We start from the raw sequence: 121,896 nt of genomic DNA, 5'->3' as shown, positions 1-121,896 counted from the left end.
ACTTACTGTGGAACCCAACCAATTCCATAGCTTCAAAGATTATAGATTATGTAGATTTGGTTTGGAAGATTGGCTTATCAGTAATGTTAGCATTAATGAAAATAATACCCTTCTGCCTTATAATGGGCTTTCTTCCATGTTGAGTCTGCTGTTCTTCTTCCTCATACCAAGTGCTCTTTATTCTTTAAGACTAGTCCAAAGAGCTCACTCAATATACTTAAGTTCTCTGCTCTGTCAGAATGATCTCTCATCCTGGCAAATATGCAGCTGATATTTCATTTAAATTTACACAGCAGAAACCATTATGATTTGAACACCCTTCACTCAATTCTCATCACACAAACCCACGTTTGTACCCCAGTGCCAAAACACAACCTTCTCACAACACTGTTTGAAATTAAGGGATAGTTAGCTTCAGGACATGCCATCAAACTGTAATCTGTCTTAAAGCTACAACTCAAATAAAGCTCAGTTTGGCAGACCAGAGAGATTATGATTCATGCTTTAATTTTATCTGTCAGGTGCTGTCGCGGTGCTATTCTGGCTTGTGTCCCAGGCAGACTCCTAAGAAGACAGAACAAACAGCTCTTAGAATACACACAATTTTTAGACTTTGAAGCTTCACAACTTCTCTTGTATTTGACCTCCAGAAGTTAACAAATGAAGACAAAATCAATCCATTTTTTCCTGACACTTTCTCATGGAACTGCTTCTTTCCTGTGTCTGCCATACAGTTAGTTATCTTCTAGTTACACAGAGACAGTCTTACCTGGAGTTACCTACAGTATGAATTACTCACATAAAGGTGTGATGGTTAACCCAAGCACAGTATCTACTCATTCTACTGCACACACATGGCTGAAGAGTTTCAGATATATGTCTCTCTTCTTAACCATGCAATAGCTTTTTTACAACAAATAAATTCAATTATAGGATTTTTTTTTCTTTCAAACAATTCCACTACATCTAAAATGCCTGAACTTGTTTAAAATCTTCTTACATGTGCAGCTAACAAATATTCTGTTGTTAATAGATGAGCTAGTATCTCACATTATTAATTACTTTTTCTACTTAAGTACTTTCTCAAGGATAAGGGAAGTGCCTTTACTATATATTCTACTGATATGATAAAAAGGACATTCAACTGCTCATTCTTAGCAGTATTTATCAAGGCTTATATGAAAATGGTAGTTGCTATATAGATTTGGTGAGAACAAATTTGGGCATTAGAGTTGTCTGGAATACTACAGAATTTGCAATTAATTAAAAATAGAAGATTCTACATAGTCTTTTCATAAATCCAATCTTCAGGAAAGAGCAGTTCTTCTCTGAAATATATAATTTAATAGATTATGTATGAAGACTTTCTTCTGGAACAGATACATTAAGGCAATGAACGCCCTTATTTATTTGCAAGTGGTAATGAACAAACTGAGACAGAGATCTGGTTGGTATGTTTGAAAATATAAATCAGAAACTGTCACTCAAAGCTGACTTAAACTTGTGCTAACACTGCCTTGATCTCAGGGTTTCTTTGAAGATTTCTTTGTAGGGCTGTAAGAGAGCATTCTGAGGGTTAGTCAAGAGTGTGCAACAGCTACAGAAGATGATAACTCTGACGCAGAATTAATCATCAGATATGAGGGTTTGTAAGGGACCCATCAGGATGATTGAGTCCAACTCCTGACCCAGCACAGGACACCCCAAGAATCACAGTAGGTGTCTGAGAATGTTGCCCAAACACTTCTTGCACTCTGTAGGGCTGGTGCTGTGACCACGTCCCTGGGGAGCCTGTTCCAGTGCACGACCACCAAGGGTGAGAAACCTTTTCCTGATGTCCAACCTAAACCTCCCCTGATTCAGCTTCCAGCCATTCCCTTGGGTTCTGTCACTGGTCATGAGAATGAAGAGATCAGTGCCTGCCCCTCCTCTTCCTCTCATGAGGAAGCTGCAATTGCAGTGAGGCCTCCCCTCAGTCTCCTCTTCTCCAGGCTGAATCACTCAGCCACTCCACAAAAGGCTTCCCCTCAAGCCCCTTTGCCATCTTTGTTGCCCTCCTTTGGACACTCTCAGATAGCTTTATATTTTTCTCACATTGTGACGTCCAAAACTGCCCCCAGAACTCAAGGTGAGGCCTCCCCAGTGCAGAGCAGAATGGGATAATCCCCTCCTTTGTTCTGACTGGTGGTGCTGCATCTCAGAACATTGTTGGCCCTCCTGGCTGCCAGGGTCCACTGTTGACTCATATTCAACTTGTAACAAAATTTGTCATTTTTCAAATTCATTTTGTGTAATTATGTGACTTTGTTTTTTTTTTTTTTTAATCATAGCCAGAGGGCAGCAGTGTAGTTTGGGTGCACAGCTTTTGCATAAATGATGTGCCTTTGCATCATTAGCCATGCAACCTCAGAGTTATTTGCTGGCCTGACAGCCCTCATCAAACCCTGTGGAGTAGGGGTTTGTGAAGAAGTCATCTCATCTCAGTGTTCAACTTCCAGTGATGGTGATCTGTCATGATCATCTTGATAATTGCAGTATTTTTTTCCATGGCATTTTTAAATGTTTGAGTCATCTTAAAAATAGCAGCACTGCAAGGTTCAATAGTCTTTTATTTTGATGTGTTTTTCTTGAATTCTGAACAATAGGAGAATCTTCTATTTGAGCAGTTAGCTAACAGGAGGAATCAACACTGATCCGTGTCAACTGACAGGTTCCTCTGGGAGATTTCTGCTTCTTCCAGCCCTGGATCACCTGTCAGTGCAGTAGGCTCACTGTAAACAGTGCTCTAAACCTACAGGAAAAGCCTGAGGGCACCTCCACATTAATTAAAGAACTTAATTTTTCTTTCTTTCTCTCACTAATATACTCATTTTGAAATTAATATTTCAAAGTTATTTTGAAAAGGAAGCTCTGTAAAACACTTTTATGCAATATTGAGTCTACACAGTTTAGCCCTGCACATGGCAACAGTACAAGTCCAAGCAAAAGGATGAGAAGAGAGGCAAAAGGATAGGAAGAGGGACAAAAGAGTGGTAAGATGCAGTGCATGGTTAATTGGGGATATTGGCATTGCAATTACCTTAGCACAGTGGCAAGGAAATTGTATTCTCCTGAGGGAAGAGGCTTCCCCACCTGGCCTTGATTTTAAAGGCCACACAGACATCTGCTATTGGCTGGATCTGATCCCTGTTTTGTTTGTTTGTTTGTTTGTTTGTTTTTAATTCTGTATTTTATATAACAATTTAATTAAAAGTTGTAGGAAAAAACCAACAAAAAATGGAAATGTAACAATGGAGCTGGAGGCAGAAGATACTGATATAGATTATGTCACAAAGGGGATAAACTTTGGCAAACTGAGACCAAGCAAATAATTCCAAGCCAAAAAAGAAAAGTGAGATCTCTTACCAGCACTCCTGCATACTGCTCCTGATGACATTTGTCATTATCTCCTTACCTAGAATAATATGGAAATTGGGAAAAAAGGGACTCATGATGTTTCTCATGGAGATCTCTTACCTCAGAATATTTCATAATGAAAATGTAGTGAGCTGATATGGAATACCTTTCAAGAACAATTTGCAATTCTTTTGAATGTTTAAGTACCCATGTCTCTTTGTTTGTATGTGTGTATACATAATTATTAGCAGTGAAATATGCTTTTTATTACACACAGAAAAGGTATTCTTCTCAAGGACTAATCATCTTTGTGTGGTTTTTTTCTGACAGAAGGTTGGTTTATTCATTCATTACTTCAATTGCTTCTGAAAAAATCAGTACATCTGCAATATCTTTTCTTCCTACTGATCCCACAATGCAGACACATTCACCCTTTCCCCCTTATTAGTCAAAGATAATGCCTGTAAGTCAAATTCTGATCTCAGGGTAAATCTGAAGGAATTCATAAAAGAGATTTACAGTGAGAAAGATTGAACAGTACATTTGATCCAAAGGAAGTTTATGGCACTTGTGAATCCAGCCATTGCAGTAAGTGTTTGTCTATTATCTTGAAACAATGTTGGAGCACTGAACTAAGCATGGAACTGGCTTAGAGGCTTTAGTACCAGTATTTCATTTTTTTCTCTGACAGCCTTTAAAAAATGCTATGTAGGACCAAGAAGCTATGTGACTTTCAGCCATATTCCCTAATCAGATTCAGAATGCTTTAAATATTGCTGTAAACTGTGAAATCTCCTTTGGGCTGCTGTTCTTCCTTTGGCACTAATTCTGTGGGAAGCCTGCCACCTGTGTGACACAAAAATAGGAAAGTCAACCTCCTGTCAAATTTTTACACTTTAAAACGACTTCTAAAAGGGAGAGCATCAGTGAAACTGAAAATAAAGCAAGAGAAGAGTGAGGAACAACAGAAAAGGAACCTGAAGGATGGAGCAGGCAGAATTAATAATACAGAAGACCAGGTAGAAAGACAAATCTCAGACATAAAGACAAAGAGGAAAAGAAAACAGGAAAGAGAATGAAGGAATACATAAAGAGGAGGAGAAAAAACACAACCAGGAAGATGACAAATAGCAGAAAAGGAATAAGGGAGCAGATTAAGAGGGATCAAGGCACGTGATGAAATCAAGGAGCAGATAGCAATGAACAGATAGCATTAAGAGTGGGATTTTTTTCTCTCCTGTAGCCCCAAGGGAGCTTGGCTTGCTAATTGAGCTATCTGTCTGTTCACCCCTGTAACCAGCTAGATCTTATGCTGATGTCAGCAAGAAGTGGCAGCAGAGATTTTTTCTGTTTAAAGGAGCCTCAGCAATACATACCTCCTCAGAAAACTGGTTTTGCCCAAATAAGTCCCCCCTTGGCAAGGGTGTATTCAACACTATCTCAGTTCACCTTGATGAGAGCAGATAGGGAAAGATTGAGCCCCAAATTTAAATAGTTGATAAGGGCAGCTTCACTCAAGTTTCTTTAACCCTGGAGATCCAAATTCACAGATGCTAGTGAGCCTTGTCTCCCTCTGCTTCCTTTATAGATGGTTCAGAGCAAAACCTGACTTTGCCACTTTGAACGATTATCCCTGGAGGAGCCATTCTTTCACCATTTGCTGGGTTGAAAACTTCCACTGGTTCCTCAAGTCCAGACAAAGGGTGTGAACACCTTTCCAGTGTCTGAAGCAATCACCTAGCATATCTTCAATTTAGCATTCACGGGCAGTTTTTAGCAAACCCCTTCTGTATGAGGTATGATAGAATTAAGCATCAGCATTATTTATTAACAATCTGACCCATCCAAAATAAAGTTTCTTCAGTCTAAAATACTGCCATGTGTGCCACCAAATCCCAGCAAAAGGACCAAAAATATTTAGTGAATGATGAGAATGTTATTTCATTCCCACCAGTGATCCTTCACATCTTGAATTACCTCAGGGAGGGAGGGGCTAAATGGAAAAAGTAGGGAAACTTCTACTATAAGAGTTTTCTGTGATAAAGCAGAGGATTTAAAGAAACTATAAAGCTGAACAACTTTAAAACTAACTACAAAATCTGAAAGGACAAAGGCTAGGCCCAAACTAGGATGGTGAATGACAAGTAGGCAGTTAATGAAATAATTACTTGATATTACCAAGTACCTGAAAGTAAGTGGTTTGATAATTTCATTCCAGCTCACAGAGGACAAATATAAAAAAGAAACCATTGTGATCAGATTTTTATTGATCTTACACACGCAGCTACTGCTGCTGTGCTGTAACCTGCAAAAATTCTGTGTACAATCCTCTGTTTTATTAATTTGAAGCCAAATTTGCATGAGCATACAGTCAAATTACGACCCTAGAAAGACTCCTGGACTTAATTACCACCATGTCACTCAAGGTTCATGACAGCATATCCCTGCTGATGTCAGGGCCACTCTGTGTGAAACCTGAAGGATATGCTAATGAATCAACTCTCATAAGTGCTACAGTTCCCTAAAAAATATACAATATGTTTACCTCAGACTTGTACATGCAAGGAAGTGAAAACTCTTTTAAAACAGCTTTTAGGCTCTCTGATGTTATGAAGTATTCTAGGTGTGGTCCCTCTCTGTTCTGGCCTTTTCTGAAGCAGAATTTCACTCTCCTGCCTCCACACAATAGTTAGAGGAGCATGAGTACTCAGTGGGCTGCTCCCAAGGCTGAGCAAACATAGGCTGGAGGGGCAGTGCTCACTGTCACCAATCTTATGGTATTTATTATAGAGTCTGCAAGCAGCTTTCACTTTTCACTATCTCTGATTTTGAATTTTTCCCCACCCCAGTATTACATAGAAACCCAGCCACGATTCAGGTCTTATTATACCTAATATGTCAAAAAAAAAACCTTGCCAGTGAAATTGCCATTAATTGATTTAATTGTATTAATTTTATTATACCAGTGCAACCCAAAAAACCCAGATACACCGTGCTGGAATAACATGCATTTATTCTAGTACAATTTTATACTTATGTAGTATTCCTTTACATAATAGGGATAAAAATGTGGTTTATCTACAACATATTGATAATCATCTTTATGGAGAGTTTTTTAAGCTCAAGCAGTGACAAAGTGATTACTTAATTGCTCAAGATGCTGATAATGCAGTAACTGGCATAGGTTTGGTGTGCACAGTGATGGTTCAAGTATTGACTAAATGGCAAGTCTTTGTATGGATTTACACAGCACCAGCTTGTTCTTAATAACCTTGTATGTGAACACCTTTTTTTGGGAATAACTGTAATTTTCTCTGCAGTAAGAATTTTCACACAATAGATGCTTAAAAATTGCTACCATGCTCTTTCACATCCTCTTTGTAATGAATAAACTTTTACCTGAGAAGTCATGAATGCCAGAACATTTATACCATACATTGAAATGTGTAACTTCCACAAAGCTATCAGCATATATAATTTTCAATATCATAATCATACTATGAGCATTTCCTTTCTACAATGCTATAAAAAATGCCAATTTTAAGATAATAAGAGACCAAACACTAGCTAGAGAGTGATGCCTGATGTAAAAAGATACAATTATATTGCCCATCCCTTCTGTCTCAAATATGAGTTTACTTTAGCTCAGGTGAATTAAAACAGGGGGCAAATAATTGCTCTGGAACAACTGTACTAGACAAAGTCAAAATTTAAGAGTATGCAGAATGATGGTTCATTAATCCCTTTCCTTTCCCAGAAACATTTTTTAAAAGACTGCTAATATTGATGCCATCAATTTGTCATTCAAACTTTCTAGATCATGTGCTATACAAATATTTAGCAAAGATAGATGAGTTTTCTGGGTTCACATGAATACCGCAAAATATCTGAGTAAGGAATTCTCGACTTTTTCAATTTATCAAAGTGCCCCTGGATCTCTTCAGTACTTTATTACACACACCTCTTACATGTGCTTTCCAGCGTTGCTGCTAAATAATGCCTTCCATCACTGTTTCAGTTGCAGAGATGACATGGCATGGCTTGATGCTTTCAGTGGTCTCCTCTGGTGTTCTTATTTGAGGGCAGAACAAGGATGCAAGGAAAATAGTCTTTCTTTCCTTTTCAGGATTACTGAAGAGTAAGATTTGCACTTGCACAGACTCATGGCCACTCTGAGTTGCACCAGGACCCATGCACCTGAACTTTTGAATGTACCACCCAAATCCCATTTCAGCTCCCAAAATGAGGGTTAGTTAGAGCTCAGGGGAAAGAGGCCCAATGCTGCTGGGAAAACATGATAATTTTTAGGCATGGTCATTTGGGTGATGACCTTGAAGCAGAAGGTCTGGAATGTAACAGCCAGAAAGATTACTCTTCTGTTAGGGATAACACTTATGGCTGGCAGTTGCATTTCCTCCTCCTGATTAGAAATGGTCCTCTCCAAGAATGGTTCCTGAGGGATTACAACATATCTCAGTGCTTTGTAACCATCAGTGGAACTTCTGTTTCCCACAATCGGTAAGGAGAAAGTAGGCTGTAACAGAGGAAAGGTCAAGAGAAAGCAGTAGTTTCAAAAGAATTACTTTACAAAAGTGGAGAAATAATGTTTGTTTATACAGTAGAAAGAGTGTGCACACTCTTTCTCATCTTCATATGACTGCAAAATCCAGAAAAGGGCACAAGGAGACAGGTTTCTCCACTGCTTCCCATCAAGAGATTTCTACACAATGTCAGGTTCAAGCACAGGGGGGACACCTCATATAATTTCGTAATTTTAAACAGCCACTTCTGGACTACTGGTGCAAAGGACTCTTTATAGTCAATGGAAAGACTAGACCTGTCTTAGCATCAGATCAATCACCTTCAGCATGAGCTTGTTTCTCCTGCTGAGAGCTGGGTCTGGGCTCCTGGTCCATGTAGAGGTGTAACTAAATGCAAATGAGCCCAGGCCAGCTGTCTGTGTGTGGCATGCCTCACCCTCAGATGTGCAATCCATACATTTTATTTATAATTTACAGAAGACTGCATGAGAAGCATAAAGAGATAAGGAAGAAAGAAATTGCAATAGAGAAAGACAGGGAAAGGTGAGGAAAATACAGAAAGAGAACCATAAGGTGATGAAAATGGCAATAGTGGAAGCTGAATGTGAATGCAGAAGGAATTCAGGATAAAAGGCCAGACACAAGTAAATCCTACACAGGTTTCCAATTGCTCACACACAGCATTCCTAGAGAGACCGAAAAAACTGTGAGTCTTGTAAAAGTGTTAGTTCTTTCGTATAAATGCTGCATCCCAATTAAGGGGTCTTTAATTGCTTCCCTAATGTGTCAAGTACTTTACCTACATTTTCCCCCTCTATCCCAGTATTTCTAGCTGAAATTTGTCTTGACAACTTTGCCTTCAGAAAGTTTCTCTGTTGTCCACTTGCTTAATTTTTAAACTCATCTATGTTTTCACACACTTCAGTAAAACTCCCCTTGGGCATATTTTGTTCTCGAAATCCCATAATTTCTTGGCAATACATCAATAATAGCTTTGGCCACTGAGATGCTGACCAGTATAATTTCATTGTCTGCCTGCATTCTGCTCTCTACCTGTGTCTAACTGCTGTCTTTGTTATGTTCTTAGGGCATGTGCTCTTTGTTCTGTTTGCACAGCATCCTGCAAAATGGCATCCTCGTCTGTGAGTGGGCTCTGGTGCACTCTGATAATAGAAGTGATAAACACCCGTGTCCTGTCTGAGGTTGCGGTGATGCATGAGAAGCACGCTGTACTTGCAAGCTTTTAAGTGCAAAAGTAGCACCGTGCACACAGGGACAAGGTAACACCTGGTTTTGTATTGGTAACCATCGCGTTCTCCCTTGGCCTCAGGCCAACGGGATGCTTTAGAGCAAGACTTCTAAGCAGAAGTTCGTATTTAGTTTATTCCCGTTTGCTTCTTACTGTAAATCACGGCCTGGAGCAATTTCTGTAGGAAGAAGCACAAGACAATGTAGAGGCTAACGCGAGCAACCTTGGGCGATAACAAGGGCGGCTTTAAGGGAAGAGCCTGCAGGCCGGCCGCAGCCGCTCACGCTGCCGCCCTGCCCGTGCTGCCCAGCGCCGCCTCCCCGCCGGGGCCGCCCCCCGGCGCCGGTACCGCCCCCGCTCCGCCCGCCGCCCCCAGCAGCCCCCGCGTTGCCCCGGCCCCGCCGCCGCTCGCAGCGCCCGAGCCGCCGGCGGAGCGAAGGTGCCGCCGTGCGCGGCCCGCCGGGCGCCGCGGCCTGCGGGCGCCGCTGGTTGGCGGCGGGGGGACACGTGAGCGGGGAGGCGGCGGCAGCAGCGGCGGCAGCAGCGGGAGTTTCCCCGACAGCTGGAGGTTGCGGCGGCGGCTCCTCCTCCCCGGGTCCCCCGCTAGAGCCCAGAGACCCCCCGCGCTCCTCCTTATTGACAAACGCACAAAGGGCCGCGCCGGGGCCGGGCCGGGACGCGTCTGGAGCCGGCATGGGAGACAAGAAGAGCCCGACCAGGTAGGGGCAGCGGCGGCGCTTTCTCGTTCCCCCGGGCCCTCCGGGGGCGCGGGGCCGGCGGTGGCGGCGGGGGCGCCCCGGGGGCGGCGGGCGCGTCGCGGCCGGTGCTGCCCCTGGCGCGCGTGTGTCTCCGCAGGCCGAAGCGGCAGCCGAAACCCTCCTCGGACGAGGGGTACTGGGACTGCAGCGTCTGCACCTTCCGCAACAGCGCCGAGGCCTTCAAGTGCTTGATGTGCGACGTGAGGAAGGGCACCTCCACACGGTGGGTCGCCGGCGGAGGGGGAGCGGGGGCGGCGGGGGAGCGGCTGCGCGGCCGTGACAGGAATTGGGGCCGGGGAGCCGCGGTGCATCCCCGGGGCGTGAGGGAGGGCGGCGTGACAGGAATCGGGTCTCGTTTATCAGGGGTGGGGGCGGGAGCACGCAGCCTCCCCCGGCCGGGGCTCCTCGGTGAACCTGACCCAGCGCTGCGCCGGCGTGTGTAGAAACAGAAATGATAAATACCAGGAAGGGCATAATTGCCTGCACAGCGTAACCCTGGAGAGCTTGTGCCCTCTCACGAAAAAGAACTGTGCCCTAGGGTGTGCCTGCTAAGACACTCACCCTTTAAATTCTTTTAAAATTTATTTAAAATTCTTTTTATATGAGTTTAACTTTGCCTCATACATAACCCCTTTGTTTGATTATTATTGGCAGTATTAGTATTATTTTAATTCGCTTTTCATCACAGAGCATCACCATGGAGGTTTCTGAGGGCAATAGGGGGTGGATTATAACCCTTCAGTGTTTAGGGAGAAATTGTTAGCTGAATTGTGCTCTATGGAATTGTCTCCCTGTGTAACCATGACTTGCCAGGAGGACCTTTTCTCCATACACCAGTCACAAAGCTTGTGGTGAATTAACTGGTTCCTGTGCCTGCTGCTGGCCTGAACATGTGTGCTTGGGGAATGGAGGCTTTTTACAAACGAACCTGAGTGCACTTGTAGGCATGCATGCTAATGGCAGAGAAGGTTGCTCAGGAATCCTTTCTTACCCTTACCATACCTATGGGTTAATCCTGTCAGCAAGAGAAGTTTAAATGGCAATCAAGTTGCAATCCTATCAAAAGCCACAATTACATTGTAGATATTGGTCAAAGCAGTGCTGAGTATGACTTGCAATAAATGTTACATGTTTGAAATTGTAAGTGCAGGGTTGGGTCCAATTGCTTGACAAAAATGATTATTCTTTATTTCAGGAGCTAGTTTCCCTGACTTCTGAAAAACGGAATAAATATTGGAAGGACTTCTCATAACTTCAGTTGTGAACATTAGTTGAATGCTGTAGTTTGTTTTTTAACAAAGGAAATCAGTAAGGTAAATGTGACAAGAGGGAATTGCATCTGTCACATATATTGTGGTTTCCAGTTATAACAATGGCATTATATATATATCACAGAGAGATGTCTACAGATCAGTATTGTTCAGCAAAATAAAACTGATGAATTAATGCAATGACTTTAAAAACATAATGAAAGAAGCCTCTTTAACATCCTGTCAGTTTGATAAGAAAAGTCCATTTAAAATTATGTTTTATTGCTTTGGAAACTCAGCTGGATAAAAGCATCGAAACTTAACAAACAAACAAAAAATGAAGCTCGTGAGAAACAAATACTTTCATTGTCTTCTAGTTTCCCTTCTCGAAGATTTCCTCTTTTAAATAATTTTGCAACAAAGTATCTTTTTTCTTTCTTTGGTTTCCACTTTCTCCCTGACAGTGACCTGGTATGCAAGCTGTAGTTGATAGGTTGATTTTTTTTTCTCTACTTAAACTCTGTAACAACGTGTCCCTGAGTAGGTTCATGGGACTCTTTTTCCCCCTAAGGTTTAGATGAGTTGCATCTTCATATGACTGCAAAATCCAGGTTTTACACATGACATGAGGTAGATAAAAGTTGAAGTTTAAGCCAGGCAGCTTTTGTCTGCAGTTCTGATATATGATTTGAGCCAGTAAGTAGACCTTTGTGTCCATGAAGGGAATCATTAGGGTGCCAAAGAAACACAAAAGGCCAGCTGGGTGTTTGTTTGTGTTTTTTTTTTTTCCTCCTAAGGACCTGGAGTCCAAGTGACCAAATTATTACCTTGGTGAAGTATTTGTTGCCTATAGGACAAAATGGTTTTCATCAACATGGGGCAGGATAACAATGCTACTGTGTTTTGATGGCACTGAGAATACATTATTTATTTATTTTAGTCTTCCATTTTGAAGCTTGATGTTAGATTAAGGTGGTGCATCAGCATGGTTGTTGCTGTGCAATGGTTCTTCCTTAAAAGTTTTAACTTTTTTACGGATTAGAGCTTTGTCTATAAGACATTGTAAAATGCTACTTTTTTTTTTAATTTAGAGCAATCTCTTTTGTTGTGTTGAAATGTGTAATACTTGATTCTGCATGTTAAGCTTCATTTAGTGTGACCAGAATTGCAGGTGGAAAAACAGGCAATTGCATTGAAGCTAAGTGGGTTTGAAGGCCACTGGAAATTAGGTGCAAAGTTGATTAAAAGTTTTTTTTTTTTAATACTTATTACGTACATTTACCTTTACAGAAATATTTTCAGGTATGGCTAGGGTTTGTAGGTGTTTTCACTGTTGAATAATTTCTTCTCTCTGAAAGAATTATCTTTAGTGCCAGAGGCTAGAAGTGGATTATGTTCTTTAGTAATTGATAGAATTGTTAGGACTAGTGCAAATGTTTACAATTTCCTTATTATATTTTATTTCTAGACTGAATTTTCAAAGCAGATTAGATCATGAAATTAAATTTACTTTTTGTCTATGGCAGTATTGCATTGAATGGTTAAACTGGGCTGTCCTTGGAGAGGGATGTCCCAAGGGAATTCCTGGATGCTGCAGGAAGTAGTGTGACTGTTCCCACCTGGTACTAAAGCAGTGTCCCAGCATGGTGCTGGTTAGATGTGTCCCAAGTCAGATGGAAACTTAAGATCCTGTCTGCCAGATGGATATCCCTCTGCCTTCTACTCTACAGCTCTTGCCAGGCATTAGTTTGGTCATGCCACTGAGGATCTAAACTCTCCACGTACACATGGCTTTAGCATTTACTTTCTAACCTAAATTGTTCTGGTTTGTTGCTTGGGCACTGAGAAATTACTGTGTTCCTCTTGATGGGAGAGGAACTGAGGATAGTAATTTTCTACATGTGACCTTTAAGACATTTTGAAATCTTTCTAGATGAAAGCTGTTATATAAATGTGAGGAACATAGGACTGTAATAAGTACTCCTTTCTTGAACAAATCTCCTGCTGAAGTTCATTAGAAGCACAAGTAAGGAGTACTGAATAGAACCCTAATGTACTGTATTATAGAGAGAGCTAGTAGTGACTGCTATATTTAGATTGCCTAATAGTTTCCATTATAAAGAAACTGCATGACCTTTTTGAGAAGATTTGTTGTTTGCAAAAGCCATTGTAGTTTGGCAAGAGGAAAAGTCTTTAGGCTAAATAAGTGGTTTGATTTCCTTGCCCCATGAAATTAAGTTTTGCTGAGACTAAATCACTTGAAAATCTTCATTCCCTCTCTGTCACTCATGCTGTACAGAAAAGTCTGTGCTAGAGCACTAAAAAAGCCCAGACTGGAACTGTGTAAAAGCAACAGAGACAATGATGGTATGCTGAGAACACAGAATTTTATGGCTCCTGGGGAGGTTATAATGGGGTTGCTGAATTTGGGTTGGCTCTCACAGTTACTGCTTTGTCAAAAGACAGTTGCCTTCACTGGCAAGCTACCATTTCTTCTTCTGTTCTCATGGCACTGTCTGAATCAGGAGTGTACCAATACTGGTTGACCTTCAAGAATTGGGCTGGATCCTTGGACAGACCTTATTGCAGCAAGTATTTGCTCCCAGTTTGTCTGTCTTTCAGTAGATGTTTGGATTTTGCTTTCCTTGCCAGCTAACACCATTAGTCACTGTAATTTAGATGTGTTGTAAAGCTGAAGATTAAGAGTTTGTGTTGCTGGGAAGAAGTACACAAGAGGATTGCCATTCCCTCTGAAGGAGTGCATGTTTCCTACTCTCTGCTGCCTTCTAGGAGGCTGCACTACTGCCCTATTATCACCTCTCTGCTTCAACTTCCTCAGAAGTGTTATTAAAGCTCTTGTTATTCAGTTAGCAATAGCATCCAGATTGAAAATTACCTGTCACTTTGCTTTCCTTCATGTGTTTTTTATGCATGTGGTCTGATCTCTAGTTGCAGGATCCTATTCTTTTTTCCATGCTGTTACAAACCACTTCTCCTTTCAGTGTGAATGATGAGTATCCAGGGCAGTGTAGTGAGAGCTACAGGAGGAACTGCAAATACTGGCTTTTTAAACTTTGAAGTGCTTGTAATGATATTCTACTGTGTAAACACAGCAGAAAAAGGATGCGGGGACATGCGATCAATTTTTCCTTTTCTGACTAGATAACATTCTCTGATTCTTAAATTACAGAAAGGGGCCACAAGTGTGGCTTTAAGGATAAAGGATGTTTTTACTAATAGTGAAAGCTCTCTTGGCTAGTAGTAGGGGAAGATTTGTTTATACAAACATATTTTATGATTGTTATGGTTTTATTTTCTAGAACCACTTTCATTACTTGCTTTGAATTAAAACAAACCAACTTAATCTTGTCAATGAATCTGAGTCTTAGCGCCTGCTGTTCAAGCTCTTTTTCTTTTGTTTGACTGGGGAAAAGGAAGTGTAAGGAGATGAGACAGGTACAAATGACTTCTGTGAATTTTTGTGGGGTTTTCCTTCTTTTTTTTCTTAATTTGGGTTTAGGGTGGTTTTATAAGAGGTTCCTATTTGTTACACATGTTGAGTGAGCTCTTATATGTAATATCATCCATAAAATAGTCCCTGAAATTTGTAGCCAGAGTGAGAAAGTCTTGTTTAGTAAGGATGAATTTTTGTGGATTTGGGATCTATACCTCTTAATGTCCTTTACTGTTGAAGTAGAGATAATATATAACCAGCCAAATGGGGGCATGGCTTCTGCGTCCCATGATCTATTGATCTTCATCACTGAATCATTCCTTTTCTCACAGCCTAAGGTATGGAAAGCCACATTTAAATCCCACCAGAAACCTAAGAGTGTGAGATAAAAGGAACTGGGATAGAATCTTTCTATATTTCCTTGGTATTTGGTTGATGTTCCTTGTCTGTGCCTGAGAGTTTGGCCCTCTAATGTTTTTTATTATCATGTCTGATGATCTCCTAAATATGAGATACAGGTCTCTACTTGGAACTGCTGTGAGTTTGTTTTGTGCTTTGAGACTCATAAATAAAATGTTTAATTTTTTAACTTGGATATCAAGGTCATTTTTCTTCAGAAAACATGTGCAATGTGTTTAGTCATGTACCATCTGGATGTTTATAAGCACAAATCAGTTACATTTAATCAAATCTGGTATTTGTATTTCTGTTGAAGTGCAGTACGGCTGAGGACATAGAGTTGCTACTTCTCTGGTATATCTGGTTTAACGTGTCTGTTTCACAACAGCTTGTTAAGGACTCTCCTGCCTTCCAGAAGCAGCCTCTGTGTGTGCACACGTGCCTGCGTGTCAGGGGGAAGGTTGGGAAGGAGGAAAAGAGGAAGCGCTGCCAGTCATGCTGATTTCACAAATACATGACTGAATCAAGCTCAACAGACTCAAGAGCTGTTCGTTGCTTGTGGTAGTTTAGAGAAGGAAATATTTGTAGGATTGAAGTGAGTGGAAAATTCATACAGAGCTTGGTAAAATATGGGTTGTATATTGCAAGTTTTATGGTTTAGTGTTAATATTAAATTATAAAGAGAAACAAGAATATATAGTTCTCTTTTGCTCTGTCGATAGCCGTTGAGTAATCCAGTCATTCTGGACTTCCAGTTTTCTTTTTAAAGAGAGCTTTTAAAACTAACCTTTGAAATTGTTTAGGAATTTATTTTCCCTGGAAAATATAGTGAAACTTAAGAATTCTGCGCACATCATTTTCAATGTTGTTATAAAACAATGAAATAATTTTTATTGATTGGGTGGCTCTGTTAGATTCTCCTTGTAGGTGGAGCTTGTATGGGCAATAGAAAATGCAATGGGCAGCCAACCAAAAGAAAATCAAGTCTGTGTTTTAGAAAGGAGTAGGGAGAGTGTTGTTGACTTTTTTTTGAGATTAAATCTCATGTTAAATCTTTGTAGTTCTGAACCTTACAGATATTTTGATTTGTTGCTCTAAGAAGCTCATAAAAATTGTAATCTACTTGATTCACTACAGTCTGGTATCCTTTTGTATCTTGTTGCTTAAGTAGGGCTTTTTTCATGTAGTTGTGGGGCCTGCTGTGCTTTGTGCAGTCTTTTTTGGAATTCATAATTTTTAGTTTGAGTCACCTTCTTGCAGGATTATCTTGTCAGATAGTTCTCACCACCTCTCAGCTTGATTCTTGTTCTATTCCTTATTCTTTTTCCAAATTATAATTAAAAATATTAAATAGTATCACTGTAGAACCTCACTATAAATGCTACCCCATAGATACATGTAAATATATCTACAGCTGGTTGTTGGGAACTATTAAGCAAGCAGACTCAGATTTTGAACTACATTCTGCACAACTTTGTCCTCATCATAATTTAGCTTAAGTGGGAGAATATATTTTTACTATGTTTCAAGTCAAGACTGGCAATGTGTGTTTCTTTTCTCCTACTCACCAGGGCTACTAGTCCATTAAAGAAAGAAACTATACTGCCAAGCCATTTGGCTTCATTCTTTAATGCTCCCAATTCTTAAATAATTTCTTTCTAGTTTCTTTCTGAAATTGAATTAGATTGAAATTTTTATTTGCCCATCGTAGGATTTTTTCCCCCTTTTTTTTCTTCTGCGGTACTTGATGACTTCTTTCACCTTTCCTGTATTCTCCAAACATCTTTTTCTGAGGGTGAATTTCATTAGAGGCTGTTGACTGCCATGACTGCCATAAATAACATTCAGTGGTCTGTTTCTTTTATTCTAGCTTGAACTCATACTCCGTTGTTTAATTTGGTTATATGGAATTAAACTTCTGTGTGGGTACTGAAGCAAAGAAGTCTCTATGCCATCTGGTATTTGCTTTCTTTCCATGATTAAGTACTTTCCTTTGGGACATAAGTAGTGTGTGTTTTGATATATGTTGCTTTGCTTGCTGGTTTTTGTTTTGGCTTTTTGGGGTTTTTTTTGTTGGAAATGTCATCTTTGTTTTTAGTGCCATCAGTTTTATTTTGTGTGTCTTTTATAGGGAAAATGGTCTGTCCTGGATTAAAAGCTACTAGGATTTGAATAAACACCTAAAATAAGATTAGCTATGTTAAAAGAGAAGATTAGCTGGCAAAACGAAAGCTCTTGTATCACTTGTAAAGTGATGAGAATTTGCATTTTCTGCCCCTAACTTTTTATCCAATTTTTCCTTGATTGCTGTGACAGCCCACTCTGCCTGTTCCTGTTTAAAACTTGATAGAAATATCTGTACTTTTCATCTTGAAAGTCAGGTTAGAATGAACAGTATGCTTTGCAGAACATCCTCAGAGTATCAAATGATGTCTTTTCTTGGCTCATACCGTCAGCTACAAGATACTTTTGAAGTAGGCGAGTTAGAACAAAATACTTAGTGTTCAATTTTTATACTTTCACGCAGTGGCTCATCCTGGTTTAAGTAGGACAGAGATCCTGAGGATTGTCTGTTCTGTGAAGTGCATTCCACTGGTATGCAGTATGCTGATGTAGAGCAGGCTTGAACTTGGAGAGTTCAGCTGCAGAATGTTGTTGGGAGGCTTTTGGCTGGCAAACTTTCCATCAAAAGTCAGATTGAAGGCTAGAAGATATGACCTTGATGTCTATAACAAGTTTTTTCTTGTTTTCTTAGGAATTGAGGAGTGGGGAGGAAACAAGCAATTGAAAATTTTCCTATTCTGACTTACTGAAGATTTGGAACCTATCTTTAAACTTTTCCAAAATGCTTGACTATACTTTCACTGTACCATACAGCTCATATGACAGTGCCTAGTAGAAAAAAATTGTGTGAATGAGTAGGGATTTGAAAATTCACTATGGAAATAGAGTTTCCAACTCTAAAAGCTGAAAAAAGTAGGTTTGGCACATGCTGTGAAAGACAAGTTATTTGTTATAGCTATCATTGAAATCTGTGGTTAGGGTCATGCACTAGAAATTCTGTAATTGAATAAGAGGGATAAAAGAGAATGTGACAACTCATTCTGTGGCGTCTTTTTAGATTAATATTAATCCTATTCATGAAGAACATTATGGAGACTTAATTGTTTTAGGGAAAGCGTGTAGCCTTTTCCTCTACTTAAGGTAGAGCAAATTTACATCTTCTAAATCTGCTTCAAAAAAATCTTTGTGGAGCTGGCTCTGAGTGGAAGAAGTTTCTAGATTGCTGCCAGCTTCTGGGAAGATGACCCTTGCAGTGCAGAACAAATACTATAGGTCAGAAGCAAGCTCCTCCCAGTTTGATGACAAAACTAACTGTACCGAGGATTGGCCCTGTTCAGTGCAGCAATGACTATGCTGCTGCATCAGTGTGAACCTCATATTTTGCATGTCTTTTTTGCATAGGTGAGAGGTTTCACAGTTTCTGAAGAAAAGGGACAGAGGAGCAGCATGAAGGATCCAATCCTTTGTGGGATCAGCATTTGGTAGCAGTGACTTCCCCTTGTATCCCAAGGATCTAGGGGTTTAGGAGACTGTAACCACTCCTTTTTCTGTAGGCTCCCAAATACTGCCTCCTCAGAGGATATTGTTAGAGGACATTGAGCTTCCTGACCCCTGCTCATATGTAACTCATTGTCATCTAGGAAATGTAAATTAGTTGATACCAATGTTTCTCTAGCAGGGTATTTTCAGTGTTGCTGCCACACTGAGCATTGGTGCACCACAGCTTGTGGCATATGGGGAAGAATGCTAACAACAATGTGCAAGAGGTTGGAGCCTTTTAACTGGTTGTTGGAGAAGTAACATTTGATGGCTGCTTTGAAAACTATCCATGAAGATGAACTTTGTCTTTCTAAAGGCCCTGACACAGAAAGTTCTTAGAGCAGGCTGTTGTGCACTGTACCAGTTGCTTCAGGAGACTTGCTGGCCTCATCTGTTAAATGTCATCTGGAAAATAGGGCATTGCCTTTAAGGGAATGATTAAATAGGGACACTGCCTCAAGGGGTAGTTTTCTGCACATTTTTACAGTGACTGATAAAACCATATGGGTCATGTGAGTCTATTCTAATTGAATCAGCTTCTATTGAAAGATGGAATTGCTAGAAATGCACTGAATGGATGAATTCCAGGTAAATGATTCATACTGTAAAACAGCTAGGAATATGAAAGCACAAATCAGAGCTGTCTAAAAGTTAGAATTCAAATATACATAGGATGTGTAGAAATTGCATTGCTACTCTGCTATATGCAGATGGATCTGTATCATGTTTTTTCCTACAGACCACTGGCTCCATTGTTTGCACTGTCATAATTATTCACTTGCATTATTTGCAGAGGCAGTGAAATGGCCTGTTAACACTCTAGCATATGACAGAAGTAATGGTAATGAGAAAAAATAATTTTGGATAGCAAAGTGTTGAAGATGCATTTAATCATGAACTGCTTCAATGCAGCAATAAAGACTAGTTTCTCACAAGATGGCTTTGTGTGGTGATTAGTGAGGTCATATTCATGTGACACAGCAGGCTAAATGTAGTTTAATCTGATAGTTTTTATTCTATGAATAGCTTAATAGAGTACTAATGACTAAAGGAGAGTGAGCTGATCTGTGTCAGAACCCAAAGACTGCTGTTCCTGGTAGTGATTTAATTTAATTGCTAGCAACTTGTACTTGCATTACAAGAACTTGGCAGTAGGAAATATTTTTTACTTTTCACAGGACTTCAACTGTTAGAAATCAGGAGTGGCATCACAGCATGAGCTGCTTGCTTCTGTGTAGAACACAGGTTGCAAGATCCAACTGGCCGCAGCATTTGCAATACTACACGTTGTTTGTCCCTGATGATTTCCTGTTTGCTTTAAATAATATCAATGAGCTGCTTAATAGTCACTGATGTGAGCCTTTTTTATTAGGAGGCAAGTTGTGGCTTACTGGAACTTGATCTCAAAAGCCAGCAATAGTAATGGAACAAAGGTTTGTGCTGGATTTGTAGTGAAGTTGAAAAAGCAACTTCCTTTGTTATGGAATAGTTTTGCAGAACCTGAAAGCTCTTGTACAAGGTGCTGCAGAAAGAGATTGTAGACTAGATATGATAGTCAATAACAAGTTACATGTAATTGTAAAAAGCAAATTTTTGCTTTTGTGTAAATTTTTTTTGCTTGTGTCAAATCTAGAAGAAAAATTTAAGTTAGTCCTGATAGAAGAAAATAGAGTCTGAAATGCTGTAGCTGCTAGTCTGCAGATATATGGAAGGATATATTAAAAGCTGTTGTACATTCTGTGTGTACAAATGCTTAACAATTCTCTAATTACTTGGGAATTAGTGTTTTACATTTGACAAAAATAGTCCCTCTACTATTGAAGTTTAAAAAAACATTGCATGCTTTTAAGTGTTTACTGTCAAACTAACACTGGAAAATTTCATTGTCCTGAAGAACAAAGAAGGATCAGTAAAAGAGGTAGGGAGTTGTTTGCTTGGTTTCTGTGCCAGACTGCATATACTTACACCTTAATGGTACAGATATAAGCATAAACTGGAATGAATGGCGTAAAATGTAACAGTTAAACTTTTACCTTCTTACTTGGAAGTTTAATAAGACTCTGCCACTCTCTAAATGTCAAATTGGTTGTTGATTGCCAGCATTTTTACTTTAGGACAACCACTGAAGTGCCTGAATACATGTATGCAGGTCTTGGTTGTAGTTATTTTTTTTTCTGTATTATAAAGAATTCAGGTAACAATTTCTTGACTCCTAGGAAATTCTTTTGCATTTTAAGCCTTGCTAAGATTGATGCAAAATTTAATTTGGTCCTGTTTGTTTTACTTAATGCTGACAATACCATTTTAATGTCTGTACAAATGTAGGCCTCAGCCTTCCAACCTTTTTTGTGAATTCCTAGTATTGAAAAGAAGAGCAGTCTCTCTGAAGTTAAGCTCTTCAGAGGCAGAGGTTAGCTCAAAGCAGGGAAGAGTCAGATAGCTGTGTATATGCTTAATTTTTAGGTGAATGTTTAGGTGAAGTTGCTTATGTTTTTGTCCTTGAAACCATTTACATTGGGAGGGAAAAGAGACTCTGGAAGAGACATAGATACAAAAATCACTAGTGTTAGTGTACCTGTTTTGCAGAAAGACTTTTTCACTCTGATAAAGTGTGAAGATATGCCTGAGGAATTGGAAATGTTGATTGCTTGCTTGACACAGTAACTTGTTATCAATATATGGGAGTGGGAGAAGGGAGGTTAACCCTGAAAAAACCATGGCTAATGGGTGGGAGGCAAGTTTATTGAATTCTTAATAAGGTTTACTTCAGGGTAACATGTGACTTGGTGCAGAAACTGAATTTGAAGTATCTTTCTTCCGTTCTGGAGCCATCTAGACATTCTGCCATCTGAATCTACAGCATTGATCCATCATGGCAAGTCACATTCCAAAGCTGCTGGTTGCAAATTGTTCTGTGATATGCTGAGTGAAAAACTGTCTAAGCTCTATTACAAAGTTAGAGTTAGATCTTTGTGTAATTAATGTCTTTTTGAAAATGCACAGGAAGCTTCATACTCTAAAATTGCTGCAATATTCAACTATAGATGTGCCCTGTAAAAGTTACTGAAATAAATACTGTAAGAATTGCTCAAAACATTCATTGCTATGTGAAGGTATTCTAATATGTTACTGCAGTATTCATACCTTAGAAAATCTTCTACCTAAAACCACTTCTTCACATCCTTCAATTTGTTTAAAAAGCTGCTTACTGTACAATCATGCCTCTTTCTGTTTGTCTCCCTTTATATGTCTGCTTGCTTTCAAGATTAGGAACAACCTTTTACTTTTTAATTAATTGCTCTAGTTACTGTGTTAAGAGATATTTGAGAATGTGGCCCTTAGAGGAATGAGGACGTGCTGGAGGAGTTTTTAGCAGAGACTAGCTAGAATATGATGAGGAAGTAGAAAGTATGTGAAGATAAGCTTTTCTTGACATTCCAGTAATGACTGGAAAAATGGAGATTAGAGTATTACTGTGGATATCAGATTTCTATTAGCCTCTTGAGACATTAATATTTAGGATAGATGTGAGTGGAAAATGATCTTCAAATAAATTATAAGATATTTAAAGTCTGTACATTTGTATTGCAAGATGACCCAGTGTAGTAATGAAAGAACAGAGTAGAATTTGAATGATCAACTTTGTTCTCAACAAGATTTTAATGCCCTTAACTGTATTCTGTTTAGACTTTAAGAAGACATGTAGAAACAAACATCAGAAAATCAGGATTTTTATCAGGGTTTGGAATGTTTACAAGGCATTTCTGAAATCATTGCTAGATGAGGGAGTAGCAAAAGCTGGTGGCAGAAGAATACAAGTATAAGAATCATGCTGGAATTCCATTTAAAAAAATATTAGCTGAGTCAGCTCAGTTAGAAACAAAGGAGCAGATAGAAAGGAGATAGACAAATCTGCAGGGCATCTCTTCTATTTACAGAAGGCTGCTTTTAAGCAATTGTCCTTCATAAGTAGTAAATGAAGAGGAAGGTGGGATTCAAGAGCACTTTAGTGGTTAAGAGCTGACTGACTTTCTCTGGAGCCCAGTGAGTAGTTCTAGGTATTTTCCTACAAGCTGGTTGACCTTGTTCTTTTATGCTTTGCACAAAGGTACTGAATTGGGAATGCCTGATTGATTTTAGAGTTTCTACTACATCAGAACTATGACAAGTGTTCTAGGTTTAGTCCAAAATGCATCAGCATACCCTGTCTACAATGCAGTTTTTGGAATGATCTCCAAGACTTTCCCAAGGAGGCACCATAGAAAAAGTCATATGTGGAAATCTAAAGTCAAAAGCATTTCTTTTTTGTACTGATTCTATTAGTTAGCATTCAGCTTCATGAGTTTGACCAAAGATGGCATATATAAATAGATTATTTACTACTTGTGAGACCTCTTGACTGTAGCAATTTTGCTAATTCCTGTAAAATCCAGGAGAGTAAAATTCAGGGTGCTAATTGACTAGACTCCAGGTTTCCAAAGAATGAGTCCTGTCATGCCATGCTGGTGGGAGAGAAGGACACTGATGTTCAGAAACATGCTGAATTCACTGCCTAAGCCCTGTACAGTGAGGGCCTAAAAGCAGCAAGAAGTTGAGGAGAAGATGTGGGAACTTGCATTTGCTTGGAAACATTTATTTTGTCCTCCTGAATCTCCTGAAAGGGAAGAAAACTTTAAATATAAAGATTTTTCATTTTTGAGGAAATGAGTCTATGACCAAGGGTAAGATGAAATCAGTCAGGTTTCTGTTCCAGATATTTCTAACTTCTCTTTCTTGAGGAATAAATCTGCTGTCTTGAACAAAAAGTCCATGTCTCCTTGCAGGGAAGATAAATGTAGATAAATGGTACTGCTTAAGGATTAGGAATGTCTTTGAATAAAACCTCTTTAAGTCTCTGAAGCCAGATTTGATTTGGTGGTAGGGGTTTTTTTCTAAGTGGAGAAAAGGATGACATTCATTTGCAAAGTTGGAATTTTGAAATGTGTGTGATACCACATAGAGGTTCTACATTTATAAATGTGGAAACCTATGAAGAAATATCACAGGCTTTGTTTTTCTTGGGAGCTTTTTTTTTTCTGGGAGGGAAAACACGGTAGGGGATAAGATACTGCTGATCAGTCTTAAACTGTTCTGATGAATAGGCAATTCCAGGTATATAGTAGTTACCCCTTCTATTTGATACTATCATCATGATCATAGAGGTCTTTTCCAACCTAAACAATTCTTTGATTCCATGATGTTACCTCTCTCATTGAATCCTGCTGTGATCCTAAAGGTAATTGATTAGTATTTGGAAGAGAAATTTGAGTCCATGAATCCAGAATAGATCCATACCATCTTGGGCAGCTAGGACATAACATCCTTCTGTAGGAACAGTGTTTCACAAACGATTTCTTCCTGATTTTTAAGATGGGACAAGTTTAATAGGAAACCAGGAAGTAAGAGGAATTAAAATTGTATCAGATTTTTGATAGCTAAGTAAAACTGGACTAGGTTATTCTCTAGTTATTGGAGGAAAAGTTTGGCAAGTAAGTTGACCAGAGCTCAGTAGCAGACTTAAATATCAGGCCTCATGTGCTGTTTTACGTTTTTAGATAAATTGCGTGTGTCTCTAGCTTTAGAAAACAGATAATTTGCCACTTGAGACAGGATAAGCCTCTGATAAGAGCTAAATGCCTGAATTGAAGCTAGGGGGTGGTTGGACTTGAGGAAAGGGAAGGAAAGGATCACATTAAAATGGAAACTCTTCCATTTTAAGCAGAATTGAAGGATCCAGGTTTTCTGTTAAAGAACATCTTTCAGCTTTATTGAATGCTGAGGTTACAGCATTTTCTTAATCTAGACCCATTGTGTTTCAATTGGGAAATTGTAATTTTAATATTTCTGCAGTAGTAAAATATACAAAACAGGAGATAGAGCTTCAGGAAGGAGTGTGCCTTTGAGTAAGTTGCCCGCTCTTCAGGATGTCTGAAGCATCTAAACTGCACATTGTAGATGACAATACACTTGCCTCAACAGGTTGGAAAAAGCACTGGGATTTAATTATAGCATCTAGATTTCTGTATAGAAAAGTATGGGTTATGTGCACCACTTCAAGTCCAGGGTGGCTCCCCCTAAAGCAAGGCGAATGTGTTGGCTGCTCTGGACTGTTGGTGTCTCTGTGCTCTCTGCAGCCTCACTTGCTTGGCAGGACTCTGTGCTACTTGGCAGTCATATTTGGCTGGCTCTGGCCGTTCAGGATTTGTGGCACCAAATGGACAAATCAACTCCTGACTTTACATGCAGGGTTACCTCATGCTAACACAGAACTCTCTTGAGATGTAGGTAGATTTGGGGATGGTTTGTGGAAAAATTATCACAGTTGGCACCATCATGCTCCTTGTTTCCAGACTGTGGCAGATGAGCCCTAATGCTGATTGACAGATAAGTAGTTCAGGTCTGTCAGAATTGGAGCTTAGACTCTGAGTAGTGCAGAAGATGTTAGGTGCTTTGTGGACTTGTAATCGCTGCAGAAGCAGAATTGTGCAAATGTAGTTGTGCTCTATATAAATTAAATTCAGCTGAACACCAAGATACTTCAGCATTAAGCCAGTTTGGTTGTGTACATGTTTGATGCACAACTCGGGCAACTGAGAGTTTATTGTTGTACTTCTGGTGTCTGTGTTGGTCATCAGTATTGTATAGATATTTTTTGTTTACTTTGGTTCTCAAAATGGATCTGCTTTGCTGTGATGAGACCAAGTTATTCACTGTATCAAATTAGTCAAAATACTGTTAACACAGGCTATCGGTGAATAGTCGGTGAGGGAAGTGAAGGAAGCATTTACTGCTGTGAGATGTCCAAATTTTTTTATGTGCATGAAGGTATTGTGTTGAGCTCTGAGTAATGGAAATTACTGAGGGCAACAGTTCCAGATATCATGTGGTCTTCTTGAGAATTTTGCATCTCTACACATGTAAATTTCTGTGCTACAAAGATTTTTTTTTTTAAGAATGTCAGCAATGAAAACCAGTTCATCCTTTGCAGTATTAAATATTTTAGAGTGTCAGTACTGAATGAGTTTCTGCATGAAAGTGCTAAAGCAAAGACAAGTTTCTTCATCCTCTATAAATATGCTTTCTAAACCAGCAACTAGATCAAACCTGGTAAGATAAAATGTAGTTACATCCTGCAACAAGAAGACTAGAGTTAAAATTATGACATCCTTGGTTTTGAGCATTTATGGGAATTTTTCCCATAAATGCTCAAACTGATTTCTAACTGATAGCTGTAGAAAAAATTGACAACAAAGATATGGCTCTCTAATGGAAAGAGTCTCCTGTCACAGCAAAGCCACATATAACTTCTTGATTAATTTTTAGTGCATCTTCCAAAGTATAATTTCTCTGTGGTTTTTTTTGTCTTTACCGACTTCTGCTCCTTGTTGCAAAGATTTTTTTTCAGTCCCACTCATTTTATGGTATTAGGAAAAAAGTTATAAGACTAGAACTTAGAACTAAGCCTAATTTCCTATCTGTACTCTAACAGAAATTATCTAGTTTGCCCTCAGGAACTGAAATGGTTATAAATTCAGATCTTATTTGCTAAGATTGTTTTTTCCCCTCTACCCTTAACAAGTTACTGTAATCATGGTGTTGCCCACACTCCTGGGAAACAATTCCTTGTGTGTCGAGTTCACTGGTGTCTTAGTTCCTAAGTAACATGTCTGATCATTCTCTCAGGCCACTGTGTAGTAATGATGGGATTGTCACTTGACTGTCATGACAAACTGTATCCCTATCTCCTGGAGCAATCTTCAATTCAAGACAGATCATCAGTTTTCTGTATATATCACAGCTGTCTTCTGCCTGAAATTATAAGCTTGTGCATCAATTACACCTTGGTGGTTTTGCTCTGTTATGAAATACTGTGAAAAAAGTTTGAAAAAATTTTGAGGCAAGTTTTCTTAAAAATGTCTTATGTGCTCTGTTAAGCTGCACATTTGTAGTCTACTGAGCCCATTTGAGTTGTTCACTGTGGGCTCACTACAGTGTGGGCTTTGCAAGGTTCTAGTGCTATAAGTTGGGGAGTTTTCACTAAAGGGATTTGTTCCTGTTCTTCCTCCCTCCATGAGTCAATGTAGGCTCAGTTCATGAGTGAGTAAGGGGTAGTCTAGTTTTTATCCCAAAGTTCTGTTGTGTTGACAATTTATTAATAGTCATTCTTTAATTTATTTTAATTCATTAAGAACTTACTGTGAAGACGCATGAAATCTCAGCTGATTAATATTAACTCCCTTTCCTACACTTTGAGTTCTTGTAATTTGGCTTTCAGTCTGTAACTTGAACTATTGCAATCATTACTGAAAATATAACTTGTTAATGGGAGCTGCCTTGATTTCCTGCGCTTGTTATTTTTCTCATCTCTTCACCCAAGCAAGAAGTGCCAGTAGTGTGATCCTGTGAGCTGGGATAACTAAGTATGTGTGTGAGCTGATGGCTTCTGTTGCTTTGATAACGGTTTTGTATTTTCAGAGTATCACAGTGCATATAATTTGTGCTTTTTCTATTTTTAAAAGACCTAACATCACAATCCAACTAACAAAACCCAAGAGCTTGGCAGGGTAAGCATTCTTTTGGAGAAGAAATTTACATCTTCTAAGTGTTAATAACAGAAACTTTTTATATATCGTTACTTGAAATTTCTTAATTCCGAAACTGCAGAACAAGTAAATACACTTGCAATGTAATGAGTAAAATGTTTCATTTCCAACTAGGATCATTGAATTCCAATACAAAACAGAATAAAAAATTAATCCACTTCAAAATAATGTTTTGGAAAATGTAAAACTAATAAACTGTTGAAATTCTTTTGCCTGCTGTTGCTCTTTTCACACTGGTTTTTAGTTTGGATCAAAACTCAGAAATGAAACCTGCACTGTGTGTACTGATGGAATGTGGTCTTATGTTTCTGTTGCCAGCTTCCAAAGTATATGTGTTCTGATAGCTATAGCCTACATATTAATTAGCAGTGTATTTTTTTCCAGTGACCAACATGATAAAAATTATACACAACAGGATTTATTATTGCCTCCAGTAAATTTGTTTGAGCTGAAAACACTTGACTTTTATTCTATAAGCCAACAATGGCTTTAGCTCTGATACCTCAAAGGTCAGCTTTTTCCCTTTTGTGATAAGAATTGTCTGCTTCTGTATTGGAGTAGACTCAAACCAGTCCATTCCAACATTTGAAGGGACTGGGAGTGGGTGGTAATGTCATTTCTGGAAGAATTGTCTTTTGGAGCTCACTCTGAGCTCTCTGTCTGGGTATGACAGCTGCAAGAAGAGGGCTCATTGCAAATATTGTCTCTAAATGCTGTAAAATAAGAAAAAAGAATCTCACTTGTTGATAATGCAAGTAAGTGAAACAAAAGGCTATACTGGCTTTAAATTTTATATGCTGTCTTAATGAAGTATTAGCAGCAAGATATGTTTAAACAATATTTCTTCTTACAGTGATGGCTAATGTTAATTGCTGAAGTGTAGACAGTTTGAGACTTGAAAAGTCTAAGCATTATGCATGTCTGTATATATGTGCACACAGGAAACCTCGACCTGTCTCTCAGCTGGTTGCACAACAGGTTCCTCAGCAATTTGTGCCCCCTACACAATCAAAGAAAGAGAAAAAAGACAAAGTAGAAAAGGAAAAAAGTGAAAAGGAAACAACAAGCAAAAAGAACAGTCATAAGAAAACCAGGTAAAAAATTTAGAAACTTTTGCAGTATGTAAATGTCATTTACAAACAAAAATAAGAAAGTGTTCTTTGATTTTACTGGTTTCTAAGTGCTGTGGCAAACAGCTAGGTTATATATTGGTGTGAAGTTTTTTGGTTTAGCCTGTCTATAAAATACGAAGAAGACCTGCAGTATGTACTTGTGGCCAGAAGATGGAGATCAGCTGAACAGAGAAAGAAAGAAAGACTTTTTAAGGGTTATTTAGTGTATTGTTTTAAGCGTTTATAGAAGTGTTTTGCATACCATACAAAACTGTTGATAGGCAAATTGATGATATTAATATCTGGAAAAAAGAGAGGATGGGAGTGATTAGTTTTCATGCAAAATAGCAGTGGGAGGAGAGAGAACCAGTACCAGACTACAGATGAGTAGGAAAAAATAACTTAGTTATTGATAGCCTTGTAGAACCCTTCAGCTTCGAAGGGCTGAACTAAGGCATAAATTAATGTGACAGGATAAGGTATGTCAGTTACCTAGTGATAGAACTCTCTATGCCACATCTGGGATGCTGAAGGACTCTTACAAGTGAAAACATGAAATATTTCAGTACAGACAAGCAATTGTAAAAGCCTTGATCTTGCTGTAAGGCAGGAGGGTACAAACTGCTAAACAAAAGCAGCAGGTTTAACCCCTAATTCATCATAATCTAAGCATAAAGTTATTGTGGCAAGAATGCTGTGTCAAAAAAGCTGAAAAGTGTATAAGACATGTAGTCTAAGCAAATGTGGGAGGAACTATTGATTTCTTTTTGGCAGCACTCCAAAATAGCCCAGCCAAGAAATATCCTTTGGGACTAGTTATGCAGGGAAGTAACAGATGCTTCTGTTGTGCCTGAAATAGGATCATTAGGATCAGAACAAGGGAGAGACTGAGAGTCAGTAGAGAGCAGTCATTAGGAAAGTCATGGTTAGGATTAAGGACACTGAGGTGTTATTTCATTTTTCTTTTTTAAATACTCAAATCTACAAGCTTACCTCATGCAGCTGAAGTACTTCAGTTATGAAGCATTTGATGTTAGCATAGTGAGCTTTAGTTAAGCCAATTATAAATTGAAATACTGAGTAAATTGCAATAATGCAGTAAAAATGCAAAAAGTGCGACAGGGGAAGATGAAGGAAATTTGGAAGAGACCTAAAATAAAATCTGGGGCCGAAATACCAGTATGATCTTGCATTAAGAATTGATTTTTTTTTAATGCTTCAAACAGTTAATTTTTTCCAAGAATTGTTTCACTAGGTACAAGAGTAAGTTAAGAATGCCTGATTAGTTTAGGCAGATTTCTTCAGTATTTTTTAAAAAAAGGATAACCTTTTCTTTTTGCCTCAAAATGTATATATTATTGCTGGAAACAACTACAAAAATCTTCATGCACACTCAGTATAATTAATAATCTCCAGGTACACAGCACTTGCACAAGTTGATAATTCTGAACTTTTCTCTCTATTCCCATGATGCACATCAGCAGATTTTCAATTTTTTCTGAGTTACTTCAGTCATGCTGCTTCAGCCTCAGGGGAGCATGATGTCAAAGCCTATCTCAGTTGTAGTGGAGAAAAGACACGAGTTGTTTCAGCTGAAGTGAATGGGAGCAAATTCTACTTCAAACAAAGTTGATGATAGCGTAGAGGTTAGAGCTGTGCTGTTATCACACCTGCAAACATGTGGTGTCATTATTTTATTGCAGCTTGAGCCAATGGTAGCTGTGGAGTCAGTTAAATGCACAGATTGTGCTGTTCATAGCTGCTTGTGTGAATTCAGCTGTCTGGTATCAGTTTTTCATGGTGATCATGGGAAAGGACTAAATTAAAAGTATTTTGTGCATGTCACCAGCAAAAATATGTCAAAACAGAAGTCAAATTATTCTTTAGTTCTTTTTGTTGTGAAAAATTAAACAATTGAAAGATTGAATGAAGATACTTAGTCTGTCAACACTATGCATCATTCATCTCTGCATAATTTAAAACAGAGACTATACCAGGAATAACAGTTATACTGTGAACACAAAGTCCAGTTCAAATAGTATACTGGTGGTCCTAGTGAGGTTTTGAAATGAGGTAACACCTGCTGCAAGTTAACACTGTCTGTGCTGTTGAATTCAAAAGACAGACACCAACATCTTCATTACTGAACATAATTTTCTACTTAGAATTGTTGCTTCAGGCTGCTGCAGGGTGGATGTTTCCCTGGATCAAATTTATATCTTTGCATAGTCACAATAAAGAAAGAATTGGGTTTTAAAAGTAAAAACCTTCACATGTTGCTGCATAGTGACTTTATTAAAAATGTCAACTTCTAAATAGTTTTACGAGATGGTAATGTGTTATATTCAACTATTTCAATGTAAAACATACTAAGAAGCACCCCACTGTTAATACTTCTGGTACTTTGTTTTCCTACATATTATGTGTTGCAAAAAGATATATACACATTTGTTCTCCTGAGCTCCTAAAAAGTAAGAGGGAGACAAGATAATAAGATGGTGTGTGTGCTTTTAATGTGATTATTTCCTTTATTTAGGCCAAGGTTGAAAAATGTGGATCGAAGTAGCGCTCAGCATTTGGAAGTTACCGTTGGAGATCTGACAGTCATTATTACAGACTTTAAGGAGAAAACTAAGTCACCACCTGCTTCCAGTGCTGCTTCTGCAGATCAACACAGTCAGAGTGGTTCTAGCTCTGACAACACAGAGAGGGGAATGTCCAGGTCATCTTCACCCAGAGGAGAAGCGTCGTCACTGAACGGGGAATCTCATTAAAGTTTATTTCCTCCAGTTTCATTAGTCTCTTCAAAACATGCAAATACGTAAGTTCTGTCACCACATTTTCATGACAGATTAGTCATCCATAATTGATATGTTGACTAGAACATAATGCAGTTTAAAAAAAAGAAAGAAAAAAAGTGCAGTGATAGTAACAGCATGAAGCTGAGTCAGGGGAGGTTTAGGTTAGATACCACGAAAGGTTTCTCACCCAGAGGGTGTTTGGGCACTGGAGCAGGCTCCCCAGGGAAGTGGTCACAGCACCAGCCTGACAGAGCTCAAGAAGAGTTTGGACAACACTCTCAGGCACAGCGTGTGACTCTTGGGGCTGTTCTGTGCAGGGCCAGAATTTGGACTCGATGATCCTTTTTGGTCCCTTCCAACTCGGCTTATTTTGTGATTCTATAGTAATTTAAATGCTATCAACAAATGCTTATGAAGCATCTTCAGACCAACTTTTTAATCTACATGTGTAAGGGTGCCATGAAAATGTGGTTTGAATGTTCATTATGCAGTGTTATCGGTATGTCCATTTTCACTTTTAGTTTAGTGAATTCTAACACAACTCTTGGAATCTCTACTATTGGCATGTACTGAATTTAAATTTTTATAACATAGTTCAAGCTGCCTAAATATGTATTATTTGAGAATTGTGAAACATAGTTATATGTATGCAAGTCAAAGATCAACTTAATCAATTATTGCTGCAACAGAATTTTCATAATAATTATCTTCTTAAAAACACCTGCTGGTACTTGGTGTGGTTAAATAGGAAAAATGTTATTAAAGAAAACATTTGTATGGATTTTTGCCAATGTTTGACACATTTTACTAGATTACTGTTACTGAATTATGTTGATGATTTTACCAATATTTTTTGACACTTAAAACACTTATTGTAATGTTTACAAGCAAAATAGAAAACACATTCTAAGCATTGATTAGTTAACCTTGCAATTCAGGTAAAGTACTGCATTGTCGCTGTACACTGGTATCTTGTGTTGTGTAACAAATACTGAACCTCAGATGGTGATGCATTTGGCAAAAACTATTTGGAAATATGAAAGTTTGGAAAAGCTTTAAAAAGAACAGATCTGCAGTTCTCATTTCTGCTTAGTGCTGTTTCCTTGCCCCAGATTTTTCTAGTGTCACATAGTCACTTATCATTTCAGTACAGGAATATCAGATGTTGCACAAGAATAAGGAAATAATAATAATTCTATTATTTTTTTTGTTCCTGAATCAATTTCTTCAGTATTGAATTGGCCTGTTAGAATATATTATGTCATAAATCATTGGAAAAAGACTCAGTATCCTACTTTATGGCATAAGCTGTCAACATTCACGCACTTAGCAATATACTGATAAAGAGCAAAACTATTTACAATACCACCTGGTATTATGTAAAATTACCAATAAAATATTTTTGTGAATACAAATTTTGCATTTTTGTTTACAACCAATAAGTGTTTTGATACATACATACATACAATTCATGTATAGATTTTAAATTATATAATCTGGTTCAGTACGAAAGTTCATTTAGCTCCTTTTAGAGAGGTAGGGCACTTACACTCCCGTGAGCCTTTCCTTTTGCATTCAAAGTAAAAATTTTTAAGCCTATGTGAAAGTTGGATGGACCTTCTTGGTAGTGAATCCAGCCCCAAATTATTACCTACATATGATATGTCTTCTTAACGGCTTAAAATAATGGATTTTTGTAGCCCCTGACAATTGTGATGTTTGGTGGTTTCTTGTAGTAATGTATTTTTCTGTTTTTAATGCAGTACTTCTACAGGCACAATGGTACTGTTCTATTTTGTAAGATGCTAGTTGTGAAATACAGTTAGTTGCATAAAATGAGAGTCTGATGTGATATCTGAGAACATACATACCTCATTCCTTGGTGTTGCTGTTTAAACTTTTTAGACATCAAATGTTAATTATAGGCTGTTTCAGATGGTTAACTACTGACCTGTTTATTATGTATTCTGCTTTATCTTACTAAAAATAGGATGTCTGTTCATTGCTGTTACCTGGCCAAATTTAGTATCTGTAAAACATGCTTTTTAAAGTTCTTAAATGTTTTTGGGGCCGGGCTAGTGTTCAGAATAGCATACACTAGTTTTTAAAAGAAAAAATACATGCTTTGCAACTTTATTTTTTTATATTTTATTTTTAGGTGGGACTGTTTGCAGAATATACTGATGTAATGGATTACAAAAGAGCTGAAACTGTTTAGCAGTTTAAGGATAGTAAATCTCATTGCAAGAAGTTTTATGAAATGTGTTTCTAATTTGAAATGTAATGAATTCTAACACATTTCAGAATTCCTTGCAAAGAAATAGTAATCTATTACCAGTATTTCACTAAATGGGAAATGTATTTTTATTTAAGTTTATGTGAATAAACCACCCAGCATTGCCAACAAAAGGACTCTATCTTCAGAATTAAGTAGCTGTTTGGTTTGAAGGGAAGGATGGAGTGGATTTTACTATGATTCAAATGTCTCTAGAGAATAATCTCAACAATGTGTTACAAGTATGGTTATCAAAAATAATGCAGAAAGTCTCTGTTCATTATGGAACAAGACATTGAAGAGCAATTTCTACAACAGGTGCTACAGAAGTCAGCTAGGTTCTTTAAAGCTGTGGTGGTTTTAACTGAACAATTAGGTTGCCAGAGTTTTATTGCAATGATGCTCGTTTTAGCATTAAGCAAAGCTGAGTTTTTGCCTGTTGGTGATTAAAAGAATATGACAATACTGACAGCAGAGTAGACAAACTCTAAGCAAAATACTGCATTTGAGTCTGTTCATAATATAATTTAAATGAACTTCACTTTCATAATTTCTAAATAATTTTGACTTGTAGTAATCCTAAATCCTTTTTTCTAACTGTAAATATATTTAAAAGCATCTTTACTCCATTTATAGAAAGTGAAAATTTAATGTTGTAATGTGTTCTGATTAGGTATTTTTCTCTGTGATTGCTCTCTGCATAAGAACTGTTATTTGTTAAATCTGTATATGCATCAGTCTTCAACAGCCATACATCCTGGGATGTTCATGAAATGATGGCCCCACAAGGACAAGTGTGATAGTGTTCCATGTAAATGAGTTCCTTCATGTGCTGATTGATTGTCTGGTTTCAGAAAGGAAAAGGGAAGAGAAATGGGGGAAAATAAGTATAAATAGTTCATTGATAAAGTGTACAGTAATTCAGTCTCTTATCTTCCTAATTTTGCTATTAATTATTGGTGGTATAAGAAAAAGAACAAATATACAGTTGACTGATCTCTTTTTTTCATGAATTTAAATCTAAGTATTGGAGATAAAAATTCTACTACTCAGTAGCAGGTTGAATTATACCATATAAAATCTTGATTCCAACAAAGGAGGTAGTAATAAATAAATTACATTTCAAAATTTAATATTCTTGCCATTAAGAGTCAATAATTAAGAATATGACTGAAGTTTTAACCTATTATGTGTTTATCTAGATATTTATGTTTTGGGGCATAGATTGTAAAATCTCAAAAATAGTTTGATTTTATAATTTGTGCACTTTACTTTTTTTTAATATTATGAATAACACATTTTAAGTAGCCATGTGAGACAGTACTTTCTATAATTTGTTCATTTGGTTCACTGTAGTGTTTAGGCAGGTCTTCTAAACTTCAGATGTTGCATCTTAAATTCTTTACATTTTTCCTCTCCTGTCTCAGAAGCCTGACAGTTTCCTATGTTTTGCTGATTGATTTTACTTTGTTAACAGGATTGATTTGCCACGAAGCTGTCTATTGTGTACTTTTTATCCAGGGTTCTTTAACTGTATCTGTTTGGGGTTTTTTTTTTCTGTAACATGCCTTTATTTGGCTCTTCTCCCTCCTAGGGAGTCTGGGTATAATTCATTCAAAGTCAGAAACTGTAGGGAAATAGAAAGGCATTTACATTTAATTTCTCCAAAGGCAACAGCAGGTGCTATACTTATAGTAAATTTAGCCTGTGCTTACTCAGGAATAAGATAAAAAAGATAAAAGTTAATGCTGGTTTTGGCTAGTGGACCAGTCAGTCAAATATGGCATTTTGGAAATGCATACTTCTATCTCAATGTTAAGATTTGGGTGTACTGGAAACACAGCTTGAGCTTCCAGAGGTTTTCTTAACCTGAAATTATGCCCCAGCTTATGTCAGAGTAGTCTCAGTTTGAAAGGTTATACCTTCAAACTAGCAAAAACTGTACAAACTGTAAAATCAGTCAAACTGTAGAAGCTCAGATGGTTTTCTTTTGTGTTGTTAAAGTTTTAAAACAGGGAGAAACTGTTAAAAGAGACTTAGGAGACTTATCTAAGACCACAATCATATTGAGCTTAGCTTGACATCTAAAGAACCTGTGTTTTAACAAGAATTAATTGAATTTAACCACTAATTAAACTTGGAAAATTACTTCACAAGTTAATTACAAATCAGTGCTCTGTAGAATGTCTAGAATGGAGTGAATGGTACAACAGCAATGGAAAACTGCATGCTTGCTGGAAAATACTATTATCCACCAGCAAGTCATGTTTACATGACTTTCCTAAGACATTATGCCAAAAGATTGTGATATGTCTGTGAACAAGGCTTAAACTTAGTGATTACTATTAAGAATGATTACAAGAGATTGCTGTCCCATTTGGGGCTTTGTAAAAGACAAAATTTGCAACCTTATCTAATCGCTCTTTGCCCCATATGCTTAAAAAGAAAATTACCACCAAAAATATTGTTCAGTAACAATAGTCTAAAAAGCAGTTCTAAACTTTTAATTATTTTCTAGAAAGTATGGCATATCTTGGCAGATGGAGGACTAATTGAGCAGGACTATGTTTTCAGGATCTAGGCCACCTGGAAAAGTGTAGTCTTTGGTTACACTGTTTCCTGTCATGGTTTGACCCCAGCTGGCAAGTAGGTACCTCACAGCCCTGTGTGCATTCTCCCTCTGTGCACTGAGGGAGGGAATTCGAAAACTAAATCAGGAAACTCATGGGTTGGAATAAGGACCCGATTTAACAGGTAAAGCAAAAGCTGCACATGTAAGCAAAGCAAAACATTCACCACTTCCCAGGGGCAGGCAGGTGTTCAGCCATCCCCAGGAAAGCAGAGCTCCATCACAGGTAATGGTGACTGGAGCAGACAAACACCATCCCTCCGAACATTCTCCTCTCCCTTCTCCTTCCCCAGCTCTATGTGCTGAGCACAGCCCCACATGGTCTGGGGCATCCCTGTGTCAGCTGGGTTGAGGTGTCCCCTCACAATTCCTTGTGCACCCCCTGCCTCCTCACTGGTGTGACGGTAGAAGCAGAAAAGGCCTTGACTCTGTGTAACCTCTGCTCAGCAACAGCTGAACTACCTCTGTGTTATCACCAGTGTTTCCAGCACAAATCTAAAACACAGCCCCATGCCAGCTACTGTGAAGAAAATTAACTATCCTAGCCAAAACCAGCACATCTGTGTATAAATCCTGATCTTGTCAAAGCAAAGTGAACATGCTTCCTCAGGCTTTTAATACATGTAGCTGTAGACCAATGGAGCTCTAATTTACAGTGGAGTTACTGAGAAGATAGCTGAGGAAAGGAGACTATTAATGTATTTTTTTGATAACTTGCTAACCACATGCATGTAATTTTCCTCTTCTGTATGAAGAAGCAAAAGGATGCAGAAAAAGGAAGGAAATGTGACCAAGGCTAATGAAATGTGGCTCATTACCTCTTCCCAAGATCATTAGATTCTACAATTGCAAATTTTGTTTGGTTCAAAGACAGTCCCAGGTATTTGTCACTAAAGAAGGATAGAGTTGTTCAATCACTTTGCATCTGTTAAGACAAGTGAGGGGTAAGGCCAGTTCTACTTTCTGAATACCCACTTGTGAACACAGAGATCTAATTTGCCATTTATATGCATCTAATATATAGCTGTCATCCATGAATAATCTATTTCAAGCTGATTCTTCTTTGCACAGGATAAATAAAAATACTTCAATGTCAGGCCCAGTTCCTGATGGCACAGATCTCTGAGCAGGAAAGTCTGGCATCTGACTGATCATCTTTCTGTAACAGCCTTCAGCCATGAATTAATCTAGGCAAGGGAAATCTCTTCAGGTTACATGTATTATGTATCATTACTCCCACCTCTGAAGGAAACACATTCTGATTCCTGATACCTTCTCTGTTTTGTTTCTCTTAAGCACATTTATAGTGTAAGTGGATGCAGTGAGTTTGAAATAATTTATTATGCCTACTTTTTTAAGTGGGGAATTTGACTGCTATTCCCAATTCTTGAACTATATTTTGGTTTCTTTAAGATCAGCATAGTCATACAGAATAATGGTATGTGGGAGCTTAGAGGTCAGTATCAATTTTGTCACTGTTGCCTTTGTTTCTATATAATTGACCACCTGAAGAGAGTCTTGCTGAGCAAACTTAGTTACACTGATTCTGTACCATTCAAGCACACTGTCTGAGGTACCTGGCATTCTATCATGCCAATTATCTGCATTTCTGCAAATGGTATTATTCTATGCTGGGAGGCTTCCAAATGTGGCAAAATAAGCAAAATTCTTTCCAGCTGATGGAGGCAAATGTTGTCAAGTAAAATGCTTTTAGTCCCCACTGGAGAAGGAGATCTGAGGAGCATGCACAGATACTGAGTGCTTTCTCTGCTTTCCTACAGAAATTCCAAGTAGGAAGCTTCTGTTTCTAAAATGTCAAACACCTTCAAAAACCCTCAGTCCAACAAAAAAACCCCACAAAAACAGAGTAATAAGGAGGGGGGAAAGAAGAACAAAGAAAATGTATTTTCAAAATAATCCCTAGAAGAGCCATATAATGGCTTCTTTGTCTTTTTTGTGTGTTTAGTGTTCCTTTCTCTGTGTAGTGTATTGGAAGTAGGCAACACACACTTCTTAGAGGTGTGTCTTGCTTTATAATTCTTGATGGCTGTTGGTTGAATGACATTTGGCCTGAAGATGTAGGGTTTTGTGAATTAAGTAGTAAATACCATGAATATTTCACTCTTGCATACAAGTTATTTGTTGAAAGGGTGGAAGCTTAGATGAAAGAGTTAGGAACAAAATTAATTCCTCTCATACAATTAGCTACTACACAATTTTAAAGGGTCTAATTCCTGGACTGCTAAGAAAAGGATAGCTCTATGTTGCAAGGGTGATATGAACCTAGACTAGAGTGGATGTGGCTTCTGAAGAGTTTTGTGGCCAGTAATTCATATGGCTGTTTTCAGTGATTATTCCACACCTTAACCTGTTAATCTTGAAGCATTGTTAGAGCATCCTCACCAACAAATCAAAGCTACCAACAGTACTGTCAGATGCTCTTAAAATTTACTAAGTGCCTTACACAGAGCATCACTGAGGCAATGATTCAATTGCAAGAAGTTTGATAAAAGATTTACTCCTCTGGTTGAAGTCACAGGTTGTTGGTTGTGACCAAGGTTATGTTCCTGGTTATACACATTAGAATCTTACATTTTATTGCTGACATGAGTACCTAATGAAAAACAGTCCAGAAATTTTTAGGCTTTCAATTTGTAAAACACCCATTGTTTGGAGGAGATTTTTTTCTTCTAGCCAATTGTGATGGTCTACTGGAATATCACAGAAGTGAATAAAACTTTTGAGTATTTCTGGATGCTTTCACATTTCTCAGTTTCTCAGTCAAGGACAATATTACCTTTCTTGGGAAGGGGGGTACCTAAGTTGGTTTTGTTCATAGGCATTATGTTTATCCAACTAGTTTTTTAAGGATTTTATTATTAGAAAAAGGGCTTGTTATTTTGAAAACAAAAATCTTACCTGCCAGGTGTCTTCCCCAAAATGAGTAAGTGCCTTTTCTGTTCTGACTCTTAGAAGTATTTACTTTGACAAGATTGAATCTGAATGTCCTGGATGAACCAACTCTTAAGTACCAAGTGTTACCAATGGCTTGAAATCCTTTCACTGAAACAACAAGAGACAGATTGTAAGCCACTTAAATTGTTTTGAGAACTGATGTTATCAGAAGTTTTATAATGCTATGAGTAGTATACTTCTAAGAACAATGTAACTTTTCAGGAACTTGATATTGATAGGAAATAAATATTTATTAGAAGGAGTATATTAAATAAATATTTATTTACCAATTTGAGTAAGAGAAAATGTTACACCATGGGGGCAACAGTCTTGCTGTTAGCAGTCCTGACTACTTAATGGAAAGTAAAACTGAGACCCTGGACTCGAACTATAAAAAAAAGGGTAGTATTTGGTGAGAGATTGGGACTGTGAATCTTGTGTCCACATTCTAATAAAGTAATTTTTCCTACCTAAGTTTTTACCAATTCTCAAGCAGAAAAGAAAGCATGAGCAGATATCAGTAAGAGGCCCTCTGGTTTAATTGGTGCTGCTTCCTATCTCTAGTGGATTTTTTTTTAATTTTTTTTAAACTTTGCTCAGGACTGGTACAGCTGAAAGTATATTTTCCCTTCATTCTTAAGCCTAGACTTTGAATGGAGTTTCTCTGAGACACTTTTGTAGTGAAATCGTATTCCCTACAAACATTGAAGACAAAAATAAACGTCTCTGTGAATGAAAGATCTTGTGTGGTTGTAATTTTTTAATATACACAAATTTAATTAAAAAACTCTAAAGGTACTCTAAGAAAAACTCATAGTATATTGATCTACTTAAAAGGTCTCTGTAACACTCAGAAAGTACAGTTTGCATCATGAGATGCTACAAATTTTCTGTCTAATAAACTATGTTCAATTCTATCATAGCACTCCTTTAAAGATGACCATACATTAACCCATTGGGATACTGCCTCCAACTGACCTCTTCCTGACCCCAGTTCAAAGACTATTTTAAACAATTTAAAATTCTGAAAGCTCGGCAGGAAGGCTGAGGGGAAGTGTCTGGAAAGAAAGAAACAGGAGGAATCACAGTGCAAAGACTTTTTTTTACTATGATAAATGGTACACAATTAATGATAATGGAATTGTTTAAAAATTTACATCCCTATAGTTATTTCACACTGATGACATATTGTTGGTTTCAGAGGAGCATAAATAGATGTTTTTGATGCCTAGATTAATGACACACATTAAAATGCCTTTCCCAGGAATAAATTAATACTTCTTGCCTGTGAACAATTTGACAGGGAAATATTTTTGATGAAAACTAATGTAAGTGGACTACAGTCTTGACTGGCATTGGTGATGCTTAGGGTGTGTTATGATAAAATGGTAAATAAAATTATTAAGATGTTCAGAACCCCTCTATGAATGTATTATTTGTACTGTCTAGGAGAAAGTGCAAGAAGTACAAGTGGGGAATTTGGGGATAAACAGCAGACTTTGGGAATTTGATCTCAAAATGCCAAGAAGCCTCTGCTAATTCAGCAGACATGATTCATTACCGCTTTTGGTTATGATGAAAGTTGAGATATTCCTGGGAGTTCTTCTTCTGAAGCAAGTAACTATGAAAGCATCAATGCTTGCAAATTAAAGTAACCAATGAGGTAAGAAACTTGGAGGCTTTGTCTAAGGCTTCATCTCATTGTATATAAAAACTGTGCTTGCTACTGAAGCAGCTTGTAAAACAGTGGTCTGTGAGGGTTCTCTCAGTTTGTCTTCAGTTCTACAGCTCCCATGTTCAGTTCTCTGAATTGTTTCTTTGCAGCACGAGGCAAAGGCCCTACAAGGCATTCTTGAAAGAAGCTGATTCTCTCGTAAAGGCCGTTGGAGTTTCCCATTTGTGTAGCAGGTAACTGAAGTGTTGGCCAGGGGTATAGGAGCTCATCCCTGCTCCAAGGAGGCAGCATGTGAGGCTGGTCCCTCCTTGGGTGCAGAATGCTTTAAATGCCATCCTGTCATTATTGGGCATAGATCCCCAAGTGCAGGCAGCAAGTGTTGGGAAACTGTTACCGTAACTACCAAATTTGGGACTAGCAGAAATACTGACTAAATTGGCATCAGATACCAGAATAGGGCTATTGTCACTAATTAACGGGGTCCATTTTAGTCTTACTCATCTATTTTGCAAGAACAGGAGAGATTCAAAAGAGGGGAGAGCAAGTTGTTAAGGCCTTCTATCACCCTTTTATTCATTTCTTTCAGCTATTGACTGGTCGGCAAGACTGCTACACAATTATGGGTCTGAAGATCAAAACAAATTTCTTAAATTCCACACAAATGTTTTGGCAGCCATGGGAGATCACAGCATTCCCCTGCAGATACGGGCCTGGTGCCTGGAGATAGTTTAGGACATTGTCCAATTTTATTTTACCCTTTCTTGTCCTGAAAAAAAAAAGAGTAAAAACTGAATTTGTAAAGCTACAGATTAAAGATGGGCAAAGGAAGGCTGAGTTATGTGTACATACAATTTTGGGTGTTTCAGGCTCAAAGTTCAGCACTACACAATATCCCAGCTCCTTGCTGGCTCTGCAGCAGAAGGGTCTGAGAGCAATCCAATGGACACCACAGATAAGGCAGTGTGATGGCTACACACTCCAGGGCAGCACAGGGCAGGCTGGCTGCTCGCAGCAGGCACTTGTGTGAGCTTCGGGCATCGCTGAGACTGCCACCAAGTGTGAGGCTGCTGGGCACCTTCGGCACTTGTCTGTGATTTGGATCGTCTATTCAGTGTTAAAAGAAGCAGCCAGTAAAATGGGCAAATATTAGTGTCTTATCTCTTCCTGATAATTGAAGTACTAAGTGCTTTAAACAACTGCCACTTTTGACTGCTTTTGAAGCAGTCATGGTTTTGAATTCATATTTATGAAAATTGAGCAACCCTTAAAGTAAAAGATGTAAAGAGACAAACAGTAGGATTTTATTTCTCTATCTCTGACATTGTCTCTACATTGGTTTACATTTAAAATTCTATTTGAAGGGGGAGTAAAACCAGGGTACAGATGAACAAAATATAAAGGTAAATAAATTGGTAAAGTCAATCAACACTTTACCTGGTTTGACTGACTGACCACTTTCCAAAACACCTCCTTCCTGAATGACCATCTGTTGTCTTTTCCATTCGAAAGAGGAGCTACTGGCTCCAGTTTATCATCTGGCTTGCAGTGCTAAATGGCTCTCAGAGACCTGACAACTCTCCTATACCTCTGTTTCTACTTATAAGGACAGCTGGCAGTTGTCATCTAATTTTTTTTTTCATTTTAGCTGTTTGCTAGGTGTAGTTTCACTTTCCAAGACAAGTAGCCTTTTTTATTAGAAATAAAATAATAAAATGCATAAAATTTTTACATCAAATATGAAATAAACCCCACCCCTAAAATAAAAGGATGGTTTTTTGTTTATGGTCTGAATATTTCCTGGCCTAATGCATTCATTTTAAAGATCTTAAAAAAACTGAATAGGATAACATACTTAGTGCAAGTAGTATAAATTCACTGTGTGGAATCAGCACTCTTACTGTGAAATGGAAAAGGTAAAAAATACTTTAGATAACTACTTTCAGATTATTTCATATATTTAATCTAAAAAATTGAATTTTCAAGGCATAATGCGAAGTCACTGTTGTGCAGGGTTATGGCTAGTAAATATTTGTTCAATTAAAGATAAAAAAATATATTATAAAAATTTAAAAACCCTGATCTGAGTATCGGCACTCAAAACACCTGATGCTGTAGCAAACAACAGCAGGACACAATAAGAACTTTTAAACTTAAATATAGTTATGTATAAATAAACAAACAAGTAAACACCAGCCCTTCATGCCTTATTTCTATATTTATTGCATGTGGTACATATTTTCATAAGTAAGTATGTTTGCTTTGACTCTTTACAAAAGTATTTTAAACACAAATCATAGAATCACAGAATGGTTTGGGTTGGAAGGAACATTAAAGGTCACCTAGTTCCAACCCCCCTGCCATGGGCAGGGACACCCTCTAGACCATGTTGCTCAAAGCCGCATCCAACCTGGCTTTGAAGACTTCTAGGGATGGGGCATCCACAGCTGCTCTGGGGAACTTGTTCTGGTGTTCCACATCTTCATAGCAAATTTTTTCTTATAACTAAAATAAACCTACCTTCTTTCAGATTAAGGCCATTTCCCCTTGTCTTACCAATTACATATCCTTGTAAGAAGTCCCTTTCCAGCTCTCTTTTTGGCCCCTTTAGGTACTGGGGGGCTGCACTTAGGTCTCCCCAGAGCCTTCTCTTCTCCCAGCTGAACAAGCCCAGCTCTCTTCACAGGAGAGATCCTCCAGCCCTCAGCCATCTTCACGGCTCTCCTCTGGACTCTCTCAGCAGGTCCATGGCCTTCTTATGTTGGGGACCCCAGAGCTGGGCACAGTACTATGGGTGGGCTCTAATGAGAGTGGAGTAGAGGGGCAGAATCCCCCCTCGCTCTGCTGGCCACGCTGCTTTCATGCAGCTCAGGACCCCTTTGGCTTTCGGGGCTGCGAGCACACATTGCTGGCTCATGTTGAGCTTCTCTGGTTTAGAGACAAGGATATTGTGTGGGATGTTTCAAATGTTTTGCACAAGTGCAGGTATATGACATCTCTGCACTTCCCTCATCCATCAACATTCCAAGCCCACTGCAGAAGGCCACCAAATTTGTCAGGCACAATTTGCCCTTAGTAAAGCCATACTGGCTGTCACCTGTCTCCCCTTTATTATACCCATGCCAGGTATGGTCTTTGGAAAGTTTTAGATGATGCAAAGAAACTAAAGTCCAACATTGAGAATCCCTTCTGGACTGATGTTCAGGAGCTCCAAATGTAGAAATCTTTTCAGAAAAAAAGGACTTGACACAAAAACATTGAAAAAAAGCTGAAAAGAAAATTATCTTTGTGATCCTAGAAAGTATTCATTCTGCTTTTTTTTAGTGTAGTAAACTATTAAATACTGTGCAAATACATATATAGATGCTTATTGATTTAGAGCATGAAATTTGAACTTTCTTAAGAGGAATGCTACAAAAATTTTGACTAATGTTTAATAACTTACATTTGTTCACAAAGGATTTATTAAATAAATTTTGAAGTGTACTATTGATAAAGAAATAATTGATTCAACTTAGAAGAAATTAGGAAATTTGCAAAGTATCACACCATTTCCTAAACAGTTTACAAGGCAGCTTACTTAATTTTGTGCACTATTGTCCTCGATGTTTTTCCTATTTCTATTGTCCTTGGGTGCTATTGTGATTATTGTGGGTGTTATTGTGATTAACAATAATTGCAAAATATTTTAAGCTCCTGCTTGAAGTAGGTTGAACACACTACGATGCTAAACGATGAAAGTTAAATAGGAAAGTAATGGGGGAAGGTAATAATATTTTGGTTGTCAATGAAAATTTATTTTGGGAATTTTTGTTAGGAAATTTGAAGGGGCAGTTGCACCAAACAAAGTCTTTTTCTTAAAAGTTAATAGGCAGGGAAAAAAGTGATTTCTGGCAGCAAGAGAACAGGGTCATTGCCCCAAGAAGTCTGATGATACCATATGTACAACACATGGCAGCAAAGCAGTTTATTCCTACTTACCCAACCTTGCAATCTATCATAGCCAAGTGCTGACACTGCAGCTTGTATGAAAGGGCACGTGAACATCAAAGGAAGTGTCTTTGCCTTTGAAAAACCCTTAACTGCTCTGCATACAGGGCAATGTTGACACAAATCTATCAGCACAAAATCTTATTGCTTTACCAACTCAATTAATGGTTTAATTTTGTGAAAGAACAAAACCAGGGGGAACGATACAAATGCATCTGATTAGGACTGATTTTTTCTTTTTTAATTTAAGTTGATCTGGTTTATCTCTTTATCTAATGAGTTGTTAGAATGTTGGTTTCCTTTTCTGGCTCACAGTGACTGCTCTGACCCTTATGAACTCACTTGCAGAAATATCAGGTGCTGATTCTTTAAAAAAATTGTCACCTGTAGTTTATTAAGATAGCTTTTTTTCTGGATTTGAGCTGTTTTCTGGAGGTAGTAAATAGAATTGAGTACTAAAGATACAAAAGATACATAGTTAAATAACTAAATTCTAGTCAAGAAAAGGATTAAAGATTTAGAATCAATAAAAGCAGATAAACTTGCATCTGATTGTAACTCTTCATGTTTTAAGTTAATTAAAGACTAGCAGACCTTGTAGCATAAAATGTTACATATTGTTCATAAACTTTTCATGGTAAGTAATAAAGACATATAATTATTAATATTTAAAGAATTTATAAACTTAATTGGTAATTAAATACCATCTGATAATGGTTTTTTTCTCAGTGATACAATTTAGGTATAGCATTTCAGTAACTTTTGCTTATTTTCCTTATTCACAAGGCCAAGTTTGTAGTAAGAAGCATTTTATCTTTTATCAGACCAACTGATACTTAGATTAAATGGACAGATTTTGCAGTTTGACAAAAAGCCTTGTGTGTGTATGGTTTTTTTCTCCCCAATAGCAACAGAGGGCGTAACAAAGATGCTTTATTTCTGACCTTGCCTTAGTTATATTCTTAGAACACTGCAGATATATTCTGATTCATTAATTATTCACATATTATTGAACAGCATTGAATGAAGTCCTTAAATTCATACTTAGGTAATGACATGGTTGATAATAATTAAAAAAATTTATCCCTCTGTCACCTCTCTTTAGCACTCCTTATTTATTTTCTCCTATTAAAAATATAATTTCTTCTTCAGAAGCATGACACCATGATTACTACCCATCTGCCACATTTATTCTTGGTGCCACTATAACACCCTTCAGACCTCATTTTCCCTGGCTGGAACACTCTTCCATATAAAAGACAAGTGTAACACCTCAGCAGGGAATAAAATGGTCTCTGCTTTTAAGCTTGCTGTCAGTAAATACTCCATTATATCTCTCCACTCTGATTCTCATGTCTGTGTTACTCACACACTCACTCCCTGCCATATGGACTTGACAGTGTGTGCAAAGGGCTGTGAAGTGGGACAGTGCAAGAATTCGTGACACAGGTCAGCAGGTGCAATGAGAGCCACGGACCCCATTTTGAGCACAAACACAAGATCAGGGAAGCTGAATGGCAGCCTGTGGCAGAAAGCACTAAGAAACACAGAACTGAGGGACAGAAAGTTCAGCTAAGACCTTTGGTGGTGCTTTCAGAGCTAGTTTTTCCTGCAATGCAAGCCAGTAACCCCCTTCCAGAGTTCTTTTTCCTAATCCTCTGCCATTTCACCTACGACTCCCCCTTCACCACCCTGCCATCTTTGGCCCTGATTTCATCCTCTCTAGTTCCTTATTTCCTCTTGAATTCTATGTTTTGTTTTTTTCTCAGCCTCAATTTCCCTGCTTATATCTTTTGATAATCATCCCAGTATCTTCACTGCAAACAGAGTTGAGTAGCCCATATTTTCTGTGGGCCACCTTTTCTCCTAATTTCCTTTTTATTTTGGGGAAGAGGTGATGAACAATTTTGGCATTACTTCTCCTCCAACTATCAGAGTTGCCAGCTGGCATCCTGCTTTCCCCTTCTTTCAAGCACAGCCAAGAACAGCAGTAAGCTATGGCTCAGGTTTTCTGGGCATTCACATACAACATTCATCCTTAGACCACAAAAGCTATAACAGAACTATTTTTAATGGTTTATTGGAAATTATGTTGGCATTTTTATTAAAATGCAGGGTCCTCAATGGGGATATTATCACTTGCTTTAAAAAGGATGTTTCCAGTCCATAGAAAAAATGTGAGCCAAATGCACTGTAAAGACAAAGAAGTAAGCAGAATTATTCCAAATTTGTATTTTTTAAAAACCAGTTCCAGAAGCTGAGGGAGCAGCACTGAATAATGATTTTAAAATACTTACCTTGGCAATAGTATAGGTTAGTCAAACTGTTAGGCCTTTGCTCAGTGGTCTGGGCTAGACAGAGGATGCACTACTGTGTTGGATTCAGCTGAAACCCAACCAATACTCCCCCCATCTAGCAAGATGTACAGCTATTATTTCTTCTGCCACTTCCCAGACCTACATTTTGTTGTCCAGAAGCATGACTTGGTGAGTTAAAATATCTCTATCTTTGCTAGTGACTGCAAACAAATCCTTCAGGATCAGTTCTCCAAGCTTCTCTGGCCCAGCATCTCCCTTGCCCAGCAGCACCCATCTGTTCCTCTGGCCAGGGTGCCACGCAGCCACCTGTGTGCCAAGGCCAGAGGAGGGAAGGGGCCTGCATCCAAAGTGATTTGCATTCTCAGACTGTGTCTGTACAAGGAGAAAGGACATCTGTGTAACTTCAGCTGCCTAAGGAATGAGCGGGCATATCACAAAATGGGTAAAGGTTGAAAGGGACCACAGTGGGTCATCTGGTCCAGCCTGCCTGGACCAGAGGGTCCTCCTAGAACACATTGCACAGGATTGTGCTCATATGGTTCTGGAATATCTCCAGTGAGGGAGACTCCACAACATCTCTGGAAATCTGTTCCAGTGCTCAGTCACCTGCACAGTAAAGAAGTTCTTCTTCATTTTCAGGTGGAACTTCCTGTGTACCAGTTTCTCCCATTGCCTCTTGTTCTACTGCTTGGCACCACCAAGAAGAGCTTGTCTCCACCTTCTTGGCACCCTCCCTTTAGATATTTATATGTATAGAATATTCTTGTGCAGAAGCAGCTGTGAAGTTTTCACACAGGAAGTTAGTGCAACAGAAACATTGATGGCAAGGAAAGTGTGTCATTTTGAGGGAGCTTTAGCCCTTAATGAAGACGCACACCCTCTAACAGCTTGACATTGTTCTTATATTGAGGCTCTCAAAACTGCACACTGGATTTCTGTCAGCAGAAATTTTAGTGTGGCCAAGGTGAGGCCGCACCACAGCGGACCAGACCGGGACTGCCACTGTCTCTACTTTGGATACTTCGTCGCTCGACTTCTCCCAGGGACCAAGGCCTGAATGGGGCCGAGACCAGGCTGAGCACAGGGCCGCGATGCACAGGGGGATGCAGCGGGAAAAAGGAGGCGCGACTTTTTTCACTTTTGGGGCAAATAAACAGTGGGCGTCTCTCCGACCCCGCCCCTGGCCGCCCCGCTCCGGGCCCGGTCCCGCCCCGCCCCGCTCCGCCCCTCGCACGCCGCGGCCGCTCCCGTCGTGCTCCCGCTGCCGCCGGAGCCGCGGGCCCGCCCGGCAGTGCCGCGCCGCGCCGGGCGGGAGGATGCGGCGCTTGGCGCGGGTGGCGCTGCTGTGCCTGGGCTGCGCCGTCTGCTCGCTGCTGTACGGCCTCAGCCAGCTGGCCCTGTCCCTGGAGCAGGAGCCCGGCGGCGGCGGCCGCGAGAGGCAGGCCCGAGAGCCCGCCACGCCCGGTGCCTGGCGGCAGGCGGGGAGCGCGGGCCGAGGCGCGGCGGAGAGCGGCAGGTACGCGGGGCCGGGGCCGAGCGCGGGCGGCGGTTCCCGGCGCATTCCTGCGGGGAGGGCGGGAGGAGCGCGCCGCTCTCCGTGCCGGCCGCGGGCGGAGCGGGGCCGGGCGGGCGGCGGCGCCGAGGCCTGGCCGCGCTTTCGGGGCAGCGGGCGGGGGTGACTGTGCGCTCCCTCCCGGCCTCCCGCGGGCCGGGTACTGGCGGCTGGGGAAGCCTTAAACAAGCACGGAAAAGTTTCAGGAGTGGCGCTACCGGCGGCCGAGGCCGCGTCCCCGCGGCGCTGAGGCCGTCCCTGGCTGCTGCTTGGTGGGACAGGGCGAGTGAAGGGTTGCGTTTCCTTCTTCCAAAAGGATAAAATTTCACGGTGCTCGTTCAGGTCCGAAACTTAGTAACTGTATGACTTTCGAACATAACTTCAGTGAAGCCAAACTGTTTGTTATGGGATATCTTAATACCAGTCTCATAGAAAGCAGTGAGTTCAGTTCTGTAATTAAAGGAGTGCATGTCCGAGCATCTCACACTCTGCAAACTTCTGTTGCCCTCTGTCAGCAGAAATTTTAGTGTGGCCAAATGGTGATTGAGACTATGGAATGGAATTTACTAGTTTTCCTTTAGATTATAGTTTCATAATCCTGTTCACCTGTGGCTACCGGAACCCTAAAGCCAGGAAAAGGGAAGTGATGAGAAATCTGTTACTGAAAATGGAGGAAAAATTAGGACCAGACCATTCTGGGCCAGTCTAGCTCTACCTCTGCTCGGATTCCACAGCAGTTTAAAGCAAAGTGAGTTGCTGGTTTGGCGATGGTCGCTGCTTCCCGGTGCTGCATAAGCTCTGGCGCCCCCCAGTCCTTGTCCTGCTTGTGCTCCTCTGAGCGCTCGAGTGAGCTGATCTGGTGTGGGGACCTGCTTGAAAACTACCGAGTTTTTGGCCAACTCAGCGCTAATCATGTATTGCCTCATCATGTAATTATACAAGTGTCGATGCTGTTGTAAAGGACTTACAGAGGATGGCAGGATGACAAACTCTGACTTAATAATCTTGGAATACCATGAAACAGCATTCTGAGTTACTAGGGGTGGAGTCAGCTGAAATGTGAAACCCAGCTATCGACTGGTGTAACTACTTAAAAGAATTTTTACCCCTTGTTTTTACATTAGTTCAAGTTAATGCACATTTTAACATGAAAAAGATGTAAGGATAATTGTGCCTCACTTCTAGTTTGTGAAGAACCACTCACTTCTTGTGAGTGGTTGAAATCTACTAGTTCTAAATAAAAATACAATTAAAAAAACATATGTATGATATTTGTGTTACTAAAGAAAACATGCAATTTAAATGAAGCAAACTTTTGTTGGGTAGAAGATAATAATGTAAATAAATGATTTATACTATTGAACACTGAAATGACTTTAAGCTGCATCATACTGCTAGTAAGCAAAAAATGAACCAAGTTTATTTTAAAAGCTGTACTGTTCTAGTACTCATATTAAAAGTGTAGTTTTAAAATTAAAAATATGACTGGAGAAGAGCCTCAGCAAGGTGCAACAAGCTTCTTGCTGCAGTTATATCAGATGAGATATAAATCTCCCCAAATGTGTCGTCAAGTAGAAAAGTTTTACTGACAAAGCTCTTTTCTAAAGATCTCAAATGCCACAAAGCATTCTGCTGTATACAGTTTTTTGGGGGTGCATCTCCTTTCAAAACCAGTGTGTGTTGTCACCTGTGTGGGAATTCTTTACCTATTAACTGCTGTCAAGCTGAAGCCTCAGGATAAACATCTGCTGTTGTAAGTTATTGAAACATGCTGTTTGTGCAGAAAGTTCATGTGCAAAACTTATTTGTGAGTGAGACTCTTAGAAAAAAGGCTTTTGTTTAAGGAAAAGCTCTGTCCTGTGGCAGTTAAGAAATGCCCCACTGAATATTCCATTAGATGAATTTGTAAATTATTCTTGAGTGTTAAACTGCATTACATTCACTATCATAAGTGATACACACATCTTGCTGAATGTATTGGTGTTTTTCAGTTTTTATACATCAGCTACTTCTGCAGTAGAGACTGACTGAGCACTATGGCCACATATCAAATGGCCACTTCTGACTGTCTGGTGATCATGTGATGTCCTGAAGGGTGCATAACCTTACAGAGTAAATTGCATTTAGAGCACCTTCTAGTCCTTGAAGTTTAACATTTTGTATGCATTAATAGAACTTTCATAAGTGAGTTGCTTCAGCTGTGTTCACTGATGGCTTTAAAATACAGTTCAGCAAAGCAAATGTATCATCTGAAGGCATTTATACACTCAGCAGTGTTTTTCTGTTTTCTTTAGCCAAGAAGTGTTTTCTTTGCCTGAATAGTCCAGTTTGGTATATTCCACAAGGGCAGAAAGAGCTCGATCATGCTCTGGGATAGGAAAGGGAGACATTGAATTTTCTGTTGGTTTTTGGAAACATGCAAACAAGAAAACTTCAAGCATTGAATAAGGCTTTGGAATACCACACCTGGAAGAATTTAGCAATGGTGGTGACATGTTTAAGAAGAAAATAACTTAAAAGGAAGTACCATATTGAAACTAGAATTACAGGTTGAGGCAGGGTCCTCCAAGAAGCATAATAATTCACAGGAATTTATTGGGTAATCAGTTTAGTAAGGAGCTGCTTGTTTCAAACACTACTCTAGCCTTAGGAACAAGAGGACTGAAGGCTTGTATCTTGAGACTTGATATAAACAGCTGAAGAACACTTTAAGAATTTAATAGCTGAACATCTTCATAAATGCCTTGGATGCAAGACTGGAAGGGATACTAAGCAAGTTTGCAGATGATACAAAACTGGGAGGAGCTGTTGACTCCCTCAAAGGCAATATTTTGTTTAATTGTAGCAGTCTCTTGCTCTCTAACTGTTCTGGCAGAGGGAGAGTTAAGTGGATTACAGTGCATGGAAAAGGGCAGAAGGTATATCCACAGGCTTAGCAGTGGAGGGTGGTTATAACAGGTAGCTGAATCTTTCCTTGGCCTATACACAGCTGTTTTCATCAGTGTCAGAGCTTAACCAGCAGTTTCACCACTTTGCTTCTCAGCCATTCTTATTTTAAGAATATTTTAAGAATTGGTCCAGAACCTGTCAAAGCACTTCAAAATATGAAGTAAACTTAAAAGGATTAAACGTTCAATGATTTGAAGTCGAAACTTCATTTAAAAACTGCTGAATTTGGCAAGCATTTGAGCAGCAAATATTATTTGCATAGGAATGTTGTGAAGCAGTGAAACATTATCAAGATTTTTCCAGTTTAAAAGTTGAGGTATCAGACATCTAGCATTGCATTGACTATCTCCTATCTAATAAAGCCATTGCTTCTATGACTAAATATGTCATAACAAATTTGTGGTATTGCTGCAAATGTTCAGAAAAGCTGTTGAGGAGAATTTGAAATTCTTAGTGCGTTTTAGAGTTGAATTAAGCATTTATCATCCCAGTTTTTACTCCTGTGTGATTATGAGCAGGAAGGAAATGCATCCTTCCTGTTTTGCTGCACTTGTGGGCTGTGCTGTAGGAGAGACATGAGTCTGTCTATTGGCTGGTTCATGCAGTTGATAGAACTTAGGTTGTTAATGAAAGGAATTTTGACAGGAACGTAGTCATCAGGGCTGCACCCCTCACCATTTGGACATTCTGCTAAGTTGCTGTGGAGTTACAGTAGTACACATGTGCCACATGGATTGAAAAGTGTTTCTAACAACAATGATCTCCATTAACAAAAGGAGGTTACCACTGATTGTTGAGGGATTTCTTATGGCTAAAACTTGACTTGCCTGAGCACAGGAGTTCAGTCTTCATGACTGCAATTTATGCACTGCTATTTCACAAACTAATTTGAAATTGTCCTTTCATTCTAAAAAGTTTTCAGGTCTCAATATAGACACTTTTTCTATGTCTGCAATACTAAAATTTCTGTTACCCAGGGATGTTGAAGCTCGATTAACTGATAGAGGTAGTTAAGAAATGGCTGGTTGCTTAAGGAAGAGATGCTTTGAATTGGCAAACATTTCATTGAGAATGCTTCTCTATGACACCAGTGAAGTTTGTAACTTCATATTTCTTCTTTTTTATATTTTTGACAGTGATATGTGTTAGGAATTGTCCAGCCTAGTAGTGTGATGGAAGCAAGGCTGCTGCATTTCCATGTTCCTGGATATCCAGGCAGTAGCAAAGTGGAGCATTTATTCCAGTGGGATTATAGGCTCTTAGTGCAAACACACGTGGCTGGCCGCAGAGATCAGCACACAGGAAACAGTGCTAGCACAACCACAAACAAGCATCCTGATCCTGTTCCCTTCTCTGACTGATCAGGGTGAAAGGTTTTAATGAAAAATACATCAGTGTATGTAAGGTGGATTCCTCCAGTAACTGGCCTTAGACACCTGGTCCATCCAGGAACAGGCTCCTGATCCTCTGGCCTCCACTGCTGCTGACCTGTGTGTGAATCCCTGAGGCCTGCAGACCCAATTCAGTTCCTGGTACTCACACCCTCTTGGATGTGCAGACACCTGTACAGGTGAATGTGCTGGACCTTTCCAGGCCTTAGCTTTGTGGCAGCTGCCCACAGGATTGCCTCATGAAAGGGAGTCTTATGGATAGCTGGTCCTGACCACATTAGCCACTTCTCAAACGCCAGGTGGCCAGCTCAGGCTTTCTGGTGCTTCCAGTTGCCGTGCCTCAGACTCTAATCTCTTGTGGCTATGAGAGAGGTTCTTTCAGTAGCTCAGACTTGCTGTTCCCTGCAGTCTAGCCCAGTCTTAGGGCCTGTCTGACACCTGGCTCCCAGCCCTTGCCCTGCTTGCAGGCTGCTCTGGTGGTTAGCAGCCATGTGCCCACCCACGCGCAGTGCGCACGCGTCTCCAGTTCCTGGCTCTGCAGGCCCGTGGGCCCTTGGACCTGTGGCCATCTTCTCACCTGCAGCCACTCTGACCTCTGCATGTGCACATGGGATGGAGCCATTCCCACACCCAGGAAAACAGAACTCTTCACATGTGACTGGAACCTCTTATCATCTCTCTGTTTTTTGCATTTTCCTTCCTCCCCTGCCCACCTTTGATCCCACAATGAGTCCTACACCCTTTCAAGCAGTAACCCCATTAGGCAGTTGATAAACTGGCCTGGAGAGTCTCCTGTTACCTAGGCTGGTGCCTGGATCATCTGCCTGGTTCATGGGCTCTCTCTGCCCTTGTGAATTGGGGCTGTGTTGGGATACTCCGTGTGCCTTGTTTAGTTTGTTTCACCTTACATAATTTTCTGCTTTCTATTTGTGGGGACTGGCCTTTAATCACATACATTAATAGGTGTGAGCAAAATATCCCTCCATAGTACTGAAGGTGACTATTCCTGTCTGACTAGTAACCTCTCTGAGGTAACAATGACTGTACCTGTTTGTGGACAGGTATAATGCAACTCCCTGGCTGTATAAAGCAATTGTTTGTAGTCCCAGCATTCATCAAACTTCATTTCAAGTAAAAAAATACCTTAATGAGTGGCATTTTAAATGATCTTAATGTGAATGACAAGAAGAAAATGTTGTCCAATTATTCCAGTAGCTTAATCCTTTAAATGAAAAACCTTTGGGGAATATGGTAGCATGTGGCCAACTGAGGGAGATTGCTGTTGACAGGAGAATGTCTTGAGCTAACATTAGGTAAATTGCATACATACATATTCTAGTAACACTTTTGTTTTAAATATGCAGTTTATGAATCAAACCTAAGGCTGCTAATCTTGTGCTAAATGGAATGTTTGAAAGGCCTAATGTGTCAGGGAAGTGACACAGCCATTACTTCAGATTTGCCTCTTGCCTTAGTAGTTTGGGTAGGGTAATATTCACGGCAGCTAAGAAAACTCTTGTTGACAAGTGAAAGAGGAATCCCCTGTAATAATAGTGTAATAGTCTTCTAAACCACAAAACTCTTTTGGAGAGATTGTCTATTAATTTATCTTAAAAGTAATGAGAAACAGTTACTTCAAAAAGCTAGTAGTAGAGATCATAAAGATTGTTTTTCACATAAGTTGAAGACCTTATGTGCCTTAGAGTTTTTATAAAACTACAGAAGCCACAAAGAATAATGCAAAGAAGAATCTGTCAGAGGGAACTCGTGGTTTTATACTCTGGTAAAGAGCAGTGCAGATATCCCTGAAATAGAATTGCGGTCTATATTTCCGTTTTTGTACCTGGGTATTTATTTGTGGAGAGCATTCTTAAGTCATGAAATAAAATTAAATTGAAAATTCTTGTGAATACAGAATACAAGGATTTCCTGTGATCTAGCAAAGAACTGCACCATCCCCCACAGCACTTAAACGAGGTTTTGTGAAACGCTGTGTTTATCAGATCGTTTTTCTCAAGTGTTACAAAAAGCAGAAATTACTAATCTTGACCTTCTTTGATGCTACATTCAGCTATTATTGTCTGGTATTTGCAAAACATTGGCCTTCACAGGTTTCAGATTATGCTACCCAAGATGGTACTGATTAATTTCAAACTTGCAAAGCCAACTTTCAGTAGAGTTCTGAGCTATAGTCCTTAAATACTGCTGATGAAAATCAGCAGCTTTCCTGTCGGTTTTCTTGCACATGTCTTTCATTCAGAGATACTAACTTTCAAAGGAGAATAAACACTACTGGCTTTGTGTCACCAGGTCACAAAGCAGAGAAGGTCATGCAAGAGAGTATCTCTTGCTTTACAATATTCTGCTTACTCATTTCAGATCGTAATTCTTGATGTTGATTTTCTCACCAGAGCCTTTGAAATACACACTTTCGTTTCTATTTAAAAATATTTCCTATATTGCTGTTGCATAAAATGTAATGATGAACTAGTAAACCCTGCTTTTTTTTAGCTGTTAATGTAGCACTAGTAAATAAGTTATTAGTCTTGCTTTTAGTATGTAGAAAGAAAACTTGTGAAATGTTGTGATTATTTCTGTATTGCATTAACCAGCTGTTACAAAACAATGGAATTGCTTGGTGCTGCTAAGTCCTGTTTTTTATTAAAAATCCGATTTGCATGTTTGCACAGACTAGAGTAATGGGTGAATAGGGATTGTGTTAAATGGACAATGTAACCTGAAAAATGAAAAGTTACAGTTGCTCCTCTGCTTTGAGTAACAAAGGTATTGAAAAGGTGAAGTTCTTTCTAGCAGTAAGTGGCCATTCACTCCTTGCTCATTGCCTGTGGGTTTAATTTAAGCCTAGAACATAGCAGGAGCCTCAAAAATCTCAGCCCCTCTGTTTTTCTCATTCTGAAAATACATGAAGAGGAAAGGCTATAGGATGGGACCATTCTACCTTTCAAAAATTCTGATTGGCTTCTAATATCTTCTCCTTTGTATTCAAGTCGCATTACATGGCCTGTTTTCTGCCATCTAATTAACTGTTCAAGTTATGCTTGAGCTAGGAGACTATCCATTTAAGTTTGCCATAAAATCAGTAACATTCATATAGGTTATTTTTGTCTTATTCTGTTAGGTGTAAGAATTTGTCTGTATCTTTCTGGAATTCCTATTGGATGCTGCCCTCTGATGTTTGTGGAATGAACTGCTTTTGGGAAGCTGCTTTTAGGTAGGATGTTGTTAAATAGTACTATATTGTTTGATTGCAGACAGATGTAGCTGATGTTTTTTGGCTCTTTAGCAAGGTGGCAAAACAAAATATCTTGATTACTTCACATGCATTTCACCTGCTTATATTGTGGTTACCTTTATCTGGGGTTTTTCATGTTACGTTATGTTCTGGAATTGTAGACTCAAGTGTAACTACCAAGAGTAGATTTTTTTCAGTTATATTGCTTCGTTAAATAGAAACTTGCTAACATCTGTTAAAAGCTTGTCTGAGTATAGTCTGAAAAGTTAATGATAAATTATTTTCCAAAAATAAAATTTGCTGCACTTGACTACCCACGATATAACTTGCAATAAAATTGTATGCTTAGTAAGTACATGTGGATTTTTTAAAATTCAAGTTAAATGTGAATTGAAAAGCATTGAAGAGACAGTTTTGAATGTTCTTTAACAAAGTATGGTAAAGAATAGACTGTCTACCTTAATGCTGCATCTTTAACAAAAAGTTTAAATGTTTTGATGTGGTGGCTCAGATGTTTTAGGCTGTCACATTACACAGGTTTATTGAAAAGAAGTAAGCTACTTGTCAGGTAGTTCTCTGTGACAGTGTTCACAGGGATCTTAGGATGAGGGAAGAGACGAGGATCTGACTCCATGTTTCAGAAGGCTTGATTTATTATTTTATGATATATATTATATGAAAACTATACTAAAAGAACAGAAGAAAGGATTTCATCAGAAGGCTAGCTAAGAATAGAATAGGAAAGAATTATAACAAAGGCTTGTGGTTCAGACTCTCTGTCTGAGCCATCTCACTGTGATTGGCCATTAATTAGAAACACCCAACATGGGCCAATCAAAGATCCACCTGTTGCATTCCACAGCAGCAAATAACCAATGTTTACATTTTGTTCCTGAGGCCTCTCAGCTTCTTAGGAGAAAAAATCCTAAGGAAAGGATTTTTCATAAAAGATGTCTGTGACAGTTCTCTAACCTTCATAGTTCAGTACATAACTGAAGTTGTAAGTCAGCTTTTCTTACATTTAAAATTTTGCTGATCGTCCTTTGATATCTTATATCTTGATATCTTTTGTTGTTAGCATGAAGCTTGAATATTTCTGGGAAAGCAAAGGGGAAGAAAAGCTTAGCTTCACAAGACTTACTATTTTTTTGAAAATTATTGTGAGAAAGCCTTTAGATCCCTTATTCTTCTCTGCTTGTGTGTTGTCAGTGCTTTTTAAGCTCATTGGTAGTCAAGAAATTCCTTAAAGAAGTTACTTAGATTGATTTTTATTCTGTTAGTGAACTTCATCAGCAATTTGGGGCTGCTGAGTTTTTCTCATTGCCATTGGTGGCAATCCATACTGTGTCAATCCATAGGGATGCACATGTTTTTGTTAGGCAGATGTAGCTATCTGAATAGACAGAAATAAGTTTTTTTTCCTTATAGATTATGTTGTGGGTGTTTAGCTCTATGAAGTTTAGTCCAGTGGGATAAATGAAATGCTGTTGTGATTGAGGGTGAGGGGGCTTAGCTTATGCTAGGTGGAGGGACAGGATATGATTGTAAGCTTCATTTAATCCTTGGACATCTGGGCCAGTCTTACACTTGTAGTGTTGAGACCAGGGAGGTTCTTGCTGTCTTCTGACCCCACTAAGTCTGAAGAAGTCCCTGGATACAAAGTAATGCACAAAAATAGCAGAAAACGTCCTTTTTGGATATTCTGTCAGGCTTGAGGCAAGTGGAACCTTGGAACCAGAAATGGACAAATCCCATGCAGTTTATTTACACATACCTTAAGCTATAACTTGTATTAATCTATTAAGAATTCCATATGTGGCTGTGAGGACAGTTATGCATTGATTATGACTTCACTGGGTGAGTCCACTTTCATGGTGAAACATGGTTCATAGTGAGCTCTAAGGTTTGCAGAATTTCATGTTTATACATTTTGAAATTGAAAGAAAAAAAGCTGCTTAAATGAGTAAAGGGTGTGTGGTGTTCAGATTAAACATTTTAATTGAGCTGGATCACATTAAGCTGGATTGTTTTATCAATATCTTACTATTAAATTAATCCCCATATGCAGTGAGATGCTCTAATTTATCCCAGAGTTAAAATGGCTCCTTTCCATTTTCCACTACATTTTAAAAACATTGGGAACTTTTGGATTTTTAAGTATTTTTGTTGAAAAAAAGCTTGCTATCTCTCTGTTTCTAACTTGTAATTCCATTTAGCTTTTTTTCCTGGATATCAGGAAAATATATCCTATATATTTTATATATATTATATGTTTACTCTTAAGAGAACTTAGCACAGACACTTTTGAAATGCAGCTTTTACATTATTTTCTTTAAGTAGCTCTAAGTGTATTAAGTGAAAACTAATGTATAGATTTTTAAGATTCAAGTATATGTGATAGAAATGTTGGAGACATATAGAAGAATCTGGAAAATTTTTAAGAGAGAGATGTGCGTATATAGACTTCAGTATGAGTCATGCAGTATTTGAAGAGCATTTGAAATTGATGACCTTTGAACAGGGGCTGGTTCTAATAAGGAATAATAAGGATCTTCAGGTTAGTCAGTGTTAGATCAATTGCTTTTGCTGTATGTAGGAAGGATTTTGTAGCTATTTTGCACCCATATTTTTTCACCACCATTCTGATTATTAACTTTATTCTGGCACAGAGTATTTGTTAGCTTTCACCTTGACAGAGGAAACATGAGATGGCTTTTGCCTACAGTGGTATAGATTTTATCAAAATTTTAAAAATGCTGATAGAGATAACATGAGGCTCAGATTTTGCATGGTCTAGATGATGCTTTTCTTATCTAGTACACCTTTCAAGGTGCTCAGTATTGTCTAGCTGCTTGTTTCCTAATGGGACTAACTAGGAAGAAGTTCTTAGGGGTCATTACTATGGCTATCTGACCAGGCTGATTTCAGTTGTTGGATGTTGCAATTAAGTGGGTTTAAACTTGTGTTGCTTGCTAAAGTAGAAAATTTCACTAAGTTTTTGGGTATATTGAGCATCATGTGGTGTGACTATATTGAAATTAATTCAGATAATGCTGAAAAAAGGAATTTCTCTAAGTTAGCAGGCTCATTGGAGAATAGGGCTTCTATTTTTATAGTCAATTAAAATTACTCATATATTGTAACTTCAGACCTAATCTACTAATTGAGTTGGCATTGAGTAGATTGCATGTGGAAATCATATGCAGTGGTATCATTAGTGTACTTTTACAAAATAAGCTCTTGATTATGACATGTTTTACATGCAGTGCTGTAGTAGAAAGTTAAGCTAAGTTAAAAACTAGAATTTTCATCACTTTCAAATCCAGATAATGTCTGTAGTTACCTTGATCCTACTTGTAATAAGTGTGGGAGTGATTCAACAGCTGGATTTGAATCGGTGTAGCTTTGCTGCCTTCTTACTCTGCCTATTTGCTTTGTTTTTCTGGTGACTAAAGGCTGCCGGGTTAGGCTTCTTAGTGGTTGATTGATTTAGATCAAACAGGGCATTAAAAGGAAAAAGGATGCACTAAGCCATCTGTATTGTACTTACATATCTACCATTTGATGCACTGAGCCATCTGTATTGTACTTACATATCTATCATTTGATTCTCTGAGGTATATTGTAGTGTCAGCTTTGAAATAATACAGTTTGATTATGTGAAAATACTTTCCCTGCACAGTTTAATGAATATAATGAGTGTTTTTTATGCTAATGATGAAAACCACTTCTATTACACCAAATTAGATGGAACTGTATACAGGATATTCCTGTGGTTTTGGTACCCTCTCACCTGTGCTTTCCATGTATTATGTGAGAGTAGGAGAACTTTACCTTATATAAATAAAGGTGACCTCTACTGCGATTCCTTGTGTCAATTCTAAAGGACAGAGCTAAGCTTTTTGTGGAGCTAATGGGTATTTTAGTGCAAATAAAATTTGTGTTGGTTTTTTTTCCCCAGGAAATGCAGCCGGGATGCCATGAAGGTTCTAGAAAAGTATAACTTGCCAAAACATACCTCTGTATCTTACTATCAAATTACAGCTTCGTAGCTGTAATTGACCTAGAAATGCTAATTTAATATACAATGTGTCATGGTAAACATCTTTAAATATAAGGCAGTGTCTTGACAGACAGGCTCTGGAAAACCTTGTTACAGCAGATTCACTGAGGATATCCTGTGTTCTTCTCTCAGAGGTTGTTAACAGCAGAATTAATCAGTATAGAATGAAGGGCTGCTCTTGACACAGAAATACTTCAGGGCAAGGCTTGTACCTGGCCTTTTGCTGCTGCTGAGTAGCATGTTTTAACATACATGTTTTTTACTCACATTGGCAAAAGTGGATTGTTTTAAATGTGTTTCCTAAACTCATGGAAGTATGTGCAGAGGTTTGTCTCAAGTCTTTTGTTTATTTTTACTGTCCCTACCCCTCACGTGTAATTAGTATCCTCACAAAAATTCTCTTATTTCTTCCTAAAGACTCAAATCCTGTCATGGCATCCTATGCAGTATCTTTTACTACATTACAGGTACCTTCTTTCTCTTCTATTTTAATTACCAGAGGGTTTTTTTTTCCCTGCAGGAGTGAGGACTGCCACAGTATTGGATGTTTTTTTTAGAAATTAGATCTGTCAAGTTTTCTTTGTTAGTCTATCCAACATCCTTACTAAAATACAGTTTGTATTTCACTCTGTTGCTTTCCCACTAGGTTCTCCCACACCAAAAGATGGAGCTATTATTAATTAGATATGTGCATATTAAAAAAAAAATATATTTTTTTGTTTTTCTGCTTCTCAAGAAGTTTTTTGAAAGTATCTCCTCACTTTTGAAAGCATCTTAACCCTTTCAGAACCTGTATTTGACTTTCACTAAGAGCTGTGATTCCTGATACCAAACCTGTTTAGCTTCAGACATGTTACTATTCTTGTAGAATAAATTTTATTTTGTTCATTGTCAACTCAGCAACTGAACTGCTAAAAAAAAATGTATTGCCAAAAGATCTTGTATCACTTGGTCATGAGAGATACCAGACCAGTTATCTAAATGAGCACAATTTTCCTTTCCCTGGCTTCTGGAGAGGCAGCTGCAGTGGAAGAAGGATGGGGAGAAGGGTTACAGAGGTGGGAAAAGAAGGCAGCAGCTGAAGGCAGAAAATTTGGGAAAAAATCAGTGGAAAAACTGAAGCCGTGTAGATATAATATTGAAGAAGGAAGTGAAAAAAATAATGAAAAACATAATTGGCTTTGTGGGTGGAACACATTCACATTGAAGGTGAGGCTGCAGAGCTCAAGCTGACAAGCTCTGCTGAACAATTTACACTTCACACTGCCTCTCACATGAGGAAGAGGAAAGAAATGAAAGGTGCTGACAGCTGAGGTTTCAGTAAACAGTGTTCCTGGGTGAAGGTGGGGACAGGACTTCTCCCTGGGAGTGGACAGAGGTGTGTGTGAAAGGGAGAGGAGCAGCACTGAGGCCTGCTTGCTAAAAGGGAGGCTGTGGTTCCCAGTGGTCTGTATGCACGGAAGTCAAATGTAGTTTATAATCACTAAAGGATGTCTTTTCATGGAGTCTGGAGTAAGGACCACACTTCTGAAGTCTCTTACCTTCTGCCTTAATGCATCTCTGATATCTAATATAGCTCATTCCCTTTGTAGCGGGTAGTCCACAGAGGGAATGGTGGCCTCTTCTTTCCAACGGCTTCTTGCTCCATTTGCTTCAAGGATAAAACTTTTTGTTGTGAATTTATGGATCTGAGTCCAGCTGTTTCCCATTTGGTATGAGCTGAAATTCAATTTTTGTTAGCTCTTTCTAATTTTTTTTTTTTGCATTTAAAGAAATAATTTTTAAGCACAGATTTAAAAATATTGAACTCAATAAGTCTGAAAGTTACAGAAGAGGTTGTGTGAGCAGAGTGACTGTAACAGCATTATAATATAATCAGTTTTTTGTTGTGTGGCTTAAAAATGTTCTTTTGTTCACAGAGGTCACTAGATGTAGAAATAATAAACTACAGTCTTTGAATCTTTGTGCATTTTAGAATTTCTTCAGCACAATTTTTGTCATACTTTATTCATGGAAAGCTGTGTGTTACATGTAGTTCAGGAGCTTGGCTTTCAGCTATGCATTTTGTGTAGGTTTTGCCCTTATTTATCACATGACCTTGTAATATCACTGTAGGCTCTCATGACTTCAGGGCTTAATTATTGTAATTCCCTTTTCAGTGGATTAGTGATGAGGCTAATCTGCTGCTTGCAGCTTGTTCACACTGTGGCAGTACTTATTTTTGGGTTTCAACTACCCTCATCATATTCAGCTTGCATTGTGTGTTTTACCTTACTACTTACTACGTGGTGTAATGTTTAAATTAGCTTTATGTATAAAGGTCTAATAGGCATGTCTTGATTATATTTCAAGATTCTTTTTTTTGTGTGTGTTAACCTAAACTAATTTTCAGATTTTGCTTCAAGATTTATGAAAGGTTTCAATCTGCAGATTAAATAATCTGAATATAGATGTCTGCATATTGGTGTCTACGTCAAGTAGGTCTTAAACAGTGACTAAAATTGAAAGGGCATAGAGGATGATCCAGGTGACCAGCCATTTAGCTGCTGAGATGTGAGAGGTCGGTGTTAATCAGGAAGCACTTGGATATCCTAGACATCTTTTTAGGAGTAGTAGACACAAAATGATCTTTGAAATACTCAGTCTTTTTGGCATTTGGAGATCAAGTGGGATATTTTAGAACTTAATAAATGGCACTATACCTATGTTGAAAGTTGATTCAAGCATTAGGTGTTTACTTTGAAATAAGGTGAATTCCTCTCTATATTCCATAACTTGCTCATATCTGTTGGCTTTAATGAGGCTTCAGACACAGTTGAGGTTAGCATCTTCATTTAGGTGCCCTCTTTTGGATCTAAATCTGACCTATGAGGTCTTTCATCCATGTGATTTTTAATAATGCTCCAGACCTTGACTTAAGACTGGATGCATAATCTAATTAAATTTTTTTGGAAAAAAAAAGTTTTTTTATTTCCAGGGCATTAAATTCTTTCAAAACTTACAATGTTTTTTAAATGCAGTCATTATTTATGGCATTCAAATTCAGTAGTTTTACAGTGATAACTTTGCTTATATTTTGCCTCGTGAAAGTAAAAATAATGTGTGAAGCTCTTCTGTGCCTTAAAGAAAAGAGGCATATTTGAATATTATCTATTGCAAATTTAAAGGAAAACTTGTATGTGTTCACATATTTGTATAAATTGAGCGGAGATTATCTGCTAAGAATCACATCTGGTAATTTCTGTTTTGAAGTGCCTCCAACAAGTTTCTAAAAATGGGTGATTGGTCAAGCATTTCTCTATTGTTAGTAGTTCGGTAAAGTCTTTTCTAACTTCAGAATTGGTTTTGTGTTCATAATTTGGCATTAAACTTGTAATTTAAACCTTCAGATACTTTTGGTTCTATTAGCCCCCTCCTCCCATGGTCTGTGCAAACAGCTCAAGTGCAGAATATTGTTTTCCACATGGGCTTTGAGTTAATGTGTGTTTAAAAGCTTTGAAAGCTTTTCTGAAAGCTTTTCTTTCTAAATCTGTGAAATCCAGGAGATTTTTGGTATACCCACTTTGTTTGCCACCAAGCTAATGGTATTTGCCTGATGACAATTTTAGCCTATTGTACTGAAGTATTGAAATTACTTTAGAATGTGCCCTGTGTGATACATTCCAGGCACATCTCACGATAACTGTTGCACAGGTGTCTTCAGGAATAAAGGATTTCCCAGTCCCCACTCCTTGCAGTGATTTAGCCTCAAGGCCATGGGCAGTGTGTGTCCTCAGTGTACCTGAGGGGTTTCCAGGAGCACTGGGAGCCCCAGGGCATCCCCCAAGGCCCTGTGAGCTCTTTGTTTCCCCCTCATCCAGCCCACGTTGTACTCCTGCAAGATGGAAGGACAGGAGAAAACTTTCTGTGTGTGAAGCGCTGAAGGGTGTGTTTGACAAAAAAGGACTTACTGGAACAGAAAATGGACAAAACCTAGATCAGTCAAAAATGTTCTTAACAGAACTTCTTGGAAATAGATGTTATCTCACTTTGTTGTTGAGTTCAACTTTGCTGTAATTGTCATTATTTTCCTATGTCTGTATTTAGTCCAGGGAGGGGGGAAAAGACCCAAGTATAGACTTAATCTACTGTCAGCCTTTGACCTGTTAATGTAACTTCATGTAGTTTTTCTTTTAGCATAGCTCTTTTAATGAATTTCCTTGCTAGTAATGAATAGCAAGATTGTAAGCAATAAATGTTTGTATATAGATCTTCTAGACCTTTTTTTTTTCCCTTGTAGGCTGGGGTGGTGGGAGTCATTATGAGAATGGTTCAGGTTAAATGGAAGCATACATATGAGCATGTTCTGTGGGGTTATACTTTGCTGGTTTAAGTATGGTAAAGGGTATTTTGTTAATTACTTGCTGCAGTAAATAGTAGAGTTTTTCTTTAAGCCTGTGCTAGAAATAATGTCAAATGAAAAAATATTTTTGTATCAGATATGATTATATGAAAACACATCCTTCTGAGAAAATGCATCTAGCAGTGGTGGCCTGTGGTGAAAGACTGGAGGAGACTGTTACTATGTTGAGATCAGCCATTATTTTCAGCATCAAACCTCTCCATTTTCATATTTTTGCTGAGGACCAGTTGCATGAGAGTTTCAAAGACATAGTAAGTATTCAAAAATGTATTCAATCAAATTGTAGCACAATATACAGCAATTCTACATGTTTGATAGAGTGGCAGAAATGCAGGAGTCTAAGGTAATAAGGCATTTGTAGTGTTGAATGGGGATCTTTGAAATTTTTTCATGTGTAAGAATGCCAACTGCTGATACCAGAGTTTCTCCTAGAGACAGACCAAAACTTTCTGATCTGTCATCTTGAATCTGTTAAATACAAGCCTGATATTCTGATCACAAACCAATTACCTTGTATGAGCTTATTTAGAGTTGGCTTTTCAAGAAAAAATTATAGATCTGTCCTTTTTTTTTTCTGTGCTTACAGGATGAGTCAGTCTTATATTGTTTAGAGAAATGGGAACACCTGTTTTTGAATGTGGTAGATATGATTATGCCTAATTTTAGTAAATTTCAGTTAATTAAAATTACATTATGACTGAAGTAGCAGTTGTAGAAGCTGATGAAACTATAACTGTGGAGGGTTTTACTATTTTTGTGCTTAAAATGTCATATCAACTGTGACTTTAGTATGTTACACATGCTAATTTATATACACTGTTATGTAAACAGTAGCTGTGGCAAAAATGGAGTAAGATTAAATTTGGAAATACTTCATTGGTATTTGTTCCATGGTAAGTAGTTAAGAGAGGAAGAGTGTTACTTAATATACTTACTTTTATAAATAGTAATTTATTTTGCTTCCTCTTCCTTTTGCATGGGATCTGATGTGATGTGTTTTCTTCACAGTGGCTTGCAGGTGCCACTTTTTGTTCAAGTCTTTTGATTAGCTGACAAATTCTTGGATTTCTGTTGTAGAGAAGAGGCATTGCACTTGTGTTCAAGTATCAATTTGAATAGTGATTTGATTTTTTTTTGTTATAGAATTGAAGTAATTTTTGTGATTTCTTATTTTCACATAGCTTGAAGAATTCCCCTATGAAGGAAAAGTTAATTACACGATATATCCAATAACATTTCCATCTGAGAGTGCAGCAGAATGGAAGAAATTGTTTAAACCATGTGCTTCACAAAGACTATTTTTGCCAGTAAGTTACTTTGTAGTAGGACAATCCAGAAGTCTGTTTATGAAGCATCAAATGTCCTTGTTAATCTGGTTTCTGTTTGGTTTTAAATGAAGAACTACCACTACTCCTTAAAGTTACTGTTTTGACATCCAAAGAAGTCCTCTGAATTTAACATTCTTCTGTGGCACTAGTCCCCTATGGCATAAAAGTCCTTTTCTCACTTGATGCATTTTGGCACAGTATCCTCAGAAAGAGGTGTAGGTCATGTCATCATCTCAGAGGTGAGATGGATTCACCACACCTCATCTCATTCCATTGGCAAGTCTCCTGTATGCGTGGGTCTGAGAAGTCCTAGGCAAAGGGAGACAAGAAAAGGGCTCTTGCTGCCAGTGTTTTGTGCATGTGCTCATCTAAGACACTTCAGAGGACGTGCTTCAGGCTGGGGGGATGGAGCCATGGCAGCTGTCTCCCAAAGGAGGGCTCTTAACACTTGTTTGATCGGCTGCGTGGGCAGGAGGGAGCAGGAGCCAGACGGGAGCTCCTGTTAGGGTACACCTGGCCTCCACCTACTCCTAAGGAGCCCTGACATATAAAATGTACAATGAGTACCTTTGCAATGCTGTTCTATGTGAAAATTATTTCCCTCGACAGAAATTCTTTAAAATGTGAGAAAAAGGAATGATACAAATTTATTGACCGCAAGCTGTCAGTGTAAAGTGAATCTATTTGCATATGACAAAAATTCGTTTAACTTTTTTGTGTTTTATTAAGAGAAGTTCAATAAAACTTAAAATTTTGGTTTTAAATTTCTTTCCCTCACAGTTAATCCTCAAAAATGTGGATTCACTACTGTATGTTGATACTGACATCTTGTTTTTGAGGCCTGTTGATGATATTTGGTCTTTTCTGGGAAAATTCAACTCCACACAAATTGCTGCAATGGCACCAGAACATGAAGAGCCTCGTATTGGGTGGTATAATCGATTTGCTAGACATCCCTATTATGGAGTAACTGGAATTAATTCAGGAGTCATGCTAATGAATATGACACGTATAAGAAGAAAATATTTCAAGGTATGTGTGTTGCTACAATTGCATTTTTGGTGAATTTCCATATTTTAATTCTATTTGTTTCATATTCGTATGTATTTTTCAAAATGTTTTTTTCTGTAATTGTAATAATGCTCTGAAAGTACACTGTGTTTAAAATTGTATCTATTTTTAAAATGTCATTCACTATAAGACTTGAATTTCAAGTGTTCTTGACTGATTTATTTTTTCATAGTTCTGAGAGATCCTTTGACTTGATACAGTTTGCTGTAAATTACTTTTGCCAATACATATGCCCACATTATTTCTTCACCACAGGCGTCCCAGAAAAAGTTACTGTAAATTTGTAGAATGTGTGTGGTTGTATGACCAGGAGGTGGTGCTAAAACATTTAGTAAGTTGTTGAAAAGAAGATTTCCAAATTTTGATCATTTACATTGTAGCCAGGTGATTATCACCCTAAGTATCTTTTTGTTTGCTTTGAAGTCCTAGTTTTTGTAGACAAAGTTTTTAATGGAAGCAGCTACTACTACATGCATGGAAGCAAAGCACACAGCAGTAGAAATGGTCATTGCTTCTCAGACTTGAAGTTTTTTCTTACGTACTTGAAACACAAGTACAAAAGCAGTGTTGTGTGATTATGCTTGGGGGAAAGTACATCTCTGTTTAAGAGAAGTTTGATTAGGGAAAAATAATCATGCAGTCAAAAACTTCTGGAAGAAGCATCCATAAGAGGAGCAATATAAATTAGCAGAAGACATTAATTCTCCCCAATTTCCAGTGTGATAAGCAGCTTTCATCCTAGCATTCTTGCTATGTATTTTTCTTGAAAAAAAAAATTCAGAGAATTTAAGAGAAAAGGAGAATGGATTATCTCAGTTGTAGTTAAAAGTAGAGTTATAGTAGCTGTAGTACATGGCTGCAGTTTCTCCAAGAAAACTTATTGGAGAAGAAGTTTATATCTTAAACTCTGGCAGTGCATTTCTGTATAGTGATTTATTTTCAGTGTGGTAAACACAAAGATAAAGTTGGTCTTTTATTCACTCGGTGCTAGAATTCTGGTTTGGCTTCTCAGTACAACTTAGTGTATCTGAGTCTATACACAGTGAGCCTGACAGTGTATGACTTTTGCTTGTGACTGATAGCAAAGGAACAACTATTCTCAAACCTTTGGAAAAGAAGTAGACCAAATTCAGGGGTAGGAACTGTCCTAATACCCCTTGCCAGTGATACTGCTTTTGGACCTTACAGGTAACCAGTTCCATGTTGTGTCCCATTAACTATTCCAGTGAAATACAGTAGAACTAGAAAATGCTTCCTTGTGTTATGGGAAGGTGTGAATTTGTTTATATTCTTTCAGGAGGCTCAACAAATTCTTCAAGGAGTTCTGGGAGTTTATTTATCTTTTTAAAAATACCCATAGACCTTTTTGCATGCTACTGTAGAGCTAGAGCATTTATCTAAAGTGAAAGTTTTGGACCAGGATATTCCTCCAGTGCTATGGATTTAAAACTGTGGGTTCTTTGTCCGTTGTAGCCCAAATTACAAGCTGAGCTGCTTGAGGCCTTTAAGCATCTTTCTTCTGTTGTCACATTGATTTTTAAGAGTCAGGAGGATCCAGAAGATGGATAAATAAAAAACAGAACCAGAGACTTTAGCCACTGGTTATAATGTTCATCTGGGTAGCAATAACCTGTAGTTCCATGTACTGCTCCAGGATTAAGTAATCTTTTATCCACTTACCTATTTAAGCCTCCTCAGTCTTCTCAGGAGTGTCAGGCCATTTCAGACAAGCATCCCAGCTCCTGGGCTGTCAGTGGTGTCTAATGGATGTTGTTCATTCTGGTCCTCTCTTATTTGTCTTGTGTGTGGAGTCTCTGTAGGGCACAAATGCATGCACTAAATGCACACATGTGTATGCTTGTGTACAACTAGAAGTGCATGTACAGATGTGTTACTGAATATTGTACTGCATGGTAGTGCTCATTATACTGCATAACTGCACATGAGAATGCATGTGTACAACTAGAAGTGCATGCACAGATGTGTTACTGAATATTGTACTGCATGGTAGTGCTCATTATACTGCATAACTGCACATGAGAATGCATGTGTACAACTAGAAGTGCATGCACAGATGTGTTACTGAATATTGTACTGCATGGTAGTGCTCATTATACCGCATAACTGCACATGACACTAGAATTCATGATGAAGCTTCTGATGGTTAGTGCCTACATGTTGTCTCTGCTAAGCAGCAGTTAGAAAACGGGAATGTAAAGCAGTCAAGACTGTTTAGGATATTGAAGAGGTAATGGTAGGTGACTTTTTTTGTATTTGTATACATATAGATCTATACAAATCTCTTTTTTTTAAAGAGATATAGCAAATGCTACAGGTACGGTGCTTTTAAGCAAAAAGACTAGTGAGGCAATGTGAATAGAGAGGAATGACTTCAATCACATTTATTGAGAAGGTTATTGATGCTTGAGATGCAGGCACTCAAGGAAGGGAACAAGCTCTTAGAAAATCAAACAAGCCCCAAATAAATTAACTTCAGATAGAGTGTGCAAAGGTTCACGGGTATGTTTTAGAAAAAAAAAAGCAAAGTTCAGAGAGCTTCTGTGACCTAAACCATTACAACTTTTTTTTTTTTTTATCATTCATTGTTGCTTAGGGCTGTAGTTTCAAGAAATATGGTGAGCCTGCAAAAAACCAAATTGCTTCTAAAAGGAAGGTTCCTGTCTCTTAGCAGCTTCTTTTCCCTACTTTTCTTATTTACTTGGTTGTAGCCTTTGGTTTTCGGTCCTTTCTGTGATTCAATTCCATTTGCTAACAGTAGAAAAAAGAAATCCTTCTGCTGGGTTATTGAAGTATATCAGCTTACATAAACATGCAGTAAGTATTAGCACTACATTTGTAGTGTAAGAACAGGGTAGAATCATGTAAACAGAAGGCACAGGGCTGGCTCTCCCTTGGCATTAAGGAAGTTTAAATTGGTCAGCTGTTAGTGGGACACAGCTGCAGTTTGTTTAGATATTGCTGTGTGATTTGAATACCTTTCCTCAGCTTTATGTTTTCTTAGAATTTAAAAAAAGTAAAGGCTAAATGTGACAGCTTTTTTAAGTCTGACTTCAGCCTTTGCCACGCAGAAGTTTTTTGGTACAGAAGTGAGTAATGACCAAGCTAAACAAACAAACAAAAAACCGACCCAAAATGTCAGAAAATACTTTGATGTTCCTCCATATTTTTTCTTCTTGCACATTTTCTTCTGCTCAAATAAACTAGAGTTTTGAGAGTTCTTAAGAACCTGGCTGTATCAGTGTGGTGTCATCACAGAAATGCCTACTATCATTTGGGGATTTTTTTCTCAAATTGCTAGCATTGTTTGCATGTTGTGGCATACTGGAGAGAAGGCTTATATTCTGGACATTTTAAAATTAGTGTAATATTTTTTCTTTGAGTTTTTTTACTTGAGTAACTTCCAAAAAGTAGTTCTATCAGAATCCTACTTCTCAGGCTGTTTCACCTTACAATGGAATATTTTAAAGAAGGGAAACAAGTAATTATTCAAGTAGTTTCCCTTGCTCCTACACTGGTGTCATTATATATCACTGCTATTTTATTAATATATAGCTCTTTTCTATTTATGCAAAGGTTATGGAAATATTACAATTTCCAGTTCTTAAATCTGACAGCACTATTTGTCAAGTAGTATTGCTTCTAGATATCTGGCTATGTGATGCATGTTCTTACCTGCTTTGCATCTTCTTGGGATATCCTCTGGATTTCTGTGCTGTTAAAACTCTGCAAGTGGAAAGAAAATTCTATTAAATAATTACTTAAACAATTTAAATTTCTATTTCTATGTGTTGCTCTAAAACTGAATTTGCCATTGTATATTCTTGTACCATGATTTGCCTGGTATGAATGAGGTGATTTAATTCTGTTTTTATTTCTTAGCATTTTGTCTAAACTTAAACTTAGGTCAGTATTCTGGGAATTGCAAATTTCAGGTGAGGGAGTAATCTTTACTGACTGTGATTCAATCATATTTATTTGCTTTTTTGGAAGGGTTTAGCTTAGTAATAAAGCCTGTGTTTTATTTAATTTAATCACTTTGCATTTAATCTAATGATAATTCTTACTAGCAAAGAATTTTCTTGTGCATTTCTTATGCCTGCGCTCATTGAATACTTGCAGGCAATCATAATCATAAATTTTTTAGGAGAGGAGAGACTGTAATATTCTGTTTGGCTTCTTGCATTAAATAAGGTATAGATCTTTTTTTGTATTATTTCTTGTCTGAAATCTTGTAGTATTTCTTGGTTTAGTCTTCAGTTCTGAAAGCCCTTCATATTTGATGGCAGAAATGATCTGAGGGGAGAGTAAAAGCTGAACTGCAATTTTATGCACTTTCTACTTTGTCAGTGTCAAGCACAGAGAAAGAAGTCTTTGATACTGTAAATCTCAAACTGAGTATTTTGCTCCTGTCTCTTAAAATGATATTCCTGTATGCAAATCTGAAACTGTACTGGAGTTCTAATATATTTTTTTTTTTGGCAACTTGCTTAAAAAGCAGCAAGGGTACAATGCTTGTTCAGGAATTTTCTCTCTATGGGACTTACTGCTATTCCATCCACACTCTCGAAACTGTGAAGTACAAAGTACAAAGTGAGCAGCCTTGTTCCTTTTCTAGTAAAGCTTAAATAAGCTGTAAAGATAAGAGATTAGCTTTAGAATATGTAACCATTTAAACTGCAGATTTGAATCCCTTTGTAAACATGGAATTCAGTGTAGGCCAATGTACTCCGAGTAGCTGCTCCTCACCCAGAACCTTAGAAGAACTCCTTTTCGTTTGAAGTGATTCTGCTAAATCAAGATTTCAGGAATTTGGTATCAGCTGTTGTTTTGGTTCTCACTGACTTTTGCTAGTGAAAAGTTGTCCTGTTGATGAGGAAATTCAAGTTCAGTAACTAAAAAAATAAGTTCAGCTTGATGAAAATACTTCTGAAAACCTTTGAAAGATTTCTGTATTTCTGTACACTAGTTTGTAGCCAGTATTTTTTTCTCTGTCTGTGTTCGGACCTATTTAAGAATTAATTTTATATTGAACTGATTCAAATTTTTGCAGTTAGCATTAGAACATGTGTATATTATAATTCTGTGAAAAAGAGAGAAATTGCATGACGTGTGGATATGTAAATACTCCCCGTCTACTTGCTGCATGACTTAAACACAGTTTTGGTGTTAGATCCTACTGCTGTGTAAAAAATCCCTTGCTATTCTTAGAATTCTTGATTTGAGATGTTAGAGGAAATTTTTCAGTAAGTTGATCATTGAGAAATAAAGCATATTGGAAATGTCTGTAAGGAATTTCCTTAGAGAGGCTTGTTGGTTTAAAAGGAAGAAGTTATCTATACATTTGAGATTTGTACCTTTGCAGTGCAAGCTACTGTGATTCTGTAAGGCATTTCCTTCCCTATAGGTGTAACTGTCCTGAATGTGTGTGGTTTTGCTTTGTTCCGTTTAATAGAATGACATGACACCAGTCCGGTTACAATGGGGAGAAATTCTGATGCCACTACTGAAGAAATACAAGCTGAACATAACATGGGGTGATCAGGATCTATTGAACATTATGTTTTTTCACAATCCAGGTAAATCGACATTGATTTTTCAGCCTAACACTGTGAAGTTATCTTTTCCATGGAAAAGAAAATCTCCAGGAAAAAAATCCAGGAAAATATTCAATAAGCAGGCTTTTGGGTAAAAGCCTTCAAGGGAGTATTCACTCACTTAGTTCTCTGAAAGCATTTGAGACAGTGCTGGAGCTTGCTACATGTAATTAAACTGTTAGATTTCAAAACAACTGTACAGAAATTTATAAAGCTGTCCTAAATAAATAAAGAAAATATTGGTTTATTTCCTAAAACAATTTTGATACTTAACCCAGAGCTCTCATTTTTCCACACAGAAAGTCTTTATGTCTTTCCTTGCCAATGGAATTACCGGCCTGACCACTGTATCTATGGAAGCAATTGTAAGGCAGCTGAAGAAGAAGGTATATTTATTCTTCATGGAAATAGAGGTGTTTACCATGATGATAAACAACCAACTTTTAGGGCTGTCTATGAAGCAATAAAAAATGTAAGTGATTTTTGCATTGTACTTGTTATTCTTTCATGTATGTTTATCTGTAGTAGTACAGGTATTTTGTGGCATGTTGATATTCACCTTGATTGCAACAAAGTAATTTTTTCACTTTTAAGAAACACCAAGTGTTTTACCACTTTTTTCTCTTTCATTGTTTGGATGGAGTTCCAATAAATTCTGTTTTGATGAACATCTTTTGATACAGAGTGTAGACTGTACCTAGGTTAGGATTCTAGAACATTGCCTGTAGTTGTCAGTGTTTATTTAAAAGGCTTTATTCTCCTTTATTTAATAAATCACCTGGTGATTTTTTTCTGTGAGCTTTTGGACATCTTAGAATATCTGAATAATAGGAAGGGGCCGACAATGATCACTGAAATCCAGATTACCTGGCCCTGCACAGGACCATCCCTGAGAGTCGCACCATACACCTGAGAGCATTGTCTGAAGACTTCTTGCGCTGTGCCAGGCTTCATGCTCTCACCACTTCTCTGGGGAGCCTCTTCCAGTGCCCAGCCACCCTCTTCTGGAACCTTTTCCAAAAATCCAACCTGAACATCCCCTGACAAAACTTGGGGCCATTCCCTCAGGTCCTGTCTCACACTGGTCACCAGAGAGCAGAGATCAGGGTCTGCCCCTCCTCTTCCCCTAAGAAGGAAATTGCAGTGAAGTCTCCCGTCAGTCTCCCCCAGGCTGAGCAGATCCTCAGCCACTCCTCACGTGCTTTCCCCCGAGGCCCTTCACCATCTCTGGTCCTCCTTTGGACACTAATAGCTTTATATCCTTACACTGTGACCAAAACTGCATGCACTACTTAGTCAAGGTGAGGCCACATCAGTGCAGAGTAGAGAGGGACAATCTTTTTCTTCAGGCTGAATGAGTCAACCAGAAACTTCATTTTTTGGAGATTTTAAAGTGCAGAAAGAAATCCCTTCTTCCCAAAGTTTTTGTGTATTTACTGCAACCCTTTAATACCTAATTATATCTAGAGTAGGATTGTAAAAATTTTTTTTTATATATTATGTTTTGACTGTTTCCAGAAATTCAGTGTGTTAATATGTTGCTGTTCCTTTAAATACTAAGCACAGTGACTTCTTTTCATTCTGCAAATAAGTCATCTAATGAACCATTTATCACTACATCAGTATACTCACTGAAGAGCTGTAAAACTTAGCACTGATGCACATTTTAATGCAGCAGGCTACTATGTGTGTATAACCTACAAAAATCAAGAGTATATTTTAATGTTGCTTTATTACACATTGTCATATAGGTATAAAAATGAAGAAAAGTACTTTTGGGGGTCTGAGAATACATTGCAGGGAAAATGATTGTATTTCCATAAAAATATTATTTCTTTGTTTCCTTTGAGCATTGTCTAAAATAGAAGAAAAAATTATTTCCTTTTATTTACGATCCCATTTCATATGTGGATGCATCAGAGAAAGTACGTAAACCACTACTGATTCAATGGTAATAAGATGAACAAAATGATGTTACTTCAAAATGCTGTTTTAACTTAGCATTTGTTTATAAAAAACATTGCAGTGTTGAGCTAATGACAACTTTATTTCATGCCCATGTTAAACATAGTATGTGTTTGACCATCATTCAATTTAATGAAACGTCAGTACCACTTTTTATACTGCTGTTTCATTATAATTTGATAAGACTTGTATTACTTAAAGGTTATATGTCATTTTTGAAAGTTACCATACAACAAAAAAAAATATCCAGAAATCATTTTAGAGTTGTAAATTTTTAATTGGGTAAGGTAATTTTAAAAATTTCCTCCTTGCTTGTCTGAATACGTTCATTTGCCTAGCATAAAAAAAATCTTTTTTCTTAGGTTTATTGAAAGCATGAGAGTATACTTTTGTAATTTAGAGTTGTTTTTAAATTCTTGCATTCAGAAACACTTGTGAGTTCTTGAAAGCATTTGATAAACCTATAGACAGCAAATGTGATGCTGAAAATAATTTTTATAAAACTCTAATACCTCTGAGTAATGACACTCTTCCATATTAACCTTAAATTTTCTTAACCTCTTTACAGTATTCATTTGGAGATGACCTGGTTCATTCGCTGCTGCAGCCCCTAGAGCGGGAGCTGCAGAAAACCACGCACACATACTGTGGAAGAGTATACAAAGTATTCATAAAGCAGATAACAAAAAGTGTAAGAGACTTGTATGCCAGAAGATCAAAGGGAAGGTGATTTTTGACTCCTAGCTTTTACATCAAGAGACTGAATTAACTTAGCTGGTCAAAAGGTGCAAGAATTCTATTACGGCTTGAATGGGATCTTAATGTGCCCAGAAAAAAGTTTACTAGCATAGATAAAAATGAAGAAAATATTCATGTAATGAAGAACAAGAACTTTTTTCTGCAACAGTGACTTTCTGGTTTTTTGAAGTTTAATCAGTGCTAATGTTTGTCTCATATCTGATGATTTGGGTGTTACTGGCTCCGATGGTCAGTAATTTTAGTCTGCATAATTCAGTTATCTAATGATAAATGAACAAGGAAGAAATGAAGATGACTCTGTTTGGGAGTGTACCTCATATATTGTCTAAAATTCTATTAAACTGTGAATGTAGCAATAACTGAGTCAGCAGCACTAACCTCACTTTAAAGGTGTGAGCCTTTATGTAAACAAAGTTGTTTACAAGTGCAGAACATACTCTCTTGTCAAAGAAATGTGTTGTAATCATTGACAATCTGTATGTGCCTTTATATGTTCATCTCTTACATGTTGAAGTACTGTTTTGACAATCTCGTTTCGTTTCTCTCAGATGTAAACTGCACACTATAAATATGATTTTCTGAGAAATTAAGGACTAGTATGTGATACTAGTTTTCTCTGTAGTAAATACTGAGACTTTATATTAAAAAGAATTTGTTTCAACATTATAGAGCCATTAGCACCAAAAGGTAGAGCAGAACTGAGGGGGTTTTAAGTAAAAATCCAGTTTGAAGTTGCTTGTCTTACAATACTTTAAAAAATTTCATGGTTTTGCAGCTTTATTGGGCATTTTGGAAGTAGAAAAAAAGCCCAGTAGTGGAAAGCTGTTGCTGTTGTATTTCCATACTAGGAATTATTACCTGATGATTGTTATAGACTATGTAGTACCTAAAAGTGAAGAGCTGTAGTAAGAGTTCTGATGCTTCATCAGACTGTGTAGTAGATGGGGTTTTTTAGAGAATATATCCTGTTATAATATTTTTTTAATAAATGGCTTTAAAATAGTTTTGGGGCAGACCCTCAACTACATGAATGCATTTCTGTGGATAGGGTGATAGTGATTTGCAACAGGAAAGGATTAGATTTCCTCCAATTATCTTAGTGAAAAAATAAAACCTTCTGTTTAAGTAATAAAAACTTTTTCTCCTGAGAAAACCATGAAGAAAAGGGCTGAATTCTAGTGTTACAGTTAAATATTTAAATTTGCATGGTATGAAATGTATTTGTAAAGTATATATGAACTTAGATAACCTGTCTAAGCGAGATGAAGTCTTCATAAAGTGAGCTTTCGGATTCCAGGACAGTTCCTGTGTGTTGAACATGGAGGATCCACTCACTGACTTGCACCTTCATCCCAACCCCATTTTAGAAGCTTAATTTTTGTAGCTGTTTCCTTGTCAAAGATAGACTGGCTCTGACTTCCAGATCCATGTGAGCTGGACAAATGTTTTAGCAGTACAAGAACACACTCCACTGTCAGCAGAGTTTGTATCCTGCTTCTAATTTCCCTGCAGGCTCAGGGCATAAATTTGTGGGATGGAATCTAGGAAGCAGTCTGCCTCTCGTGTAGATCTCTTCTTGCTGTGTAACCTTTTGAAGCCTGAAAATGTAGAAATCTCTGTGAAGGTGAATACTGTAACTGACTGATTTTACAATATGCAGTGCATTATTTTTTTACATAAATACTGATTTTTGTATCAATTTGTCTTCAGCTTTTCTTTTTACTTGTACTCTCTGTTTGTATTTAAAAAAATCTTTTGACTTTTTGTGTTTGTCTTTGCAGAAACTTTCTGTTTTGAATTTATTTTAAGTGTGTTGAAGACATGTCAAGATACTCTTAAAACCTAATGGACCATTTAAGAAAAAAAGGGGAATGTGGACCTTAGCAGCAATATTTCCACTTAAATTTCAAATTTTATGGCAGAGTAGAACAAAAAGAATTAATATTGATGCTTATTGTAGCACAAAAATTCTTACTTTGTGCTTATAACTAGAAATGTTTACTTATCATATTACAAATAGCAGAATGATCTTGTGCCATAGGTTTTGACTAATTTTTTTAATAGAAATGAAAACAGCTCATCTCAGTTCACCTCCAGGTAACACTCATGAACACTTTAGAAAAGTTTTAAAAAATTCAAAAAGCTTCCGTTAAATAATTCTGCAGAGTATTTGTCTGTTTCAAGTACATTTTTAGTTCTCTAATCCTTGTGTTTTAAATTTAGGAAGACAACCTACTTTTACAAACAAAACCCCAAATCTGGCTTATAAGGGAAACATTTAGAGACACTAAAAAGAACTGGGAATCCAGATAATGTGATAGAAACCAGTTATGCTCTCAAACATTTGGATACCTGATTTGTAAGTTTGGAGGCTTAGAAGTGTAGAGCTTACATCCAGCTTAGGAATTCTTGTCTCTCTAGTTTTACAAACATTGTTTTTTCTACAAACATAGTGAGTACTAACAAATTACAGACCTTTATGAATCAAATTTTTAATGATTTGTTATAAAGTGTAAAGTTTGATAGAAAAATATAATCATCAGGAAATATACCTTCAGTTTAACTGAAGATAAATCTGTCTTCCTCATGCTTGATTAGTCTCTATGTCATGGTACCATTATTGTCTCTTCCAAAGGGATCACAGTCTATGGCAAAGAGATCTGTGTGAAGATGTTAATATCTTATTTGGATGAACTTCTGTCACTCATTGTAGACAATATGAAAAGCAAGCTGTCCCTTCGTGGGACTGAAACACCCTTGTGTGTGGTGCTTGTGCCACTGCCAGTTACTAAGGTGCATAAGCTTTATGAAAATGTCTGTCCAGTTATTTGTAGTTTTGCTGAAATTTAGACTGTGGTGACCTTTAATGCCAGAGTTGAATTGGTTTTGGAAAGCTTTTGGTTTAGAATGATAAAGAAAACAGATTGGGGGGGGAATATTTTTCGTTATTCTTATTTTAAACATATTTCAAAAGAGAATGGAGTTGTCTTGTGCTGGTTTTGACCTAAATTTGGTCAAGCTGTAAACTTCTGGCAAAATGCTGATTGGAAAACTGAGCTGTCATTGTATTTCTTGATTTGTACCAGCTTTCTCTCCATACCAGACATACTCAAACCATTCAGGCTTTCCACACTTCCATCTGTACATTTTACATAACAGGATGACTAAGAAGCCAGCTCTCTTCCTTTTCCTCCTCCCAAATTATACTTCTATCTACACAGCATGGAAAAGAAAGTAGCTACAATCTAGTGGTGGGAGTAGGATATGGTCTGGGTCTGCTTGGAAGGTTTAGAAGCACAACATGCAAGAGGTATAGCTGAAGGTGTAATGTGTTAGCTGTATGTGCATTCTTTGGCTCTTTTTTGGAGTGGAAATACAATGAATTACTGCTTCTTATTAACTCACATTTATGGCTGTCATGGTGTTTGTGGCAGATTAAATGGGGTGAAACTGAGCACTAACTTCAGCTTATCTGTAGGAAAACACTAGACTTCTGGTTTCTTCTGCCTGGTTTATAAAGGTGTCTCCAAATGTATAGACGGACATATGTAGAACTTCCACTCCTTAGAAAGCTTAACTTATTTTTCATTGTCCGTTTTCTGGTTCAAAATGAAGGATTTCCAACTAGCAAACAGGTTTAACAATATCCATTTACTGGCAGTGTGATTTATTTTTTTTACTTGACTAAGTGGAATATTCAAGTGTAATTCAAATGAATGTATAGGCTTTTTGTCAATATTTTTAAAGCAAATTATCAATTTTTTGAGTAGTTACTATTTTAACACTCTCCTTCATGGTGGCTAATGTGATTATGATAGTTACTGTGGCTTTCCTGCCCACTTTCCTATTTTGTGAATGGATAACAGTTGAAACAGCTCCAGTGATTTTTTTGTGTTAAAATAAGTTGCAGAGAACTATAATGTGAATGTGTGACTTCTATTAGCAGAAAGTGGATTCTTCTGTAGCAGGGACAATAGAAGTAGGAAGTAGTGGGAAGGTACTTCTCATCACCATGGATCTTGTGAAAGATCTTGTATCTGTCTTATAGCATTTTTGCTGTCAGTCTGAGCATTATTCTATGCCCAGGAACTTAGAAGTGATTTTACTGTTTTATTTCTAATCTCTTTGAATATCTTCTGTTTCTTTTTTGGAAGTTCAGTTTTGTCCAGCTGCATTTTTCTGTACATTTGAGAAGAATAACTGAAATTCCTACAGAGTTTTGCACAAATAACAGCCAAGTTATTTGCTCAAGTTGTCCAAATGGGCAAAGCATGAACCCAGTGAGTAAAAAATAACTACACATGAGTTTAGTTATGCACCCTGGGTTCCCTTGGGAAAACAAAACATGTTTGATCTTTCTAACACTACAGAGAAACATTTGACAGCTTGCTTTCTGTATTCAACTGCCAAATCTTAAATAATGCAGGATAATTTCCTATAGAAATGCAGGTTGCCTCACAGTTGCACTGTAGTCCTAGTAGAGTATTCAAAACTATTACTCAGGTTTCAAAACAGAAGATGTTTACAGAGGTAATAGTGAATTTTCCAGTTCAGGAAGTGAGGAGGAAATCTCATTTTGAAGTAGTTCTCAAAATCTCTCTCTTGTAACCATTTAGTGGATCTATACAAGAACAGCTTGTCCTGCAAAGTTGTCATGAAACTTAAGATATGTTTGTCTCCTGTGCCTTTTCAAGCCTTCATGGGCCTATTAAAATTTTAAGTTTCTTGAAGGGATATTGAGTAATTGGAAATTCTTGTGTTGAAATTCAGTTGTGTCTCTTCAGTTTTGTGGTTGCTTTATGCACAGCTGCAGTCAATTCTTGAGAGAGTCCTCATTTAAACTTATGAATGTGCATCTTCCTGTATATATGCTTGCAAATTTCTGCAGGGCTTCTTTATGCTCCCTTCTGCCTTTTCCCTGCACTGCTTTTAAAAGATAATCACTAAGCTCTTCTTTCATTTGAATGCTTATAAAATTGCAGGAGGTATTATTACAGGTGTCTTGGCAGAAACCTGTAATTAAAGGAGGACCTGTATCCCTGCTGTGGTTGCGTTTTATTTTTTCTTCAGACTGCTATTTGGTGATGTTCAGGTAGGAGGAAGTTTGCAGTGATCAGTAAAGTCATTATGTTCCTTGAGTGATCATCTGGTAGTTTCTTCCCTGAATATCTGTTCTCTTAGGGTAGATGAGTGGCTGGTGCCTGCCTACTCCATCCATATGATTGCAAGTTTCTTTAATCAAAGCAATGACCATCAGTTCTGTTAGATCTGGATTTTAAATGCTTCTCCTATATCTGGGTGCCACCTTAGTTGCACAACCCAAGGACCCAGTCTATTTCCACTTACAGATCGTACAATCACAGAATGGTTTGGGTTGGAAGGGACCTTAAAGCTCATCTAGTTCCAACCCCTTCTCCTGGGCAGGGACACCTCCCACTAGACCAACTTGTTCAAAGCCCCATCCAACCTGCCATGAACATTTCCAGTGATGGGGCATCTACAACTGTTCTGGGCAACCTGTTCCACCATCTCACCACCTTCACAGTAGAGAATCCTTTCCCTTATACCTAATCTAAACCTTCCCTCTTCCAGTTTAAAGCCATTCCCTAATCCTGTCACTAAAGCCTTTATAAAAAGTCCCTGTCCAGCTCTCCTGTAGGCCCCCTTCAGGTACCAGAAGGCTGCTCTGAGGTGTCCATCTTTTATTTAATTTCCTTGTTTTAGTTTCTGTGGAGGGATAGAATGTAAGAAAATAAAGATAGTGCAGAAGGCAGTCTCACCCCTGAGGCGTGCAGCTGCACCAATCACCAAAGATTAGGAACAGGCCTGCCCTTAACAGGCCACAGCTGTGTCCAATAAGAATACGAGTGCCACAAAAGAGTGGGATAGCTGGGTGGGGAGAGAGATGGGGTTTGTTGGTTATGCTGGGAAGAGAGGTGGAGTTTGTTGGCTGTGCTCTGAGGGAGAAGGAGTCAGTGCTGTGAGGAGCTGGCCATGAGAAATTACTGAGAAGGTATGGGAACTTTACAATAAGATGGCAACAAGTTTCCAGGTAATCCATAGGAATAAAATAGAGAGATAACAAGGAATGCATAATTTTTCACAACAGGAACTAGACAATTACAGATTTCTGAGATACAGTTAACAATTTTGAAATAGTTCTCTAGCCTTGAATCTAATTTCTGATTTGATGGATGTAAGGGTTAGTGTCCTTTGTTCATCAAGTGATTTGACTTTTCCCTGTGTCAGCCCCTTATGTGGAGGGATGGGCAGATAATTCTTAAAAGACTGATACTTTGTTTACTGTGGATTTCAAGGAAAAGAACTGTAACTTGTCACTGTAGATCCTTAGTATCACCCTATCTAAACTCTCTGAAACTAGGAATAACTTCCCCCTTGCTGCTGTATTGTTGTACTGGTTTTATTTGTTTCCTAATGGTCATGCTAAAAGGGGAGGGGAAATAATGCAATTATTTGTATCTCCATGTTAGTTCCTGGCCTGTTGTTTTTGAATTCCACCTGACTCTTGAAAACCAACAACCAAACCTAATTTCAGAGTGTGGGTCAAAGCCAGAGATTTGCACTTTAACACCCTCATTTAGGAACATGGGTCACGGGCCATACTCATAGATTAGATATCAGGACAGTTTCCTTATTCTGTTTTACCAAAACAAGTCTACAAAAGCAGGACTTCTCAAGTCTGATACAGTTTGTTGCTGTTCTAAGAATGCCAAACTTCAAAAATACAGGCATGTTATATTCTGAAAGCATATTAGAAGCCTTTAAGCATATAATATAACCCTAGAGTCTATAAGTGTTATGACTACTTTTCAAGGTACCTGTTGAACTAATATTCTCACTCAAATTCCCCTTCCCTCTTTTCCACAGATAATTTATTGATTTGTCTTCTTAGAGCAAAGAAAACATTTGGGATTTTGCTTTAATAAATGTTCACCTGAACCCAAGCTGAATTTGGCAAGGGGAGAAAAGAGTGTGAAGTTTGTTTGATAGGGATTGTTTCTGCACTTCAGACCTCTCTAAGGCCCCAGAGTGCAAACTTGGGGCTTTCCTGTGGCTTTCTCACCACTTGGAGAAGTGCTGCTAGATTGTGCTGTCTTTAATTTTCTTATTACTGGCATAGAACACTGATAGCTAAAAATGCTTTTTGTGCCTTCCTAAGTGGCCTTTCTACTTTCTGCAGCTTGTATTAAATTATTAAACTGAGATGAGCAATTTATTATCATTTTCTACTACCTTCATATTCTGGGAGGTCACTTTCCCTCCTGTTCTTCCTTTGGGTCATTTAATATCATGCCCTCATTTTCAGAATTATAATCTGGGTACAACAGATCCATATCTTCCTCTATGTCTTATGAATGTTAATGTTCTGCCAGTCATTTCTGTACACATTTTACTAGAGTAATTCACATTCAATCCGTCTGTAATATTTATAAGAATAGCTTTGGAATACAAAAGTAGATTTAGAAGTTATCCTAAAATGCAAATCTTTGTGGTTGAATTAATGAGTATTTAGAGCATGATTTTTAGGCTTCCAAGAAAATTAAATCTATATAATCTGTTTCAACTAATGATTTAAGACTAGGAAATCAAATTTAGTTAAAGCTAATGTTTTAGCCTTATAATGCTGACCTGACCTATTGTGTCTCACTGGGCAGCTGGTGTCTAAGAAATTCTGCTTCCCTATTGGATTTCATGAAACTTCAGAATTCTATGTTTTACTTCACTCTTTTGTTTTACATTTTTATGCCATGAATATTCAAGGTGAATTTGGATTGCAGATCTAAGCCCAAGAAATAAAAACCCCCAGTTTTGCTACCCAAAGTGTGTTATGTATGTTTTTCTTTTGATTTGATATTATTCATCAGTCTTGTGGGTACAACTGATGTATTGGGGGTTTACTCCCTCTCATCTTTTCGGTTTGTGCTTCCTGGTTTGTCTCCTTTCTTCACTACCCCTGCAGTCTACTTGCTGCTTGTCTTCTCCAGGAGTTGGTGTCACTGTACCTCTCTGATCTTTCTGGATCTCCCTGGCAGTTGGATGTGTTCTGCCACCAGGATGCAGAACTGTGCTTTCAGAACTGTTTGCTGTGCCAAGCTGACTGTACAAGTTCAAGCCAGAAGGGTTCCCTGGAGCAGGGGTGCTGCTTTGTCCCCAGTGCTAGTGCATGAGCGCCGTGTCTGGGCACCTAAGCCTATTCTTGACCCAGTGTAGTGCAGAAGCAGTGCTGTGTGTTTCTTCATTGTAACTTGGGGAATAAATTGAGTTTCCCTTTCAGCTTTGTATTGACTATTACAAAATTGTAGCCATATTTATTTTGCTGTAGAGATAAAGGCTTTTTACCAGAGGTGTGCTTTCAGGAAGAAAGCTTGGCTGTTGGGGCCGTTAGGATTGAGAGGAGGTGATCTGAGCCATTCTGCTTGCCTGGGGCAGGCAGGCTCAGCTGGGCTTCTGAGAGCAGCTGAGCTCCTGGCTGCCAGGGCGCCTGGTGTCAGAGCAGGGCTTGGTCTGTGCCCTGCTCCTGTGCGTGCTGCATGACCTCCAAGGAAGAAGCAATCTTCAATCAACTCTTCTTTCTGTGAAGGTACAAGGAGACGAAATTGATTTATGACTTCAAAAGGCCCAAACAAAGTTTTAGAGGAATTGCTGAATGCGATAGAGTGTGCAGGGTATAAAATGTTTCTGGCTGAAAAATTAACAGCTGCAAATAGCCCATTGAAGCACGCAGGATTTTGAGAAGTACCTTCTTCACTAGTCCATAAAAACAATTAATAAACTGAGCAAAAGTTAGTGATGGTAGGATACTGCTTAAAAACTAGATCAATATCTTATTTTTGCAGTAATCCTGTTTTGCCTATTTTGATTAATCTTTGCCCAGAAGGATAGGATGTAATTAATAAAAATTGATTTAACTTGAAGAATAAAGCATTAACAATTTTCTATTGTAAGAAAAATGAAGCAGCTAGCCAATCCGCAGGTTTTTTATGTGCTAGACCTCAAGAAGTGTCTAATTACTTATTAATTATTATTTGAATTAGACTCACTTTATTAGCATACATTTGTCAAATAATACATCAAGAATTTTTATTTATTTGCACAAAGTAAACTTAAGTATTTTTATAAATTTTAGAGTCCAAGTGCAATTAATACCTTTTTGCAAATACATATGTTTTGAGAACACCACATCCTACACCATAACTTTATAACTCTTAGATGTGAAAGTGCTTGTTCTCCACATAGAATAATATTGTCTCTGAAAAGGTGTAATTTTTAGAGGAGCACGTTTATGTGGTGCCTTGTGCATATCAGCACTCTTCATTTTCATCTAAATTATGACTCTCTGATGATGCAAATTTATTTTTTGTATCAGTAAAGCAAGTGTCCATTACTCTAAACAGCACTGGAAAATGCAGAGAGTCATGACACCCACTTGCACCCTGGCAGGCATTAGAGGAAACAAACTGAACTGAGTTTCCTAAACAGAACCAATTAGCAGTACTGTGCCTGGCTGAATTCACTGGCTCAAAATATGATTCAAAATATCCCATAAGCACAAAGGAAATACAATAATACACACTCTTCAACAAGAAGGATAAATACAGACCTTCTGACCTCTTCAGAAATCCTCCCCTAATTAGTTTTAGTCCTGAAAGTACATGTGTCAGAAGCTCCTTGAAGTCCATTAAGCATTTTGCTATTGATTTAGTATGAAAGTGTTCAGATACCCTAGCAATGGATGGCAGCATAAAGCACTGATAAATCAATTAATAAAGTTTGGCCATTGTGGGGGGGGGGGGGGGGGGGGGATGATAGTTCATCTAGTCTCATCAGTCATAAGTCACAGGCCATCAAATTTCTCCCTGCTACGGCTGTAATGAACCCAGCAATTTATTTGACCAAGGGATAACTTGTGTCCAGCTAGCCCATGCCGTTCTGAGAAATGTCCAGTCCTGGTTTGAGCGCAGGAAGAAAGAAGATGCTTCCCTTTGCCTGATTGTTGCAATGGTTCATTGTTCTCACAGTGATCAGTGTGTTCCTCAAATCTCATTTGAATTTTTTCTGGTATTAGGTTTCAGCCATGGATTCTTTTTATGCATCTCCCCACTGGGGTAAAGAGGTTGTTAGTATGCTGCAGTTTCTGCTTGTGGTGATTCTTAAATGTAGCAACCAAATCACTTCTCAGTTTCATTTTGGATAAGTCAAACAAATTGAGTTCATGAACTTTTACTCAAACACATCTCTTAGGTTTTGTGGCTCTTTTTAATATCTTCATCAATTTTCCAGAAGCCTCCTTAAACTATGGGCACAGCATAAAATATAGTATACAGGATCTCAGTATAGTTAAGGATTTGGTAATTTTAATACATAGGTAAAATTTTCCTAGTACTTTCTAAATTTGTACATTGAGTGCTCATGTTAACACACTCCATTCCTGGGCTTGGATCTTCATTCCTTGCTGTGGGGGCATTTGTCTTTGTTAGAGTGAGCTCAGCCTAATGCTGTTTCATCACAGTAATGCAGATTCAGCTGTGGAATTGCTGCTCTTATCACTGTTTATCATCTTACCAGGTGTTGTCATCTGCAAACTTCATCAGCTGTGATTTTATATTTCCTTCCAAATTACCAGTGAAAGCTTTTAATAATGTTGTCCTTCATAACTTCACTGGAAGCAGCTCTTTGATAAAGATTTTCTATCAAAGATTATTTGTTGAGAGTGGACAGTTAATCTTGCAGGTTTTTTGTGTTTCTGGATTTTGTCTGCATAATTTCAGCTTCATGCAACAACAGAATTTATTCAGGAATAAATAGCATACTTGTTTGACAAGCTTTATTTTCCTGGAAAGCACATTGATTACTTCTGATTGTAGTATTTTAATTTCTTTCCAGATAACTGTGTTGCAACTTCTATAATATTTTTTGTGTGTGTGTGCGACAATAGTCTTATAGCAGTCTTAACTAAAATTACTCAGTATTTTTAAAAAATTTTAAAATTATTTGGATTGTTTAGTGGAGTTTTCTGGGAATTCTAAGATTTGTTGAACCTATTAACTGCAGTGTTCTTCCAGAAATTCCTTCATGATTTCCTACTGTAAATTGTCTAGATCTGCTGAATTTGAAATGTTTATACTTGGTCAATACAGGCTTAACTTTCTTCTGGTTTGCTAATGGGCACTAAAGTATTTCAACACTGTGACATGTGATGCAAACATATTTTATTTCTGAATTCAGAAGACTTACTTGAATGCCTTCACATTATCAACAACATTAATTAGTAACGAACACTGTTTTAATTTCTTTTGTTCTTAATTTATTCCCAAAAGTGCAGCATAATATCCCACTTAATTGGGAAGGAAGGTGGTGGGAAGAAGTGTTGTTTTTCAAATTAATTCATTGGTAAGCACAAATACCATAATATCATTTTAGATCTCGTGTCTTGGAGATGTGTTGGAGTGATGTCTTGCTAAGAAAAAGGAGATATCCTAGTCATTTATTTGCTTTGGGATCATGCTACAAGATTCAGAGAGGCTGTGACACAGCATTGAGTCAAACAAAAAATCAATACCCTTATTCCTATCTTTCCTTCTCTCTCTCTTTCTTTGTTTTGTGCACAATGTTGCCTGTACACGTATAGTACAGAGACACAGGGAAGAACATTCCTTACCTCACCTTCCAGATTTTTTAATATCCAGACTGAACATAGGAATGGAAAAGTAATGAATGATGGTTGTTGTATTCACTTTTCGCGGATGGGAAACAGCTGGTAAACTGAATAAGAGTACACTTTAGAGCATTAGCAGCAGAACCCAAATACAGAGTGGTTTCTAGATCTCCTAGAAACGTCTTAGAATCACAGAAGGATTGAGGTTGGAAGGGACCTCCAACCCCACTGCCTAGGCAGGGCTACATAGAGCTGTTTGACCAGGACGGTGTCCAGTTGGCCTCTGAATATCTCCAAGGACTCCACAACCTGCAAGAGCAACCTTTGCCAGAGCTTGGTCACCCTCACAGTTAAAAAAAAAAAGTTTCCTGATGTTCAGAGGGAACCTTCTGCATGTCAGTTTGTGCTTGCTGTTAAAATTACTGGAAGTCAAACTCCTCAGGGAATGTACACAATGCCCATTCTCTTCAGACAACAACAATGAGATGTTTTGCAGGCGAGGCCAGTACCCGCTTCAGAACAGAGTTTGTGTCTTGCAGTGTATTTTCTCCTTAAAGTTAACAGTCTAGTTGTATCACCTCAGCAAATTACTAGGAAATAAACGGATGACCAAGTTTGAAGGAATTGAGATGTTTTTCCATGAAAACATTTCTGCTACTAATAGTACATTCAGTTTATTTCCATCAGAGTGTTTCCATGGGCCTGTAAGTTACTTTTTGTATGGCAATTCTTTGAGTTGCAAACTTGAATTGATAAAAACCATTATTGTATTGTAATTATTGTTAATGGTCTCATGTATAGTTATATTGGCTAACAGTTCTGAAGTAGTTATTTCTGTTGCATTCATGTAAAATTTAGGTGCAACTCAGTTCTTTTTTATCGCTGTAATAATATTGAACCTCATAACTTTTTAATGGAAGAGAAGGATTTTTGACTGTTGTTTATACAATATACCAGGTACTACTTTTCAAATATTCTTTGGTGCTACCTGCTAGGATCCACCCCTGAGGCAGATTAGAGCACAGCATCCTGCTGCTTTTGCAAGTGGCCAATTGTTTGAGTCATTAGCCTTTAACTGAAAAGTCTTTCACACTGCCTTAATGAGGGACTCATGCATCAGAAAATTTATAGCTCCTTTACTGAAAACATATATTGGATTCATAACACCAAATTCTCTGAATTAATGGTTTTAGACCACCATTTAAAGGAAATTCTGCAGCTTGATTCATCTCATCCTAAGGTAGACATATAATGTAAATCAAAGAAATTTTACTCTAAAAGCAAGTTTTTTCTCCTGCTGATAGAGATTAGGAAATGAGCTTAGAATCAAGTGCCAAAATGCAGGTTCCTAATGTGAGCTAAGGTGCATCCCAGCCAAAGCTGGGATCCATTTAAGGTTTATTTCTTGCTATTCAAAGTATTTGTGAATATGTCCAGGAAAGAATTTTTCTTCCTAAAACATTTTTGAAATTATTTAAATGCTAAGTATTGGTCTGTGGTTAAAGAGAAATCAGTGATATGTGTTCCACTTCCTGGCAGGATAATATCCTGCATTAGGGTTCCTCATGCAAATACAAATGTAATTGTTTTCCCCCTATCTACTACATCTGAAAAATCCACTCTGTGTTACTTGTTAGTTACTCTTGTTAGTAACCTCTAAGGTGATCTAACAATGATCAGTGCAGGCTCCCAGAGAAGTGGTCACAGCCCAAGACTGCCAGAGCTCAAGGAACATTTGGACACTGCTCTTGTCCTTTTGGTTTAGTTAGTCCTGTGAGGAGGAGAGACTTGAGCACAATGAACCTTATGAATCTTTTGCGGCTTGAGATATTCAGTGATTCTAGAGAAAATTAGCTTCAGGTCAACTGACTGTTGCAGCATCTACACATTACATCTGTAGACTATTGCTGATCTGAGAGTTTTGGCTGATATGGGAATTATGGTAATCTCTGCGTCTGCTCCTCAGTCAGCATTTCTAATTCCGGCTGCTGGTCCGTTTCCCAAAGTCCTTTTGATCACAAAAGAAGGCCTTTGTGTAGGTAATGCATAATTAAAATCAAAAATACTGAACTTCAGAGACTGGCAGAAGACCCTTCTGCCTTTCATTTCTGGGAAGTAATCCATCTCTGCCAAAAAAGCCAATTAGGAAGTTTCCACAAGTTCCTGTCTTTTCATTTGTGCTCTGTGTACGCTGATAAGTACTGGCTAGACAGCAGCTTGAACAAGTCTCAGGCAAATACTCATATTGGAGATCTGGATTCATTTTCAGCATTTTCAGCATGGAAACCATACTCACCATATTCCTGCCTACTGTGATACAGGGTTGAGTAGACATAGAAGGCCCAGTAGCTAAATTTCTGGGCAAAGGTAACTGCTGAGGTATCTCCAGGGAGCTACGAGCCTTCAGCCTGACCTTGATGCCAGGGAAGGGCGTGGAGCAGAGCATCTTGAGAGCTGCCATGCAACATGTACAGGACAACCAGGGAATCAGGCCCAGCCATCAGTGATTAAGGAAAGAAGATCCTGCTTGAGCAACCTGAGCACATTTTGTGACAAGGCAATCCACTTGGTGGGCGTGGGGGGAAGACTGTGGATGTAATTTCCCTGGACTTCAGTAAAGCCTTTGAAACTGCATCCCATGGTGTTCTCCTGAAAAAACTGGCTTACCATGGCTTGGACAACTGCAGTCTTCACTGGGTTAAAACTGGCTGGATGGCCAGGCCCAGAGAGTGGTGGTGAATGGAGTTACATCCAGTTGGCAACTGGCACCAGTGGGGTTCTCCAGGACTCAGTATTGGGGCCAGTTCTGTTTAATGTCTTCAGTGATTTGGACAAGAGGATTGGTTGCACCCTCAGTAAGTTTTCAGAAGACACCAAGTTGGGAGGGAATGCTGTTCTGCAGAGGAATCTGGACAGGCTGGATCAATTGGCTGAATCTGACAGTATTGAAGTTTAGTAAGGCCCAGGGCTCCACATGGGTCACACAATGCTAAAGATTGAGGGGAGAGTGGCTGGAAAAGGGCTGGGGGTACTGGTCAACAGCTGACTGAACATGAGCCAGCTGTGCCCAGGTGTCCAAGAAGGCCAATGGCACCTGGCCTGTATCAGGAATAGTGTGGCCAGCAGGAGCAGGGCAGTGATTGTCCCCCTGTACTCAGCACTGGTGAGGCTGCACCTTCAGTGCTGTGTCCAGCTCCCCCTGAGAAGGAAGGAACAGCAGAGACATGTGAGGAACTGACTGCAGCCCCCATTCCTCATACCCCTGTGCAGGGGCAGAGGAAAGGGAGAATTGACCTTGAGCCTGGGAAGAAGGGAGGGTTTGGGGGAAGGTGCTTTTTAAGATTTGGTTTTATTTCTCACTGCCCTACTCTGGTTTTATTGGTAAGGAATTAATTTTCCCCAGATTGAGGCTGTTTTGCCTGGGACAGTAACTGAGTCCGTGATGTCTCCCTGTCCTTATCCTGACCTACAAGCCTTATGTGCTATTTTCTCTCCTGTGTCCAGCTGAGGAGGGGAGTGATGTGGCTTTTGGTGAGTACCTGCTGTCCAGCCAGGGTCATTATACCACCCAAGGTTTAGTGACAATAGCTCTTCCTCACTATTTCCAGCCCTGAGTTTTATAAGGAGATTTTGGGAGTGGTTTATGAGTGGATTAAATACTTTGATACTGTCAGGCATTTTCCCTGGGGCTGTCTCCACTGAATTCAGGGCTTCCCCTGCCCCATGCCCATGGCTCTCTGTGGCAGCCCCACACACCCAGCACACCTTGTGCCCCTCTCCTCTCCCCATTAATGTGGAGTGAAGCTGCAGCATCCCCCAGCTCACCTGGCTCTGATGACTGCCCAGTGTGGCTGCAGTCATGCTGCAGTGAGGCAGGGCTGTCAGCTCCAGCCCTGCATTGGGGGTTGGTGTGAAACCCCTGCAAATCATGGCTGTGGGTACTGAGGCTCTCTGGCTCCTGGCAACCTCAGGAAGAGGCAGGAATGCCCACCAGATTCCTTCTCATGGTCCTGTTTATCTGGTCCATCATATGCTGTTTCTTTTTCATCTGGAGATTACAATAAAACACTGAGGGTTTGGTTTTGTGGTTTTGTTGGTTTTTTTTTTTTTGCCTCTGGAAGATGTGGCATTTACTGTAACAGTCGTTATCAATGCCTATTTGGTGTCTCACTGCTGGTCTGTTGGGTGTCAAACCAGCTTGCTTTTTAACAGCTTTTACATTGGTATCTTGCTGCTCTGAATAGCAGGATTAATTTGCTTTGCATTTCAATAATGAAGTAGCTGAAAGTCACCTTTAGTATAGTCCTTAAAAGTAACTAATCTTTTGATACCCTAGGGCTTTGAATCAAGGGTTTTAAATCAATATTTTAGCTTTAAAGTTACTGTTTTTCTTCACCCTGCAATCTATGGACTGAAAATTGGTGGGGTGCATTTGGGAATTGTAGAGAACATGGGATAGGCAAAGAATTAGGTGTTGTGCTCTTTTGGGAAATGCATGAAATTAAGAAAATTAAGTAGCACTCTTCTCAATAAAACCTCTAGTGTTATCATTGTTTTCATGCCGTTTTGTTCCTAAATATCTCTTGGGCACTAATTGAAAAGGAAACAGAATTTTATTTTTCAGGAGGCAGTGAAATCTCAAATAGCAATTAAAACACAGAATGGTTTGGCAGTCTGTAATGTAATTGGTTCTGTGGAGAGGAAGAGCTCACAAACTGCTTTGCATTTCCTTCACATTTGGTCTTAGTTTTAAGAGACCATTACTGCTTACAGCCATCTAGGAGCCCTAGATTCAGCAGAATCTCAGGGGAAAGGGAGCACAGCAGTGCAACTTTAATAGCATCAGATGTATGTTTATCTCAAGCTTTTTAGTTTGCTTTCTAAATCTGTTATATTAGGAGTACTACTGCAAGTTGTGTTCTTTGAACTTCTTCATATGTATATTTTTGAGAGAAGTTACTTGGTGCAAAACTCAGTTTTCCAAGACAACACATTAAATTAAACATAAAATTAGTTTCAGTTTTCTTGTGTGTGAATTCAAAAGTTTCCTGTGGTCTGGAGTAAAACAGAAAGATCGTGGCCATGTTTTTGATGCCCAAAGCCTTGGTTTGTTAAAGAAGGTTTTCATGATGGGTTGTTTTTTTTTGGAAAGAGATGCTGTAGACCTTCAGCTGGTCACTCACTCCAGTAAAGTGATGTAAAGTCAGAAAAATGAAAAAACACATGTAATTCATTAGCTATGAGAAATAGGATGTTTCTAAATCTCTTTAGCCTCTATAACTGCAGAATAAACTGGATGATGCAGTTTTGATTTTGTTACTTCAGCAGATGAGAAAAAAAAGTTCACCAGATGTTTTCATCCCAGACTAGTGTGAAGGATGACAGTACTGTATTTCTCCAAGAAAGGAGAATGACTTTTCCTGTATTCTCTCTTGGACTTCCTGAACCCTGTGTAAGTGCCCAGTGAAGGGGGAGAGACAGAGGAGTGCTGAAATTTATATATTGGGGTCTCACTTTTGGGGTGAAATCTGCCTACTTTTGGTGGTGTTCTTTTAGTCTAGTTGTTTTCACTAGTCACTGACAGCTTAACTGTTAAAGTAAAATCCAGTTGGTAGTCTCCCCTTGACTGTTACTCTTTTTAATTTCCTCTCTGGATTTATTCCCTTGTTCCCCTGACTGATGGGGGCTGCTGGCTGGGCCACTTCCACAGCAGGCTGCTCTGTTGGGACTTGTGGTGCTGCCCTGCCAGCATCCACAGCTCGCTCCCCCGCCTCACACCCTCACCCTACACCTGTGTGTCCCCCTGTGGTCTGTCCATGGCCTCCAGAGTCACCATCCCATCCTTAGGGACACCCTGATGGGAATGTTTCCACTGTTACTCAGCCTGTTTGCTCAGCCCACAGTGTGAGAGGCTGTGATGGAGGCTGCAAACCCACCTGTCTGCTCCCCTCTGCTTCTCATTTGTTTCAACCTCTCCTCATGTGCTGCCATCAGCCTAATTCACCTAGTTCATGGCAAGAGACAGCTCTTTACTGCTTTTTACAATCTCAGCTGCTGAACATCAATTCTGAGATAAACCAACCATCATATAAATGGTATCTTGACACAGCAGCAGCCCACAAAGTCCAAATGAAATGGGAATGACAAAAGCAGCTCTGTCCAAATTAGGATGATGATGGCAGCTCCATCCAGTTAAGGATTCCCTACAGACCAGACCGTGACCACCCTTTCATTCTGGGGTCTTATCCAGGTGCTTTTGTAAGCTGGACCAAACCATGAACTGTGGATCTCTGCAGGCTATTAATAGAGCTGTCTGACTTGGTAATGATTGATAAGAAGTAAGTTATGCAAGGAACTCTGATTTCTTATTGACACAGGCCTGTAAAAGGGCAGTGACAGTGGCAAAGCACAGCTTTTCCTTTAAGAGAAAGAGTCAGAAATGGCTTGTGTTTCTTCTGGCTCGTTGATACAATAAAATATCCTTACACATCATGGACATGATTCAGAGCTCAGGGGAAACAATCAAAACATTTCTACTGCTCTTAAAAGTAGGGAAGGGTTGAATCAACCTTTTTTCTAATAGGTTCCACTGAAACCATGCTAAATGAATGACAGGGCTGAAATGAGCAGAACATTGCCAGCCTTTTCCAGCAGGTCACACAGATGTTTGGTCACTCTCCTTCCAGGTTTGCATTCATTGGTATCTATCCACCTGAAAAGCTGCTTAGAAAGTCCTCTTTTCTTCATTCTAGCTGCTCCTGTGAGGCTATAATAAATATGTAACCCCTCTCTATTTATATCACACTGTTAGGTTGGTGTTGGTTTGGGGATTTCTTGTGAAGGTTTTGTGCATCTCTCACTTTGTTGCCTTTCTTTGGACATGTGCCAGTACCTCAATATTCTTCTTGTAATGAGCTGCCCAAAATTAAATACAGGATTTGAGGTGTGGCCTCACCAGTGCTGAGTACAGAGGAGCAATCACTGCCCTGCTCCTGCTCTGGCCATATTATTGCTGATAGAAGCCAGGTGCCATTTGCCTTCTTGGCCACCTGAGCACACACCGGATCATGTTCAGCTGCTGCAGAGCCATACCCCAGGTCCTGTTCTGGTGGGCAGGTTTCAGCCACTCTGCCCCCAGCCTGTAGCGCTGCCTGGGGTTGCTGTGACCCAGGGCAGGACCTGGCACTTGGCCCTGTTGAACCTCATGCAGTTGGCCATTGATCCAGCCTGACCAAATCCCTCTGCAGGGCCTTCCTTCCTTCCTTGCAGCAGATCAACCCTCCCACCCAGCTTGGCGTCACCTGCAAACTCACTGAGGGTGCACTTGATCCCCTTGTCCAGATCAATAGAGATACTGAACTGAAGGACTCCCCCAGTTCCCTAGAACCTCCTCCTTGCAGCCCCTCTTGTAGATGGGCATCACATTTGCAAACTTTCTGTCACCTGGGACTCCCACATCAGCCATGACTCCTGATACATGATGGAAAGTGACTTGGTGGGCAATTCCACCGGCTCCCTCAGCACCCTTGGGTGGGTCCCATCTGGTGCCACAGACCTGTGTGTGCTCAAGGGGGGTAGCATCTGCTACAATATTTCTTTTCTGTTCACAGGACAGAAATCAACCACTTTCCATCACTCCTGTGCTGATCAATGGTTCATATTGGATGTGTTGAAGACAGGTTACCCTCAGGCTTGCTGGGCATTTCAGGAGTCACTGGCACCACTTTTCCTAACTCTCACATCCTCTGCAGCCTGTGATGTGCATGCCTAAGCCTGATCTGCTTTTTGAGATTCCCCCAAAGAACTTTGGCAAATAAGGGCCCCTTAAAAGCCTCATCTTCAAATGGCTACTGACCATGAGCAGGATTTGCACAGAGATGTGGGCCCTGAGCATATTAATTTTCCTGTTGCTGAGGTGTAGGCATACTAACACAACTTCTGAGTGGTTTATCATAGCAGTGTTTTAGCCTGAGCTAGCGGGTCTGCTAGATGCCATATCAATATAGTAGCACATAAATATAGACTGTCAAATTCTGTACTTTTAAAAACCACAGCCATGCTAGTCCCTCCAAAGAAACAAAACTCCTTGCTTTGCTTTCTCCTTGTAGCTTTTCACAACTTACTGTGAACTTGGATCTTCATATGTCTCTCTAATTTTGGACTCTCTCCATCCAAAGCTCATGGTCATGCATTGTTGGATGACAATGACCTTCCATATATCCTAACTATTTGCAAAACTTAAGGTAAAGATGGTTTTCTTGCAGCTTTTGTTCTGAAACATTTGCAGGGCTGTACAGCAGGTGGTGCTCTGTTTCCCTTTCTGCTAGAGGCTGTTGTCGTTCACTAAACTTTTCAAACTGAAATTAATAATGTTTTCTGTACTGGCTGAGAAATTGGAGCCACATATTTTCAGGGATGGTTTACTTAGCCATGCACTGGTTTTGTTTTAAGGAGCAAGAGAGCATAAAGTCTGTTTGTGGGTTAATTTACAACACTAATCTATCTTCCCAGTGCAGTTAGAGCAGAGAAGTGACTTACATTTATTAAGATATTCTTTTCATGTTTGCAAAACCAGTACTTGTTTTAAATGGGTAATTATTCACTAAAATGAATGAATCACAAAGGAAAGTACAGGCTGAATTTAAACGTTGAATCACTAAAACTATCAGAATCTCTAAATCCAGCAAGGAATTTCACAACTTAATTAACCAAAATGTTTATCCAGGTACCTGAAGTTGGACGAAATAAAAATGTGTTCTTTGTTTTTATGCTGAATAGTTGATTTCCTGCTCTTTCAGCACAGTAAATTCTGTTTTCTGGCACTTGGCACAGTTGGCCCAGGCTTTCAGGGGCTTGTTTCACAAGTGATAGCTCTTAGATGACTAGAAGTGGTGTGGAAAGTCAAATCCTTTTTGAGGATTTGGAGAGATACAGCTCCATAAGCTTTGAAATATTGCAGACTGCAGTAATACCATAGTAATCTTCAACAGCATTAACAGCTTAAACAGACAAGCCTATATAAATTGGTTTAAAATCAATCAGGTAGAGAACTTCACTAATTCAAATTAATAACTCTATGGGCTGTACTGTGAATGATCAGATTTTGCAAATTAGAAAGTAAAAGCATGATGCAAGGCTCATGGAAATCAAAGGACATACTTCCATTAGCATTACTGTGCTGACATTATCCCCTTACCTGGATTTCTGCAACAAAGACACCAAGAATACTGAAGCACAATAGGTAACTTGCTCATAGGGACAATTTTGCTTTATTTGCTATCATTTTATGATACTACCTATTTCACTGTGTGACAATGTACTTGATAAATAATGTGTTGCTCTTTGTGTGGTGTCAGAGCTGGGAACAGCAGTGATTCACCTGAGCCAACAGCAGCTCTGTGCCATCATGGACTGGAGGGACAGTGCCTGACCTCACTGCCCAGCATTTTGCCACTGGAGGCTGCCTTGTGAACAGCCTATCAATAAGTCATCTTTCTCTGAACTTCTGTGATTCTATATATAGTATTGCACACAGGGATCTCTACATTTGTATTTCAATCAGAAAGAACAGCCTTATAAATTTGTCTTCTTCATTCAGAATCTTGGAGTCAGTCCACCTATGAAAAGATAAAAAAATTCATTTCTGTTGGTTGATATCTACTTGTTAGCAAAGTATATATCTCTTAAATAGATCCAAAGTGTCTGTTTCTCATAGAAGATTTATTTTATTTTATTAGGACCATTTATTTTCTAAAAATAAATTTATGAGTTTTTTTCTTTTAAAATGTGAGGAGGGGAGGTATGAACATTATCAATGAGAAATGAATCAAAATCTGTATCTGTCTTTTCAAGAAAATAAAAAAAAATTATATTTTTTTTTCTGACTTCGAGAGCATTTCCCCCAAGCTGTTACCTAAGAAAATGTGTCTTCAGATGGATGGAAAGTGAACTATTAAATATAAGTGTGGTTTGTCCCTGACTTAGAGATACGAGGAACAAGACATACAGAACAAAAATAAAAAGAGGAGATAAATTTCTTCTCCATTTTAACATGGTTCCATGTAGACTTATAATTATCAGGTGATGTGTTACAGCAGTGTATAATTTCCACATGGGGAGCCAGGACAGCTGACTTAGACAACTCAGATTAAGGTAAAATCAATCTGGACTGGCAACAGATGGAACATGGGGAAAGAAACGTGGCATTTCAGAGTGCAGGAGGTGGCAGAAATTAATCAGGCATTTGAGTTCATTGCATAGGGCTTATAACTGGGACCAAAGGGGCCTGGATTTTCCCTAATGCTTGGCCTTCATTGAAACCAGCTGAAATACAGTAAAAGTGGCATATCTCATATACAACCTGTACCATGGCCTTCAAAAGAAGTGCTAAATGGACAGATTGCCTCTGTCACCCACAAAGGAAATCTTGTGGACAATGAGAAGGGAAATCTGATTCCCTTTGAGGCCCTTTGAATTCAATGCCAATATGTTTTAATCCAGCAGAAAATGGTGATAACTATATTCCTCCTTCCTCAGTTGATTTGATGAAAATTAACTTTCAACATCCACATCTGATCAAATCACAGGCTAAAATTATGTGCAAGCATGAAAAAGATGACGGCTTATTCCATAAATACACACTTGGTTGTAACTTTCAAATTATGTTAACAGAGTTCACACAGTATTAGTCAAATCCCTATCATTAAGAAATGGTATTTCATAAGAAAGCTGATAATAGGATACAAAGATCCTAAAATTATTAGATGATGACTTGCTAATGGGAATTCCTTTTTGTCATAACCAATGATTTTCAGTTTACTCTAAGATATCTCTCTCTGATGGGAGATGGTAGTATAATAAAAATCTGGAAATTGTGTAAAGAAAAAAAAATAAAGATTGAATAATATATTCAATGATTTTGTGGAACCAGGATGATTCAATTTTAAAGACATTGTTGGGGAAAATAAGGTAATTCTAAGGCAGAGCCTGTGCCACTGCACAATGCAGATCTGTCAAAGCCCACCTCCTACTCTTTTCTCCTGTGGGCGTGCAGTGTCTCCCTTTCAAAGCAGCACTAAAATCCAAAGGAGGCTCTGTACAGGAAGCTTTCTGCCCCCTCTGGAGCAAGAGCTCTGGCTGGCAGTCCGACCACACTTCAGGCAATGGCAAAGGTCTCAGAGAAAGGTCTCTTACAATTGATGAGAAAACTTTATTACAGTTATTAAACTTTATTAATATTACAATTTTTTCCAGGGATTGAAGGACCATTTTCCACCAAGTCTAATTATTTGAGCTGACCAATATATCAGCATACCTCTCTCATCAACATTTTAATTTTAGCTTTGTAATTATAGGTCAGAATTTCTGGGTCTTGCCTTTCTTTGCTTTGGGTATGCTACATTAACTAAATATCAAGACGTCAGGTTTCACTGACAGTTTTTGTGTGTATTTGAGCGCTGGTAGCATAACACAATGTTTGTGAGGACAAAAGAAATGCACCTTTGGATTGCCACAGGAATGCTCCCCTCTCTGATGTCCCAGCAGCACCAAGTGGGGTTCAAGCTATGGCTTAGGGAAGGGCCTTTCCTTTGCAGCCTGCACACACAAACAGCATTGGTACCTCTGCCTTCCTCAGTGGGACTCACCTGCCCTCCTTTCATTAATTGGCTCTAATGGAGGAGAAGGAATGTCATCTAAATGATTTCGGCTCCTGGCTGAAAACCTGTATGATTCCTGAAAGAAAAACACCGCAGTCACTGAATGTCAAAGCAGTGATTAAAAAGCAAAAAGCTGACATGCTGACATGGATACCACTGTAATAGGGTATGTCTCAGTGGGAATCCACTGCCACCATCAGCTTTTCACGGTTTTTGTATTGCTAATATGAAACGAAATGCACCACTAGGAATACTGTTGCATATCAGACTATCTTATTTCATAAATTATTACTATATTACCCTTTAAATGTCCCAGTGAGCATAGCAGCATCAAAATATGATGTAAAAACAATAAAACCAAGCAAACAGCTATTATCGAAGTGTTAGGTATGTACAATAGTTTTTTAATTCCTTTCTCTTTGTTTTTATCCTGAATAAATTAACAGTTTGCCACAGACAGGGTCATTCAACCACCTCTGTGGTACCCTTGTTTCTGAATGGAACAGGGTGGGTAATTACTACTGGGAATGTGTTGTGACAGGCTTTAAGAGTGGGTAAACTGGAGAATGACTTTTGATATTCAAATTTCCTCTCGTTTCCATATTCTGCTGCTGGCACTTACAAAGGAAGACGTATGATGTGTCTCATCATGCACTTGGAAGGGCTGAGAACTCACACATCTTCTCCCTTCTCAGCTCTCCATCCAGGACCCAGTTGGAACAAACTTTAGGCAAGAAAGATGAAAAAAAAGTATACATGAAAAGTCATATTTTCTCATTTTCAGGAAATCATGGAGGATAATTATTCAAAAGCCATAACCTCTGTGGGAAGAAGGTTGATCAGTCAGCGGCCTCATAAAACCTGCCTATTCTATTTCATGGGAAGCTCTGCAATTTGAAATAAATTCCTAATCAGAGCAAATATGTCAAAATAAAAATTCTGGATAATTTATTTTTGACTTGCTTCTTATGTAATTTTACTTCAAGCTGGGTTATTAAGTCAAATAAGTTTTCAAATATTTAAATATTTGAAAAGAAGCTCATTTAAAAAAAAAGTTCTTTTCCAAAAGATTGAATTTGTTCTGTTGCTCCTTATCAGAAAGTATTTCCAAGAGAAATTAGAGTCAGGTACTGTTGAAATAATCAATTAGACCATTCACCAGTCAGCATTTTCCAGTGGAGAAATACTGTATCATAAGATCTATGAGTGTATCATTCATTCAGAATAATTTCAATAAAAACAGGAAGGTTAAGATTTATATGATTTGTCTGAAGGTGAGAAGTTCTATTTAAAACTGTGTCAAAGTTCATTTGGAAGATACTGTCTGATCTTTACAGATAGACCAGAACATAAATAATGTTCTGGCAAACAGTATTAATAATGTCTTTGACAGAGATACCATTAATAATCATAGTTTATATGGGTACAACTCCAAAATAAAAGGTTATCATGGTGCAATAAACCAAAGAAGTACACGCAACTGGTTTATGGCTTCATTAAAGTCGTAAGCTATAATTGCTACCTTGCAATCAGCAAATGCAAATGGTCTATTTGTAGTGCAGTCAGCTTTATTTAATGTGTAACTTTGTCTCAGAGAAGGGAAGCTTATCATATTTTTCTTGGATTTCAGTACACTGAAAGTTTATTCTTTGGCAATATATTAATAACCCAGAAATGGAATTGGGATTATGAAGTATCTGATGCCCTTTTTGTACGTTTATGGTGTGCCTCAAGCAAGAGCACTGCTTGTAAAATACAAAAGGGCTAAAAAGAATGTAGTTGTCATGACAGTATATGTGTCCAGATTGCAAGCCAGAAAACTGTCACTGATAGTTGGGATATAATTGACCACAGTATATGATAAGCACATTATTGATTGATTAATGTGACCTGGTTGTATTTGAAATGTCAAAGAGGAAAATTGAGTTGTCATTTTATATCATGTTCTTTTTCAAGTAGCAGATAAATACTATAATTAATGACTTTTCACTAAGGTTATCTAAAAAATTTAGGGAATATTAAACATCACATTATTCACAGTCACCATGGGTGAATATATTATTGATGAATATTGATAAATCTTTGCTTATGTGAAACAGGCATCAAAAGAAGTTAATATACTTTAATACTGCTTTTTAATAAGACATCTTTTCTGATTACAGTTTTTCAATCATTTAACTAGGTGAATTGACTCAATTTACCAAATTACTTTTACAGTTTAGTAAGGTTTTTTTGTCTGTGGCAAACTGGAATATTGAACTTGAAGGTTTAAGTTCCTTCTGTTGAAATCCATTGTGAAACTCCTGTTGTCTAGAAAAGGATTGAGGGTTGACACATGCCTTGATACCCTTTTTTGCTATTTGGAGAAAAGAGCCCTGAATTTTCTCAGGTGTTTGAAAAGATGTGCTTTTGCAAATGAATTTCCTAAAAGCTTTCTCAGCCTTGCAGCAGATCTCAGAGTGCTCCAAGCTGTTATGGATAAAACAAAACCAAAAAGCATTTGCAACAAAACACTGAAATGTTGTCACTCACCATTTGCCTAAAGTATACCTGTGAAGGGAACTCTGTGTCACTAGGCGACTTTTTGCCAGAAAATGCAAAGTCTCCAGCATTTTGAAGGAAAAGGAAAAAGAAAAGAAGAGTCAGAAGTTTAACTGAATTGCTTCAACCTTCATATTTAATTTTGGCAAATTTGGACTTCTGTCGTGTTTTTCCAGTCAGGTATTGTTAGGACTCAGAGTAAGATAATAAATTCAGTTGATGTTGATATCTTATGATTTCCTATGAAGTCTCTGAGTGCCCAAAGTTCTTTCAATGTTTTGACTTCTTTATATCAGTTCAGTTGTGTAAATGTAGGATTCCTGTGTGACTTCAAGTGCCCCCGCCATGGACGTGACACTTGTGACTCTTGGTCCCTGGGAGATTTGTACCCTCCAGGATCAGCACCCAAAAGGCAGCTGGGATCCCCCAGGGCTCTCAGGTAGCTCTGGGCACCTGCATGCAGGTACAGATCTGAGCCCTAACGTGGCTATAGAAAAGTGGGCTTAATCCTGCTTTTCTCATGTGGGTTATTGACTGAAACTGCAGAGATGGAATGGAAGCTTGGCTTGGAATGGAAGCTTCACACGTAAATATGTATTTGTAAGTTCACATGTAAATATGTATTTATAGGCATGCAGATTCTCATGTTTTAATCTGGGGCTGAATTCTAATCTTTGTTATGTGAGCAAACATTTTTCAGACTTATATGAATCACTGGAAGAGTGTTCTGGTTTTTCTGGGATAATTTTAAAAATATTGGGCTTGTCTCCTCTGGCAGTATCCTTGGGAAAGAAGTGGGTTTAATCAGAAGAGTGAGTACATTAGAGAATAAGCCAAATTTACCACAATACGTTTTAAATTTTCTTAGATTATCCATTTTCCAAAGCAAAAAATAGCAGGTAGAGGCTTGCTAAGTTGTTCTATAAAAAACAAAGCCCAATCAGTCTGCCTTGTCAAAGCCTTTCAGAATTTTGACCTGGCAGGTCACGCTCTATCCTCAAGTCCAGTATTACACAGTCAACATGGTTTTGAGTTGTGCATCTGGGAGAAACTTCATTTTTCACCTGAGTTAAAATGAGGAAAGACTGAGCAAAATTTCAGGCTGTCTCAACCAGTGCAGCAAGCACGGCAAGCAGGGGCCAGGCGGCAAACAGGGATCAGCTCACATTGAAACAATTGCTGTTCTGATCCACTATCACCCACCAGGCTAGGACACAAATACAGAAGGCATCATTATGGCCCAGGAGTTTCACTGTGTGGTAGGAGAGGGCCATTCCTTATCAAAGTGATGCCTGAAGTGCAGCCTAGCCTACAGGTGAAGGTGCAGATTGTGAGGGCCACTGATACTGCTGCACTGGAGTAGAGGTGCCACTGACAGAAGCCAGGGAAAAGCACAAGGGTCAGGTCATCACCTCATCCTCACCTCTCAATCATCTGCAACTAAGTCAAAGGGCTTTCCCCAGGATATTCTCCAAAACAGCTGATTGCATTTTCACTTCTCTGTTTCCCAGTAGTGGGATGTTTGCACGCAAGCACGCGTGCAGGAGTGGTCAGCAAGGGGAGCACAGGACCCCTTGGGTGGGAAGGAGCATCAGAGGGACACCTCACACAGCCTCCTCCCAGGTGAGCTGGTGAACAGGCTGGTGAGAGCAAACAAGGGCTTATTCTGCCTCTGAACTCCACCATCAGGAACCAACCTGCCACAAAGCTCCTTAATCTTCCAAAGAGTTGGGAAACAAAATCATATCTTTCTAAAGGACAACCAGTTGTTTGACACAGTTATATACTCTGGGTAATGTTTTGAGCAAATGTTTAATTACAAAAGGATGGTACCTAAATTGCCATAATTAATCTGAACCTGTGCTAGAGTTCACAGCAGCCAAGACTTTTTACACTGCGGAATCACTCTCATTGAAATACTCAGTCCTTAAATAGCAGGAAAAGCTGCTATTAGAAATCTCTCTAATAGCTTTTATGAAAGCTATGGCTAATTTAGAGCCCAATTAAACCCAGAAATCCAATTATTTCTGAATAACATAATTGCAAAAATGTAACTAGCACTGTAAGTATGCACTAGCTATTATGGAAGATGCTTTAATAAAAGAAAATCAGCTCTGAGCCACTGAAAAGATATGTTCTTATCATAAGGATGGTCTGCAAATTTCAAAATTCTTCTATTTCCACTGCTTTGCATTGAGGGTATGCAAACCTTGGTGCTGGGTAACTGCTATTACATGCATTTTATGGGTCCAGTTGGAGAGCAGATAACAGATGCTAGAGCAGAGCCATTTATACAGGTGCTTGAACAACCTCTGTTGAACGAGACAGTAATTATTAATTAGCTGTGGGTGTGATTGTGAGTCTGGCCACTACACGCACAGAAAGGTTAGAGAAAACAAGGCAGAGCAAGCTCCTGCCACAGTATTGCTCCTGCTGGGGAGGAGGGTCACTCCTGGGCTGCCCTGGCGTTGCTGCTGTGCTGCAGGGCAGTGGTGGAGCCCAGCCCTGAGCTGTTCCCCTGGGGCCGTGGCTGCAGCTGCTGAGCTCAGGGGACACGGGGCACACGTGTCCCAGCCCTGCAGGGCCTGGCAAGGGTGGCACTGGGACACTCTGCTGCTGCTCCCCAGAGCCCCCCAGGCAGGCAGGCAGGCAGGCAGCACAGAGAGCTGGTGCTTCCTCAGCGCTGCGGGAGGCACTGCCTGCAGCTCTGTGCACTCGGGACAGGCATGGCTTGCAGGCATGGACGAGTGAGGACGGGTTATGATGGCTTTGGAAAATACTTCATAAACTCAGGCACAGACTTTTCCTTTGACATTTCCATGGAGGCAAGTGAAGCAGAGGTTCACTTCACCTAACATCTCTATTTGCACTAACTGTACACTTTTTTACCCCCAGAGCAACAGTTCAAATTTCCATTACTATTTAGCAGAAATTTCACTATTAAATCAACTGGTGTTTTGTTGGAGTGAATATATTCTTGTTAAAATTTAGCTTACTGATTTCATTGCAATCTGTGTTGTGAAAGACAACATGAATAAAGCCCTGACCCTAAAGGAAGGCAGAAGCAGGAGAAAGAATGCCTTGCTGAAGGAGTAAGGATTTTCAAGTTGCTATATATGTTAATCTCTCATCTGCTCAGTCATATGCACGGAAAATAATATTTCATTAAATGATTGAGTTCTATTACAGAAATACTTGCTAAAAAAACAAATAACTTCAAATGAGTAGAGGGCTGGTGCAACAAGGTTATCAGCCCAACACTGTACATAAAGCTTTATACACCCTACCTCCTAATTTGATGGAGTTCAAGGTCATTCAACATAAAATAGTTTTTTTAAAGACATCTGAGTCATGAGCATTTAAAAAGCTATCTGAACAGAGCTGACAGAAGGAATTTAATTATTTCAATTCTGGAAACACAAGAAAAGAAATGAAATAAACTCTAACTCCAGAGTATAAGGTAAGAAAAGAAAGTGCCCATTTTCCATATAAGCTCCCATCAATTTTGCATGCTTAGACACAGTAACTTTGTTTAATATGTGTTGGAAAATAATTGCCTTAAAGGGAATCAGCTATATAAAATGTAAGGCACTAGTTTTACATTTTGATTTTAGAAGGTTAGTAGATGTTTAGTATTGACAAAAATAACTTACTGTGTACTATTCAAGAACAGAGCTCCTGGTCCCAATTTGAGACCATTTTTGTGCTAGAAAAATACATTTTTGTTAATGATGCTTTTAGCATGAGGGAACATTTGAAAGCTGCATTTGCAAATATCATTGTTAGATGAAGAATTTCTTCAAAAATTATCAAATCAGTGATCATGCAAAGATTGCACAAATAGAGTGCATTAGCATTGTTGCCTTGTAAAATCAGCTAAAGAAATAATCTCAGAGAAATGGAATGATTCTGCTACTGCAAAACATAATGATTTGTGTGGTTGGAGGAACTCAGCCAGAATCCAGTTTGAGTGAATTATAGGTCTTTATAACCAAGTACTTAGTTGAATTTTTTTTTTAATTTGGTTTTGCTATCATGTCAAATTTACATGTTTGAGGTATAATTAGCCAGTCTGATTGCAAAAAAAAAAATTTACTATAATTTAAAAATATAAATTAACATAAAATGACAAGCATTAAAAGTTAATATCAACTCAACGTTCATTCTTTTGCATTCAAATGAGTCTTATTAAGTTATTATGTCCATCTAAATATCGGTATAATTTTCAAGTAATATAGAATGTGTTTCATAATCTGCCTCTCTCCCTAGCCCTCCACTAGCTCTATTGTTTCTCTACAGTTTGTTACTCTAAGAAACCATTTTAGAATTACATTGTTTCATTTTTTACATAAAGTGCCTAACTTGAGCTTAGAAATACAATTTTGAGGTGCCCAAGACCTTTAGTGACCATGTGTTGGCTCTAAATGTACTGGTACAGGCAATGGCCTTTTTTTGAAATGCACAGAAAGGAGCAATGACTGAATTTTAACAAGCAAATCAACCCAATTGGTTTAGAATTATGATGCTTGGCTTTCTAATGCATATTCAGAGTGGTAGAAAAGAAAGTATGAAATTTAATTGTACCATAAAACTGTCATAAGAAAATATATACTGAATATCAAGCAGGATTACATTTCTTCAGTAGTGATCATCTGTGGAAAGCTACTTAAAGAACTGCTGCATCTCTAATGCTGTATTTCTGGTCAGAGAACAGTTCTAAGAGCTACATCACTGAAAAAAGTGACAAAATATGATTAATTTGGTTCATCCTCTAGAGTTTAATGTTTCTGCACAAACTCTGGTACTAATGTCTGTTTGGTACAAAAGGCAGAATAGTGAAAAAAGGTCAAGCATCTCCTATAGTGTTTTCTGGTTTTACATCACTAGCACAAGACCAATAGCAGTCTGGAAGCTACAAAACCAGAGAAGTATTGTCTGATATCTGCAAGGACCCTTTGAACAATTTGTATTATTTTTTTGCCAGACATCATACTAATAAAATTTATACTGTCCCTCATTACACGTGAAAACACACCTTATCATAATTTCTATTACACTGCAACTGATTCATTTTATGCACATACATGAATTCAGCCATTGAAATTGTTGTTTATCTTCACACCTCTTTAAGAAAGTAAAATGAAAGGCTGATGTACACAAAATAGAATCATTGTATACAACATGGCATGAGTACATGTATGTATGCACCAAGACATCCCTGAAAAATGAGATTTCACATTTTAGTAAAGTGTTTTTACATCTGTCAATGGACATGCTGCATGAAACGGTCTCAAATGTCTTGGAGTCCAAGGAAACAATCCTGAGCTAACTTGGATGGCCTTTAGTGAGTCCTGCCTGCTGCTACTGATTTCACCAAGCTGAAGACAGAGGTGAGCCCATTAGGAAACCAGTAAATTACATTTACTGATCATACTTTCTGCTATATATATTTAAATGCATAACTAATTAGTGCCATCTACTATGATGATAACTAATGATCCAAAACCATTAAAGAAAAATAATATTAATGACATTGTGCCTTGCCACTGCACCAGGAGTAAGTTTAAAGAAAAGAAGATACTGTTCTTATTTTTTCTCTAGTTATTATTTTATCAAGCAAGAAACTCTGTTGTGGAGTCAGTATTTGTAGCCTATTTGTTTCTTTTGTTTTCTTTTCTTAAGAGATAGATATCATTCCTGTGCTATTTTATGTATGACAGTATTGAGAAGATGCTCTTTACTGCCAGTACCTTAATCTCAAAAGCACAGGACCCAGTTTGGAAATCTTCCTGAATAACCTTTTGTTAAGTGATGCATTCTCCTCTTTCCAATGTGGAGACTTGGCAGTGGAGAAGTTGTGTTTGTTGTGCCCAGCTCTGATTCCAGACCCGATTGAAAACAGGAGGTGTGGGGGTGCATAAAACCATTCTCTGTGCTGTGCACAAAGAACTGAAATCTGAATTGAAGTCTTAGGTCCAGCTGGTGCTGACACAGTAAAGTTTTCATCAGGCAGAAACAAAAATCCATTATGAAAAAAATTATGTGAATTTGCAGGAAGACACTTATGAGGAATTCTGTCACCTGTGTCCAACTGAGAAGTCTTCTCATCACTTGCCAGTGGCCCTGTCAATGATCCCTGTGAGCTGTGGAAGATACAGTGACTATCCTGATAAGCAAAATTGGCTGGCCAATAGAAAAAGAACAATTTAGTCAGTGATGATCTTAACCTCACAGACAGAGATCAGTGTGTTCATAATAAGTGACTTAACTAGTTGGCACAACTTTCTCCTTGCAGTGATTTGCATTACTTGAACTTGAGGGCTGGCTGTGCCTAATCGAGTGCCTTGGGTCTTTGGCCCCTGTGGGATGTGTCCAATGGTGAAACTTCTCATGCAGTCTTTGCTTTTCAGTGTGCCAGACCAGAGCACAGCCCCCCTGTCAAAGCAATGAAGAATAATACCTAACACTAGGACACAGGGGTGCTTCTACCCTCAGGCCACTGCTTAAAATCCAGCACAGTGTCCAATCCTATTCTGCTCCAAAGACTGCTACCAAGTGACAGGCGTCTGGTAGCCTGGTTTCACTGAGAAAGTTGTATTGGCCTTTTCTAGGGAAAATGTGCTTACATGGCTGCTGACATGCCCTTCTCACAGCAGAAATAGGGATTACCTGAGGGACTCCAGAGAGTAAATTGCCATTTCAACCCTGAAGCTAGTCCTTCCACAGCATGTTTTGTTGGCAGCACAGGCCTGTGTGCCCTAGTCTTGGTTGTCTTATATCTTTTTTGAATGACAATAGGACTCCTTCCATGTTTCCCAACGCATACCAAGGAAATTATATCATATCTATGATATCTATGCAATTCACCATTTATATTTCTAATATCCTTTTGTCAATATGCTATCTCAGGGGTTTTGAGAAGACCTCTGGTCTCCTCCAAGCAGTTCAGAATCTGAGAGAAACAAGAGGCACTGTGAGAGAGATGAGGAGATCTGGGAGCTGGGGCAAGACCAAAGGGAAATAATCCACTCGTGGTAATCTGTTTTGATCACATGTCCTGTTTCTTACTGTGCACAAGGTTTGGGGTTTTTTCTTCAACATACAGACCATTAGCAAAGCTTCTCTCATCTGACAGATGGAGGCTGAACCAAGGAGACTGGGGGAGAGGATATATGGAAAAAAGCTTGCAATGACATGGTGTGATGTAGTAACATACAGAGCACATGTGCTAACAGAGGTGTGCGAGAATTTCCTTAGTACCTCCCCAAAGAAGGCAATTCCTGCACACTACTTTCATTCCTTCACTCCCCATGTCTGTGGGAGAGGACACACACAAATACTCATTTTTCTTCCCATGGTTGGAGTTGAATGCCATTTTTTTGAGCAAGTCTTCAGGAGTTTGAGCAGACTCAGGACAATGTGGTGTGCTAGTGAGCCAGCACCCTTGTTGGCTGGGAAAAGGCTCCGCTCAATCTTCCTTAAGAGCAAGCTACAGATCATCACCTGCACAACAGAGCTACAGAAACTGCCTTACTTGTTAAAACTATGGTGGTGTGCTTGATTACATTTGCATTCATAGTTAATTGCTGGCACTGCTGAACATATGAAAAGATAATTATGACAATGGTGCTGGTTATTTTTAAATGGCTATATGAATATACATTTTTAAAATGACAATGTTAAGCACTTCTTTATAAAATGAAAAATGTATGTCTGCTATTCATTCATTAGTGAAAAATTTGCATCCCCAGTAAAATATTTAGCTTTGACTAAAAGAAGGTTCATTACTTTTCTGAAGCAAAAGCACAGAATGGAGTGGAAATAATCCCTAAATTTTTGTTGGCAGTGTGCTAGAACAGTGAGCAACACAGCTGGGAATGCTGAGGATCCCAAAGATTCCTAGTGCCTACGACCCAGATGTTGTTCATGCCTCTGCTACTCCCATCAGCAGAAGGTAAATGTGTTTGTGTAAGGAAAGGGCAAACAGACCACTCTGTGTGTATTGAATTTTTAAAAATATATTATTGAAAATATACACTGAGACCTGTTTCTAAGCATACTAGCAGGACACTGGAAGCTATGTTCTGAGGCTCTTTTAAGCTCCTTACTTCTTAATCTGCTGTCACAAGGATTGCTGACTGTCCTTTCGGGGCAAGGCAAGAGTTAGAAGGCTGAGTGATAGACTCCTGATCTCTCTCTCACAGATACAGACTTTGACTCAAAGGTGAAAGGTGTGTGAGTACCTAGCTTAGGAAAAGAACTTCATTGTCCAGCAAGAAGAAATGAAGAAATCTGTGAATATGCATGCTTCAAAGAGTGTCATTGAGTATTTGTGACTCTCAGGCAGGCAAATTAGCAAAATAGGGGAGATGAACAATGAGAGTGTAAGGTGGGGGAACATCATGCTGGAAGACATGATGGAAAGGATCTCCAGCAGTGTGATCTCTATTTGCAATGCTAATTTCCTACTCTGGAGACTCTGAGCAGCACTAACTTAAAAAATGTTCTTCAAAAATCTCTTTCTTCTTGTACACTGAACTGACATAGGGCAGGAAAAGTGAAAACCAGTTGCCCTTACATAGTTACTGCCAGCATGCAATGCACTAGCACTATTGTGCAAGAACAAATGCCCTTCAAACCTTCAGTTATTTCTTGGTTTTGAGTAATTCTATGAAAAATTGTATGCTGGAGGAGCTTTTGGCAAATTCCAATTAAATATTTTTCTTTGTGATTTCTTGCTCCAGACAGTCCTATGATGTACTTGGTGAGGCAGCAAAGCCCCAACACTGAAAATGTGGGTTTAATTAGTAACAGTGAACTTCTCCTACATGCTGTCACTAAGCTCTCTCTGTGGTGTTTTATTGGTGGTAGGACTGCTTTTATCACCACAAGGATATTGAAGTCAGGGCATATTAACAGGCATGGTGAAGGCAAAATTGACATCCCTTGAAATGGGAGCTAGTAAGACACTTCTGAAGCTGTCATTCTGTGTTATTTGCTGAAAGCTGGAACTTCTTCAGACTAGGTGACAGTCCAGAGGGAACACATCTTTTTCAAAAAGTTCTTCAAAATTAATTTCTGTATCATGTAATGATAACAACAATAACCTTTCAGAGTGTTCTGGCTAACAAGTCACTTGCAGTTTTCCTAGTGAAATTCAGTGGCAATTGGATCAGCCTCACAGTGAAGGAAACCTTACAATGGCAGCTAAGGGAAATAAGAAGAATGAACTCTTCTGGTGCCTACAGACGTTAAATCTTCCAAGCATTTGCTTTATCCTTGTTCTCTTTTGGAGGTGAGTGGAATTCATCCTCATTCCTGGACTGGCAGTAGAGCTCTGCTGCCTGGGTGATTGCACGAGGGATTTGGAGATCAGTCAGGATCCAAACCAAGCCTCAGCATCTCAGTCCCTTTCTGCAGTAAGTGCTTCTTTTGTATGGAAAGACAGAAAGCTATACTGTTGAAATAAATGACAAAACTCCTGCTGCCTACATAGAGGATCATTTTCAGTCTAAAAAGTGATGGTATGTTTAGTGCTAGTAGAAAGGAATCTCCTAGTAAACGACATGCTCATTGATACTGGACACAATCTTGAATAAAAACTTGTTTCATGATTCAGATCACAAAGAAAATCAGGTGAACTTTAAGATCCTGGGAATTTTAAAAGTAAATAAATAAATAATACATGCCTTAGAGGCAGTCATCTTCTGGCACTGGAGCTCTTCAGACTCACATAATTACCTGCTGAGAATGTTCCCCTCACACAAGAGCACTATAAACTTGCTTATCCTACAGAAATAAGGATTTTACTTCCCAGCAACAGCATGAAGAACTAACACTGTTAAACTAGTGATAAAATTGTGATGGCTGGCAGGTCACAAACCCACAGGTAACTCATTTAGCATGTGCTTTCAGTTGTGTTCCTGGGTGCAGGAAGGGAGTAGGAGCATTGCTTCTCTGCTCCCAGTGCTGATGCCTGGCTCTGGGGAAGAGGAGGAGGACGATGGACTGGGATGGTGGGAACCAGGTCCCTCATGAGGAGCAGGTCCTGGAACAAGGTACCTGGACAAGCAGGACGTGAACATGAGATCCTGAAGGACAAGAATGGCTGTGAGTAAGTGTAAACCAGGGCCTGTGGGTATTAGCAGGACAATGGGCTTGTGAGGGTGTGGGGAAGCAGGGCCTGGAAATAGATGGGACCCAAGGCCCTGCTCTGAGTATTACAAGACAATGAACACACAGATGCAAAACTCATGAAGGAGGCAATCTAGCTGTGAAAGCAAGTACAAGCCTGAGCTGATGGTTGCACATTCACATCCCCCTGAAGTGTGAGAGGTGGCACCCTTGACAAGCTGTGTTCCACCCACCACGCTGCCTGTGCACACACACGTGCACTGAGGGCTGACCCTGGCCAGCAGCAAAGCCCCCACAAAACTGCTCACCCATCCACCTTTCCCAGGAGGGCAGGGGAGAGAACAGAAGAGAAAAAGCAAGAAAGCTCATAGATGAAGATAAAGACATTTAATAAGTGAAAAAACCCCAGCAAAACCACATGATGCAAAGGCAATAATCACTCATCACCTCCCACCAGCAGACCAATGCCCAGCCAGTCTCTGAGCAATCTCAGCCTTGGAAGCCAAAGCCCCTGAAGCTCTTTTTTACTCCAACCCATTAGAGCATGATCTTGTATGGCATGGAACATCCCTTTGGCCAGTTGGGGTGAGCTATCACAGCCACATCCCTTCCCAAATTCTTCAGCCTACCTCTGCAGGGTAATGAAAGGGCAGAGCAGGAAAGAGATGGTCTTGATGCTGTGTAAGCACTCCTCAGTAATAGTCTAAACATTGGTGAGTTCTGGACATTTTTTAGCTACAAATCCAAAGTTTTGCACCATACAGGCTAAGAAGAAAGTTAACTTCCCTTGGGGCAGACCTCTTACAGTATGACATGATGTTTAATTGTATTATGCTGGGAGTGTGAAAAGCCTTACTGAAGCCTTATTAATTCAGGAAAAAAAAAGAAGAAAAATGATCCCCTCCTTTGTGGAATAAATAGGGGAGACAATACTGTTGTACCCCAGAGCTCAATGCTACCTTCAAATCTTGCAAACACTGAGCCAGAGCAGCTCAAATGTGGCTGCTCTGTGTCTGAGGAATTTCATGGACTAAATCTGTGCATGGTTACTGTGACACTTTCAGTTCACATCATACTTACTGTATGTACATGAACCATCTGTGTACCACACATGTCATTAATTTGGTAGACCCTGGGGCTGCCAGATTTCTGGCTAGTCAGATGAAGCTACTGTGTGGGTATTCCCATAAGTTGCTATATATCTGGAAGTCCAGCAAATGCAACAATCTCTTTCCTTCCTCAAATTCTTCCAAGCTTAAATTTTCAGAAAATAACCAAATACAGCTGATCTGTACAATACAATCTCATATATGGTAACACACTTGCAAGAACATTTTCTGTTTTACAGTTTACCATTTCAGGGGAAGGGATTTATGAAAGACAGGTGAAAAAAATATGTGTGCTTTATACATACAAACAATGTTTACTCCAGTGTTTTTCAGTTGATGTGCCCAGTATTCTCAACAGAAATTTTTGTAGCAGACTTTGGTGAATGTTGAGAGTGCATAATGAAGGCTTGAGTGAACAATACAGTACAAAATAAGAACAGGACAGATTGCTCACTGCAAAGATAAAACTAAGAAAAGGAAACTAATTATGTGCTACGTATTAAATGGCAATAATGTTGTGTATAGCCTTCCAATTTTCTCTTGTGTGCTGCTTTGCAGGTGTTCTATGATTGTCTTTGTGAGCATGAGTAACTAGTGAAATCTCTCTTATCAGCTACTGCCTGGACACACCAGAGCACAGTGGCTCTTTTGCACATTTATCTAACTTGGGGGTCAATATGAAAGACCTGTTTCATTCAGCTTTAGCATAAAGAAGAGTGAGAGCACCCAGTTGTACAAAAAATTCCCATCACACACTTCACCAGCCTGAACACATGGGCACTGGGAATTTTCCTTTTCTCTTATGTACTGCTTTTACTGCTTGGGCTCCCTTGTGACTGTCTGACTAGCTTTGGGAACAGCTGGGAAGCCCTGCAGAGAACTGGTGTGGAGATGCCATGTACTTCCAGCTACTGTGGGCTGCACTCAGAGTTGTCCCTGCTCAGTGCCACAGACAGGGCTGCACCAGGAATAGGAATGGATGTACTCCACTATGCCCAGCTTAAGGAATGCCCCCACAAAGGAAAAAAAAGACAAGTTAGGTGTCAACCAGTAAAACACTACATGACTGGTATAAAATTAGCAGTGATATTTAGGGAACACATTGCAGAGTGGAAAGCAGGCTGGAATATAGGTTTGATCATGCATAACACAAAATAGGACAAAAGTGTTTTTTCTTTCTTGCTAGAGACACTTAGACAAATATTTTCCCCCTCTTTAATTTCTTCTGCTCCTAAGAGAAACAATCCACCAAACCCTTGAAAACTTGCTAACAGCTTAGGCTAACAATGACACAGTCAGAGGCAGGGCTTTTTCCAGAAGGCCCTGAGTCCATGCAGTGCAGAGGATAATAGTGAATCAAGGCAAGAAAGAATATACATTTTGCCTGAAAGGGCTGTGGTTCATTTGTTAGTCTGGTCATGCTAGACATCCTGTAATGCAAGTATGATCCTTACTGTCACCTTCAACACCTTGTCTGCACTCGCTGGTTGATTGATCTGTAAAACTCCTCTTGGCTTCCAGGAGTTGGAAAAAATCATAGAACAAGGTCTTGCAATTGTAGCTTGCAGCATGAAACACAGGCAGGAGCAAGGATAAACTGAGGTTGCACAGAAGTATCATAAATCTCTTGTTTTCTAATTTCTACAAGTTTTTTTGTTAACATTTTTCTAATGTTTTAACACCACTAAGGTAATGGCAGAGAAGGGGAGAAATGATAGACTAAGAGTATCCAAAAGTTTGGAAAGGTCATTTAAGAAAATTTTACAAACAGAGTTTAACGTCATTGGGAGCAGATTGAGGGCCAACAGTGGACAGCATGAATTTTTTTTTGTGGGTGGAAGTCCATAAACACTGCTCATATAGCAAACCAGTGCTTTACTAGATGTCTGCATCTTTGTTTGTTTGCCTGTATTTTTCATACTGCTCATGAAAGTTCCATTTGAAACCACTTTTCAGAAGGATTAAATTTTGTGCCCATGGATTACTACTGCTTCATACCCAGTGAGACAGTGTTATTGATTCATAAAATTAGGCTTTTGATTTCATTGAATGTGAATGTATGTTGATTAGTATTTACACACTCCTCTGAGGTGCGTGGTGCTGTGCAGAGTGTAGAGATTACAAGATTCCTGCCCTGGGATGCTCACAAAACAGACAAAACAATGAATTACATTGGTTAAGAAGAGTCACAGCGGGGGTGAAAGAGGAAAGGAAACAACAGAAAGCAAAAGAAAGGGAATTTGTTTCATGAAATACTCATTATTTACAAAGCATGACCATCAGGTAATTTGATTCCATTTGGCTTTTATTTTGGATTTGTTTTTCACTTTGTTTTATTAGGTTTAATGATCAGGCATGGGTGAGATAGCATATAACACTAGAGCTGAGATTAATGATGAAAGGCCAAGAGAAAGCTGTGGCTCTTGAGGAGGGATTTCAGAAAGAAAAGCATTTGGTTTTGCACTCATTAGAAGCAGGCAGGCTCAGGCACAGAAGAGTTTCACACTTGCGTGAAACTTTAAATTAACCACATGTGTAAGTCTTTGTGGGAATAGGGGACTAATTGGGTAGATTAGAATACAATTAACTGTGAAGTCTGGCTAGCACTAACTGACACTGTTCAAAGAGTGGAAAAGCTGATAAAATCCTGCCTGGTTAAAAAAATAGCTATGAAGACATCTGAGGAGGGAAGGGGACCCTTTGCCATTACAGGATGAGTGCCAGCAACAGAAGTACAGATGAACTTGGTGCTCTCTACTGTTGCTGTAGTCTTTCTCAGCTACACTGATTTTTCTTCCAACATCCATTTCAATTATCTCGTGTCAACTAAGCCCACTGCTGACCTATAGAAACCTTCAGCATCCTCGGTCTTCACAAACAGGAAGATACTGTGCTGCCCCAGAGCTGGCAGGGTTGGGATGGCTCATAACCATCTCCTCCAGAATCTAGCACCACTTCATCACAATGTCTCCTGAAAGGTACTAAATCCTTTTAACTACTACTTTAGGACATGATCACAGTTATCCAAGTGTTAAAACTTTGTGGGTATATTTCCTGAGCATTCAGACATCTAATAAAATATAGATAAAAAGTCCTGCCAGAACTTTCTGAGAGACACCAGGTAGTTTATTTGATTCACACATAAAATTTAGTAATACATTAAAAAGGAGTCTCTCTCCAAGGTACTCATATTCCACCTGTCAAAGATGCAAAAACCATTCTTCATAGTTTTGAATTGTCTCAGATTTTATGAATTCTTAAATGAAAGGCTGACTTTCCTAAGGTCATCCATCAGATAATATGATTTATAAATACAGTTTATATGCCTGGTATCTGCAGAAACCTGGACTTCATGCTGTTAAGTCTTAAATAATTTGCAATAGACTTGAGAAAAGTGTTTAAACATTTTATCTTTTGGAAAGATAGTGTGGAAGAGCTGGACCCTGTATTTGAATCTGTTCGACCTGCAGTGCTCAATTGCCCTTCACAATGCAGTGTCTGAAGGCCCTTGTGTCTAAATGGGATCCCTGACTGAAGGAGGGTGTTGGGTTTGCTTAGCCAGGTTTTGATGTGTGTGTGGGCTATGGGGTGGCTTCTGTGAGCAGCTGCCAGAATCTTCCCCATGCCAGAGAGAGCCAATGGCAGTCAGCTCCAAATGGATCCACTGTTGACCAGGACTGAGCCCACCAGCCATGGTGGTAGTGCCACTGGGATAACAGAGTTAGGACGGGGAGAAAGTTCCTGCACAAGAGTAGCTGCACCCAAAGAGAGTACTGAGAATATTTCAGAGGAACAACTGTGCAGACACCAGGGTCAGTGGACAAGGAGGGGGAGGAGATGCTCCAGGGGTCAGAGCAGAGATTCCCCTGCAGCCTAAGGAGGAGACCACTGAGTCAGGCTGTCCTTCTGCAGCCCATGGAGGGCCATGGCAGAGTAGTGATCCACCTGCAGCCCTGGGGGGCCCCACACAAAGCAGGTGGGTGCCCAGCAGAGGCTGTGACCCCATGGGAAATCCACACCAGAGCAGGCTCCTGGCAGGACCTCTGGCTATGTGAGAGAGGAGCCCATGCTGAAGCAGGTTTTCTGGCAGGATTTGTGATCCAGTGGGGGACCCATGCTGGAGCAGCCTGTTCCTGGAGGACTGCATTCCACAGAAGGGACCCACAATGGAGCAATTAATGAAGAACTGCAGACTGTAGGAAGGATTCATGTTGGAAAAGTTTGTGGAAGGCTGTCTCCTGTGGGAGGGACCCCATTCTAAAGCAGGGAGTATGAGGAGTTAAGGAGCAGCAGAGACAATGTGGGATGAACTGATCCCAGCCCTCATTCCCTGTCCCCTTACACCACTGAGGAGAGAAGGGAGAGCATTTGGGAGTGAAGATGACCCCAAGAAGAAGGGATTGGTGTGGGGGAGATATTTTAAGATTTGGTTTTATTTCTCATTATTCTACTCTGATTTGATGGGCAATAAATTGAATTGATTTCCCAAAGTTAATGTGATGCCAGTTGCTGAGTGATCCCTCTATTTACTTATCCTGACCCACAAACCTTTCATTCTGTTTTCTCTCCCTGGTCCAGCTGAGGAGGGCAGTGATAAAACACTTTTGGCAGGCACTTTGCACCCAGCCAGTGTCAGCCCATTGCAAGGAGGAAGGCAAATGTTGCAGTGCCTCCAATGGTGGCAGTGATTGAACTGAGAAACTAGTCAGTTCAATACTGGTGAAAGTTTAGATGCTTGGAGTTGAAAAAGAATAACCTACTTTGAGCACTGTATGTTAATGGCAGTTTAGGTATTATTTCCAAGATAACAAAAATAAAGTAGTGCATATAAATGTCTGACCAATACAACTTTTCTGCTTCTTGTAGATAAATAATTAACCCTGATGTCTTTTTTGTTTTTCTTCCTAAATATGCATTCAGCAGCATACATGACCTTACAGATGGTCACATACACAAGTGTGTGCTCAGGTATGATCAAAGACAACCATCTTCCAGTCTCATATCCTGAGTCAAGGTCAGGACTGTCATGCATCTGAAGAGAGGACTATATGCTCCTGCACAGAACTGAGATCATGTTGAAAACAATAGTTATGACACGTTTTATAAAGCACAAAAATTGTGTCATCTGAGATAGAGGATCAAAATTACTTCTGTTGTCTCCTCTACCCTCACTGGAAAACTGACCAAGCTGTGAAGCATTTCAAAAGTAGTCACTCCAGTTTTACTGTGGATGTTGTCAAAGTTATTTGAAAAAATATTTCCAACAGAGTTTCTATTGTTTATGAAGATTTTTCAAAGAGAGTTAAAAATTTGGCTTTGTTAAACTCCCCATTGGACAAGAAAATCTTTTGTAGAAGTGGAGCCCTGAGTGTTCTGTATTAATGGTGCTTCATGCTGACCTTATTGCATGCTGTCAATAAAGGGTCAATTTCAAGAACTTCTTTGCCCTGTCAAGGACTTACCCCTCTAAGAAATGTAAATGAAACCAGGGTGCTTCCGGCCTCAATACAGGCTGAGCAGTAAAGACGAGAGCTCCATGATCTAGTCCTGAAGACTCGTTAAAAAACAGAGAGGAAGCAAAGCTTTCTTCTGTGTTATCTGAATTTTATGACAATGTGCTTGTTTTGCACACCATCTCTGATGGTTAAAAATCACTTAAGAAGAGTCACCTCTGATTTTTATGTACAAGATATAAAGAAGTGTGGCAATATGATTATGTTTGTATAACATAATATAAACACGTTCATGAAGGCAATATCCGTAAATGTGAGCTGCTGTTGAAGTGAATGCTCTTATTTTAGTATATTTCTGTTGCTGTGTGTTTTCTATTTCCTTACTCCCATTTGAGCCTGCCAATCTTTATCCTCTATGCTTTCCAAATTAAAGTAACTTCTTCTTTTTGCCAGGATCTTTATTAATTACTTATCATTAGGCTGCTTGGTATTATATTGCTTCAAAAAGACTCATGCAAAAGATTAATCTGATATGACTTTGAATTATACTAATGGTGACAAAAGGCCTGACTATATTGTGTATGCTCTAGAATATAAATCCTTATGTGCAAATATTTCACCACTGGATTCAGCTTGAGTAACTTACATACAGTCTGGGTGCATTCTCATTTTAAGCACAGCTTTTCCATTGCTGTCAACAAAGGACAAGATGTTTACAGTTGAAGTGAGTAAATTTTTTGTCCCTCAATTTTTCACTCATTTAAAATACACTGAAATTATTTTTTAAATACACCTTTTCACAACAGGCATTAAAGAAATCACCAAAGTCTGACAGTCTTAAATAGGACTTTTTTCTTTTTGCTGATATAAACATATAAACATCAGTTCTTAATGTGGATTCAAGCATTTGACTAATTTAAAATTTATTTTTAAACTGCTGTGAAGTTATATTTGCAAACAGCTGCTGAGCATGGCCCTGTAGTTACCTTTAGCAATGTTTTATTATCTTGACTAAGCTTGTAATGGTGATTCTCTGCTCTACCACTGACATCTTAATGGCTGCCTCACCAATAGTGATGCTGTAGGAAGTATGTGGGACTGACTTTTACATCTATAATGATATGGTAATGTGAATCATTACACTGTCAGTGGTGGTTTATTGGCATTATGGTTTAAGATTATGAGGGTATTACAATGTCAGTGCAAACAAATACTGCTGCTTTTAAAGTAAGCAGATGAAAGACAGAAAAGTGTTAAAATAGTTGTAATATTAAATTCACAATAGCAAGATAGTGTTTGCTTAAGGCAGCCCCTACCCTAAATTCATGTGTTATCTGCATAATTCAGCAATACATACTGTGCAGTCATCTCCTGGTGATTCCACAGCATCAGGCAGAAATAACAAATGACCCAGGGTAAATATGTTTGCCCATTTTGAGCATTATGGAATTCACCCTAATTTTAGACCCTATCAACTGGAAGATCAGAGCCTGCAGTCAGAAACTGTCTGATATGTGGAAGAATACCTCTGAATTGCCAAAGCCAACAGTGTATAAAATAGATTTGTTGTTGTTGTTTTGTTCCTGACTTTTCAGTTCCAAAAGGAGGCAAGTTAGAAGAAATAAGAAACAGCAAGGTATCAGATAGCACTGTCTGATAAGAACATTTATAGATCTAAACATCATATCTATGAACACAAACTCTGTAAGACTGCAAACTGATCTGAAATTCACAGGTTGAGGTTTCCAGAGGAGGGTTTTGAAATGCATTTGACAAAAGTCTGTTCCCATGGAATCCCTATTTGCATGCTCCATCAAGCTTTCTTATCTAAACTCTTCACACAAAATAAAATTTAAAAGTACAATTTTCTATAGACTTGATAGTAAGCACTTTATTAACACTTTGCAGGATATTTGTAGTAGGCATAGTAAAGAACTGCTAAGAAAGGACTAAAAAAATCAGTTTTACATAGATTTTGTGTTATGAAGGACATGGTAATTTCTATCTGATAAGAATAAGCAGTTTTATCTACATAAGCAATACTGTGGTGCAACAGAAATAAATCTATAAAGCAAATCGGTGCTGTGGATCCAACACCCCAGCCCCATTCTTCACATTTTGGAGATTTGCTGCAGATTAGTTTGTGTCTGGCTCTTCTGGTCTCAAGGACTCAGCAGTGGTTATGATGGGGAGAGGGTCCATGTACCTCTTGATTGCATCCTCTGGGTTAGCTTTATCTGAAATGAATCCAGTTCATGTCTGTATAGCTCTGCACACAAACACTTCTAAATTGGTGCAGTCAGGAGGTTCACTTCATGGATCTGTTACTGATCTGTGCTAAACACTAACAGGGATCTCAGAATCACAGAATATTCTGAGCTGGAAGGGCCCCACAAGAATGATCAAGTCCACCTCTCCAGTGAATGGCCCATACAGGATCAAACCCACAGCCTTGGTGTTATTGACATGCTCTGACAAACTGAGCTAATGCCAGAGGATGTGCATCAAGGGAATTCCACGCTCCTGATCCAGTCCTACCAATGTTAATTTCTTGTGTAGCTCTGATGATTCTTTTTCTCAGTGTCCTCCTATCTCTGGTGAAATACAGGGGGTGTGGAAAATGAGAGCTGATGAAACTCTCTCAGCCTTGAATTTGAGGACAGGATCATTTCTGCAGGGTGTTCCAAGTGCAACAGGACTGAAGGCAGCAGGAGGCAGCAATTTTAAGTTTGTGTAATGATGTATAGACCAAGGGGTAGAGGATACAGACAAGCATCTGATATTGATCCTAATCCCCTCTGATTGCTAACCTTACAGAGCTCTGAAAAATCCTGCTGTAGAAGTGGTCATTGCATCTTAAAAATAACCAAGGTGTTTATTATTTCCCCTTCTTTCACTCAGAGGTGATACCAGAAATCCACTCCTCTCACAGTTAGAGGCCTTCTAATTTCTGCATGTTTGTTCAGGTAAGTGTATACCCATTTAGTCCTGGGTCAGACTTGTGTCTGTGGAAAAAGGCACTAGTCTTAGTCCACCAGGATGCATTTTCCTTACTGGAGCTTGACCTTGCTGGAAAGACTGGTATATCCTCAGATTCCTCTGGGGTCTTTTTATTGCCATAATATGCTGTCACTTCACAGTCACCATGCACTCACCTAGTATATCCAAATTTATCTATTTTCTCTTATTTCTAATAGGGGTGATCCCAGCTTTTAACAGAAACTTTTTCTGTAATATAATATCTTTGCAGGCATGACCTTTCTTGTCTTTTATTAAATTCTCTGCATTACTTAAGTCTTCAAGGTTACACAGCCCCTATATGACACTCCACTCTGGATCTTCTCTGCAAAGAATGCCTTGGCAAATTTTAGCAGTGTACCTTTTTTTCCCCCTGTATCTTGTTCATGCATAAGAATCCTTCCAGCCCAGGATTTAGTTTTTCCATTACAAACAGGATCATCTCTCCTTCTGCTAGTTAGCTTTGCAATGTAGAAATCTCATATTAATGTCCATCTTTTACTCTTTAATAAATAATTCCTCATTTGACATTGAAGCTTATAATTTCTAAATACTCTCTGAATAGCTCTGTTTAATCTGTCTCAAAAATAACACATAATATCTAAGAGTTTAACTTGTAAACTTCTAAGCAGATTATATTAACAAGTTGAGCTACTTTCAGTCAAGCAAAGTGCTCTAGAAAAACATGAGGCTTGTGCATAAATCCCCAGTTCTAGCCATGTATCTGTTAGAAAACACATAGTCTTCCTCTTAATCAAGGCAACATGGACATTTTACCACTGAAGTGTTTTGGGTACTCAGAAAGTTTGAAGAATCTGGAGGCGCCCAAAACCAGAAGAAATTTGTGGGCAATCTGGTCTGAGGTTGAAGGAGATGATGAAGAAGTTTTTGCATTATTCACCTGTGTTGTCAGGA

The 121,896-nt window shown here is 38.8% G+C and overlaps 2 protein-coding genes across 3 annotated transcripts; both read left to right on the top strand.

Moving 5' to 3' along the window:
- Window positions 1-9,732: 9,732 nt before the first annotated feature.
- YAF2 (YY1 associated factor 2) lies at window positions 9,733-39,802 on the top strand. Its single transcript, XM_054273052.1, has 4 exons — window positions 9,733-9,905; window positions 10,042-10,167; window positions 28,234-28,386; window positions 30,941-39,802. The coding sequence occupies exons 1-4, from the start codon at window positions 9,880-9,882 to the stop codon at window positions 31,176-31,178; spliced, it is 543 nt and encodes a 180-aa protein (XP_054129027.1). The 5' UTR covers window positions 9,733-9,879; the 3' UTR covers window positions 31,179-39,802.
- An 8,558-nt stretch (window positions 39,803-48,360) lies between these two features.
- On the top strand, window positions 48,361-77,045 carry GXYLT1 (glucoside xylosyltransferase 1). 2 transcript variants are annotated; one of them, XM_054275811.1, is made up of 8 exons: window positions 48,361-48,560; window positions 56,076-56,168; window positions 64,731-64,905; window positions 65,836-65,961; window positions 66,763-67,014; window positions 72,527-72,650; window positions 72,968-73,140; window positions 75,202-77,045. In XM_054275811.1, the coding sequence occupies exons 1-8, from the start codon at window positions 48,361-48,363 to the stop codon at window positions 75,361-75,363; spliced, it is 1,305 nt and encodes a 434-aa protein (XP_054131786.1). In that variant the 3' UTR covers window positions 75,364-77,045. The 2 variants fall into 2 exon arrangements, with proteins under 2 accessions (XP_054131786.1, XP_054131776.1); XM_054275801.1 differs by lacking the exon at window positions 56,076-56,168.
- The last annotated feature ends 44,851 nt before the right edge of the window (window positions 77,046-121,896 follow it).

The sequence above is a fragment of the Melozone crissalis genome, unplaced genomic scaffold (genome assembly GCF_028551555.1).
Source record: "Melozone crissalis strain CALT ecotype California unplaced genomic scaffold, PUWL_Pcris_2 ptg000004l_1, whole genome shotgun sequence".
NCBI classification, from domain to species: Eukaryota; Metazoa; Chordata; class Aves; order Passeriformes; family Passerellidae; genus Melozone; species Melozone crissalis.
The sequence above is the reverse complement of the archived record's forward strand: the minus strand, read 5'-3'. Positions and strand labels throughout refer to the sequence as shown.

Coding starts and splice junctions, on each gene's coding strand:
- GXYLT1 (XM_054275811.1), top strand. CDS start 48,361: ATGCGGCGCTTGGCGCGGGTGGCGCTGCTGTGCCTGGGCTGCGCCGTC. Junction 64,906..65,835: donor ATGAGAGTTTCAAAGACATA/GTAAGTATTCAA, acceptor ATTTTCACATAG/CTTGAAGAATTCCCCTATGA. Junction 72,651..72,967: donor TATGTTTTTTCACAATCCAG/GTAAATCGACAT, acceptor TTTTCCACACAG/AAAGTCTTTATGTCTTTCCT.
- YAF2 (XM_054273052.1), top strand. CDS start 9,880: ATGGGAGACAAGAAGAGCCCGACCAG. Junction 9,906..10,041: donor GACAAGAAGAGCCCGACCAG/GTAGGGGCAGCG, acceptor GTGTCTCCGCAG/GCCGAAGCGGCAGCCGAAAC. Junction 10,168..28,233: donor AGGAAGGGCACCTCCACACG/GTGGGTCGCCGG, acceptor ATGTGCACACAG/GAAACCTCGACCTGTCTCTC.